General features: G+C 35.5%; 16 protein-coding genes, 2 long non-coding RNA genes, 5 other non-coding genes and 3 pseudogenes across 30 annotated transcripts; 13 read left to right on the top strand and 13 right to left on the bottom strand.

Moving 5' to 3' along the window:
- Positions 1–22,275: 22,275 nt before the first annotated feature.
- Positions 22,276–23,859, top strand: LOC131183097 (uncharacterized). Its single transcript, XR_009151253.1, has 3 exons — positions 22,276–22,428; positions 22,877–22,934; positions 23,507–23,859. It is a non-coding gene; the product is annotated as an uncharacterized LOC131183097 (long non-coding RNA).
- Positions 23,860–25,143: 1,284 nt separating this feature from the next.
- Positions 25,144–27,745, bottom strand: LOC110636936 (uncharacterized). Its single transcript, XM_058153011.1, has 5 exons — positions 27,215–27,745; positions 26,906–27,130; positions 26,501–26,819; positions 25,928–26,038; positions 25,144–25,721 (listed from the first exon to the last, which is right to left on the bottom strand). The coding sequence occupies exons 1-5, from the start codon at positions 27,503–27,505 to the stop codon at positions 25,609–25,611; spliced, it is 1,059 nt and encodes a 352-aa protein (XP_058008994.1). The 5' UTR covers positions 27,506–27,745; the 3' UTR covers positions 25,144–25,608.
- A 4,003-nt stretch (positions 27,746–31,748) lies between these two features.
- On the top strand, positions 31,749–32,991 carry LOC110636923 (universal stress protein PHOS32). Its single transcript, XM_021786816.2, is given in 5 exon segments — positions 31,749–32,149; positions 32,271–32,380; positions 32,492–32,610; positions 32,708–32,735; positions 32,737–32,991. Coding segments are annotated over 5 exon segments (495 nt in total). The 5' UTR covers positions 31,749–31,974; the 3' UTR covers positions 32,800–32,991.
- Positions 32,992–33,068: 77 nt separating this feature from the next.
- On the bottom strand, positions 33,069–34,063 carry LOC110636922 (glutathione S-transferase U7). The gene is made up of 2 exons (XM_021786815.2): positions 33,703–34,063; positions 33,069–33,625 (listed from the first exon to the last, which is right to left on the bottom strand). The coding sequence occupies exons 1-2, from the start codon at positions 34,009–34,011 to the stop codon at positions 33,269–33,271; spliced, it is 666 nt and encodes a 221-aa protein (XP_021642507.1). The 5' UTR covers positions 34,012–34,063; the 3' UTR covers positions 33,069–33,268.
- A 167-nt stretch (positions 34,064–34,230) lies between these two features.
- LOC110636920 (glutathione S-transferase U7-like) lies at positions 34,231–35,965 on the bottom strand. The gene is made up of 2 exons (XM_021786814.2): positions 35,420–35,965; positions 34,231–35,313 (listed from the first exon to the last, which is right to left on the bottom strand). The coding sequence occupies exons 1-2, from the start codon at positions 35,801–35,803 to the stop codon at positions 34,963–34,965; spliced, it is 735 nt and encodes a 244-aa protein (XP_021642506.2). The 5' UTR covers positions 35,804–35,965; the 3' UTR covers positions 34,231–34,962.
- Positions 35,966–37,043: 1,078 nt separating this feature from the next.
- LOC110636929 (glutathione S-transferase U7-like) lies at positions 37,044–38,350 on the bottom strand (annotated as a pseudogene).
- A 113-nt stretch (positions 38,351–38,463) lies between these two features.
- Positions 38,464–39,502, bottom strand: LOC110636979 (glutathione S-transferase U7-like). Its single transcript, XM_021786889.2, has 2 exons — positions 39,126–39,502; positions 38,464–39,020 (listed from the first exon to the last, which is right to left on the bottom strand). Exons 1-2 carry the CDS (start codon positions 39,438–39,440, stop codon positions 38,661–38,663), a joined length of 675 nt encoding a protein of 224 aa, XP_021642581.1. The 5' UTR covers positions 39,441–39,502; the 3' UTR covers positions 38,464–38,660.
- A 21,454-nt stretch (positions 39,503–60,956) lies between these two features.
- Positions 60,957–62,324, top strand: LOC131183095 (uncharacterized). Its single transcript, XR_009151252.1, has 2 exons — positions 60,957–61,010; positions 61,107–62,324. It is a non-coding gene; the product is annotated as an uncharacterized LOC131183095 (long non-coding RNA).
- Positions 62,325–65,170: 2,846 nt separating this feature from the next.
- Positions 65,171–68,775, top strand: LOC110636975 (uncharacterized). The gene is made up of 3 exons (XR_009151250.1): positions 65,171–65,987; positions 67,085–68,171; positions 68,315–68,775. It is a non-coding gene; the product is annotated as an uncharacterized LOC110636975 (transcript).
- Positions 68,776–69,165: 390 nt separating this feature from the next.
- Positions 69,166–72,612, bottom strand: LOC110636958 (uncharacterized). Its single transcript, XR_009151251.1, has 5 exons — positions 71,837–72,612; positions 71,374–71,469; positions 70,590–70,756; positions 70,319–70,471; positions 69,166–69,574 (listed from the first exon to the last, which is right to left on the bottom strand). It is a non-coding gene; the product is annotated as an uncharacterized LOC110636958 (transcript).
- Positions 72,613–72,739: 127 nt separating this feature from the next.
- On the bottom strand, positions 72,740–72,821 carry TRNAS-AGA (transfer RNA serine (anticodon AGA)). Its single transcript has one exon. It is a non-coding gene; the product is annotated as a tRNA-Ser (tRNA).
- An 8,386-nt stretch (positions 72,822–81,207) lies between these two features.
- LOC110636959 (subtilisin-like protease SBT4.3) lies at positions 81,208–83,226 on the bottom strand (annotated as a pseudogene).
- On the bottom strand, positions 82,219–84,119 carry LOC131168956 (subtilisin-like protease SBT4.3). Its single transcript, XM_058152123.1, has 6 exons — positions 84,096–84,119; positions 83,477–83,568; positions 82,951–83,106; positions 82,726–82,845; positions 82,406–82,621; positions 82,219–82,315 (listed from the first exon to the last, which is right to left on the bottom strand). Exons 1-6 carry the CDS (start codon positions 84,117–84,119, stop codon positions 82,219–82,221), a joined length of 705 nt encoding a protein of 234 aa, XP_058008106.1.
- Positions 84,120–85,986: 1,867 nt separating this feature from the next.
- Positions 85,987–93,276, bottom strand: LOC110636995 (subtilisin-like protease SBT4.5; annotated as a pseudogene).
- A 2,474-nt stretch (positions 93,277–95,750) lies between these two features.
- LOC110636994 (ras-related protein Rab11C) lies at positions 95,751–97,980 on the top strand. Its single transcript, XM_021786910.2, has 3 exons — positions 95,751–95,885; positions 95,975–96,186; positions 97,118–97,980. Exons 2-3 carry the CDS (start codon positions 96,022–96,024, stop codon positions 97,598–97,600), a joined length of 648 nt encoding a protein of 215 aa, XP_021642602.1. The 5' UTR covers positions 95,751–95,885; positions 95,975–96,021; the 3' UTR covers positions 97,601–97,980.
- A 942-nt stretch (positions 97,981–98,922) lies between these two features.
- Positions 98,923–101,704, bottom strand: LOC110636993 (metal tolerance protein B). Its single transcript, XM_021786909.2, has 2 exons — positions 101,502–101,704; positions 98,923–100,086 (listed from the first exon to the last, which is right to left on the bottom strand). The coding sequence occupies exons 1-2, from the start codon at positions 101,655–101,657 to the stop codon at positions 98,962–98,964; spliced, it is 1,281 nt and encodes a 426-aa protein (XP_021642601.1). The 5' UTR covers positions 101,658–101,704; the 3' UTR covers positions 98,923–98,961.
- Positions 101,705–103,410: 1,706 nt separating this feature from the next.
- LOC110636996 (serine/threonine-protein phosphatase PP1 isozyme 2) lies at positions 103,411–109,256 on the top strand. 3 transcript variants are annotated; one of them, XM_021786913.2, is made up of 4 exons: positions 103,411–103,774; positions 105,357–105,916; positions 106,003–106,180; positions 108,911–109,256. In XM_021786913.2, the coding sequence occupies exons 1-3, from the start codon at positions 103,567–103,569 to the stop codon at positions 106,174–106,176; spliced, it is 942 nt and encodes a 313-aa protein (XP_021642605.1). In that variant the 5' UTR covers positions 103,411–103,566; the 3' UTR covers positions 106,177–106,180; positions 108,911–109,256. The 3 variants fall into 3 exon arrangements, with proteins under 3 accessions (XP_021642605.1, XP_058008992.1, XP_058008991.1); XM_058153009.1 differs by having other exon boundaries at positions 106,003–106,218; positions 108,900–109,256; XM_058153008.1 differs by having other exon boundaries at positions 103,412–103,774; positions 106,003–106,218.
- Positions 109,257–109,845: 589 nt separating this feature from the next.
- LOC110636960 (extensin-like) lies at positions 109,846–110,280 on the top strand. Its single transcript, XM_021786867.2, has one exon. The coding sequence runs from the start codon at positions 109,846–109,848 to the stop codon at positions 110,278–110,280; it is 435 nt and encodes a 144-aa protein (XP_021642559.2).
- A 79-nt stretch (positions 110,281–110,359) lies between these two features.
- LOC131183093 (early nodulin-75-like) lies at positions 110,360–111,455 on the top strand. The gene has a single exon (XM_058153007.1). The coding sequence runs from the start codon at positions 110,360–110,362 to the stop codon at positions 111,419–111,421; it is 1,062 nt and encodes a 353-aa protein (XP_058008990.1). The 3' UTR covers positions 111,422–111,455.
- Positions 111,456–112,001: 546 nt separating this feature from the next.
- Positions 112,002–112,074, bottom strand: TRNAV-UAC (transfer RNA valine (anticodon UAC)). The gene has a single exon. It is a non-coding gene; the product is annotated as a tRNA-Val (tRNA).
- A 737-nt stretch (positions 112,075–112,811) lies between these two features.
- Positions 112,812–117,733, top strand: LOC110636998 (DNA-directed RNA polymerase II subunit RPB7). Of its 2 annotated transcripts, XM_021786914.2 has the most exons (6): positions 112,812–113,081; positions 114,180–114,345; positions 114,460–114,510; positions 116,417–116,482; positions 116,560–116,628; positions 117,403–117,733. In XM_021786914.2, the coding sequence occupies exons 1-6, from the start codon at positions 112,966–112,968 to the stop codon at positions 117,463–117,465; spliced, it is 531 nt and encodes a 176-aa protein (XP_021642606.1). In that variant the 5' UTR covers positions 112,812–112,965; the 3' UTR covers positions 117,466–117,733. The 2 variants fall into 2 exon arrangements, with proteins under 2 accessions (XP_021642606.1, XP_021642607.1); XM_021786915.2 differs by lacking the exon at positions 116,417–116,482 and having other exon boundaries at positions 112,858–113,081.
- Positions 117,734–118,091: 358 nt separating this feature from the next.
- On the top strand, positions 118,092–120,517 carry LOC110636988 (pentatricopeptide repeat-containing protein CRR2, chloroplastic). The gene has a single exon (XM_021786903.2). The coding sequence runs from the start codon at positions 118,255–118,257 to the stop codon at positions 120,229–120,231; it is 1,977 nt and encodes a 658-aa protein (XP_021642595.1). The 5' UTR covers positions 118,092–118,254; the 3' UTR covers positions 120,232–120,517.
- Positions 120,518–121,092: 575 nt separating this feature from the next.
- LOC110636986 (pentatricopeptide repeat-containing protein At4g16470) lies at positions 121,093–125,373 on the top strand. 3 transcript variants are annotated; one of them, XM_021786896.2, is made up of 5 exons: positions 121,093–121,720; positions 122,119–123,507; positions 123,913–124,057; positions 124,353–124,508; positions 124,719–124,754. In XM_021786896.2, the coding sequence occupies exons 1-2, from the start codon at positions 121,398–121,400 to the stop codon at positions 123,401–123,403; spliced, it is 1,608 nt and encodes a 535-aa protein (XP_021642588.1). In that variant the 5' UTR covers positions 121,093–121,397; the 3' UTR covers positions 123,404–123,507; positions 123,913–124,057; positions 124,353–124,508; positions 124,719–124,754. The 3 variants fall into 3 exon arrangements, with proteins under 3 accessions (XP_021642588.1, XP_021642593.2, XP_021642592.1); XM_021786900.2 differs by having other exon boundaries at positions 121,581–121,720; positions 122,126–123,507; XM_021786901.2 differs by lacking the exon at positions 122,119–123,507 and having other exon boundaries at positions 124,387–124,508; positions 124,719–125,373.
- Positions 125,374–125,766: 393 nt separating this feature from the next.
- Positions 125,767–129,938, bottom strand: LOC110636931 (autophagy-related protein 23). Of its 2 annotated transcripts, none has more exons than XM_021786828.2 (15): positions 129,798–129,938; positions 129,594–129,681; positions 129,459–129,505; positions 128,894–128,983; positions 128,712–128,765; positions 128,518–128,595; positions 128,352–128,420; positions 128,115–128,273; positions 127,917–128,043; positions 127,724–127,761; positions 127,419–127,508; positions 127,222–127,326; positions 126,475–126,657; positions 126,174–126,283; positions 125,767–126,052 (listed from the first exon to the last, which is right to left on the bottom strand). In XM_021786828.2, exons 1-15 carry the CDS (start codon positions 129,831–129,833, stop codon positions 125,977–125,979), a joined length of 1,350 nt encoding a protein of 449 aa, XP_021642520.2. In that variant the 5' UTR covers positions 129,834–129,938; the 3' UTR covers positions 125,767–125,976. The 2 variants fall into 2 exon arrangements, with proteins under 2 accessions (XP_021642520.2, XP_021642521.2); XM_021786829.2 differs by having other exon boundaries at positions 126,193–126,283.
- An 87-nt stretch (positions 129,939–130,025) lies between these two features.
- Positions 130,026–130,099, top strand: TRNAV-CAC (transfer RNA valine (anticodon CAC)). The gene has a single exon. It is a non-coding gene; the product is annotated as a tRNA-Val (tRNA).
- Positions 130,100–135,517: 5,418 nt separating this feature from the next.
- LOC110636927 (methylsterol monooxygenase 2-2) lies at positions 135,518–139,840 on the top strand. 2 transcript variants are annotated; one of them, XM_021786823.2, is made up of 7 exons: positions 135,518–135,665; positions 136,947–137,084; positions 137,520–137,665; positions 137,829–137,948; positions 138,013–138,225; positions 138,331–138,411; positions 139,525–139,840. In XM_021786823.2, the coding sequence occupies exons 1-7, from the start codon at positions 135,636–135,638 to the stop codon at positions 139,616–139,618; spliced, it is 822 nt and encodes a 273-aa protein (XP_021642515.2). In that variant the 5' UTR covers positions 135,518–135,635; the 3' UTR covers positions 139,619–139,840. The 2 variants fall into 2 exon arrangements, with proteins under 2 accessions (XP_021642515.2, XP_021642514.2); XM_021786822.2 differs by having other exon boundaries at positions 137,992–138,225.
- The last annotated feature ends 551 nt before the right edge of the window (positions 139,841–140,391 follow it).

The raw sequence follows: 140,391 nt of genomic DNA, 5'->3' as shown, positions 1-140,391 counted from the left end.
ATTTCCACCATCAACCTCTGGTTCCTTGATCTAAGTTGATTTTAATTTCATGCAATTTACATTTCTTGCTATCAACCTCTGGTTCCTTGATCTAAGTTGATTTTAATTTCATGCAATTTACATTTCTTGCTATCAACCTCTGGTTCCTTGATCTAAGTTGATTTTAATTTCCTGCAATTTAGATTTCCTGTTATCAACCTCTGGTTCCTTGATCTAAGTTGATTTTAATTTCATGCAATTTACATTTCTATTTTAATTTCCTGCAATTTACATTTCTTGCTATCAACCTCTGGTTCCTTGATCTAAGTTGATTTTAATTTCCTGCATTTAAATTTTCCACCATCAACCTCTGGTTCCTTGATCTAAGTTGATTTTAATTTCATGCAATTTACATTTTCTGTCGTCAACCTCTGGTTCCTTGATCTAAGTTGATTTTAATTTCTTGCAATTCACATTTCCACCATCAACCTCTGGTTCCTTGATCTAAGTTGATTTTAATTTCATGCAATTGACATTTCTGTTATCAACCTCTGGTTCCTTGATCTAAGTTGATTTTAAATTCTTGCAATTTTAATTTCATGCAATTTACATTTCTGTTATCAACCTCTGGTTCCTTGATCTAAGTTGATTTTAAATTCTTGCAATTTTATTTTCCAGCAATTTAATTTTCCTGCTATCAACCTCTGGTTTCTTGATCAAAGTTGGTTTTTAATTTTCTAAGTATTCTAACTTCCGTTGCCAATTTCTAGGTCGTTAACTTAGGTACACCTAATCGTCCAAAATATGAGTCTGAATCTTTACATAATTCCTACACGGAAATTTTTTTTTCCTTTAATAGAAAATATGTAAAGAGGGGCAGCTGTCGACACCATATTTTGGCCGATCCCCAAAATCAATAAAACTTTGAAACCGATCCCCGGTACTAAGCCTCCTTCGGACAGCTAATCACAATTTCCGATCCCTCTTTGATAGGCTGTCACAATTCTGATCTCTCCCCGCAAAGAATTAAATCAAATTGTTAAGTTCTCGTGATCACCAAAGCTTTACCAGTCTATCGCTCACCGATCTCTCAAACCCATTGTCGAAACTCAGGACCCGTCAAGTATATTCCTAATAAATGAACTGGCACTAGATCTTTTCCTACCAGTTTTATTGCCGATCTCCCTTTCGAAAGTTTAAGAGTTAAGGTTTTGGTTCGGTTTAATAAGGATTCCAATCTTAAGTGTTAGTTAAATTTTCAATTTTAATCAAGTCCCATTCAGCATTTCTTCCCCACCGATCTCATGCTTATTGTGCTTTCCGATCTCTTATACTTAGATTAATAATTGCATTTAGTTCTTGTTTCGCTATGCTCATACAATCAAATACTAAGGCAATTCAGAGATTTTCCAATCACATCCATTCATTGAACAAAAGAGAGCCCATTTCATTTCATTTTTTGTACAAGCTATTCACCGGAGGGTCACCCCACTGATTTACATTTTGCTCACTCTCTCCCACCTCGGCTTCCTCCTCACCGTCCTCATCGTCGCCTCGAGAGCCATTTCGGCCATCCAAGAGAAGTCCTCCCCTGGGTAACGCTTCTGGAGTTCGGCCAAGAGGTCCTTGTGAGCATTCACATAGGCCCCGGCTATTCCCGTCACCATCTCTTCATCTTTCTCCTTAAGCTCCCCGTCTTTCTCTTTAAGCTCTTCGATGAGTTGGGCGACCTGAGCAGCTTCGTTGGCTGTAGCGCTGGACTTCTCCGAGAACCCGATTCCTTTCACTGAACAAGATTCGGCCGCCACCTGTCCTCATAAAACTTCGCCCGCCTCAACTTGAGATATATAATCTTGAGCGGATGAGAGTTGGGATCGGAGGAAGCCACTTCCGATTTTTCTTCCCGATCTCCTTACCCAGGCGCTGAACCTTTTTCCAAACCATGGTCTGATTCACCAGGCACTCCACGTTCAGGCTCATGGATTGAGTCAAGATATCATCAAGGCTATTCGAGGATAGCCTGTCTCGATCCTCCCGAAGAAAGATGGAAGACCCCAAGACTTGGGCAAAACCAGGGTTCTCCGAACACCGGTTATTCTTCCGGGACTCGATTAGCTTTTGAGCACCACGAGAAGAGGTCCTCCCAGAAGATTGAGAAGGACCCCTCTCTGTGCTTGGAACAACTGGAAGGGCCGGAGGCTGCTCTTCCAATCTAGGAGGAGATCGGACAGCTTCAGCGGTCGGCAGATCCGAAGGTTGAGGCGGGTCCCCTTGTACTTCCCCAGGTTCATGGCCAGGTGTTCGAAGCATTTCCGAACGCTTCATCTCCTTTATTTTCCGGGAGATCTCTTTGTCCTTCTTTCGCTTCCTAGAACCCTCACCACCCGCCATACCTGCACAAAGAAAAGGTCAGTGAGATCGCTAAGGTCCCGAGAGCCGAGATATAGAAAATACCAATGCCGAGGTCGAGCGGAAGTTCGCGGTCTTGGCCTCGTGGAGCGCTTGAATGGTCCAATGGTGCAACTCAGCAACACCGCATCCAAACAAGAATACTTTTGAGTGGCGCGACTCTTGAGATCCATCACTATTAAGCTTTCCTCCCGTTCGGGTAATATGCTTCGAAGCAAAGGCCCCTGGTACCACTACGAGGAAGTCCTCAGCGGCTCGGATCTTTGCTCCTCGTAATGAAGAAACGGTTCTTCCAATTCTTAAGGGATGAGGGCGATCGGAAAAGAGCCCGCAATGAGGCTTCACTGAAAGAACGATGTTCGTCATCCTTTCGGCGAGTTAGTCTGTGCAGCTCGGCGAACACCTTAGCCGTAGGTCTGATTCCCTTAGCTCGGCATAGACCTCGGAAGGCTACCAAGATCCGCCACGAGTTAGGGTGAATTTGAGCAATGCACGCTCGGTGAAGTTTTAGGACCTCCTTATAGAAGTCATCTAGAGGGAACCGAAGACCGGCCTTTAACTGTTCCTCATACACCATAACCATGTCGTTCTCCTCAAAGGAGTGATCGACACGAAGATCGCCGTGGCACTTGATTAGCTCGTACGAATCAGGCCGAATGTTGTATTCTTGACTAAACGATTGCAGATCGGATACTCGAAGAACCGACGGTAGCTCATCTATAGGGAGAGTCTCCCTCCCTGAAACAGGTGCACGCCTTGATGGTATGATCCACCCCCGAGCTGGAGCGGAGACCCTAGGGGGTTCTGGTTGCGTGCTTGGCCCGACTACCTCTTCTTCATCGGACGACCATGAGAACTGAATGGAAGGAGGGCTCGCCGCTCTCTGACCTTCGGCACCGCTCATTTTCAAAAGGAATAAAGAACTTAAACAAAAAAAGAAGATCAAAGCCCTTACCGGAGTTTGATCGGCGTCGGAAGAACTTGAGAAAACGAGAGAATTTCGAAGTTATGAGCAGGGGATTGAAAATGGAATGAGAGAACAACTGGCTAACCCTTCCACCCCTATTTATACTAGTCCGAGCATTTAATGCTCGCGAGGTTCTAGGCAACGCATCGATTGGTGGGACTCGACAGCTTTTCTGACACTTCTCTCAAATATTCGAATGTTCCGAGATCGGTCAATTGGAGATCGGCATAATAAGTTAAATATTTTGAATAAAGGATCAGTTAAGTGTCATTCAGGTAAAGAACCAGATCGGATAATCACATTAGAGATTGGAAAATAATCAATGCAAAAATAATAAGATGATAATCGACAAAATAAAGTCTTTATTTTCAAAAGATCGGATTACATCATTTGGGCGATCTCTAGGAATCGGATTACATTAAAATTGGATCACATCATTTCTGTGATCTCTAGAGATCAGATTACATTGAAAACAAAATACATCATTTGGGCGATCTTTAGGGATCGGAATGTCACATTGTGACTGATCCAAAGGGGTGTCACCGACCAGAACCGAGGCGTCATTTAACACCCAATGTGGAGGAAAGCCGCTGTCGGAACACCCAATGTGATGAGAAGCCGAATGAACTCAGTTGAGCGACTCGAGATCGGTACAACCGAGGTTCGCAATACAGATCGGTCAAATCCAGTTCTCTCACCATCGTCAGTTAAGGTCATTCGATCACCGGGATCGTAAATTTTCAGTCGGTGAGTAAAGAAGTCCATCGGAAAAAGATCAAAGCCACAGTTGTAGTCAGAACTTCCACGAGCAATAGAACAGGAAAAGTAAGAAGGAAGAGAGGAAAATCGATGAAGGAAATGTCTCTGCGACGGGGTATATATAGGGGAAAATGAGCATTTATTGTCGAGCGTAAAACGGCTTAACGCCGAGAATCGAGGCAATTAATGCTTTGACCGCACTGCACCGGACTGAGGAAGGGAAAGATCGGAATAATAGATCGGAAGATAGGAGACCAAAGATGAAAGATCGAAAAGAGCATGTGAAAGAGATCGAAAGAGGAGGGATCGGAAGGCAAAAAGAATAAGACAAATCCCAATAACCGCCGCCGAATCGAGCCGAGGTAGTTAAAGTGTGGCGCATTTAGATCTCCACCTTACGCCTAAGAATCGCCCACAATGCTGACAGGTGCCAGGGTATGTCATGACAGTCCTGTACACCCCAATCTCCACCATTGATCTCACTTGTAAGGACAAACCCGAAACCCTTGGATCAAGAGAGAAGACGACAATACCAGCGCCTTTCGCTCTTAGCCCTCAGATCGTTCCGGACAAGAAGATTTGGGACCGTTAGATCGAAAGAAGAAAAGGACAAATATTCTGAAGAGAGATCTCAGCCATTCATTTTGATTCTCTTTAGTTCCTGAACATCCGATCATGTCCTTCGAAATCTTGACCCTCCATCTCCCTCCAAATAAATCCTGACCCTTCATGGGGAGCACCCGATTCCTATAAATACCTGCATGAAAAAACTGTTCAGGGGACGGACAAAAAGGGAGAGGCTGTTATTATAACGGAAGAACTCTGAAAACTTCATTCAGTTTGTTATTCCGCTACTTTGAAGTGTTGATTGGAAAAACTTTTGAAACTAGTTTTCTGAAGTGTTTCTTGAAAAGGATTCAACACCGAACTCTACATTTCCCGCTTGTTCATTATCCGTCACACCCTCACTTTCACCCTTTATCATCTCTGCTTTCATTCCCACTGTCTAAGCTAAACTTCATTCCACTCGGCTTTATCTTAATCGATTATATTTTAGCTAAGCTCCCTTCACTTCCCGACGAACATCGCCTCTCGTGCTAATCACCCACTGCTTTATCTCTAGTTGCCACCCCGTAGCTATTTCAGTAGATTTGGCTCCTCACAGGTAAGAGTTCATATTGCTGCTTTACTAAGTGTTTACATTAATTTTTCGCACTTTCTTTGTTCTTCTTACGTATGTGATTTTCTCCAAGTTCATTTTGTGCAAAAGGACCCAAAAGAATGTTACTCTCAAGTTATCTCTTTAGTGATTAGTCCGTTATTTTATTAATCTTCGTCGTTTCTGAATGCAAGTTTTTCTAGCTCCTAGTAGCGTGTAAATGGTCCGTTAAGACGTAGGTAACTGCAACTTAAGGATCCCTTTTAAAAGAAAGAACCTGAATAACGCGTCAGGAAGATAGCCAAACTATTAGGCTGACGTAAACAGCAATTCGACAAAGAGGTCATAAAGTGGAATAAAACCAAAATAAACAAAACAGAATAGATCGGTCATTAATAGATATTGGTAAAATGAATACATGGAAGGTCGGTAAATCAAGTCTAGTTTTCCCCATCTAGCCAAAAGGTATCGAGAAGCCTTATCCCCAGCATCTTCGAATGCCAGAATCCTTAGCTTTAGGCTCTTATGTCATGTAGCTGAAATTAAAATCCGGGAGATCGGAAAAGTCCCTTTCGGGCTCCTGTTAATTTAAAAGAGATCGGAGGAGAGTTCTTATCTGGTCTCAACTCAAAATTTTAATAACTATTAAATAGAGATCGGAGGAGGGTTCTTATCCGGTCTCCATTCAGGGTTTTAATAAAAAACCATTAAATAAAGATCGGAGGAGAGTTCTTATCTGGTCTCAACTCAAAATTTTAATAACTATTAAATAGAGATCGGAGGAGGGTTCTTATCCGGTCTCCACTCAAAGTTTTAATAAATAACCATTAAATAGAGATCAGAGGAGAGTTCTTATCCGGTCCCAACTCAAAAATTTTAATAAACGTCTAGAGGAGATCGGAGGAGGGTTCTTATCCGATCTCCCTCCCAAAATTTTAATTTAAAAGAGATCGGAGGAGAGTTCTTATCCGATTCTCACACCAAATCTTAACCCATACGCAAAATAATCTCAGAACTAAAAAATTCGTAACGTCATTTCACTAAGGTGGTCTCATTTACTTGTGTATCTGGGTGATCCAAATTCAGTGAGAAATCAAATGTTCCTTTAGCCAAAAGGATTAACATTCCCATTCAAGCCCTCCTAACTAATTTATAAAGAACGCAAAATTAAATCTACTTACCCTTATTAAGGGACGAGGTGGGGTGCCTAACACCTTCCCCACCCGCTACGGACCGAACCTAGAATCTCTGTTTTGAAGTGGTTTCATTTTTAATTTATCTTCCCAAATGGTTTTCTTTAGTTTCCCTCAAAACTAAGGTAGCGACTCCTCACTTTTCCCACTTCGGTGAGTGATCGTCCAGGCGACCGCGAAATCCCTTTGCGACAGTAGGTTACTTGAGCAACCAAATGAATGAAGGTGAACAAAGTTAATGAAATGATGGATATACCAATACCAAACAAACAAATCATACACATTCTATACATATTTATTTTCTGCTATTTTCTTTTATTATATTATTGCACCACTAAGCATTATTGCTTAGCGCGTTGCTTTTGCCACGCGTAGGTTCTGGAGATACAGATCGTGAGCCCAGAGACCACGCATCGGGTGAGTCCATCCCGCAGCGCTTCAAAGGTCCGTGTCACCTCAACTTCTGCAGTGCATTGGTAGGACACTAGGTGTCATTTTGATATTTTGTAGCTAATTTTTATTTCCTCATATGTATTTAAACTTATGTAATGTATCATGATGATCATGTAAATAATGAGAATTATGTTTGTAAATGGAAAAAAGAATGTTTATTTGTGATTTATACTTGATTATCACATGTGATGGATGTTTGAGAAATGAAAAGGTTGTTGAGAACTGAAATTGAGAAATATTGTTGAGATTTTGGATATTGGAGTTTGAGATGATGGAATACAAATATTGGAAGTGTTTTTAACAGGTTCCGAAGAACTGTTTTCTCCATTTTTAGCAGATCACGGATTTTCTTTAAAATTTTCGGAATCTCAAATAAATAATAATTTTGATAAATGGCTTAAATAAATTATATTTCATAAACTAAATCCAAAACTACGACAACAATTAATTAATGTAAAAAAAATAGTGTGCCGGTACACCGTGTGACATTACTTACTCGGATATACTGTATACGGGTATGGGGTGTCACATTTAGTGGTATCAGAGCACGGTTTAGGCGTTTCTGAGCCTAGATTGAGTCCATACCATGCATTGCATTTGTAAGAGTCATGGCGACACTAATGCAGATCTGTTTGTCTTTCTTATTTTGAATAGGATATGGACCCTTCATCTCAAAGAGCAATCGAGGAGGAAGTGGAGAGTCATGCTTCACCTGCAGCAGCTGAGACTGGGGGCATGGGAGAACCTGCTCCACCAGCTCAAGTAGAGCCTGCTCAGCCTCCATAGGCCATGTTCCAGCAAATGGCCGATTTCTTTAGACAAATGGCCGAAGTAATGCCAGCACCACCACCACCTCCACCTCCACAGCAGAAATCACACCTGGAAAGGCTAAGAAAGTTTGGAGCAGTGGCATTTTCTGGGAAGAGAGAAGATGACTCATTGCAGTAGAATTGGTTGAACAGAACAGGCAGAGTTCTAAAACAACTGTACCCGCAGCAAAACCTAGAGGCTGCCATATCCTGTTGCAAGATGATGCCTACGAATGGTGGGATATCGTGTCCATGAAGTGCAGCCAGAAGCTATAACTTGGGACTTCTTTCTCTCAGAATTCAAGAAGAAATATGTGGGTACTGTATACCTGGAAGAGAGAAGAAGAGAGTTTATTAATCTGAGGCAGAGACAGTTGTTAGTGGCCGAGTATGAGAAGGAATTTGTCCGATTGAGCCGCTATGGAAGGGAGATAGTCCCTAATGAAGCTGAAAGGTGTAAGAGATTTGAAGAGGGACTAAATGATAACATCAAGATCCAGCTCACTGCCTTGGGAATCACAGAATTTAGCAAGTTAGTGGAAGCTGCAATAAGGGTTGAAAAAGTGAGAATTAGTGAGCAGACCATAAGGGATAGACAGCAGAAGAGGGGCCCGAGTCAGTCTAGCTCATCTCCTGCACCTGGGAAGAAGTTCAGAGGTCCATCTGCACAGAGTTTAGGTCAGCTGCAAGGTCAGGGTCAGTCTCAGGGGCCCAGGCCACAGTTCACCCCTAGGAGAGGTCAGTCCACACCATCAGTGGGCAGCTCTCCAGGGATGGGGTTCAGGGGACCAGCCCCAACATCTTCTGCATGTCCACACTGCCTGAAATGGCATAAGGGGGAATGTTGGAGAGTAACTGGTGCCTGCTTAAGATGTGGGTTGACAGAGCATCACCGAGAGCGCCCACGCAGAACTACTACAATTTGCTCCAACACAAGCAGACACTGCTCTGCACCACAAAGGGGTAGGAGATCCGCAAATCGACGCAGATGGGACCATCACAGAGGCTGCATCGAGCCAGCAGAGAGGCGGATAATGCACCACCCGCGTAAATTATGCCCTAAGAGCTCAGGAGGAGCAAGATACCCCGGACGTCATTAGGGGTACGTTCTCCCTCTATAATACTCCTGTGCATGCATTGGTGGATCCAGGATCCACTCATTCATACATCTGCATCAACCTACCCGTAGAAAGGGGGATACTAGTAGGGGAGAGTGACCAAGACATTCTGGTCACTAATCCATTAGGCCACAGTGTAGTGGTGAACAAAGTATACAAGGGTTGCCCGTTAAGGATTCAGGGGTATGAATTCTTGGCAGACCTGATTGAGTTGCCCTTCCATGAGTTTGACGTGATTTTGGGAATGGATTGGTTGTCACGTCATCAGGCAATAGTTGATTGCAAATTGAAGAGAATTTCTCTAAAAACTTCAGAGGGTAATGAGATCACAGTTGTGGGGGAAAGGACAGATTTCTTGTCCAATGTCATCTCATTCTGATTGCAAGACGAATGATGAGAAAAGGCTGTGAAGCCTACCTAGCACATGTGGTGGATACTAGGCAGGCTAAGCCAAACCTGAGAGATATACCCACAGTGAGAGACTTCCCGGAGGTATTTCCTGAAGAGTTGCCTGGTTTGCCACCAGAAAGGGAAGTTGAATTTGCTATTGAGACACTGCCGGGTACAGCACCCATTTCCATTGCTCCTTATAGGATGGCACCCACTGAATTGAGGGAGTTGAAAACTCAGTTGCAAGAGTTGCTTGATAAGGGGTTCATACGCCCGATGTGTCACCATGGGGAGCTCCAGGTCTTGTTTGTGAAAAGAAGGATGGGACTTTGAGGCTATGCATCGATTCACGTGATTGAATAAAGTGGTATGAAGAACAAATATCCGTTGCATTGAATTGATGTTCTGTTTGATCAGCTGAAGGGAGCTTGAGTATTTTCTAAGATTGATCTCAAATCAGGGTATCATCAGTTGAGGGTGAAGGATGTAGATGTGCCCAAGACTGCATTCAGGACCCGGTATGGGCATTATGAGTTTCTGGTGATGCCCTTTGGCCTAACAAATGCACCAGCGGCATTTATGGACCTTATGAACCGTATCTTCCATCCATACTTAGATCGGTTCGTAGTGGTCTTTATTGATGATATTCTGGTGTATTCCAAGACCAGGGAAGAACATGATGAGCATTTGAGGATTGTTCTGCAAACCCTGAGAGAAAAGAAGCTGTATGCTAAGTTGTCCAAGTGTGACTTTTGGCTGAATGAGATTGCATTCCTTGGACACATAGTGTCAGCTGATGGGATTAGGGTGGATCCCAAGAAAATAGAAGCAGTGATGGAATGGAAGCCTCCCAGGAATACAACCGAGGTCAGAAGCTTTTTGGGACTAGTTGGGTATTACAGGAGATTTGTGAAGGGATTTTCCTTAATAGCTGCTCCAATGACCAAGTTGTTACACAAGAATGTCAGATTTGACTGGAATGACAAATGTCAGACCAGTTTTGAGAAGTTGAAGGCTATGTTGACAGAGGCACCAATGTTAACACAGTCAGTCTCAGGAAAGGACTTTGTGGTCTACAGTGATGCCTCTCATAATGGGTTAGGGTGTGTATTGATGCAAGAGGGGAAGGTGGTCGCTTATGCTTCCAGGCAGCTAAGGCCACATGATCTAGAGCTTGTAGCAATTATCTTCGCACTGAAGATATGGAGGCATTACTTGTATGGTGAAAAGTGCTATATTTACACAGACCACAAAAGCCTGAAATACTTGCCAACCCAGAAAGAGCTCAACCTTAGACAGAGACGATGTATTGAGTTCCTGAAGGATTATGATTGTGTAATTGACTACCATCCTGGGAAGGCAAATGTAGTTGCTCATGCTTTGAGCAGAAAATCTATGACAGCTTTGAGATCATTGAATGCCCGTCTAACTTTGATTCGAGATGGAGCTATTTTGGCTGAATTGCAAGTGAGGCCAAACCTGCTACAACAGATTTTAGATGGGCAGAAGGTAGATGAGAAGCTAATGGCTATTATGAGCAAAATCTCAGAGGGAAAAGCAACTGACCATGAGGTGAAAGCAGATGGGTGTCTGTATTACAAAGGAAGACTGTGTACTGGATAATGGGGAATTGAAGGCCAGTATTCTAAAAGAGGCACACACCAGTGTTTATGCTATGCACCCAGGAAGTACAAAGATGTATCATGATCTGAAGCTTCAGTATTGGTGGCCTGGTATGAAAAAGGACATAGCTGACTATGTGACTAAATGCTTGACATGTCAGCAAGTCAAGGCAGAACATCAAGTTCCGTCGGGGTTGCTACAGCCTATACGCATACCTGAATGGAAATGGGATCCGGTCACCATGGATTTTGTAAGTGGTCTACCTCTCACCGGGAAGAAACATGATGCAGCATGGGTGATAGTGGGATGATTGAAGTCGACACACTTCTCGCCGATTAGGGTGACTACTCACTGGAGAAGTTAGCAGAATTGTATATCAGTGAGATAGTTAGACTGCATGGAATTCCACTTTCCATCATATCTGATCGAGACCCAAGGTTTACATCGAGATTCTGGAAGAAGTTACATGAGTCCTTGGGTACACAACTCCACTTCAGCACAGCTTTCCATCCTCAGACGGATGGGCAATCAGAAAGAGTAATCCAGGTAAACAATTGAAACCAATGGAATTGATACAAATATTGAATTAAAATGATAATAATAACATGAAATATATGTCAGGTCCTTGAGGATATGCTGAGGAGTTGTGTCATTGAGTTTGAGCGAAGTTGGGATAGATACCTCCCACTGGCAGAATTTGCATACAACAATAGCTACCAAGCTAGCATCCAAATGGCCCCATATGAAGCACTGTATGGGAGAAAATGTAGAACTCGGTGTCTTTGGACTGAATTGGGCGAAGACAAACGGTAGGACTAGACACAGTGAAACAGATCGAGGAGAAAGTAAAACTAATCAAAGCCAACTCAAGGTTGCCTCGAATGCATGTAAATCTTATGCCGACCTGAAGAGAAAAGAAATAGAATATGTGGTTGGCGACAAAGTGTTCCTCAAAGTGTCACCGTGGAAGAAGGTATTGAGGTTTGGAAGGAAAGGTAAGTTGAGCCCTAGGTTCATTGGCCCATATGAAATCATCGAACGTGTGGTCCAGTGGCCTATAGGCTAGCTTTACCACCAGAGCTGGACAAGATCCACAATGTGTTCCACGTGTCTATGCTCAGAAGATACCGCTCAGATCCTTCACATGTCATCTCCAGGGAAGAAATTGAAATACAACCGGATTTGACATATGAAGAAGAACCTCTACGGATCCTAGCTCGGGAAGTAAAAGAGTTGAGAAATAAGCAGATTCCACTGGTGAAAGTGCTTTGGAGGCACCACAACACCGAGGAGGCAACTTGGGAAAGTGAAGAGACGATGAGGCAAGAGTTCTCTCAACTGTTTGCATCAGGTAAATTTCGAGGACGAAATTTAAATTAGAGGGGAAGAGTTGTAACACCCTCCCGGTAACAACTTCGTACATTCTACTGTTCCGGTGACCGGTGTCGGTCCGGACAGTTAGAACGTCCGAAAAAATATTTAAACTTAAGTGAGAGACCAAAATCAACTCAAATATTAATAAGAAAAATTTAGTAAAAATTTTAGAAATAAAATACAACCAAGTTAAACGAGCCGGTGCCCTAGCGATGGGTAACCCAGAGGGAAGTTGCGGTTCTCGCAACTAAGAGCCCTAGACCCGGAGGAAAAATTATAAAATAATTTTTGGGACTCCAGAGAAGGGTTATTGAGGTCTCTATGGCATTAGAATGCCAAGAAAATATTTAGAAAAATTTTTCAATCGGTACAGACAATTTTAACCCGTTAAGCCAAACGGAGGGCATTTTGGTCATTTCGCCTTCAGAGGTGATTTTTGGCCGACTTGTCCAGTTGAGTAAATAATTATTATGACATAAAATATGAATTAATTTTGATGAAAAACTAATTTAAAGTTAGTAGAAAAGAAAAGAAAAGAAATTGAATGAAAACTTGAATTATGACATCATAATGATGTCATCAAAAAGGCCTCCACCAATCACACTTTAACAAGCACTCTTAAACCACTTAAAAAGTAAAGAAATGAGTTAAAAATTAAACAAATTTTCTGCTCTTCTTCTCCAAATTTCGCAGCCCTCTCCCTCACCTCTCTCAACCTCCATGAAAGCCTCCTTGTAAGCTTGATTTCTCCCTTCATCCCACCATAAAACCCCATCTTCCTTTCACAAAAATTGGTCATCACAATTTGTGCAATACTTGGGCAGCAAAAAGAAGTGAAAATAAAGAAGTTTTTTTCAAGCTTGGATTGGCATACAACAAGGTTAGTGCACATATATACTTAAATCTCCTTTATTCCATGTTAAAGCCTTAAAGTGAGTAAGAATTTGTAACTTAAATGAATGAAATTTATGTTTATGCATGCCTTGAATTTCAGCAGCCCTAAGGAAGGAACAATGATGGAGTGTTTTTGATGGTTTTAATGGACTTAGAATGAACTAGAGATTATGTTTAAGCTATATATCTACATAGATAATAAACTAGTGTGCTTAACTAAGGTGTATGGGTAAATTGAAATGGAAACTAGGGTTTTGAGGGTGAAAATGTGACTTGGCTTAGGAAATTGTTAGAGAACATTTTAATTGTCAATTAGTGACCAGTTTAGGTAAGTTGACCATGATATGGACTGAAAAATAGCATGGCAAAGTGAATGACTATGCTGCCTAGGGACAGTAGCAATGGTGACTGAGATTCCAGTCCAATTAGACAGCCATAACTTTGGCTGTGTTGGTCCAATTGGTGTTTGGCCAATTGGAAATGAAACTAGGCTTATAATGGCACATTTTTGCTGAAGAAACCATGCCCAAAAGACCAAAGCAAGAGGACCAAAAGTTGGCCCCAATCCGGATACCCTGCAACAGCACTTGCAGAAATGACCAAATGAACATTAACTGTTCATTTGGCCATAACTCATTGTAGAAAAGGTCAATTGACCTGAAATTTTTACAGCAAAAAGTTAAGATATAGACAAACAACTTTCATTAAGAAACCTACCCCAAATTATGTCCAGAACCTAACTCAAATGGCAGTCACAGTCACTGTTCATGTTACTGTAGATTTGGTAACTCTGCAGTTTTGGAAATCCGGCCAGCTGTGATTTTTGGACTATATCTGGAGCTACAAAACTCCAAATGGAGTGATTCAAAAAAGGAAATTCAACTAGACAAAATAAGGAACAACTTTCATGTTTACCATTTACTCAAATTCCCACTGCAACAGTACTCAATAAAACAGTAAAGTCAGGCTTCAAAATCTGAAAATTCTGCTTCCCTTGGTTTAAACTTTGAAATGGTATAAATGCTTAATGCCAACAAGTTTTGAATGCCAAATGTGGTATGTTGGGAGTGCCAAAGTCAATGTACATATTTTCTATCCAAAAGTCAACATTTTTGTTGACCAATGAGGTGAATAGTGACACCAAAAATTGAAATTCATAAATTGAAGAATTTAAAAGTTTCAAATGCCCTAGTATACCTAACAAGATTGGTTTGGATAGTTTGGCATGCCAATAGGGTTCAGTTAGCGATCGCACATGGCAATATGCCATTCCGTGATTTTATGGCTTTTAGCCATTCTGACCTTGCATTGAGATTTGGCCTTGTGCCTGATGTATTTACAGCTTGTTAGCTGTTCTGTTGCACACCGGGAGATGCATATGTGACCGATGGTGTGACGGCCCGAGGTACTAGATACCCAGTGCCAGTTTACCCGTTATCCAGTCCAGTCGTCTAGTGTAGGTTACTTGGGCAACCAAATGAATGAAGGTGAACAAAGTTAATGAAATGATGGATATACCAATACCAAACAAACAAATCATACACATTCTATACATATTTATTTTCTGCTATTTTCTTTTATTATATTATTGCACCACTAAGCATTATTGCTTAGCGCGTTGCTTTTGCCACGCGTAGGTTCTGGAGATACAGATCGTGAGCCCAGTAGACCACAGACTGGGTGAGTCCATCCTGCAGTTCTGCTCAGTGTCCGTGTCACCTCAACTTCTGCAGTGCATTGGTAGGACACTAGGTGTCATTTTGATATTTTGTAGCTAATTTTTATTTCCTCATATGTATTTAAACTTATGTAATGTATCATGATGATCATGTAAATAATGAGAATTATGTTTGTAAATGGAAAAAAGAATGTTTATTTGTGATTTATACTTGATTATCACATGTGATGGATGTTTGAGAAATGAAAAGGTTGTTGAGAACTGAAATTGAGAAATATTGTTGAGATTTTGGATATTGGATGTAACACCCCTGATTTTTTATATATTATTATTGGGCTACGTGTAGGTATCCTCAATTCGCGGAAATTCGACAGTTGTCCGGATCTGTGAATTTCCGGCCAGACAGACCAGCTATCGGAAAAGTCTCCGAATTGGATCGAGGTTTTGGCTACCCCACCATTGTCAGGCATCCCGAGCGCGTTCCCGAAGTCGGAATCGGCAAAGGTAAACCCGAACCTTGCTTTTTCGTAATTTTCTAGTGCTTAAATAGGATTAAAAATCCATAAAATATTTGTGGTAGCTTAGAAAATTACGATTCTTTTTGCAATAGCTTAGTAATATTGCTAAGCGGGGCAAAGTTTTATAATTTTTAGAGCTTGTTTGGGCAGTTTTTGCAAAAATGATCAATAATAAGGACTAAATTGAAATTTTGCGTATTGTGATGGGTGATTGATTTGATGGGCCCAGGAGGGGCTGTGTGATATGATTGAACTGTTGATATATGGATTGTGAATATAGAAGTGCATTTTTAGCCCTTTTGCAGGTTGGGTAGGTCCTAGGTATAGGGGAGACTCTGGGATTTTCTACGACTTAGGGCGTATTGGTCTTTTCTTTGTTGTATTGAGTCAAATTTGTATTAAATAATTGTAATATAATTGTCGGTGAGCCGATGACCTTCTTCTCCTCCGCCCGGCCACGGTGATTGTCGTCAAGTCCGTGAGTAGAATATTAATTTTAATTGTAATTTCGATATTATTATATGTTCAAGATGCCCATGCATCACTTATATGCATATATTTATGTAGTTAAACTCTAGGCACGATTTTTGATGCATTGATAAATGTTAAAGTGCCATGTATGTTATTGTGGTAATTTGGAGCAGTGTGCGTGCGTTGGCGTGCGTGTGATGTGGTGTGGACTATGGATAGGACTGGTATACACGTCTTGAGTTCTTCGGGGACCGGTCCTTGGGGTAGACACGGCTTGAGTTCTTTCTTTGGGACCCGATTTGGTATTTAAGTGGAAGTCCGAAATTTGAGTTCTTCAGGCACCAAAGTTGGATTTAAGAGAGCTGTATAGGGGATCAGCTCCCATATATTATGATTGATGTTTCAGGGTGCGTGAGTGCTCCAAATTACCTTTTTGATGTTATGATGTGAAAATGATGTGGATGTTGCATTTCACTCTACAGGGTGCATTAGATTTAGATAGTTATAGAGATTATGGTTAAAATTGATATTTTGCTCTCTGAGTCGAACGCTCACTCCTGTTCAATATTTTCAGCCACGGAGGATATTTTTGAGGTTAACTCGCTTCCTTTCCTCATGAGTTGTTTATCAATATTTGTTTAATTTTATTTACTCCTAGAATTTCCGCATGTGTTAGAAGTATTTATTTGATTATGGTCTGTAATATTATTATCATGTTGGACCTGTAAACGTATAATGATATGCATGTTTGATGGATTGGATGAGGGAGCTGAGCTCCCATTTATTATTATGTTGATGAGTATGTGGAGGGTGAGCTGAGCTCCCCAATTGACTATATATTGTGTTTTCAGGTCGGGTGAGTCGAAAACTCCCCGTTGGTAAGTCCATTTTATGGCCGGACTCTGTCCGTTTGTTTTCTTGAAATTGGGCCCAAATGGGCCTTAGAGTTGGGTAAATGAATAGTTAAGGCTTACTACGGGCCTCGGGGGCTTTAGGCTGGCCCAGGTCCTAGTGCCGGTCCGGCCCATAGATTGGGTCGTGACAAATGTGGTATCAGAGCTTAGGCTCCAGATTCATAGGGAAAAATTATCTAAGTGTTGGGAAGAGTCTACTAGGAGTCACATGCGGAGTATAGGATTCTATTTCGTCTTTTCCTGTAATTCTTTGTTTCTAGATTCTACGTTATACCTCGGGAAATATAAGATTACCTCAGTTAGTGTCTTGATTTTCGTGGAGTACACAGAAATGTGAAATAGAGTTAGTAGACATGTGAGGTCTATCATGAGGATACGTACTCCAAGAAATGTTATATTTTTGTCAGTATGGGTTTAAATGGTGTGCCCATTTCGTGTAAGGCACGAGTACATAAAAGTGAGTCTTAAAAGTACAGTTGCCTAGATAAGGATGAGGATACCACTCTTGGCAGTCATCAGTAGATGACCCTGTCAGAATAAGTTTGTGATAATAGAAGATTCAGGAGAGATAAGAAATTAGGAGACCTAGTCTGTCAGGACGTATCGTAGTAACTATACAATGTTCTCGATGTCTGCTCTGTAAGCTGCAGATTACAGTACCGACATGAGATTATTGTGTAGAGCTGCGTGCATCCCCGTGGTGCTCCATAATGAGGGTGTTTGAGATGGCTTCTGTTTTGGTACAGTTATGCCAGAACAGAGTTCTATATTTGCAGAGGAGTTGGGAACTCCTGGTTAAGAGTCTAGAGTTAGAATATTGAAAGGTCACAGTTGGGTGATAACTAGAGTCAGTGACTCAGTTACCCCAGCATGAGCTAGAGTTACATCAAGAGTTGCCATCAGACCAGAGGTTTCGGACTAGTTGCAAAGTAAATGTGACACTTATAGAGTGAGAATAGTATACCTTGTGTGTATCAGTATGAAATAAAGTACAACCCTACTACCTAGCGAAAGTCGGAACTATGAATTGATGATTCACAGAGCTATAATATGATAGGAGAGTCATTACTTTGACATGGTTTTAGGCAAGGTGGTAAATGTAGTATCTTTGTTGCAGCAAGTTAGGGTATAGTCCTATCTTTTCAGAAGGGATCGAAAGTTATTACTAATAATGGTGACCAACAAAATAGTGCCCCAGATGGGACTGTAGAGTGTGGTAGAGAGAAGTTGGCTCAGGTATCCTGCGGAGGATGCAAGTTCTATTATAGGAATCATATATAATCAGATCACGATGGATGTAAATCCTTTGAATTGGATGACGGGTTTGGGTGCCCGGAACCTTAAGTTTTGGCTAATTGAGTAAACATGGATATTAATAATAATAACAAATAAATAAAATTACTACAGAATCAGTTCTCGAGGTGGTAAGGGTATTATGTAAGCTAAAGGATAAGAATAGAGATCATACAATAAAAGTATGACTGTAATTTGCTGAGTTCCTTTCTAATTTCAAATTATTCAAAACAATAGTATAATCTAATTATAATAGTGTTAAGAGTAATAAATTAGCGAAGATAAATTACAGAAGGCCAATGGATAAAGAAAGTGCAGAATGAAAGTTTGGACAATTGATTGCAGATGTGATATAATCTAAATGCTAGTGGAAGTACTAGCTAGAGTGGTCAAAGGACCAAATCTGAGTAGCACAGACATATGATAACGCGATAGAGACTCTGAAAGATATAGTTAGCAAATGCGGCTATTATTTTGGGAATAATAATGGAACCATGTATAGAATAGTCAATTTCTATTTTGGTTAAGACAAAGGAAATAAATGAAAGGACAACCTAAAGAGCGCATAATAAAAGGAACAAAGTTAAGATATAGGATAGGCTAAGTGTTATTCTTGGCAAGGAGAATGACAATGATGGAAAACCCAAAATGGGACCACATTAGTGAGAAAAGTGATGGAGGTATGGAATACAATAATAATGAGTAAATGTTAGAAGGTGTGCGATGGTATTGCGGACTACCTAAATAGGTCGAGAAAGAGAAGTTAGTAAGCGATAAGTTGAATAAAAGTCGGTCTAAGGGATCAAATAGGTATGATGAGAGGAAAGAATGATAGATAATGACACATAGGTTTTAGGTTAGACTTTTGAGATAGTGAGAAGGTAGTTAGAGGTTCGTTATGAATGTCGGGCAAACATTTTTAGTGTGATCAAGAATCACTTTGCGGTGGCCAATAACGAGAGCAACGATGAGGGTAGAATAAAAAGTGACAAGTATGGATGGTAATAAATCACAAGAAAGTTTAAGGATCAAATTAATGACCATAGATAAGGGTGGAATTAGTGTTTGAAGAACTATTAGCGAGAGAAATCTTTCAGGATTCAACAAGGGTTAAGGGCACAATATAAATGATGATAGATATGAATCATAGGTCGAGTATAAGTAAAGTTAATAAATTATAAAATATTATGTCAGGAAGGACGATGGTATAGTAAAGGGTTCATGCAGATGATACCTTATAGGTAGAGCACAATTGTGCTAGGAGATGATGAAATTTGAAGAGAAAAACTAAGAAACATAGGTTAAACATTATTATATGGACAATCGGGCGTAGTTGAATATAGAGGATATTTTTCTTTCTTTTCAAGTTTAGCTCGTGTTTTTGATTCCAGAGCGTTATATATAAGGAGCAGAGACTGAGGCAAGGAGACCTAGTTATTTGAGATTTTGATAGGCACCAATTCATATACAATTTCCTGATATGAGAATGACAGTAAGTGCATACCTAGTGTTAAGTATGAAAGGACGATCAGAGTAATGACAAGAGTTAAATTGAGTTAGCTACTAAGGCTTGCGACTGTTTTAAACTATGAGCTAGATGAAGTACTATTTATGGATGAGTTTCAATAGATGAAATTGTTGCTGATGGGTAATTTGAGGTTGAAGTTTAGAAAGCTATGGGCAGTATATATGATTATATTAAGGAGAATGAACACGTGAAGTATCTTGTTTGGAATTAAGGCATGACACATATTTCCTACAAAGTGTTAGTTCGGATGGAACTTTTAGTTTATGGGCTCATATTCATCCAGGATAAGCAATTTCCTACTAAGGCTGGTAGGGAATGATAATGTTCTGATAGTTAAGTTGGAAAAAAGGGGGTACAAAAAAAAATTCTCTATGGGTAATTATAAGTGTTACATAAGGTGAAGAATGTGCTGGTAGGAGTAAATCATAGGGTTAGAATTCTCGAAGTAATGAAACTAGTAATCAAGATAAGACTAAGAAATAAAAAGAAAGTTAAAGTTGATGATGGGATAGACATCTTTGAAGGAAAAGGTGTAAGGATGAGATAGGACTAAAATTAAGGAATAAGTACAAAGAGTTGAAATGATACCAACAATACCAAAAATAGGAAAAGGGAAGTGGATAAGATCCAAAGGACAGGAAGAGAGCTCGATAGAGTCAGTTATAATGATGAGGATAAGGAGTGTCTAACCACTGCCCCTGTGTTAACACTACCTATGAGCGGTGAAGGATACACCGTGTACTGTGACGCCTTCAGAGTTGGCCTAGGGTGTGTTTTGATGCGGAATGGAAAAGTAGTGGCTTATGCTTCAAGGCAGCTGAAGAGGCATGAGCAGAACTATCCCACCCATGATTTGGAAATGGCGGCTGTAGTCTTTGCACTAAAAATCTGGAGACACTACCTGTATGGTGAAGTGTGCGAGATATACACCGACTATAAGAGTTTGAAGTACATCTTCCAACAGAGGATTTAAACTTGAGACAGAGGAGATGGATGGAGCTTACGGAAGACTATGATTGCACCATCCAGTACCACCACAGGAAGGCCAATGTAGTAGCAGATGCTTTAGCGAGAAAATCTTACGCGGTTTGGCGCACATTTCAGTGAGAGAAGAGACCGTTGATTAAGAAAGTACATGAGTTGATGGATCAAGGTTTAATCCTAGATCTTTCAGATGAGGGGGTCTTGTTGGCTCATTTTTCAGTGAGGCCAGACTTGCGAGATGGAGTTAGAGTTTCCCAACACAGAGACCAACAATTAATGAAGATCATAGAAAGAGTACAGCAGGGTGAAGGTGGTGAGTTTGGATTTGCCAATGATGGCGCCCTAGTGCAAGGTTCTAGGATATGTGTGCCCAATGTGGACAACCTCAGGAATGAAATCATGCGAGAGGCACACTATACACTGTACAGTGTCCACACAGGTTCCACCAAGATGTACCATGATGTGAGAGATAGCTATTGGTGGAATGGCATGAAGAGAGGCATAGCAGACTTTGTGTCCAAGTGCTTGACTTGTCAGAAGGTGAAGTTTGAACACCGAGAGACCGTCGGGGAAGTTGCAAGAGCTCCTATCCCGGAATGGAAGTGGGAAATGATTTCTATGGATTTTGTGATTTGGGTTGCCTCGTACCACGCGAGGATATGATTCGATATGGGTAATTGTAGACCGCCTAACCAAATCGGCTCATTTATTGCTGTGAAGACTACATATTCTGTGGCACGATGCACGCGGCTCTACATTCGAGAAATAGTCGATTGCATGGAGTTTTGGCTTCCATAATATCGATAGAGGGCCCCGATTCACTTCTCGATTTTGGAGAAAGTTGCGAGAGGCACTTGGCACACGCTGAACTTGATGCGGCTTTCCACCCTCGACATGACGGGTCAGAAAGGACAATCCAAACACTGGAAGACATGCTTCGCATGAGTGTTTTGGATTTTGCAGGTCAATGGGATGAGCAGCTAGCTTTGGTGGAGTTTGCCTATAACAACAGTTATCACTCCAGCATAGGGATGGCACCCTATGAGGCACTATATGGAAGAAAGTGTAGGTCTCCTCTGTGTTGGACAGAAATGGGGGAAGCGAAGGTGCATGATGTAGACCTAGTGCAGTACACTTCAGAGGTAGTTCCTTTAATCGAGGAACGCAGTAAAACTTTCGATGGCGTAAGAGTTATGCGGACCCAGACGGAGGGATGTGGAGTTTGCGATGGCGACTATGTATTCCTGAAGGTTTCTCCAATGAAGGGAGTCATGAGATTTGGAAAGAAGGGCAAGTTGGCACCTCGCTATATTGGACCTTTTGAGGTTACGGATAGAGTTGGAGCAGTTGCCTACCGGTTGGAGCTACCACCCAATCTTTCTCACGTTCATCCCGTATTTCACATCTCTATGCTCAGGAAATACATTCTCGATCCTTCTCATGTACTACAGTCGGATGTAATAGAGCTAAAAGAGAACTTGACATTTGAGGAGCAACCTGTAGCCATAGTGGACTACCAAGTGAGACAGCTAAGATCAAAACAGATTCTTATGGTTAAGGTTTTGTGGAGGAGCCAGTCAGTGGAAGAGTGCACCTGGGAGTCAGAACGGGACATGCGTAGCAAGTACCCTTATCTATTCAATGTGTAATCATGTACTTTATTCTGCCTTGTGTAAAATTCGAGGACGAATTTTTTTTAAGGGGGGAAGAATGTAACACCCCTGATTTTTTATATATTATTATTGGGCTACGTGTAGGTATCCTCAATTCGCGGAAATTCGACAGTTGTCCGGATCTGTGAATTTCCGGCCAGACAGACCAGCTACCGGAAAAGTCTCTGAATTGGATCGAGGTTTTGGCTACCCCACCATTGTCAGGCATCCCGAGCGCGTTCCCGAAGTCGGAATCGGCAAAGGTAAACCCGAACCTTGCTTTTTCGTAATTTTCTAGTGCTTAAATAGGATTAAAAATCCATAAAATATTCGTGGTAGCTTAGAAAATTACGATTCTTTTTGCAATAGCTTAGTAATATTGCTAAGGACCGCGGGGCAAAGTTTTATAATTTTTAGAGCTTGTTTGGGCAGTTTTTGCAAAAATGATCAATAATAAGGACTAAATTGAAATTTTGCGTATTGTGATGGGTGATTGATTTGATGGGCCCAGGAGGGGCTGTGTGATATGATTGAACTGTTGATATATGGATTGTGAATATAGAAGTGCGTTTTTAGCCCTTTTGCAGGTTGGGTAGGTCCTAGGTATAGGGGAGACTCTGCCGGATTTTCGGCACGACTTAGGACGTATTGGTCTTTTTCTTTGTTGTATTGAGTCAAATTTGTATTAAATAATTGTAATATAATTGTCAGGTGAGCCGGGACAGCCTTCTTCCTCCGCCCAGCCGCCACAGTGATTGTCGTCAAGTCTGTGAGTAGAATATTAATTTTAATTGTAATTTCGATATTATTATATGTTCAGCATGCCCATGCATCACTTATATGCATATATTTATGTAGTTAAACTCTAGGCACGATTTTTGATGCATTGATAAATGTTAAAGTGCCATGTATGTTATTGTGGTAATTTGGAGCAGTGTGCGTGCGTTGGCGTGCGTGTGATGTGGTGTGGACTATGGATAGGACGGGTAGACACGGCTTGAGTTCTTCGCTGGGACCCGGTCCTTCGGGGTAGACACGGCTTGAGTTCTTTGCTGGGACCCCGATTTGGTATTTAAGTGGAAGTCCGAGCTGAGTTCTTCGCTGGCACCAGGTTGGATTTAAGAGAGCTGTATAGGGGATCAGCTCCCATATATTATGATTGATGTTACAGGGTGCGTGAGTGCTCCAAATTACCTTTTTGATGTTATGATGTGAAAATGATGTGGATGTTGCATTTCACTCTACAGGGTGCATTAGATTTAGATAGTTATAGAGATTATGGTTAAAATTGATATTTTACTCTCTGAGTCGAACGCTCACTCCTGTTCAATATTTTTCCAGGCCACAGGAGGATATTTTTGAGGTTAACCTGCTTCCTTTCCTCGCAGGTTGTTTATCAATATTTGTGTAATTTTATTTACTCCTAGAATTTCCGCATGTGTTAGAAGTATTTATTTGATTATGGTCTGTAATATTATTATCATGTTGGACCTGTAAACGTATAATGATATGCATGTTTGATGGATTGGATGAGGGAGCTGAGCTCCCATTTATTATTATGTTGATGAGTATGTGGAGGGTGAGCTGAGCTCCCCAATTGACTATATATTGTGTTTACAGGTCGGGTGAGTCGAAAACTCCCCGTTGGTAAGTCCATTTTATGGCCGGACTCTGTCCGTTTGTTTTCTTGAAATTGGGCCCAAATGGGCCTTAGAGTTGGGTAAATGAATAGTTAAGGCTTACTACGGGCCTCGGGGGCTTTAGGCTGGCCCAGGTCCTAGTGCCGGTCCGGCCCATAGGTTGGGTCGTGACATTGGAGTTTGAGATGATGGAATACAAATATTGGAAGTGTTTTTAACAGGTTCCGAAGAACTGTTTTCTCCATTTTTAGCCGGTACTCTGTCGGATTTTCTTTAAAATTTTCGGAATCTCAAATAAATAATAATTTTGATAAATGGCTTAAATAAATTATATTTCATAAACTAAATCCAAAACTACGACAACAATTAATTAATGTAAAAAAAATAGAGTGTGCCGGTACACCGTGTGACATTACTTACTCGGATATACTGTATACGGGTATGGGGTGTCACAATACATGTTTGTCAAAAAATTAGTATACATATATGTGTGTGAAATATTAAAAGTGTTTTATCTGTTTGTAATTTCATCCATTGTATTATAAGTATATTAAATTAAAAAATATATATATAAATTTATCAATTATTTCTTAATGTTATAATTAAACAAAATAATTAGAATTTCTCCATGATATCATAAAATTCTTTTTTATTTTCTTTTGACTTAATTAATTAAATTTTTAAAAAATAACAAATAGCTGCATAATCTATAAATGTTTAAATTTAAATATTTTATATAATTAATAATTAAAAAAATAATAAATAAACAAACCATCTAATTATTTTTTTAATAAATACTTTTTATAAAAAATAATTAAAAAAAGATAAGAATTTAATTAAAATAAAAATTAAAATATTTTATATTATTTAAATTTTAAATATTTTATATTTTTAAATAAAATTAATTTAAATTATCAACTTATTTATATTCTTTAAATTTAATATATATATATATATATATATATATATATTAAAATCTGGAATTATCAAAATAGAATAGAAAAATCGACCCAAAACATAATGGATTGATAATTTAAAGGGTTGTGTTCATAGCAGTAAATGCTAATCCCAATTACCATTTTCCTTTTTCTTGGCAAACGATTTAAAGATTCACCATATCTGGATTTAGTGAAAACTCACACCAACTTTTTTTTTTTATTAAAGTAAATATGCCAATCGTAATTAGGAAGTTCGTTATCATATAAATGAATAAAAATATTATAATTTATAATTAAAATTAAATTAATTATAAGAATAAATTTTAATTTAATAAAACTGAAATTATTTTTACGACTATAAATTTTTAAATTAAAAAAAAAAAAGGAAGAAAGTCTAACATTGGGATTTGAGAGTTCTCCAACTCAAATAGAAGTGATCCCTTTAGAGACACAAGCAACCAAGCACTCCGCTTTGCAGACAGCTGAATTTTTACAAGGATTATATAAAAGACATCCTTACATAACACCACAATCGTAAGTAATAATCATATATATAGGCAGTCACCAGAAGCCAGAAGAAGGAACAGAACTGTTTGTGTCTGTTTTAAAACAACATTATTTTCTTCCTCCATCTATAACTTACCCTTTATAAAGAAATTTAAAAAAAAAAAAAAAAGTATTCCATTGAGCCTTAGCTTTGTCTTATTCTATGCAGTTTCCCAGTTTTTTTTACCAATGTCTGTCCCTTTTCCTTGTTTATTTTATCTGCAACTCTTTATCCTCTTTTTTTTAGCAAAAACATCCGAAACACCATTAAGGTGAGAGAGATTAAAAGTGACGAACAAGCCGTGTGCTTTGCTCCATGTCAATAAGTCCATTCCTGAGGCAGACTCATCTCTTGGTTCTTTGCCGGCACCGTCCAGGATCGGCTCTTTTTCTGGAATTGCAGGCCATACCTTACATCACCCGTTAAGGCATCTACAAAATAAAAAAAAAATAAATAAATATATATCTATATATATATATATATATATATATATATATATATATATATATTATAAAGCAACAGATTAGAGCTACTTTGATCTTTTAAATATGCTAATGAGCCCACTTTAAAGTCTTAAAACCTTTTTGTTTAGGACTGAAAGCGGACCTAACTGCAGTTTGGCGAAAGAAAAAGTTACCATGTTGAGCAGGGAAACTAGCTCCATTGGATCTTGATTCAGAACCCATTTTGTCAAAGTGAAGTTTTAGGGATTGGACTACTCTTTCTGGTATAAAAACAGTGGAACACCCTGCAACAAGCAAAACCAAGATCATCTCATCAGTTCAACAGTACTTTTCTTTCTCCTTTTATATTACTTGGAATCAGGATTTTGCACAACTAATAGCTCAAATTGGTGTTAATTAATTTCTTGTCTCAGTCGTTGGCTGAAAGCAATTTGTGGAAGGACCAAACAACTAGTGGACCATCCAAGGAGGAAGATTCCACATTCCAGCTCACACTTGTCAAACTTAATTGCCAACGTTGAAATTTCGCAAAGATTAATAGAAATCATGCACCTGGAGCCGATTTGGATTCCACAAAATCATATTAAACCAACATAAAATCCAAACCTAATCTAGATGAATATGTGATGGGAGATACACCACACTAAGTCTAGAAGCTAACCACTACCAACACCCTCTGAGACCATAAATATCAACAAAAGAGAGACCAACTTTTTAGCCAAAAAGAAAGGTTCTTTAGCAATTACCTGGTTTCTTGCGTGACTCACAAGTATTGCCGATTCCTCTAGGCAAGAACACCCCTGTGCCAAAAGAACCGTTTCTTGAACCGGATTCACCAAGGAAAACTGCTGTCATCTCTGAACCGGTTCTCTGTTGCTGTTGCAGATTAGCCCATGAAACCCTTTGTCCATTACCCGACCCAGTACAAGCTCTCCCTTTGCTTTGATGAAATTGCCTGGCTTCTTGTTTATCATGCTCATTGTGATTAAACCCATTCGCTTGTTTTCCCCAATACAGAGACTCCTGTTTTTGCTTCATAATCTGCTCTTGTCTGAGCTTATAGAACTGCAATATAACCCACCAAGATTAACAAACAAATAGATCAAGTATTATGTTTTTGTACATACAAAACCAGATAAAAAGGTACTTACTTGAATAGCTCGTATTTGGTAATCAATTAGAGCCTGTTTAGAATGAATCTCAAGATTTGCGTTTCTGGGTTTCCTCGTGGCTAAAAATCTTTCACTATTATTATACCCGAACTTTTCTTCTTTCATCTTCAAGTTCTCAAACTTCCCTAACATGGAGACCTCTTCTTGGCTGGACCTCAACCGAGACCATTTTGTTGATTGGAGCGAACCAGCCAAACTCCATGCCTACAAACCAAAATATAAAACCGCAAATCAGAACTTGCATATAAATGCATCATACGAATATCAATCACATAGTGAGGGTAATACCTTATTTTCACGTCTGTTACCATCATCTTGGAGCATTGAGTGAGCCATTTGGCGAGTCAACCGAGCAATGTAATCGTCGTCTTGTTCACTATCTGACTCAGTTGAACCCAGTTCAGACTCAACAGGTGAGCTCAGAACAGAACCAAAATCAGATGAACTAAAGCAAGAAGGGCAGGTTTGGTTAAGGTGTCTATTGTTGTTGTCTGAGAGAATATTGGTGTTATCATCAGTGAAAAACTGGGACTGAGAAGGAAGCAATAATGAATCTGTGTTGTGTTGGTCAACGGCCATAATAAAGGAAATTGAGTTTGCTGCGCAAAGAGAAGTCCGATTGGAACTTACTTATTTGCTATTATGATCTGCTTAAAGGGAGACAGAGAGGTGGTGGTGGTAAGAGAGAGAAAAGCACAGACTTGAAGAACACAACATCCCGTGCTGCCAAGGTTTATAAAAGAACATAGTAAAGAAGGTGGGGGTGGGTCTCTTGCGTCTTGCTGGGGCAGTCAGTAGTGTAACTGTAATTGTAACTATAGCTCTGTGTTTTGGTTGGGCTTTAGTGGGAATTAGGCTAAATAAGATTATTCCATTTGGATTTGGAATAATATTTAAAAAAAGTTTTTGGTTGTGGTTAGGGTTTGGTAACTGGTCTTGCACCAGCACCACTACTGCCCACTTGCTTAAAAAAACGTCTTTTAGAAAAAAAAAAAAACTAAATATCGTTAAAAGCAGTTAGAAAAAATATTTTTTATTATTTTAAAACTTTTATGATTAAAATATATAAATTTAATTTCAAATTAATTTTTATTATTTCTTATTTAATATATTTAAAAAAATATTATATAATATTCTCAATATACATAAAAGTGATACTTTATATTTTATAAAAAAAATAAATCTCCTTTATAATATAAAAAATAAGCTTTACATCACATGGCTGTGAGTAAGCTCCACGTAACTGTAAAAAATATTACATATATATCTTAATAACATCTTTAAAAAAATATTTTATTAATAACTGTTTTAACAGTAATTTCGTAGCAATATATATATATATTTTTTTTATAGAGTCTGTACTTGAATCATACAAATGTTACTCTTGCCATGCCTGCCCAGTGGATATCATATTTTAATTTAAAGGTAACATTAATAGATTAGCAACACTTTTGTGTCAGAAAACCCAAATTAATGCAGATAGGAAGTTGAACCATTCTATTCATGAGTAATCAACCACATAAATTAAATAACTTTATTCACTTGTCAACAAACATTACTTTCTAATTAAATATTCTTATCCTACATCAAATGAAGCCTATATTTTAGTTTTTTTTTATGGAACTATTTTAAATAGTTTAAAGCAAAAACTGAAAAAATTTCATTGAGCATGCCTGGTTGTGTATATATGATCTCAAGACATTTTAATATCATTAATTTAAAACTCATTAATTATACATAATTATTTAAAAATAAAATAAAATTAGGTATCAAAATTTATGATTAACTAGAGACGAAAATTGAAGCGGTTTTATTTAGACATGTTACTCAAAATGTCCTAAAGACAAATTGTTATAAAAAATATTTCATTCTATTATACCCACCAGAAGTGGACGATTAATTAATGATTCTAATTAAATAAATATCGGTGTCATATGAGAAGTAGATATAGCAATGAATAGGAAATTCATAAAAATTACTTAACTAAATATGAATTTTATTAATTAATATTTTTAATATTTAAATATGTCATAAATTCAATTAAAATTTATATTTAATTACCTGAACTTATCCAAATGTAATTGTAATTTTGTACTCACTACTTCTGAAAAAAATAAAAAAAGCTAGATGGAACATTGTTAATGAAATATTTTAAATCTAAATAATTAGAGGTGATGAATTTTATTTTATTTTATTTTAATCATGGATTGAGTTAGTGATCCATTATGTGACTATTATAAAAATTAACTTTTATTTATTTCAATTTATATTTTTTTGTTTAGATTAATTAAGCTGAATTTATTGATTGGTTAATTTTTTTTTTAATTCAACTCTATATTCGATCAAAAATATATTAAATTAATGAATTAGCTATAATAATTGTTTGATAATATTGAAATGATACTTCTAAGTTGAAACTCTAATCATGAATAATAATTAAAAAATAATAATGGTGAGTGTGGTATGAGTACATTTCTGAAATAATTGGAACCCACACAACAAAGTCCAAAGAGTTAGTTGTTTTGGTTGGCCTTTAATTATGGCATTATTAGTTATTGCTATACATAAGTGATGTGAGTTAGTTGTTTATAGCTCATTGATACGTCTCGTTAATCTAATGGATTAGTGGATATATAATCACTTGCATTCCAATCCCTAATCTGTTTCTGAAAATCCCCTCTTTTATAGTTTGATTACTTCAATTCCACCGAATGATATGCAGATTCTAATTTTATTAATATCAGTCAATATCATTATCATTTTAATTATTGATTAAAAGTTGATTACCAGAGGAACAGGACTAAAAATTAATGTTTAGAAGTTAAAAATAATTATTAAAAATAAACTAAATAAAATTATGATAAAAATATAGGTATTCAAATAAAATATATAAAACTATAAGAGATTTAAATTAAATAAATTTACATAAAAATGGAAAGATAAAAATAAAAATAAAATTATTGACAAGGTAAATAGTAATTAAAAAAAGAAACACAAATTTTATAAGTAAAATTTTAAATTTAAAAAAAATTTAAGAGGGATAAACAGTAATTAAAAAAATAAAATATAAAATTAAAATTAAAATTTTAAAAACTTTAACTAATTTCGCAAAGGGACGGTAATGGAATGAGTATTTGTCCGACTAAATCATAATAGAATAGTTTGGATAATATATAATCAAGTTTAAGGTAGATTTAAATTTAAATTTGAGGAATAATATTCATGATAAATTAAGATCGAGTTCAAGTTTTACATTATAGGTATTCGTTATTTAAATGCGTTTATATAAATAATAAATTAAATATAAAAGATTATAATAATATTTAAAAATTTTGTATACATTATATTAAATAAAAATAATTTAAACATTTGTTAGAATTATAATTTTTTTAAAAATAATTTATTAATAAAAATATTATATATATTATTAATTAAAATATATAAAATTAAACAAAATTCAAGTATTTATTAAATAATAATAATAATAATTAGATTTGAGTAGTTAAAATAATTTTTTTATCAAATTTAAAATAAATTTAAATATTAAAAATATTAATCAAATTTAAATTTAGTGATTTTCAGAGTTATCTCCATTGCAATCCCCTTATACCACTGTAGGCCTCGCGTATGCTACAAAATTCACACGCGAGTTTCTATTTAGTGTGAAAGAATGCAAAAATTATATTATAATTATTTTTAATAAAATAAAAACATATATAATTAATAATTTTTAATTTAATAACATTCAGAAAAAATTCCCAATCGTTATATTAATTCGTACTTCAACAGTTTCATGATAAAATATTTTTAAATATTAATAATTTTTATTTAAAAATATAAAAAAATAAAAACTTTGAATTCAACTTTTCTCATGATAAATCTATTTTAAAAATTATATTTAATTGTATAGTCTATTAATAATTATTCAATCAATTAAATATTTATTAGAATAAAAAAATTAATTTATAATTTGAATTTAATTACAACTTGAATTAATGAAATATAGTCAATTATATTATCAAATCGGACATAATTATTCTGATTAATTATAAATAATATCAGAATACTTGGATCTAGAGAAGTTTACGAGAAGAGAATTTGGGTTTTAATGGCCCAATCAAACCCAATGTTTCATGCAGTTACGGGTGGCCATCGGTTTGAGCTGAACAGTTAGTCGTAATTTCAATTTCTTTTTTTTTTTTAAATAATTTTAATCTGATTTTATTTTATTATAATTTTGATTAAATTTGATGATTAAAACTGAAACTCTATCCAATTCAAAAAGAAAGAGAAAGCAGTCTGATCCTAATCGATTTTAATATGACTTTAGTCTTATATTAAATTGATCTGATTTGAATCTAAATTGGGTCATGACCAAGAGTAATCGTTTTAGTGCGGGGATCCTTATTCTTTTAGGCTTTAGTCTTCCCTTAATTTGATTGAAGCAAAGTAGTTATATATACATATATATATTTCACATTTATCATGATAATATATCCAGACATTAAGATAAGATAGCACGTATTATAATATTATAAATTAATATAAAAATATTATTAAAAATTTTTCATTATAAAATTTATGTAATTTGTATTTATTAATAATAGCGAATGATATGCGGTTAAAGTCTATATTTATTGTAATGTTAGTTAATAATTGTTTTATTTTATTAATGAATTTTTATAATATGAAAATAATTTTTAGATTTATTAAATTTTAATTTTAAATTTTAATAAATTTAAATTAAAAAAATATCATGGACCATCGATTAAAAAATATTAAAACATCAATTTAAAAAATGTGTTGATGTGGATGCCACATCAGTATTGGGAGAATGAGAGTCGAAATGATTTATCCATGTCCAAATTGATGTCAGTAAATATAAAGGAAGGAAGGCTTTCTGTTAAAAAAGAAAAACAAAGTAAGGAAGAACAATTTCATCTTAATCATCTCCTCGTTTTCTTGGTTCCATTTACATAAACCTCAAGCTTTTTTTCATGGGGATTTGACTCGGTTCCTTTTCTTGAGGATTTGGATTTCAAGAAAATATGGAAAAGGCAAGGAATATAGGTTTGGCCATGGACTTTTCCAAGGGAAGCAAATTAGGTCTCAAATGGGCAATCGATAATCTACTTGACAAAGGTGACACCCTCTATTTCGTCCACGTCAAGCCCTCACAGGGAGATGAGTCTCGCAACCTTGTTTGGTCCACCACTGGTTCACGTAAGTTCTACTATTTTCATTTTTTTTTTTAAATATTCATCATTTTTTTTGTTTAATTTGTAATTGCAGTACTTGATTTTTTTTTTTTTTATATGTTAATGTTCATGTTCATGTTGTGTAGCTCTGATTCCATTGGTGGAGTTTCGTGATCAGGAGGTAGCAAAGAAGCATGACGTCAAACTTGATCCAGAGGTTCTGGATATGTTAGACACTGTCTCTAGGCAGAAACAGGTGCCTTCTTGATCTTTCAATTATGCTCTTGTTCTTGATCTGTTTCTTGTTTTCCATCTGATGTTTAGCAGATAAAGAAAAGGGCATAAATTTGCATAAATTGAAACATAGGTGACTGTAGTGGCAAAAATTTTCTGGGGAGATGCAAGGGACAGATTATGTGAGGCAGTAGGGGATCTAAAGCTTGACTGTTTGGTCATGGGTAGCAGAGGCCTTGGTTCCATGCAAAGGTACATACTGCTACAAGGTCTTATTGAAAGGTAGATGAATCAGTTGAGATCAAACAAGCAACACAGCTGACAAGCATATAAATTGTTTGAATTACAGGGTGCTGGTTGGAAGTGTGACCAACTACTGTGATGACAAATGCAACTTGCCCTGTGACTATAGCCAAGGATCCAAATGCTCATGGGTTCTGATTAATTGCAACGGTGATATATGCTTTTTCTTTCTTTGACTTGTCCCTGCTTGTATTGAAAAGTAAGGGGTTCAGAGTTTTCTGCCGCTGTTCAAAGGCTATCTTAATATTATATAATATTGTAGTTATTATTTAAAGGTTTCATGTATTTGAATCTTGCTCCATATGGTTATCTTCAACATTTTTGAACGGTAATTTTGCTAATAAATTTTAGGAGTATGAATAAGCAGTAAAGGCTTTATGTAGTTTAGAATGATCAGCAAATTCAAATGGCTAGCTAAAGGTAACTGGATTTTATTTTGATGGAAAAGTAGAGTACTGTATCAGCTTGGATAGTTCATCTTTGTTGTGAAATCTATTACAACTAAACTGAAATGAAGATATTACAAGCCGGCCCGTCCACGGGGCCCAAAATCTTATTTGCTATATGATTAGTAATACGGGATTTGTGAATAATCATGGAGATTATTTTAGTTGGAAGAAGATTTTGCAGCCTCTAGATGAGCTCTAATGAAAGCAATATGTTTCTCTCTCGGAGGAATGCATTCATTGACCACATCTATTTTGAGTAGCTTTTCTATCCATTTGCATATAGCTGGAAGTTTCTCTTTACTGATCAATTCCACTTGCGTAACTTCTTGATTGACTTGAAATGCACGGGCTATAAAAAATACCACAATGTCTAGGTATCCAATACTCCCACCTCCGAAGAAGTCCTTTCCGTTCAGCTCATTCTCAAGAAAATTAAGCTTCTGATACACTTGTTCAATGATCTGCTCTTGCTCTTTCCCTTCTGCTGCAATGGTCTTTAGAGCTGTCGGCAAGATCTGCATTAATTGTCAATATCAGTAAACCTGTCTTATGAGTATAATTAAGCCAAAAATTGGGGAACTGATTTATCTACCTGTTCATGAAAAAATTTAGCCCAGAAGCGAGCTATAGCTCTGTCATAAGGATCTTTCGGCAACAAGGGATTGTTTTGCCAGGTTTCATCGATGTACTCAAGGATGACAAGTGATTCTGCAATTGGTTTTTCATTGTGTACGAGCACAGGAATCTTCTTATGGACAGGGTTATACTCAAGGAGGAGAGGACTCTTGTTGGAGAGGTCTTCTTCTATGTAATGATATTGTACCCCTTTCAGCTTGAGCGCTAGCTCTACTGTGTGGCTGAAAGGACTAGCCCACATTCCAAAAAGCTTCACTTCTGCCATTTGGGCTTCTGCAGATCAAAGAAATGTGTTGCACAACTTGCTTCATTCCATATTTAGCCTTTTATATCAAGGACAGTTTCTTGATGAGCAAGTCTATAGGACAGTTATCCTTAATAAATGCCAAGACTTGAAGCGTTTGAAAATTCAAATTCTTGACATATTAGTTCGGAAAATTATACAGGGTTTTGCTTAAAATTTGCGATGTCATGGATGACCTCATAAACAAACAAATATGGGCAGACCGATTGTATTGTGGAATTTGCCTCTCCAACTCCAAAGATATTAATAACAACGACTGCTTCTCAACCAACTAGTATAAAGTGGAAAATTTCTCCTTTGTGAACAACACAATGCTGCAACGTTTGAAATCCTAATTTATCCTCTTAGATGCGAGTCTCTAGTCACGAATTCTAGGCCCCATCCCCATTAATGGCTTTCCACCGCCCGTATTGTTACGTTGTACCATAAACCATAAAACTTAACAAAGAAAGGTAGAAAGATGAGGCGACATGGCAGCATCGTAGAAGCTCACATCAAGGAAGCCTTGGCAAACCCAATTCAAGATACCTTGCCATGCTGGTAGGATGTGCCAGGTTATTTAAAGTAGCAGGTTGGTTGTCAGTTGGCCTCAATAATGCTCAGACACATACTCCAAGCACAATGCCATTGCAGTTTGCGGATGCAACGTGGTACCACAAATGCATTGGGCACACTAACAATTGGTAAGTAACATGGTTTTATGCCCCTTTTATTTGATTAGGCTCCCTTCAAATGGCAACAATCTGGAAATGGAATTTCCATATAGATTCTGAATATGGATGACACCAACTTATTGAACATAAAGGTATCTATCACCCAGGTTTGACAAGATTATCAAACAGATGATGATGAGATCAAAAGAAAAAAAACAAAAAGAAGAGAAAACTTAAATCTACTAATTAAGGCATCTCTTTAGTTGGAAGCAGACTTCAGACCTTCAATCCGACCTCTATAAAAGGCAAGATGTTCCCCTCTTGGAGGCAAGGATTGCTTGACCGCATCTATTTCACTCATTTTCCCGATCCATTTGCTCAAGAATGGAAATTTGTTTTCACTGATAAAATCCGTCTGCCTAACTTCACGAGACACTTGGAACCAGTACAATACAGCAAATGCCACAATGTCCAAGTATCCGATGCTCTCTCCTCCGAAGAATTCCTGCCCTTTTAGCACCTTCTCAAGCAGCTTCAGATTTTGATCTAATTCTTCGTTCTGCTGGTTTATTACCTGCTTCCCTTTAGTCTGGACAGCCGATTGCAAGATCTGCAGGGGGAGAAATTGTAAAAGTACCACTGAGACCAGCTGAATGGAAAAACATTTACAAGCCAGGAAGGAGAGTAAGACTGTGAGAGGAAGTGATTGATTTTACCTTTTCATCTACGAATTTTGCCCAGAAACGAGCAATGGCTCTGTCGTTGGGGTTCTCAGGCAAAATGGGATTGTTTTTCCAGGTCTCATCAATGTACTCAAGAATGACAAGAGATTCTGCAATTGGTTTTCCATTGTGAACGAGCACAGGAATTTTTTTATGAACTGGGTTATACTCGAGAAGCAAAGAGCTCTTATTGGAGAAGTCTTCTTCAATGTACTCATACACGATCCCTTTCAGTTTCAGGGCCAGACGTATTCTGCAATTGAAAGGACTAGCCCACATTCCAATTAGCTTCACTTCTTCTTCTGCCATTTTGGAATCTGCACCATGCACCTTGTTTAGGGATCCGTGATTGTTGTGCGTACCTTTTATAGACAACATCCTGATAAGCAAGTCCTGAACATAGTTTGACAATTCCGAAATTCCTACTGGTTAGAATTTGAAGATATCGACCTTTTTGACTTTTTCAGTTCTGGAATTATCAGTCAGAGCATTTGATAACACCACCTGCAAGCAGCGACTTCATTTATGGATACATCCATATGAAGGGATATTGCCGAATTCTTCTTGCTACGAATATATTGGCACAAGTTCGGCAGTCTTTGAATCCAAGAATATGCGAATTTGCCATTGGGGAGGATCTTAAGGTCCCTCAACACTGACATTTTCCATTTTTCTTTTACGGTTAATGTATTCTTCTGATCTGAGGACTCTCGAGACAAATAACTCTCAGAAAATAAAAAAAAAGGGCTTTGGGTTGCATGTTAAGGCATTTATTCGAGACCAAAATCTTTTATTATTAGGAATTTCAAATCCATAACAGTATAGCTAGCCATAATATATGTTGCGTGATATTGTAATATTGACTTTGTTATAATTTCAAATCTAAATAGAATTAGGATTTAATTAATTAAAATTAATTAGAAAGTTATAAAATTAAAAAAAAAAAAAAAGAAATCGGCAAAAGAAGCCCAACCTAGCATTGAACTTGGAAAACAAAAAGAAAGTCCAAATTGGACTTGCATGTGATGGCCAATATATATTGGCGGACAGTGGCCATTAAGTTGAAATTGATAGGTGCACTGCAGTTGAAGGCAATCGAATTGTGAGAGTTGGTGATTTTGAAGGTTTCCTTATTAGTGATTTATTTGATAAAGTGAGGCTGTGGACTACGTTATTTTGTGTTCTTTAATTTGTTTAATTTACATGAGTCTGATTTTTTAACAGACTTACTTGGCAAAAGAATTGCAAACTCATTAGTCATCAAGCCTTCTTGCTGCTCACCTCAGGTAATCTATAAGTTTCTCCATCGATTCCATTTTTCTCCCCTTTGATTTAATTGTTGAAACCTATGACAATTTATGAAGTTTGACTCATACTTTGCTAAGTTATTGTTCAGTGAGTTAATTTCTAAAAAGAAATGAGAATATCTAATAGGATATGAATACCTAAATTTCTGCATTATAAAATAGGTATTCCATTAGTCAATTATCAATATCACTGATCACATACTAGTGTAGCTTTGCGCATATCTGTGATACTCGAAATTTTCCTCATGGCAGAAATCTTCCACATTGAGAAAACCAAACTTTTTATTCATAATGTTAAGGCATAATCAGAACAAGTTAACAAGCATAATGATACGTGGAGAAGAAAAATGTACAGAACAAAGAAACAAAGAAGGAAAATAGACACAGAAACTATTTATTTGGATGCAGATGTTGCAGCCTGGCCTCCAGTACGAGCTTTGAGAAAAGCAAAATATTTGTCTTTTGGAGGCAGGCACTGATTGACTACATCTATTTCATGGAGCTTTCCCATCCACTTACATAAAACTGGAAATTTCTCTTCACTGATCAATCCTATCTGCATAACTTCTCGAAGCACGTGGAGCCAATACACTATAAAAAAACGCCACAACGTCTATGTATCCAATTCTCTCAAACCAAGCAGGCAGGCATTAATCGACCCCATCAATTTCGCAGAATTTTCTCAGCCACTTGCAAAAGACTGGGAGTTTCTCTTCATTGTGCAGAACTTCAGGGCGCCTTTCGTAATACCAATGGGCTATCACAAATGCGACAATATCTAGGTATCCAATATGCTCTCTCCTCCATAGAATTCCTTTCCTATTAGCTCCTTCTCCAGCAGCTTCAGATTTTGATATACTTCTTCATTGAGCTGATCTAGCTCCTCCTCTGTAGCCCAATCCCTCTTGTAAGCTGCTTGCATTATCTGCATCAATTGTCAATATCATTGAGATGCATCAGCTGCCTGAATTACCGTATAAATCTCTGAGATTGGGGTTCAAATAATTTGTAATGGCTTCTGATGAAACAGCTTAATCAACAATACAAACGATAAGCCAATGATGTAAAAATATGAGTAAATTTACCTTTTCGTCGATGAATTTAGCCCAGAAACGAGCTACAGCTCTGTTGTAAGGATCCTTAGGCAAGATGGGATTGTTTTGCCTGGTTTCGTCTACGTACTCAAGAATGACAAGCGACCCTGCAACATGTTTTCCATTGTGCACTAACACAGGAAATTTTTTGTGAACTGGGTTATACTTGAGAAGCAAGAGACTATTGTTTGAGAGGTCTTCCCCAATAAAGTACTCATACTTGATCCCTTTCAGTTTCAGGGCGAGTAGTATTCTACTACTAAATGGCCAAATCCACGTACTAAATAGCTTCACTTGTTCTGCCATTTTTGATCCTGCAATATAAGATTGTCTATAATCCTTAATTTATGTACAGGCACATGGAGTTATTGATAAGCAATTTGGAATAAATATATTATATAATTTGAATCCTGCAATATTAGATTAAGAATTCTATAACCCTTAATTTATATCCAGGCACATGAAGTTTCTTGTTAAGCAAGTTGGAATAAAGTTATTATATAATTTCATTTCAGGGGTTGGATAAAGTAAAGATTCATGTTGAGATTGGCTACCTGTGAAAGTCATTAAAAAATATTAATGGATCCATAGCTTGTTTAATTTAATTTAATTGTTTGTTTAGTAGTTGAAGGCTGACTTACTAGAAATAGATCAAGATGTTATTGCAAGGTTGAACAAACTTACAGAACACAACAATACTGACATTGGCATCTGAGCAGCCACGCACAATCCTCAAACCTTCCTAATTATCAACTATTTAACAAACCCAACATTTATTTAGAAGCAGATTTAGGAAAGAAAATAAAATATACTTAGAATGATGAAACATTCTGTTTATTTGGGAGCTGATTTTGCAGCTTCAAAGCGAGCCTTAATAAAAGCAGCGTGTTTATCTCTCGGAGGCAGGCATTTCTTCACCACATCTATTTCGCGTAGCTTTCCCAGCCATTTGTGTAATACTGGGAATTTTTCTTCACTGATAAACTCCACTTGCATAACTTCTTCACTAGCTACTTGAAACCAATGGGCTACAACAAATGCCACAATGTCTAGGAATCCAATTTTCTCACCTCCAAAGAATTCCTTTCCTTCTAGCTCCTTCTCAAGTAGCTTCAGGTTCTGATGAACTTCTTGTTTGAGCTGCTCTAGCTCCTCCCCTTTGACCTTATTAGTTTTTAAACCTGTTTCCAGTATCTGCATCAATCGTTAATAAAAAAATGAGACCAGCTAAATCTCCATATATATAATCACATGTATAAGCCAAAAGGAAAAAATAGAAACAAGTGATGATTCGTCTACCTTTTCCTCCACGAATTTAGCCCAAAAACGAGCTATGGCTCTGCTGTAAGGATCCTTAGGCAAGATGGGATTGTTTTGCCAAGTCTCGTCTATGTACTCAAGAATGACGAGTGATTCTGCAATTGGTTTTCCATTGTGCACGAGCACAGGAACTTTTTTATGAACTGGGTTGTACTTGAGAAGCAGGGGACTCTTGTTGGACAGGTCTTCCTCAATATACTGATATTGGATCCCTTTTATTTTCAGGGCTAGTTCAATTCTGCGACTAAACGGACTAATACACATGCCAAATAGTATCACTTCTTGTTCTGCCATTTTGGATTCTGCACTTGTAGTTTAGCTATGGATATTGAAGTAGAATGGCGCATGCAGGTGTTCTGAATTTATACTCGAGGCAATATGAAGTTTCTTGATAAGCAAGTTGGGATCAAAGCTATTATATATAATTCTATTCCAATTACATAGAATTCAAAGTCTACATCAATTTAATTTTGATATCCAGAACTATGGATTCGTTGTATACAGCGGCAGCAATGTCATCAATGACCTCAAGATAGTGTCTGGATTTTCTATATATATATACACTTTAGTTTATTCTAACAAAGTTGACCCTTGCAAAATTCAACAAGATTTAACTACCACCTTTTAGCACACAGGAGTGTCAGAAATTTAAATTTTCCATTATTAAAAAAAAAAGTAGTAAATTTCACTGATTCATTAATTGCAGAAAATTTTTGAAGTTCAGTCCTTGAAGCCAACAGGGAGCTGAGCACCCTTGGACAGGTATATATATATTTTTTCTTATTTGTTCACTGTTTTTGACGTGTTATAAAATACTAAATGGGCACTTGTCATATCACACCTTATGGAAAACCGACTCATTGGAGTTTTTGTATATCCAGATCCATCGTCATGCCTTACGATAAGCCAATTTTACTTAATGACCTAATGACGAATAACGTTATTTGCACTCCATTCATTTATAATTATATTTTATATTTATTATTTCTTAAATTTAATAGATAAAATTATTTTTAATTTAAACTATTATAATAATATATTATATTTAGTGTTTAAATTATCTAAACTCTCTTATATAATATTAAGTCATAAAAAATAAATTCAATAAGTATAGTTTGATATATTAAATGCTGAATAAGTCGATTATGTAAAAAGCAATTTTGTCAATTTAAAGATAACAAATATGAAGTGCAAATTATATAACAGTGAAGTGCAAATAACATTATCTCTTTATATATACAATATGTATTTTTAAGGGAATATCAAGTGACATTTTTCTTAAAAAATTTATCATCTGTCATCTTCTATTAATAATTCTCTTTTATATTAAATATTATTTAATTCTTTTTTATTTCTCTTTTAAGTATTATTATTATTTATAATACTACCTCAACATTTATTATTTTATTTGTAAGACTTTTTTATAATTAAATGTAATATTTAAAAATTATTTATATTATTTTTTTAAAAATTTATTTATACGAAAAATTATTTATTACATCTCATCCTCAATAATAATAATAATAAAAATAAATAAATAAATAATAATTTAAAATATGACGATGACAACAACAATGATAATAATAAAAGATCACTGATGACAATTAATTTAAAGAAAATTGATTATTAATTTATGATTTCATGATAACTATTATATAATTTGATCAACTTTAAATTATGTCATATCTTTAATTAATATTTTGATTATATTGTTATATTTTTTATTATTTTGATTATGAAATTTTTATTAAAAAATTTGAGAGATAAAAAGTATAGTTTACATGAAAAGTTATAAAAATAAAGTATAAAGATTTGACTTATTTATAATTAGTATGTGTCATTTTTTATGTTAGTAATTTAATATTTTTTTAATTTTATTTTTTTAATTTGATATATATTAACTACTCTTCTATTACCAAATATTTTCATTTCACCTAAGTGCTCTCAATTTTTTTTTATTTACTCTATTTTTTTATTTTTTTTAATTATTAATTATCATTCTCAAATTTTTTATTTAAAGATATCTAATTAATATTTATTTAATTACTAATTTTTTTTATAAATTTCTTATTTAATATTTCTAAACTTTTTAATATTTTATTTTATTATAATTGTCACGACCCAACTTATGGGCCGGACCGACACTAGGACTTGGGCTAGCCTAAAGCCCCCGAGGCCCGTAGTAAGCTTAACTATTCCTCAACCCATGAACAATCCCACAATTTAGGCCCAATATGCATATAAAATAATTTAAATTAAACTGTTATAATTTTATTTCGAGCCAACTTTAGCCCAGCAATTATCCAAAACTAAAATTAGGGAAGCCCAGCTCAACCCTGTTATATCATTTACAAACTATTCAAAACTCATAAAAAATTTTCATTTGTTAATACAAAAACTTAAATTCATGTAGTTCCTGACATGATTAATGCTACTACTAGTACATGCGGAGTTCTAAATTATGAATTTAGATAATAATAATAATACAGTTAAGAAATTTTTTATTTTCATAACCTGCGGGAAAAGGAACAGGTTATTTTGAAAAAGGTGAACAAGAGTGAGCATTCAACTCAGAGAGTAAAATATCAATTTTAATCATAATCTCTATAGCTATCTAAAGCTAATGCACCATGTGGAGTGAAATGCAATATTGTCATAAATTTCATACAAATCATATCAAAAAGGTAATTTGGAGCACTCACATACCCGAGAGTGTCAAACAATACATATATGGGAGCTGATCCTCTATACTTTCAACCTCTGCTAGCGAAGAACTCAAGCCAGGCTTTCGCTTAATAAACCAATACGGGGTCCCAGCGAAGAACTCAAGCCGTGTCTACCCGTCCTGTCCATATCTAACACTATACCACACGCACGCCAACGCACGCATACTGCTCCAAATTACCACAAACACATCCAGGGCACTTTAATAGTTGTGAATGCAAACATAAAATGTGCCTAGAGTTTAACTACATAGATATATACATATAAGTGATGCATGGGTGTCACGACCCAACCTATGGGCCGGACCGGCACTAGGACCTGGGCCAGCCTAAAGTCCCCGAGGCCCGTAGTAAGCCTAACTATTCCTCAACCCATAACCAAGCCCACAATTTAGGCCCAATATGCATACAAAAATAATTTAAATTAAACTGTTATAATTTTATTTCAGGCCATCTTAGCCCAGAAATCATTAGATACTAAAATTAGGGGAGCCCGGCTCAACCCTGTTACCTCATTTTACAAACTGTTTAAATACCATACAAATCTTCATTTATTAATCTGAAAAATTAAATTACACGATTCCTAATAAGGTCCACACTATTACTAACACATGTGGAGTTCTAGATTTTAAATTTAGAAAAGAGAGTAAAACAATTAAAATAACCAACGTTAAACCTGCGAGAAAGAAAACAGGTTGCTCTGTAAAATAACTCCTCCTGTGGCCTGGAAAAATATTGAACAGGAGTGAGCGTTCGACTCAGAGAGTAAAATATCAATTTTAACCATAATCTCTATAACTATCTAAAACTAATGCATCATGTGGAGTGAAATGCAACATCAACAATATTTTCTCATCATAACAGCAAAAAGGTAATTTGGAGCACTCACACACCCAATAATATCAATCATAATATATGGGAGCTGATCCCCTATACAGCTCTCTTAAATCCAACCTGGTGCCAGCGAAGAACTCAAGCCGTGACTACCCTCGAAGGATCGGGTCCCAGCGAAGATCTCAAGCCGTGACTACCCGTCCTATCCATAGTCCACACCACATCACACACACGCCAACGCACGCACACTGCTCCAAATTACCACAACAACATACATGGCACTTTCACAGTTATGAATGCAACATAAATCGTGCCTAAAGTTTATCTACATAGATATATGCATATAAGTGATGCATGGGCATGCTTGAACATATAATAATAGTGAAATTACAATTAAAATTAATATTTTACTCACTGTACACTGATGACTATTGTGGCTGCTGGATGCAGAAAAATAGCTGACCTCGATCACCTAATAATTAAATTATAAATTTATTAGTACTAAGTTAAGATAAAACTCTAAAGAGGCAATAGATAACCTAATTCATGCTGAAAATCCGGCAGAGTTTCCCCTATATCTGGGACCTACCCAACCTGTAAAAAGGCTTAAATAACACTTCTAAATTCTCAATTTCCACAATCACATCTCATCAATATCACATGGCCCCTCCTGGGCCCTCGAAATCAGACAATACTCAAAATCTTAAAAATTATGTTTTAGTCCCTATAATTGACATTTTTCAAAAATCCACTCAAACAAGCTCTAAAAATTCTAAAATTTTGCCCCACGGTCCTTAATAATATTATAAGGCTATTGCAAAATGAATTGTAATTTTCTAATCACCCATGAATATTTTATTCAAGAATTTTACTCGATTCCATAAGTTTCCAACATCTAACATATTCTTAATTCAACCCAATTAAATATTCACATATTTAAACCTCCATCCTCAAGCTTCAACCAATTATATAAAATTTAATTATCTTAATTTCAAATAATCTTATATGCCCATATGCTAAAAATCTAACTAAAATCCATCTATATTTTTCAAAAATATTCTATAATCACTCAAAAATTCAACAAACACCATAGAATATCTCCAAATAATTTTACTTTCATCATATATTTTTCTTAGAATTTTTCTCGAATTTTTCTCGAATTTTTCCTGTTTAAGAAACACTGTATTTATGCTCCACAGACAGAGAAATAATAGAAATTGTCTTACTCGAAGTTTATCTGTGTCTCAAAAATTTCAAAAATTTATGAGGAAGCCTCTAGAAGTTGAATCATCTCCATAGTCCACCGGAGCCACCGCCGGAACCACCACGCACAGTGGCTGGCCGCCGGCTGCCGGCGACATTTGCCGGATCTGATCATACCACCATGTTCCTCTCCTCTTCCTCAGTCCATAGGTGATCTCGAATTGTCGATCCAACGGTCGGATCGTCGTAGATCTGACGAAAAAGCTTGAAAAACCCGAAATTTCTCTCCTCCATATCTCACTCATCCGACCTCCATTTGTTGCAAAATTGGTATCAAAATAAAGGTCTCGGAACAAGCTTTCCAATGCCACCTGAATCGCCTCGATCGGATGTCGGATGAAGCCGGAATCGCGCTGGAAAGCCGCTGCCCACTGTGCACGCGTTTTCTCTCTCTTCTCCCTCTCTTGCCGCCGTTTCTGGTGGTTATGGCCGTATCCGGAGGGTCGCCGGCCGGGTGGGGAGTTGCTCGGGAGGTCGCCGGCCAGTCACCGGAAAAAGAAAGAAGAAGAAGAGAGGGAAGGAGAGGAGGGAAAAGAGAGAATGGGGGGGGGGGGGGGTCCTCCTCCCATTTTTCACCATATATATATATTTTTTTATTTTTCTTCAGGGTTGTTACATTTTTCCCCCCTTAAGAAAAATTCGTCCTCGAATTTTTGAAAAAACAATAGATATGGAAAAGAAGATTATCGGAACAAGTGCAATCATTACTCCTCCAACTATGCAGAGATTGGTAAAACATTTATTCTTCAAACTCTTTGTATATTATATATGACATTTACCGCTCTCTGATTCTACTATAGTGTCCTATTTGTCATCTCTTATCTCTTGGCTATTCACTGACCATTCTTCTGACACCTCAGGTATTCATTATAACCCTATTACTCTCGACTTGATCTCTGATAACTTTAATTAACTTTGGCGCTTACCTCACTTTTATTACGCCCTAACGTGTCTCTTGGTGACTTCAGTCCTTATTCCTTTGTTTCGATAATCTCTGTTTTCTCAAAACATAACTTATGTTCCTTACCCTATTATGTTCTATAAGATGTTTCCTGTAGCACCTATCACAGGTATCTTATTCTAAATCTTTACTTGTCCTTTGACCTCAATGGTCAGCACCTATGCATCTTGTTCAAGATTCTTACTCTTCTTATGACCTCAGTGGTCAATACCTATAAATCTTTCCACTCCCATGATACTTCAAAATTTTCAATCTCTTTTGTGTCATTACTATGGTCTTTTGACCAACCTTTGCCCATCTTATGTAACTGGTCAGGTAGAGTCTCCTCCAAGGGCCAAGTGTATCATTTATCAATATTGGAAAGTGGACTGGGTCTCTCCTTCTAGGTAACAAAAGTGTTTATATTCTCTGACAACTCAATCCATGTGACTTTATCAATTCTCACTCCTCCTCTGGAATGAGAATATCTAGACTTCTTCCTAAAACTTCTTAGTATGTGGCCTACTTCTGTCACATTGGCACTTAGATCGAGGCTCTACTACTCCTTTAATCTATCCTCTCATAATAACTTGTTTTAAACATCTCTCAGTGTGTTCCTAGCATACCTATCCCTTCTTATCCTCATCATTATAACTAGCTCTACCGAGCTTTCTTCTTGTCCTTTGGATCTTATCCACTTCCTTTTTCCTATTTCTAGTATTGTTGATATCTTTTCAACTCTTTGTACTTATTCATTAATCTTAGTCCTATTTCACCCTTACACCTTTTTCCTTCAATGATATCCATCCCATCATCAACTTTAACTTTCATTTTATTTCTTAGTCTTATCTTGATTACTAGTTTCATTACTTCGAGAATTCTAACCCTATGATTTACTCCTACCAGCACATTCTTCACCTTATGTAACACTTATAATTAACCATAGAAAATTATTCTTGTATCCCCTTTTTCCAACTTAACTATCAGAACATTATCATTCCCTACCAGCCTTAGTAGGAAATTGCTTATCCTGGATGAATATGAGCCCCAGAAACTATAAGTTCCATCTGAACTAACACGGCTATGGAAAATGTGTGCCATGCCTTAATTCTAAACAAGATACTTCATATGTTCATTCTCCTTAATATAATCACACATACTGCCCATAGCTTTCCAAACTCTAGCCTCAACTTTTCCCATTAGTAACAATTTCATTTATTAAAACTCGTTCATAAATAGTACTTCCTCTAACTCGTAGTTTAAAATAGTTGCAAGCCTTGGTAGCTAACTCAATTTAACTCCTGTCACTACTCTGATCGTCCTTTCATACTTAACACTAGGTATGTACTTACTGTCATTCTCATATCAGGAAACTGTGTATGAATTGGTGCCTACCAAACTCTCAAATAACTAGGTCTCCTTGATTCAGTCTCTGTTCCTTATATAACCCTCTAGAACCAAAAGCACAAGCTAAACTTAAAAAGAAAGAAAAATATCCTCTTATATTTAATTACGCCCGATTGTCCATATAACAACGTTTAACCTATGTTTCTTGGTTTTTTCTCTCCAAATTTCATCACCTCCTAGCACAATTGTGCTCTACCCATAATGCATCATCTGCATGAACCCTTTACCGTACCATTGTCTTTCCTGATATAATATTTTATAATTTATTAACTTTACTTATACTCGACCTATGATTCATATCTCTCATCGTTTATATTGTGCCCTTAACTTTTGTTGATTCCTGAAAGATCTCTCTTACTCATAGATTCTTCCAACACTAATTCCACCCTTATCTATGGTCATTAATTTAATGCTTGAACTTTCTAGTGATTTATAACCACCAAGACTTGTCACTTTTCATTCTACCCCTACTGTTGTTCTGTCGTTACTGCTTCACTACAAAGTGATTTTGTTGATCACACTAAAGACGTTTGCCTGACATTCATAACGAACCTCTAACTAACTTCTCACTATCTCAAAAGTCTAACCTAAAGCCTATGTGTCATTATCTATAATTCTTTCCACTCATCATACCTATTCAATCCCTTAGATTAACTTTTATTCAACTTACTACTTACTAACTTCTTTTTCTCTACCTAATTAGATAGTCCGCAATATCATCGCACACCTTCTACTTTTTGCTCATTATTATTGTATTCCTCGCCTAATCTTCTTGATACTGTTAACAAGTTAAAAGAATCTTGCCCCATTACTATCCACTTCACTTTAGAAATAGAGAATAAATAAAGTATGATCCAATCATGTAACTCCAAACTCTATATTTTAGCCCCTGGCACTACCTCAACTACATCATGTTATGAGTATCACATTACTAGATTCTATATCTCCATCACTATTCTCACTAATGTGGTCCCATTTTGGATTCTCCGTCCTTGTCATTTACCTTGCCAAGAATAACGCTTAGCCTACCCTATATCTTACTTTATTCCTTTTATTATGCGCTCTTTAGGTTATCCTTTCATTTATTTCCTTTGTCTTACCCAAAATAGAACTTGACTATTCAATCCTTGGTTCCATTTTTTTTCCCAACATGACAGTTGTACTTGCTAACTATATCTTTTAGAGTGTCTATCGCGTTATCATATGTTTGTGCTACTCAGATTTGGTCATTTGACCACTCTAGCTAGTACTTCCACTGGCATTTAGATTATACTGCATCTGCAATCAATTGTCCAAACTTTCATTCTACACTTCCTTTATCCATTGGCCTTCTATGATTTATCTTTGCTAATTTATTACTCTTAATACTGTTATAATTAGATTATACTATTATTTTAAACAATATGAAGTTAGAAAGGAACTCAGGAAATTGCAGTCATACCTTTATCGTATGATTTCTATTCTTATCCTTTAGTTTACATAATACCCTTACTACCTCGAGAACTGATTATGCAGTAATTTTATTTATTTGTTATTATTATTATTTTCCATGTTTACTCAATTAGCCAAAACTTAAGATTCCGAGCACCCAAACCCATCATCCAATTCAAAGGATTTACATCCATTGTGATCTAATTATATATGATTCCTATAATGGAACTTGCATCATCTGTAGGATACCCGAGCCAACTACTCTCTACCACACTTTACAGTCCCATCTGGGGCACTATTTTGTTCGTCACCATTATTAATAATAACCTTCAATCCCTTCTAAAAAGATAGGACTATACCCTAACTTACTGCAACAAAGGTACTACAAAAATGATCCAAAATTCCATATTGAAGACTAGATGATCTCACTCTATAAGTGTCACGTTTACTTTGTAACTAATCCGAAACCTCTGGTCTGATGGCAACTCTTAATGCAGCTCTAGCTCATGCTAGGGTAACTGAGTCACTGACTCTAGTTATCACCCAACTGTGAACTTTTAATATTCTAACTCTAGACTCTTAACCAGGAGTTCCCAACTCCTCTGCAGATATAGAACTCTGTTCTAGCATAACTGTACCAAAACAGAAGCCATCTGCAAACACCCTCATTATGGAGCACCACGGGGATGCACGCAGCTCTACACAATAATCTCATGTCGGCACTGTAATCTGTAGCTTACAGAGCAGACATCAAGAACATTGTATAGTTACTACGATACATCCTGACCGACTAGGTCTCCCAATTTCTTATCTCTCTTGAATATTCTATTATCAGAAACTTATTCTGACTGGGTCATCCACTGATGACTGCCAGCAGTGGTATCCTCATCCTTATCTAGGGCAACTGTACTTTCAAGACTCACCTTTATGTACTCGTGCCTTGCACGAAATGGGCACACCATTTAAACCCATACAGACAGAAACATAGCATTTCTTGGAGTACGTATCCTCATGATGGACCTCACATGTCTACTAACTCTATTTCACATTTCTATGTACTCCACGAAAATCAAGACACTGATTGAGGCACTTTTATATTTCTCGAGGTATAACGTAGAATCTAGAAACAAAGAATTACAGAAAAGACAAAACAGAATCCTATACTCCGCATGTAACATCCTAACAAGACTCCTTTTACACTCCCAAGTATTTTATTTCCCATGAATCTAGAGCCTAAGCTCTGATACCAACTTTGTCACGACCCAACCTATGGGCCAGATCGGCACTAGGACCTGGGCCAGCCTAAAGCCCGAGGCCCGTAGTAAGCCTAACTATTCCTCAACCCATAACCAAGCCCACAATTTAGGCCCAATATGCATATAAAAATAATTTAAATTAAACTGTTATAATTTTATTTCGGGCCATCTTAGCCCAGAAATCATCAGATACTAAAATTAGGGGAGCCCGGCTCAACCCTATTACCTCATTTTACAAACTGTTTAAATACCATACAAATCTTCATTTATTAATCTGAAAAATTTAAATTACACGATTCCTAATAAGGTCCACACTATTACTAACACATGCGGAGTTCTAGATTTTAAATTTAGAAAAGAGAGTAAAACAATTAAAATAACCGACGTTAAACCTGCGAGGAAGAAAACAGGTTGCTCCGTAAAATAACTCCTCCTGTGGCCTGGAAAAATATTGAACAGGAGTGAGCGTTCGACTCAAAGAGTAAAATATCAATTTTAACCATAATCTCTATAACTATCTAAAACTAATGCATCCTGTGGAGTGAAATGCAACATCAACAATATTTTCATATCATAACAGCAAAAAGGTAATTTGAAGCACTCACACACCCAATAATATCAATCATAATATATGGGAGCTGATCCCCTATACAGCTCTCTTAAATCCAACCTGGTGCCAGCGAAGAACTCAAGCCGGACTTTCGCTTAATAAACCAAATCGGGGTCTCAGCGAAGAACTCAAGCCGTGACTACCCCCGAAGGATCGAGTCCCAGCGAAGATCTCAAGCCGTGACTACCCGTCCTATCCATAGTCCACACCACATCACACGCACGCCAACGCACGCACACTGCTCCAAATTACCACAACAACATACATGGCACTTTCACAGTTATGAATGCAACATAAATCGTGCCTAAAGTTTATCTACATAGATATATACATATAAGTGATGCATGGGCATACTTGAACACATAATAATAGTAAAATTACAATTAAAATTAATATTTTACTCACTGTACACCGATGACTATTGTGGCTGCTGGATGCAGAAAAATAGCTGACCTCGATCACCTAATAATTAAATTATAAATTTATTAGTACTAAGTTAAGATAAAACTCTAAAGAGGCAATAGACAGCCTAATTCATACCGAAAATCCGGCAGAGTTTCCCCTGGGACCTACCCAACCTGTAAAAAGGCTCAAATAACACTTTTAAATTCTCAATTTCCACAATCACTTCTCATCAATATCACATGGCCCCTCCTGGGCCCTCAAAATCAGACAATACTCAAAATCTTAAAAATTACGTTTTAGTCCCAATAATTGACATTTTTCAAAAATCCACTCAAACAAGCTCTAAAAATTCTAAAATTTTGCCCCACGGTCCTTAATAATATTATAAGGCTATTGCAAAATGAATTGTAATTTTCTAATCACCCATGAATATTTTATTCAAGAATTTTACTCGATTCCATAAGTTTCCAACATCTAACATATTCTTAATTCAACCCAATTAAATATTCACATATTTAAACCTCCATCCTCAAGCTTCAACCAATTATATAAAATTTAATTATCTTAATTTCAAATAATCTTATATGCCCATATGCTAAAAATCTAACTAAAATCCATCTATATTTTTCAAAAATATTCTATAATCACTCAAAAATTCAACAAAGACCACAGAATATCTCCAAATAATTTTACTTTTATCATATATTTTTCTTAGAATTTTTCTCGAATTTTTCCTGTTTAAAAAACACTGTATTTATGCTCCACAGACAGAGAAATAATAGAAATTGTTTTACTCGAAGTTTATCTGTGTCTCAAAAATTCCAAAAATTTATGAGGAAGCCTCTGAAAGTTGAATCATCTCCATAGTCCACCGGAGCCACCGCCGGAACAACCGCGCATGGTGGCCGGCCGGCGATTGCCAGCGACATTTGCCGGATATGATCATACCACCATGTTCCTCTCCTCTTCCTTAGTCCATAGGTGGTCTCGGATCTTCGATCCAATGGTCGGATCGTCGTAGATCTGACGAAAAAGCTTGAAAAACTCGAAACTTCTCTCTTCCATATCTCACTCATCCGACCTCCATTTGTTGCAAAATTGGTATCAAAAGAAAGGTCTCGGAACAAGCTTTCTAACGCCACCTGAATCGCCTCGATCGGACGTCGGATGAAGCCGGAATCGCGTCGAAAAGCCGCTGCCCACTGTGCGAGTATTTTCTCTCTCTTCTCCCTCTCTTGCCGCCGTTTCTGGTGGTTATGGCCGTCGCCGGAGGGTCGCCGGCCGGGTGGGGAGCTGCTCAGGAGGTCGCCGGCCGATCACCGGAAAAAGAAAGAAGAAGAAGAGAGGGAAGGAGAGGAGAGAAAAGAGAGAATGGGGGGAGGGGGGGGGTCCTCCTCCCGTTTTTCACCAATTTTTTTTTTTTTTTTTTGGCAGTGACAGTGGAAACCCACTGTCATGCGCCAAACTCAAATCACCTTTTTTTTTTTTTTTTTTTTTTTTTTCCTTCAGGGTTGTTACAATGGGCATGATTGAACATATAATAATATCGAAATTATAATTAAAATTAACATTTTACTCACAGTACACCGATGACTATTGTGGCTGCTGGATGCAGGAAAATAGCTGACCTCGATCATCTAATAATTATATTATAAATTTATTAGTATTAAGTCAACATAAAACTCTAAAGAGACAATAAACAACCTAATTTATGCCAAAAATCCGGCAGAGTTTCCCCTATACCTAGGACCTACCCATTCTGCACAAAAATTCAAATAACACTTCTAAATTCTCAATTTTTACAATCACATCTCATCAACATCATATGGCCCCTCCTAGGCCCTCCAAATTAGACAATAGTCATAAACTTGAAAAATTACGTTTTAGTCCCTATAACTAGCCCTTTTGCAAAAACTACCCAAACGAGCTCTAAAAATTCTAAAATTTTGCCCCGCGGTCCTTAATAATATTACAAGGCTATTGCAAAATGAATTATAATTTTCTGATCATCCACGAATATTTTATGAATTTTATTCTAAATCGATATTAGCCGAAAATGTGCAACTTAGAGTTCGGATTTACCTATGCCGATTCTGACACCTGGAACGCGTCCAGAATGCCTGATAATGCTAGGATTGACTATAATATCGAACATGTTCTGAGACGGGCTGCCAGGCTGCCGGATCTGGATAAAAATGCGGTCCCAACGTCGATGAGCTATCCTCGATCCGATTGCACCTAAATTAGATCTAAATTGTGTTAATAATTATTATAAAATTATTTTTAAATTTTGAGAATAAAAAAAGTTCAAAAATCTCACCAAGCGATCTAGACCGTTCGATTATCGCCTTTTTCAAATGGTGTTTGATTAGAGCGGGACCAGTCCTATTTTGAAGATCTCGTTGTCCTGAGTCCATCGGTGGCCTTAGATTCCCGATCCGATAATCGGATCGCCGGAAAAGTGATCGGAAACCGAGAAATCCATATGGTTTTCTTTCAACTTTCCATCGCCGGTTCTCTTTCCTCCGGCCACCAAACAGGGTGCCACTTGTCTCATCTAAAAGTTCATCACCTTGGGAGTCCGTGGCACTTGAAATCACCTGGAATGGCCACCGAAGTCGGCCGAAGCGACGCCGCAAAGTCGGGCCCCTGTTGCGTGCGCTCTCCCTCTCTCCTCTCTTTCCTCTCTCCTTCTCTCTCTTTCTGCTACCTTCTGCTCGGTGCTGCCACCGTCTGGTGGTTGTTCTGACATTGGGGAAGGTCGGTGGTACCTCGCCAGCACTGATACTGGCTGCCCGGATGGAAATGGGGGGGGGGGGGGGAGAAAGTGAGGGGGAGAGTAGAGTCGGGGAGAGAGAGTGTGGGGAGGGTGGGGGGGGGGGTGCTGCGTTTTAAATTTCTGAGGTTTTTTTTTTTTTTAACTTCAATTATATTATTAGTCCCCAACTTTTTAGGGGTTTACAATTAGGTTTAAAATTATTTTATTATGTTAAAATTTAATAAAATTCTAGTAATGATAAAAATAAATATAATCTAGGAAATTTAATTATTTTATTATCATTCACTAAATTAACTTTAATTAATTTAATAATTATTACTTTATTTATTATTATTATTATCTTCCTTTATTTTTAAAATCAGTTCAAATAAATCCTATGATATTAATAACATAATATTTCCTTTTTATTTTATTTATAATTTAAAAATTTTTGGGTTGTTACAATAATTATATATCGAATACAATTATAACTAATATTTTAATTATCTATATTTTATTATTATTAATTTTCAATAGAGTTATTTTTAAATTTTAATTAAATATATAAATTTTTATGTATAAATTATTTCTCAGCTATATTTTTATATAGAAGTAAAACTTTAAAAATAAATTGCAAGTATGATTACATAAAATATTTAATCATAAGTAAAAATGATTAAAAAAAAATTAAAGTTACAAAATCAAAGTTATAGGATCTACCTTTTAAAAAATAGTATTTATTTTTAACATTTATTATATTAATAAAATATGATAATATTTTGAAATTTTAATTTTTATGAAATATAGTTATCTTATATCATAAATTTATGTAAAATGATAATATTTTTGTAAAAAAATTATTTTATAAAAAATATATCTGATTAATAAAAAAATTTATATTTAAAAAAATTTAAAGATATAGTGTTTTTAAAAAATAATATAATAAAATGTTATTTTCAACTAATAATAATGTCATATACTTTCATTATTATTAAAATTGAATAATCCAATTCATTATTAGTAATTTAATATATTTTTTATTATATTAATAATAAAAAAATATATTTATATATTCTTAAATAATATTACTTTCTCATTAATCTAATATATTTTTTAATATCTAAAAATAAATGAATATTAATTTACATAAATTAAGAGATAAAATATAAAAATTTCATGAAATTTAAATTATTTTTTTAATAAAGTAATTTTATTACATTTTATATGTATAAAAGAATTAATAGATATTTAATTAATTACATCATAAATTAATTAAAAATTTATTATTATAATATGTAAAAATTTCTTTAAATTAAATGAATTAAGAGAGAAATTTTAATTGAAAATTAATTTGATAGTAATAATTTATCTTATTTAGAATGTAATTAAAAATTAAATTAAAAAATAAAAATTATAAGTTATTTATGTATAGGATGAGCATTTTGTTAATTTTTTATATGTCTAATGATCAATTTTAGGCTAAATTTTTTATGAATTGTCAATTTTAATTAATTTTTTAATTTTAATATATTTTCATAAATTAGACTCAATTATAATCATGAAATAGAATTATTTATGGAGATGTACATATAATAACTAAGTCAATAAAAAATAATAATGTTTACATATAAATTCACAATAATTAATCATGAATATATTATAATTAACTTCTTGAAAAAACGACTGATCTCGCAACCGTTAAAATTGCTTCTTAAATTTGTAAGTAATGTTTGGTTACTAAAATTTAATATTTTGATTTATAATTTTTTTTTTTTATGCGCGCAGGAAGGATTTTTGCTCTAGGCATCATGGGCTAGTTGCAAACACAATCAAGGCCCACAGCCTATGAAGATGGCCTCCCAATTTATGACAGGCCGAAAGGGTAGCAAAACCAGGTCACGCTTGGCTTCCAGATGGAGACTTAGGGCTTCAGAACAATTACTACCTTATTAAAATGCCGCAAAACACCATAAACTATCTACATCTCCACCGTTGGAATTGAATTCGCCTGTTGCTTGCCGCCCCTTGTTTTCTAATTTTTTTTTTTTGTTCCTCGACAGTCCCTATGTAAATTACACTATTAAAAACCTCTTCACCATTGCATTTCCTTCAAAAATTGATCAATCTTGCATTTCTCTTATATGGCTTCTCTTTTACTTTTGTTGTCGGCTCTTGTTCGCCCCAACAATCCAAATCTTGCTTTTTCAACTGCAGCAATTCTGCCATCTTCCTCTCTTGCCTCCTTCTGTGCTGGTGCCATCTCTTCTTCCCATTCCAAAAAGCTACAGGTGACCAAGAAATATGAGTCAGAGATGTTAGCTGAAGATGTGCAGGAGCCTAAGTTTTGTATCGATCTGTCCTGGTGTTGACAGGTCATTTCTTTCAAGCATACTGGGATGTTATTGGCAATGAAGTCTGTGAGGCCATTTTTAGTTTTTTAAATGGAGGGCTCTTAAGAATTTTCAATCATACAGTCATTTCCCTCGTACCAAAAGTCAAACAAGTATGCATAATAAAGGATCTTAGACCTGTGTAATGTTTTTTACAAAATTTATTGCTAAGACCCTCAGTTATAGGCTCCAACCTTATATGAGTTCTATTATTAGTGATGAGTAGAGTACTTTTACCAAAGGAAGACTTATCTCTGATAATATTTTAATTAGCCATGAGATTATGCATTACCTTAAAACTAGAAGGAAGGGAAAGAATTATGGTTTTGCTTTTAAGCTAGATGTTAGCAAAGCATATGAGTGTGTGGGTGAGACTATTTGAAACATATGTTGAACTGTTTTGATTTTCATAAGGTGTGGATTAAATGGATAATGGATTGTGTTATCTCCGTCTCTTACTCTCCACGGATCAATGGGCATTGGATGGGTTATATCAAGCCAACTAGGGGCCTGAGACAAGGAGATCCCCTATCTCTATACTTATATCTTTTCTGTGTAGAGGGTTTATTTTATAAGCTAAAGAATTCAGATTTTCATGAAATTTTCATCTCTCGCCAAAGTTTTGTAGTTAAGCATCTATTGTTTGTTGATGATTCAATAAATTTTTCTAAGGTATCTGTCGACACCATATTTTGGCCGATCCCCAAAATCAATAAAACTTTGAAACTGACCTCAGTATTAAGTGTCCTTTTGATAGCTAATCACATTCCCGATCTCTCTTTGACAGACAGTCACATTTCCGATCTCTCCCCACAAAGAATTAAATCAATGCTAAGTCCTCACATCAGTCAAAGCCTTACCAGTCTATTAAATCGCTCACCGATCTCTCGAACCCATTGTCGAACCTCCGGACCAGACAAGTATATTCCTGATCTCTGTTGACAGACGAAATGAACTGACGCTAGATCTTTTCTTACCAGTTTTATTGCCGATCTCCCTTTCAAAAGTTTAAGAGCTAAGGTTTTGGTTCGGTTTAATGAGGATTTCAATCTTAAGTGTTCAAGTCAAATTTCCAATTTTAATCAAGTCCCGTTCAGCATTTCTTCCCTACCGATCTCATGCTCATTGTGTTTTCCGATCTCTCACACTTAGGTTAATAATCATCTTCAGTTATTTCAACATACTCAGACAATCAAGTGTTTAATAATTTAGAAATTTTCCGATCATAACCATTCATCGAACAAAAAGGGCATTCCACTTCATTTCATTTCAAAAAATTTGTACAAGTCATTCGGCTGGGGGATCACCCTCATCCTGATCTACATTTTGCTCATTTTCTCTCTCACCCTCGGCCTCCTTTTCGCTTTCCTCCTCGCCTTCGGGAGCCAGGTCGGCCATCCAAGAGAAGTCCTCCTCTGGGTAATGCTTCTGGAGCTCGGCCAAGAGATCCTTGTGAGCGTTCACATAGGCACCGGCTATTCCTGTCACCATCTCTTCATCTTTTGCCTTAAGCTCCTCAGCAAGATGAGCGACCTGAGCAGCTTCGTTGGCCCGGAGTGCCTGGACTTCTCTAAGAGCATGATCCCTTTCAGCCAGAACATGAGTCTGTTCGGCCATCTTATCCTCATAGTACTTCATCCGCCCCTCAATTTGAGATATGTAATCCTGAGCGGATGAGAGTTGGGATCGGAGGGATGCCACCTCTTGACTCTTCTTCTCGACCTCCTTACCCAGGCGGTGTGCCTTTTCTTGGACTATGTGTTGGTTCACCAAGCACTCTACATTCAGACTCATGGATCGGGTTAGGATGTCGTCAAGATTGTCCGGAGACGATGCTCCGATCCTCCCGGCGGATGGAAGACCCCAAAACTTTGGCAAAATCGGGGTTCTCCGAACAGTCGGTTGTTCTCTAGGAGGCAATCGCACTTGGCGCCACGAGAAGGGGCCTCGTAGGAGGTCGAGAACGACTTCTCGTGCTTGGAGCAAGCTGGAGGAGGTGGAGGCGCTCTTCTGTTGAGGAGGAGATCGGACACTTTAGTGATCGCGGCCCCGAAGGTCGGGCGGGCCTCCTTGCGTCTCCCGTGTTCATGGCGGGTGTTTGAAGTTGTGCCGAACCCTTCATCTCCTTTATTTTCCGGGAAATCTCTGTCTGCTTCTTCCTCTTCCTTGAACCTTCACCACCCGCCATACCTACACAAAAAAGAGATCAGTGAGATCGCTAAGGTCCAAAGATCTGAGAAATAGAAAATACCGATGCCAAGATCGGAGTCAAGCCCGCGCTACTTTGTGATCAACTCCATCGTCCAAGGATGCACTCGGCCACCGCATCTAAACAGAGTACTTTTGAGTGGCTTGATTCTTCACTCCATCACTATTAGGCTTTCCTCCTTGTTCGTGATAATACGCCGAATCAAGGGCCCTGGTGCCACCTACGGAAGTCCTCGGCGGTCGGATTTTTGCTCCTCGAATGAAGAAGCGGTTCTTCCAATTCTTAAGGGAGGAGGGCGATCGGTGAAGAGCCCGCAATGAGGCTTCGATTGAAAGAACCAATGCTCGTCGTCCTTTCGCGAGTTAGCTCTTGATTCGGCGAATACCTTAGCCGTAGGTCTGATTCCCTTAGCTCGGCACAGGCCTCGGAAGGCTACCAAGATCCGCCACGAGTTAGGGTGAATTTGGGCGATGCACACTCGGTGGAATTTTAGGACCTCCTTGAAGAAGTCGTCCAGAGGGAACCGAAGACCGGCCTTTAACTGTTCCTCGTATACCATCATCATGTCATTCTCTTCAAAGGAATGATCGGCTCGGTGATCGCCGTGACACCGGATAAGTTCATATGAATCGGGCTCTATGTTGTACTCCTGGCTAAACGACTGCAGATCGGTTTCTTGCAAGATCGATGGCAGCTCGTCCATGGGAAGATTCTCCCTCCCTGAGGAAGGTGCATGCCTTGATGGTGCGATCCGCCCCCGAGCTGGAACGGAGACCCTAAGAGGTTCTGGTTGTGCGCTCAGCCCGACCACCTCTTCTTCATCAGACAACCATGAAACATGGACGGAAGGTGGGCTTGCCGCTCTCTGACCTTCGGCCCCGCTCATTTTTAAGGAAAATAAAGAACTTAAAGCTAAAAGAAGGATTAAAACCCTTACCGGAGCTTGAACGGAGTCGGAAGAGCTTGAAAAATCGGGAGAGTTTTGGAATTGCTTGCGAGAGACAGAAAATGGCATAAAGTAAGAAACTGGCTAACCCCTACCCCTATTTATACTCGTTTGAGCATTTAATGCTCACGATGTCCCAGGCAATGCATCGGTTAACGGGATTCGCCAGCTGTTCTGATACGTCTCTCAAATTCCATAAAGAGAACGGCTAATTAGAGATCGGCATATTGAGATAAATGTTTCGAATTGCGGATCAGTTAAGGGTTGTTCAGTTGGGAACCAGATCGGATAAACACATCAGAGATCGGAAAATAATCAATGCAATAATAATAAGATGATAATTGACTTTTATTTCCAAAAGATCGGATTACATCATTTGGGAGATCTCTAGGGATCGGAATAATAGAGATCGGAAGATGGGAGATCAGCATGAGAGATCGGAATAGGAGCGTGGGAGGGATCGGAAGGCAAAAAGAATAAGACAAATCCCAAATAACCGTCGTCAGAATCAGAGCCGAGGTAGTTAAAGCGTGGCAGACGAGATCTCCACCGCACGCCTAAGAATCGCCCGCAATGCTGACAGGTGCCAGGGTATGTCATGACAGTCTTGTACATCCCAATCTCCACCGTTGATTTCACTTGTAAGGATGAACCCGGAGCCCTTGGATCAAGAGAAGAGACGACAAGACCAGCGCCTTTCGCTCTTAGCCCTCAGATCGCTCCGGACAAGAGGATTTGAGACCGTCAAATTGAAAGAAGAAAAGGACAAATATTCTGAAGAATAATCTCAGCCGTTCATTTTGGTTCTCTTTAATTCTCAAGCATCCGATCATGTCCTTCAAAATCCAGACCCTCCATCTCCCTCAAAATAAATCCTAACCCTTCATGGGGAGCACCCGATTCTTATAAATACCTGCCTGAAAACTGTTCAGGAGAATGAAAAAAAAAAAAACATATAGACAAGAGGCAGTAACTATAGCAGAATAACTCTGAAACTTAATTCAGTTTGTTACTCTGCTATTTTCCTTTTGAGTTTTCGTAGAAAAAACTTTTGAAACTAGTTTTCTGAAGTGTTTTCTTGCAAAAGGGATTCTTGAATACTGAAATTTTTCATTTTCAGTTCGTTCATTATCCTGTGGCACTCCCACTTTCTGTCTTTGTTATCCTCTATTTCCATTCATATTGTCTAAGCTCAACTCCACTCAAGCTTGGTTATTTTGACCTGTTTACATTTTAACAAAGAATACTTCATTACGAGGCAAATCATAATCCTCCGGCTGCCAGCCTGCAATCTTGCTACTTTTGCGATTCTGTAATTAGTTCAATAGACTCGACTTCCTACAGGTCAGTGTTAATATCGCCATTTTATTAAGTCTAGTTCTCGTTTCACATATTTCCTTTTGTCCTCTTTCTTATGCCTGTTGTTTTCTTTAAGTTCATGTCACGCTAAAAAAGATACAAAGGAAAGATATGCTCTAGTTTACTCCCGTGCTGGCTAACCCACACTTTTGTTAATCTTTATTATTTCTGAACGCAAGTCATCTAGCCCCGAGTTACGTAGAAGCAGCTGGACAAAATGTAGGTAACTGTGTTTAAAGTCTCTTTGAAAAAAGAGGGTCCAAATAACACGTCAGGGAAATAGCAAAGTTGAATCACTAGGCTGACATGGAAAGCGATCCAGCATAATGCCATAAGGCGGAATAAAAATCAAAACTCAGATAAGTAAAAGGGTACAGATAGGATACTGGTAAAGTGACCTTAGGGGAGGTCAGCAAAATTCAGTCCAGCTTCTCTTATTTAGTCACAAAATATCAATTAGTTAAAAGAAGCCTTATCCCCAGCATCTTTGAACGCCAGAATCCTTAGCTTTAGGTCCTTATGACATGTAGCTGAAATTAAAATTCGGGAGATCGAAAACATCCCATTCAGGCTCCTGTTAATTCAAAAGAGATCGGAGGAGAGTTCTTATCCGGTCTCAACTCAAAATTTTAATAAATATTAAATAGAGATCGGAGGAGAGTTTAATAAACATTAAATAGAGATCGAAGGAGAGTTCTTATCCGGTCTCAACTCAAAATTTTAATAAACATTAAATAGAGATCGGAGGAGAGTTCTTATCCGGTCTCAACTCAAAATTTTAATAAATATTAAATAGAGATCGGAGGAGAGTTCTTATCCGATCTCAACTCAAAATTTTAATAAATATTAAAGAGTTCGGAGAAGAGTTCTTATCCAATTCTTAAATTAAATTTTAATAAAATAGTTCTTTTAAATAAGATTAACATGCAACAGTAACTCACTAAGGTTGTCTCATTTACTTATGTATCTGGGTGATCCAAATTTAGTGAAAAATCAAATGTTCCTTTAGTCAAAAGGATTAACATGTCCATTCAAGCCCTTCTAACTAATGCAAAGTTAAATCTACTTACCCTTATTAAGGGACGAGGTGGGGTGCCTAACACCTTCCCCACCCGTTTACGGACCCCGAACCTAGAATCTCTGTCTTGAAGTGGTTTCATTTCAATTTATTTTTCACAAATGGTTTTCTTTAGTTTCCCTCAAAACTAAGGTGGCGACTCCTCACTCTTTCCCACTTCGGTGAGGGTTCGTTCAGGCGACCGCAAAACCCCTTGCGACAGCATCCACTGTAGAAGCTCAAAAGATCCAAGATATCCTTCATATGTACTCTACGGTGAGTGGACAAAATGTTAATTTTGATAAGTCATCTCTCTTTTTTAGTGCCAACACATTAAGAGATATTAGACAATCCATCTCTTCAATTCTTCAGGTCCATAATATGGAGGGGCAAGACATGTTCTTAGGCTTGCCAGCCATTATCTTTAAGTCTAAATCTTAGACTCTTCAATCACTCAAAGCAAAAATTAGATGCAACATTGCAGGATGGAATCTCATGGTGGTAAAAAGGTGTTGATAAAAGCCATTGCATCAACTATTCTAGTGTATGTAATGACATGTTTTTTATTACCTTATAACCTTTGTCAATCTTTTAATAGTATGATACCCAATTTTTTATGGGGGCAAAAAGATCAAGAACAAATAATTCACTGGATAGCTTGGGATACGATGTGTTTGCCTAAACTTCAAGGGGAGCTTAGTTTTCGTGATTTGGAGTTGTTCAATAGGTCTCTTTTAGCTAAACAAGGCTGGAGAATTCTTACTGAACCTTCTTTATTGGTGGTAAGGGTATTAAAAGGGAAATATTTTCCCTATACTTCCTTCATGCAGGCAAAGCAGGGTTCTCGCCCCTCTTGGGCTTGACAGAGTATTATTTGGGGCAGACAATTGTTAGAGCAAGGGGTGAGATGGCTGGGTAACAATAAAGCCTCAATACTTTGTAAATAAGATAAATGGATCCCAAGATCATTTCCACATCCTCCTCAGATTAAGCAATATGTTGATCCTTCAATTATTTGCATCCCCCCCCCCCCCCAACTTATCAACTCAGATTCTTAATCTTGGAATATGTTAAAGCTCAAAGATGTCTTTCTAGAAAGAGAAATCCAAAATATCATTTCTATCCCTCTTAGCTTATTCTGATGTGAGGATGTGTTAATATGGCAGTATGCATCTTCAGGTTCATATTCGGTTAAATCAGGTTATTGGTTGGCTTCTCATATGAGAAACAGTATGCGTTCATAGTTGTAGCTTGGTCCAGGGCCTAATTCTACTCATTTCTTTTCAGATATATGGAGGCACCTATGGAAACTTCATCTACCACCTAAACTATCTGTTTTTCTATGGAAGTTCCTTAAAGAAAAGCTACCAATAAATTACCAAATTCATAGAAGATTGCCTGCTCTTCCATCTGAGTGCCCATTCTGCAGTTGCTTAGAAATAGCCTCTCACCTCTTTTTCAAATGGTCTAGGTTAGTTCCTTAAAGAGATGCTTTGTTTTGCTTCCCTTCATGGAGATACAATAGTAGATATTTGGTTGGAGATTGTTTCTTCCTTTCAGGCGTTAACTAATGAGAATAATCTTATTGAACTGATGGTTTTCCATTTGTGGTTTATATGGAAAAGTGGAAACAATTTCTTTTTCATGGGTGAATTACAGAGTTATCACGACATTATTTGGTTAGCATCTTCCAACCATTGTGATTTCTTTTCCTTAGGAGAGCCAACTCCCACACCACAAACAAGAACCCATCAACTCCAGATTGATTGGTCTCTACCACCTCAAGGAACCTTTAAGGTCAAATTTAATGGTGCTTTAGACATTGCCCACAATTTTGGTTTTGTTACTGCTATAGCAAGAGATTCTTAAGGTTTGCCATGTGGTTGGACATGCAAACGTATTGAAGGGATAGTTGATCCTTTGATTTTAGAGGCCCTTGCTTGTAAGGAAGTGATCCTTCTTGCAAAACAAAGAGGTTTTCAAGATATCATTCTTGAGAGGGACTCATAATTGGTAATCCAAGTGTTACAAGGGAGGTGTTAGAAGAAAGAATACAAGTAATGAATAAAAGGATTGTGTATTTGTCTATGTCTGATTTACAGAGATATTACATCTATTTATACATAAGAATATGAGCTAATTTAGACAAGAATAATAATTGCTGTAATTATGCTACACAAATCTCCTATAATCATGCTAATTATTGTAATTATACTACACAAATCTCCTATAATCATGCTAATTGCTGTAATTATGCTACACAAATCTCCTATAATTATGCTAAGTGCTGCAATTATGCTAACACCCCCCCTCAAACTCAAGGTGATAGCACAGGTGCCAACTTGAGTTTGCTTAAGAGATCCTGAAAGTGAGTGGGAGGATGCGTTTTGGTGAATATATCAGCGGTTTGGCTGACAGAGGAGATAGGAATCAAACATATGATGCCATGAGCAACATGATGATGTACAAAATGACAATCAATTTCGATGTGTTTGGTACGCTCATGAAATACATCATTATGAGAAATCTGTATGGCACTTCTATTATCGCAATGAAGCATTGTGGCAAAAGAATGAGTGACAACCAAATCAGTTAATAACCACCGTAACCAAAGTAATTTAGATGTAGCATCAGCAAGAGCACAATATTTAGATTCTATGCTAGAACGTGCAACAACAGTTTGCTTTTTGCTACGCCAAGAGATAAGAGAATTACCCAAGAAGAAACAATAACCAGTTGTAGAGCAACAATCTGTCAGATTCACCAGCCCAATCAGCATCAGAGTAGCCAGATAATACTAGGGAGGAGGTAGCGAAAAAGTGCAAACCATGAAAAAGAGTGTATTTGATATAACGAAGGATTCGAAGTACTGCAGAGAAATTAGTTGAGCGAGGATTAGACATAAACTGGCTGACCAGATAAACAGCATATGAAATATCAGGTCGAGTAACTGTGAGATAAACAATACTCCTGACAAGCTGTCGATATAAAGTAGGATCATCAAGAGGAGTGCCATCAAGAGGTGTAAGTTTTCAATTGAGCTCCAATGGGGTTGATACTATTTTGCTATCAGTGATGCCTGCTCGAGAAAGTAAGTCGGATGCATACTTTGCTTAAGATAGATAATAGCCATCAGAATTTTGAGAAACTTCAAGACCCAAAAAATAGCTGAGAGAACCCAGGTCTTTCATTTTAAAATGCTGATTGAGATAATGTTGTAACTCTGAAATACCAGATGAATATCTCCTATTATCATTATATCATCAACATAAAGCAACAGAAGAACAATACCACTATCAGTTTAGCGAGTGAATAATGCAAAATCATGTGGACTAAAGAGAAAACCAAGTTGAGCAAGAGTGGAACTAAATTTGGCAAACCAGGCTCTGGGAGCTTGTTTTAATCCATATAAGGCTCATTGAAGTTTGCAAACCTTATGAGGAGAATGATAACCAGGAGGAGGATGTATATAAACCTCTTCTATTAAATCACCATGAAGAAAAAACTAATTTTGTAATCTCTTGCTTGTCATCTTAACGCCTTTTACTGAATTTTGTCTTTAAAAAATAAAAAATTATTTTAAACGATATTCTTTCATTTATTCCCAATATGTATAATAAATAAAAAAATGAATTTATAATTTTTGAAAAATTTTCTCTTAATTTATAAATAAAGAGAAACATTGAAAAATGAAAATATTATTTAAATTTGAGTGTTAGGTGATTATTTTTATTTTTTAAAAAAATCACACTTAGAATGCAAGCGTACTTATTCACATAAAATAAATATAACATGCATTCGAGAGAATAAATTATACAAATGATACTTTAATTTAGTGATATATAACATTAAATTTTTTAAATTTCAATTTATAATATAAAAATTGTAGTTTATAATTTATGTAACATAAAATTTTATTACTTTCGATAATAAATTTATAAATTATTTATATTAACGTGATATTTATCAAAATAAAAAATTTATATTGTTATGAATTAATAGCTTTTGGTAAATATATATTTTAAATTATTGACATATTAATTAGTACAATTTGAATCATCAAGGTTGTGTATGGGAAAAATTTAAAAAAAAGTTATAAAATATTAACTTTTAAATTAATTAATTTTTTTTATAATTATTAAATTAATAGAGAAAAAGTATATATATATATATTAATTTAAAACATCAATAAGAGTATAATTTTTTTAATTTAATATATCAATAAAAATAATTTAAAAATTATTTATTGAAAATTTATATTAATTATATTAAATATAAAAAATTTATATTATAAATTAAAATTTAGATATTTTATTATTATGTTTATATATCATTTAAAATATAATAATATGTATAATAACTTTATTATAATAAATAGTATTATTTTTGTAAATAAAATAAATTTCTCATTTATTAAAATAATCTGATTGTTGTAAATAAAATAAATTTCTCGTTTTTCAGTAATTATCTCATTGTCACAGCAGGGTTCATCTCGTTTCCATCCTTTGCATTTTAGCAGTGCAGTTTTTGTCTTTTTTAAATTGTTTACTTGGCGATTTCACTTTTTTGGCTGTACAGCGATTCCCTTGCCGGGAAAGACACGCCACAATCCGATCCCAAACGTCCTATCTTCAACGTTACCTGCTCTACGCCATTGTTTATTTGCCAATCATAACTGCCCAAAAACTTGCCAAAAATGCTTCCTCTGTCTTCTCCGTTTCCTCTCTTTCTCCTAACACCGCCGCCGCCATGCGTCCGCAGTTGTCGAGAGCCGGTCTAATACTTACCACCAAAATCCACATTATGGCCTTAGATGGAATCTTCAATGTGAACTCTTTATTCACTTTGGCCCTCTTTCTTGGTCTCGCTTGGTACCCTGCTCCTGATCCCTCCGTCACCCTCGTCACCGATCCTTCCTGTGTTGCCAGCTCCGCTATCGCCGAGGACCTCATTGCCTTTCATGTCTACTCTTTTAGCTCTTTTCTCTTCTCCAGCCTCATTGCTTTAGCTCTCAAGCAGGCTATCAAGATTGCAGATAAAGACGACAATAATATTGTTACTGTTGATGAGGTGGGAAGTGCGTCCCTGGTGCACGTTAACTTGGTGTTGTTAAGGGTGGGGACTTTGATTTCTGGGTTTGGGTCTGTTTTCGGATGTGGATTCTTGATGATGGCTTTGGTGGACTTGGTGCAGATAAAGTTGGGGACCTTAGCTTGTGGGAGTTTGTATAGTTTTGCTGCAATTGGTCCTCTGGTGATTCTGGTTCCTTTGGCCTTAGTAATCTATGTTTTTCTGATGCTTTATTCCTTTATTCGCTAGAGTTTTTTGAATAATGTTTATAGAATTGATAAAAATATTATTCTTTTATTTTAATGTTTATATTTTATTTGTGAAATGCAACTTATGTTGGAACTTTGAAAAGGGAAGTGAATAAAAATAAAGTGGAAAAATAATAATTTTTTTTTTTTATTGAAAGTGTTCTTCTATCTTGTTTAGCTTAACTTGACCTTGATGAGTTGCAGTTAATTATATGTGGGTAATAGCTTATTTTATGATATGCTTTCACTGTTAAAATTGAGCCTGAGATTCAAGAACTTCAAGTATCTGAGTTGTTCAGTTCACTGGTCTAGGTGCATTTGCATCGTTTGGTGCAATTTGCAATATAAAATTGCTGGTTGTGTTGGGAATGATTCATTTTGTCTTCTTTATTATATTTGGAATGATTGTTGGCGTTGACAGTGGCTGCAATTTTGTTTTATTGATATATAATAGGAGGTTTAGATATCAAAGCAGGATAATTTAATCTAGCCAGTCATTGTATGTTGTGTTTGCTTAACCACCTTTTTTGAAGTTCATTAAATAATTTTCACTAAAATTGATTGTTTGTGGTATTTGCTTCACCTCTACTGGTAGTAGAGAACCATGTCCAGGTGCCTTCTAATTCAAGCACAAAAACTGAATTCCCATTTGGCACTCAAAGTATGCATCTTGTTTGGTTCATTATTAGGTTCAAGTTGATTTTTGTCTCGATGGATTTTTGTCTCGGTCCCTGTCTAATTATTGCTTTCATATTTTGAATTTATATTTTACATGTTACTGGTTTTACGTTCGTTGAGGAAAAGCTTGTTAGAAGGATTTCATGACTAAGGATCAGGCTGCTATCTTGAGTTTCCGTTGTTTCTTCTTAGTCATTGTGCTCCTGTCTGCATTTTCATTCAGTTCAATTCTCTATTGGTTTCAGTGCTCAGCTCAATCCTATTCCAAAAGCCAAATGATATTGCAAAAGCAAAACCAACCCATTAATCTTCTTTCTTTCCCTTCTGCATGGAATTATCTTTTCTTTCTCTCAGAAACCACCTCAAAAACTCCTTGAAATTTCACTCTTTGTGAAGAAATGGCGTGATAGATCTCATGCCAGAGGGCTTAAGCAGCATGCCTTGGCCCTTCATCTTGCTCTTGCCAAAAAAGGGCATGAGCTACATGTTTTCACCACTTCTCCCCTCAACTCTGCCTTCCCAAGTTACCCAATTAGCAATTTATATTTTCACTTTCAAAACCAACGGCTGCTGGTCATCTGGACCAAGCTTTGGTCTGGAAGCTATATCAAACTCAGAACTTAACTGGAAAACCTTTCGATGTAGTCCACATTGAAAGTGCTGGGCTCTGGTATGCTCAGTTATGGAACATGACAAACTTAGCTGTTACTTGGCATGGGATTGCATATGAAACCATTCATACGGACATCATTGAAGAACTTTTACGGAATCCTGAAGAACTAAAAGCATATGCATTGTCTGAAAGAATAACCAAGGTTGTTGAAGGGGGTCAAATTTTTACGTGATTATGCTCACCATGTTGCTACTGGTGATCATGCTGGAGATGTCCTGAAAAGGATCTATATGATCCCAGAAGAATGAATGCATGTTATTCTCAATGGAGTGAATGAGGAGGTTTCTGAGCCAGACGATGCCAAGGACAAGGAATTTAAGCAGAAGTTTGGTGTCACAAAAGGTAGATTGTTCGTTCTGGGCATGGCAGGGAGGTAAAGTACAGCCCTTACTGTTTGAAGGTCTAAAGTAAATACTCAAGGAAAATAGTACATTTCGTGCGAACACAATTGTTCTGGTTGCTGGAGATAGTCCTTGGGGCCCTAGATACAGAGATCTTGGAGCTAATGCACTTGTTCTAGGGCCAATGGAACAAAGTCAACTGGCAAGGTTCTACAATGCGTCAACGCCAGAGCCATTTTTGTGAACCCAACTGTTGGAGCTCATGGATTGGATCATACTTTGTTGGAAGCAATGCTTTCTGGTTTGCCTGTGATGGCTACGAGGGTAGCCTGCATCACAGGAGCTGCGATTATTGGCAAAGAAATGGGCTTTATCTTTTCAACAACAGTACTTTCATTGAAGAATGCTCTTTATAGAGTTTTGAGTGGTATAGGAGTTCTAGAAAAGAAAGGCCAGGTTGCTAGGCTGAGAGGGTTGCAGTTGTTCACTGCTACCAAAATGGCAGCCGCATATGAAAGGATTTTACTTTGCACAGTACATTCATTGAAGAATGCTCGCTATATAGGGAAGATGGCATAGGAGTTCTAGAAAGGAAAGGCCAGGTTGCTAGGCAGAGAGGGTCGCAGCATTTCACTGCTACCAAAATGGCAGCCGCTTATGAAAGGCTTTTTCTTTGCATATCAAATGATGAGAACAGAATGGAAGATTATTGTCAATGCCAACCTTCAGTCCAACTAAAAAATAGCAGCATCATTAACTAATTCAATAATGAGAGAGCTAGCAATGAAGTGTTACATGGAACTCTGTAATTTCTGTTTGAATGCTCCTGTCATTATGATTAAGTAGTCGGGTTGAAGCTGTGGAGGAGCCAGTTGAAGGGAGACATTTAAGAAGAAAGTGGGACAGAAACCAAGATACCTTATTGTAGTGTTACCATATAAACATATGATAGATCTGAATCCATTAAGTAGCTATGACCATTCTTAAGCACTGAACACTTATTAATTGTTTATGACACTTAAAAAATTGCTCCAGTGCACAAAGCACACTAATGGGTGTCAATATTTTAATTTTCTTGCATAAAATCTTGGTTTTCTATTTCTGAACCTACAGATTCAAAGGCTAAAGTTTGGGTCAAGCTGGGACAAAGTTTAAAATTAGATCGGCTCAAACAAGGTACTTGTGCTTGGCAGATACTTTTGCAGATGGGTTAGTGGACAAAGCTAGAGAGACGGAACTTTGATTTAGAATTATCAGATCCTGAAAGAAATGTGACATACATGTATGGAACTATACGGTTTTGCTAGAAAATATGATTAGTGTTTTTAGCAGTGGAAACAGCTTCACTGCATTCTGCTTCTACTGTAACATTTACCGCCCAAGAACGATATCCAATGATTTGTCAGGTTAAAACCTGTACATCAGAAAAGAATTATAAGCTCATCTATTTTTTTCGAGTTTCACATGTTTCTACAAACGATAGAAAAGATTTACAAAATTTAGGGATTGAACCTTTAAGCATCCATGTTGACTTTTCTAATCGAAGAGGTTCACAATTCATCTATTTGTTGATATTTCTTACATGCTTTAAAAGAAAAATGAAAACAATATTCAACGGCCTAGATAAATCGGCCAAGTAAAGAGCAGAAAGAGTATTGGTGTTGCACAATTTCTTCATGTCTTTCATAGAGGCTGCACTATATCAAAATCATGCAACTTGAATGTCTTTACTGGAAAAAGCATTGCAAATTGCTGACAAGATCTAACCACATCAGCTGCTTATTTATTTTTCATCGACTTCCATTACTGTCACCTAGGTTTTATGAATTCCTGCAATAAAAAAAAAAAAGAAACTGTAAAAAAAGAAAAGAAAGAAACAAATCAGAGGACCATGAATATTTTTTTTAAAGAAAAATTTTTCCTAAGTTTGAGCGATCTTTGTTGAGCAATAATCAATTACTTTCATGCTTGTCTTTACTCAAATGTGCGTGTCGCATCACTTGAGCTGATCTATATATATATATATATATATATATATATATATATATATATATATATATATAGATTTTTTTTTTTTTTCTGTTACTAAAACAGAATTCTTTTCGCACCACAGGTTGCATAATTCTAATCAGTGCCACTCTTCTCTTCCTACAAGTGGACTTAAAGACGAAACGAAAAGCAAAGCAAAGCCACCCACTTGCAGATATTAAAATAGATAACGTGATAGGCATTTTCTTGTGTTATCAGACATGCCAAGAAAAATTCTTCTGCTTCAACATGAAACCTGAGTACCTTCAACATGTTTAGTGATATCAATGGTTTTTCCCCTATCTTTCATTTTTTCTTTTCTTCCTGGTTTTGGTAGGGTGTGGTTAGGTGGGTTGAGAGAGGAGATTGAATGCATGGTAGTGTATTCCTGCTAATCAGCTGACAATTACAGATTAAGCAAATAAATGTCTAAAAACTCATCCCTTTTTTTTTTTCTGAAATAGATTCTATATTTCTGTATACCTTAAAAAATAGATGGAGAATTCATATGCCAAGGGAAGGCAAGATCCTAATGATAAAGCGAACCTGCAGAAAGCACATAAGAAGCTTGGAGTTGGAGTTGGTGTTGTAGTCTAGAACAGGAGCTTAAGTATCTACTTTACCTTGCCACCAATTTCCTCTAGAAGCACCGTTGGAATTGCTTCCATTAGGATCATCTTCTTCCCCATCTCTCTTGAACTAAATCATTCACAAAGTACATCAGTACATTTACTTGCTGCATAATCTCAGTAGTCAGTATGCTGACAAATAGCAGGCAGTGTTTGAATTAGTCATAAACTAATTAATCAAGACTTACCATGGGATATGATCCAGAAATATGGCTACTTGGGGGCTGAGAATAGTTGTCTTGCCCGCCATAGTAAAGTGATGAACTTAGATGACACGGCTCTGCTCGTTCTTCCATAAAAATCGAATTCTTTTCCTTGTTAGGCATGTTATAGCTTGCTGCCTCGCCAGTGGTTGCTGTATTGTTAGTGAAAAATCAAAACACATTTCTATGCTCAGTACTTCAGAAATATTTAGCATTTCACAAGAAGCAAGGAATAATTGCTATGGCTGAGTATTCGGTTCAAACGAAATCAAATCGAACCAAATCATTAAAACCGAATTAATCGAATTATTATTTTTTAGAAATCGAACTAAAATGAATGAAAAATTGAACCGAACTGAACTGCTCTATTTCAGTTAGGTTCGGTTTGAGCCAATTCATTTTTTGAGTTTGGATAGATTTTTTAATTTAGACTTGATTTTCAAGTTATTTGATCTGATTTTGACCTTAGTTTGAATCTAATAACAATTAATCAATGAAATTAAACAATTTATATGTATAAAAAATTACATATATATTCATAAATTTCCTATAAAAATAAATCAATTTAAAAATTAGTAAAGTAATTCGGTTCAGTTTGGTTCAATTATTTTTTTCTCCAAAACCGAACCGAATCAAAATTCTTAAAATGCAAAACCGAACCGAACCAAATCAAATTATCTTAAAAACCGAATCAAATTATCGAATTAAGTGGTTTAGTTTGATTTATTTGGTTCAAACCGAATATTACTCATCCCTAATTATCACAAACCTGGTGCTCCTTGTTTGGTGTTCCACCCTTGATTTCCAGAGGGCTGCTTTGCCAAGAGCCTATCACCTCAGAGCTTGAGAATTTCGTTCCTAAAACCTGAGCAACTAAAAATAAGTTCAGATACCGACCCAGAAATCTGGTGGCTATGTTAATTAATTGGAAGAGCAAAGTAATTAAAGACATCTACCAAAATGGACCAATTTTAGGCCTATGTTTGTTTTCCAAATTTAAGTGGATCCTATCAATTGTGTGGACTTCTTCAGTTCAGTTCAAGAATTTGTAGTTTTATATGCATGGCATGCACTTCAAAAGGAACTCTTCATCCCCTTTTCTTAAATTCTTTACTGATTTATTACGTCAAGTAAAACCCAAGTAATAAAATACCATATATCAACTTAATAAAGCATCCAAAAAATTCCCATATAAACATCACCATATGTATCTAAACAGTGTAAGACCATACCCTGGATGGAGGTGGAAAGATGGAAGCAAAAATCCCAGTTGATGAAGAAGGGGGTGACTCCTTGATGCCAAAAAGATCAGCTGTGAATGATGAAGAAGAAGAAAGAGAAGAGGACCCTTCCTTCTGACGGTCCATTATAACCTTCTCTATACCTTGTTAACAAAAGTAGCTATATCTCTGGCTAATTAACTAATCAATTTCACTAACAACCACCTTCCAAGAAACACAAAAAGCTGATAAAAACAGATACCATTCGCAGAGAAAAAAACAAGAAAGAAGACGGAATAAATCTAGAGCAGCATCATAAAAACATCAAGCATGTGCATATATATATATAACACTACACTAGACGGCACTGGCTGTGCAGCCAAGGCACCATCATCGACAAGAAAAGAAAATAAGAGAAAAAAGGCTCAATATTTATTTCAAAAGATATATTTTCGTTTTTCTTTTATCTGAGATAAGGGAATTTTGCTCAGCGATTAACATCCTGTTTCTCTGTACAAATTTAATATCCCAGCATGATCATCCTTGTTTTTTTCCACGAAACATAAATGGATAAGTTCGACGTGGGGTCCAGATTTCATCCTAAGTGGACGTGTGCCATATACTGGATAATTGCAACCTCTCTTTGCTATGTAGAGCCATTCTCCTTCGTAGGAGTGATTTTCTTGGATATTAATTAGCTTGAAGACGGACATAGAGAGGTTTCAAGAAATCTCAAGTCTTTTTGATCCTACAACAAGATAACTAGATAAGGTTTGTTTTTCCACTCAATATCCTGTTTGGACGTAGACAAGCCAGCATTAGCAAAACTTTAAAGGAAGGTTAAATAACTCAATATCCTGTTTGGACGTAGACAAGCCAGCATTAGCAAAACTTTAAAGGAAGGTTGAATAAAAACGTGGGCGGCAGGATTCGAACCTGCGCGGGCAGAGCCCACATGATTTCTAGTCATGCCCGATAACCACTCCGGCACGCCCACCCATGTGCAATGTTCGCGTGCTATTTTAACTATAACAATATTAGATGCGGGAGTGAATATTGCCCACTCTTTAAAACTTTTATTTTTATTTATTTTTTGTACGAAACTCAACCGATAAAAATTTAAAATGTCAGTTATTAATCTCAAACTAAAGCTCTAATAAATTCAAGTGAGCCCAGTTTGAATTTATACTCAACTAACTATTTATCTCAAAAATTTAAATTTATAAATAATAATAATATAAAATATTATAATGTAAAACCAAGTTGAACTTAAATTTTCAGTGACTCAATTTACATCTCTAATCAAAATTGTTTATGTATCTAACCAATAGTGATTCTCCAATGCTCAAAAGATTAATACACATGGGGTAGCTCTTTATTAATCCCAAAGACATCCATTTTGATTTTTCGATACATTCACAGTTTAACTTCAATCAGCAGATAGAACCCCCCATCCCCTACCATCCAGCTCCATCTTAGAAGAGAAAAATGGGAAAGAAATAGATAGCTTGAAGCTCTAAAAGTAGAAACCATGATTATATGGGATGTATAATAGCATGATAGAGCCAACTTTCTTTCCTTCTTGTAAAATACTGCTTGCTATAGTGGCCTGTCATTTATGATAAGCTTTAAGTGGTTGAGAACTTGAGATATGTCGATGCACTTCAGTAAACTGATGAACAATTACACTGCAAATAAAGGAATTTGGATTAATCAAAACAGGCGAATCAGCACCCATGAAAGCAATTCTGTAATCCAAAGTCTTATCTATCCTCTTCTTTTAATCAAGAATTTGATTTATTCCTTTTTAATGATTACTTGTATCAAGTAATTTTTCAAAGATGATAAACTGATGAGAACAGTAATTTTTCAAAGATGATAAACTGATGAGAACATCTATGAAAACACCAAAATTTTGGTTCTCAGGCACAAAATAAGAAGTTGAGATAACACAAACATATGCACATGTAGGCATGAAAGCGCACAGAGTAATCGCAAGAAGAAAATCTGACTTGAAATTATGAGTTCTGAGTACATACATAGTATCAGTTGAATTGAATGTCCTAGAAAAGTCATTTAAAATGAGGTCAAATTAGTTGTTCATATAAGGGTTTTTGCATTTATAATCAATTAAGAAACAACACTGTCTGTTGCTGCAAACATGCTAAAGAATGTCTCCAAACAAGCGTAAACGAAGTGCGATACCGAGAAATATAGATAATACCTCATGCAAACCTCACCACCTTATCACACGCCAAATATCTCCTCTGGAGGATCATAAACATGTTTTTCAGGGAAAAGTTCTTCATAATCTTGCTTCACTCTGTTCCTCAGAAGTGGGTTTGTAAAAGTCCCTTTGAAAAAATCCTAATGTGGATCCCACTTCTCGTTAATGCGACGACCAAGTCACTTGAAACATCGAAAGTTTGATGAGTTAACCGTAAGACAATTAAAACGATTAATATCGTAATAGTACATAATTTTGCATGGTTAGAATTAATCCAATTCGACAACAATCTTGACGCTTAATTAAGGCCTGAGTGAAGAAAGATCCCTTTTCAATGCGCTAAAAAAGTTGTTCAAGTAACACCAAATTAATTACACACTTAAAAGGGCGATCACCAAGAGCCAACATTTCTCCAAGGCATCATATCAAACAATATACAAGCAACATAAGTTCGTAATATAACTGCGATGACCTCTATCAATTTGCAACAAAAGACGCCATCAAGAACAAGGAAACAAAAATTTAAGAAAAATCCAATTAACAAAAAAATGAAGCTGTTAGAATTATGACTCAAAATTTTAATGAGATTTAGATAGATATTTTTCTAATTTGAGTAGAAAAAATATGAGAAATATTTCATATAATGAGTATAACTCTTATTTTAGTATTATTCATAAATTGAGTAAGATTACTAATTAACACTATAAATAGGAGAATAATGGAAAATGTTATTTATTTTTTGCCTATTGAAGAGAGTGGCTTTTGCCTATTGAAAAGAGTAGCTTTCAGCTCATGGAGTGTGGCTGTTGCCCATTGTAGAGAGGGACCTTGCCAATTGCTGAAAATTTGGCTCTGCTAATTGATGAGGGGCACTTGCTCATTGTAGTGGAAAGAGGTTTCGGCCTAAGTGGAGTAAGGACATAGAATTCAAGAGGGAGAGATTCTTATCCATTGATGAGAAGGCTCTTGCCCATATAGTTGAAGGCTCCTTTTGTGGTGTAATGTTGTAATAGTAAATATATTGGGTTATGTCTAGAGAAAACTGAGAGAAACTAACTAATATATTTACTATAAGCAGTTTGATGTTGTATGGGTTCTCTTGGGTGTAATTGGGTTGATGGGTAGTATAGTTATGAGTGTAACACCCCCGTTGCATAGCCTGGTAGATTTCACTGTTCCGGTGACCGGTGTCGGTCCGGACAATTATTGGGATTAGAGCCACACCTAAGACAACTTGAGAACCCATAAACACAAATAATTAGTAATGTTTAATTAGTTAACTATAAATAAGAAAAACGGAACATAAGAGGTTAAACGAGCCGAGAGTCACAACGATGAGTGACCTCATCGGGAACGACTGCGAAGTCATTTTAAACTCAAATTTCGAACCGTAAAAAGTGACGCTGCGGTCCTTAGGACCCTTATGAACACAGTGGAAAAGAGAAAATCACGAAAAGAAGCTGTTAAGCGGTCAAATAATTAGGTCGTGGAGCGGAAGAAATATTGGATTATTTACAAACCGATGAACCGCGAGGGCAATTTGGTCAATTGACCCCGAGTGACTCTGACCTAATCACAAATAAAATCGGAGAAAAGAAAATTTGAATCGGAATTAAATTAAAGAACTAATAGATAAATGAAAAAAAAAAGAAAAGAAAAAGCTAATTACATTACTTTATGACATCAAAATGATGTCACAATTGATTTTTAATTTTCCTACCATAATTGACCAAGTCAATTAAGTGAAAATACATATGAAACTAATAAATTAAAAGAAAAAAAAAGTCATTTTGGCCTTCTTCCCTTCCATTGTCGTCTCCCTCTCTACCAAGTTCTCTCTCTCAAATTTTCCTCCATGAAAGCTTATTTTTAAGCTTTCTAAACACTAATTCCACCATAAATCCTTTAATTTTCTTGAAGAAAAATTATAAGCAAGTCTTGAAAGGAAGATTAGAAGGAGAAGAATTGAGAGAAAGCGAAAGATTTGAAGATTGAAAATTCAAAGAAAGGTTAGTAAGCTAAACTTGAAATTCTAGTTGAATTAATTGTGTTTATAGTTCAATTAACTTAGAATTATGCTTAAAATGAAAATAAATTAATTGTTGGAGGATTAAAGCAAAACTCATCTAGCTAGGGTTTTGATGTGTGTGCATGAATTTGATAGACTTTAAGGTGTATATGAGCTTGATAGAGTTAAAGAAGCATGTATATAGGCATTGAAATTGTTAATGGTAACAAAGTAGTGAGATTAGGGTTTTGGACTTAGGGTTTTGAGACAAAATTTAGAGAAATGTATAAATGGCATGTTGGACCTATTTTAAAGTGAAATAATGGTCAATTATGACCAAATAAGTTGTGTGGGAATGGTAGAAAATTAAGCCAAATTCGTAGGTCAATGGTCATGCTGCTGGCAGCATGACCAAACTTACTTTGAAGGACTAAAACTCAAATTTTACAAGCCTAATGGATATGCCACCAATTGGAGATGAAAATAGACATAAAAGAGCACAATTTTCATTAAGGAACCATGGCAAAAAACTGATCAAAACTTGGTAAAACAATTGACCAAAGTGAATTGATAGCAGGCTGCCCCTGCACCAAACTGACCAAATGAACAGTAACTATTCATTTGGTCATAACTCGAGCTAGGTAGATCAAATTGATCTGAAATTTTAACCGTAATTAGATAAGATATAGATCTAAAACTTTCATGAAGGACACCAATCCAAATTATGTCATTAACCTAATCAAATCATTGAGCAAAGTGAAATTTACTGTACTGAGATTTCCAGAATTTCCATTTGAGCAGCAATGTTTGGATGGCTATAACTCCCTCTAGAAAACTCGGATTTAGGCGATTCTTGAACCGATGGAAACCTAAGACATAGTAGAACATTTCATATGAAGAAAGTTAGACCAAATTATGAACTTAACTTAATCAAATTACTGACCAAAGTTGGACCAAAATCTGCCAGAACCCAAAAATGTAGTATGAACAGTGCACATGAACAGTAAAGTTATTTTGGCCATAACTTGAGCTACAAAACTCCGATTGAGGTGATCCAAAAATGAGAATACACTTAAGACAATAAGGAACATTTTCTATGAAGGAAGTTTTGTCAAATTCCAACAGTAGACCGACCAATGAAACAGTGCAACTTCGGAGAACCAAAACCGAAAATTGGCAATTTTGCCAAAATGACCTAAGCTTTAAACAAATGACCAAAACCAACAAGTTTGGTGACCAAAATGTGGTATGTGGGTGAAGTTGGAGTTCCCATACCTATTAAGCCTTAGAAAGTCAATAATTTGACTTGAATAGTGCAGTGAATAGTAACCCGAAACACAAAAATTTCGAGAACGTCGAATTTAACACGTTAGAGCTAGGTAAATGTGAAGTTAAGTTTATTTTAGATTTATTTTAAGTTTTAGTACTGAAACATTGGAAAATTTCGTGTTTCAGTAGAAAAAAATACCGGGACAGAACCCGAGGAGTCGAGTCAAGGCCAACAGGCGACTCGTTTGAGGTTTGTGCACAACATATACTTTTATAATCATCTTTTGCATAATGTTTTGAATAATGTGAAATATTGGATTATAGCATTTTTATGATGTTTGATTTAAATTGTGAAAGTTATTGTGTATATTTGAAATGACAATGTTTAGCAAATTGTTAAGATAAGTTTTGAAACCACAGTGTCATGACCATATATTTGAACACCTCACTAGCATGACTAGTGGGGGTAATTAGTTTCGAATTTTGATTCCTTCTCTGGAGAAGTGTTAAGGTGTGCCAGTAGAAGAGGATGTGAATGGATATCCATATATTTGAGCTAGCTAGCCTGTGATATGATTTCTCTTTAGCCTCTGGCTATTGAGATTCATGTGATTTCTCTTTAGCCTCTGGCTATTGAGATTCTATTTGTTTCAAATGGCGTGATCTAACTGTGGGTTTTATGAAATGTGTTTTGATACTTTGAAATGAACTTGGTTTACATGTAAAATCTCACAATGCATGATTGTATTTAATTTTCATGTTTAGCCAAATTTTTGAATGAATGTGCTTTAAGCTTTGCATAAAGATTATTTTAGTATATTGTGCACCATCGAGTCCTAGTACTCAGTGATAGCTTTATTCTTTGCAGATCTGAGAGACTAGAGGAGCAGCAGATCGAGTCTTGAAGTGTGTGAAGTCATCACCTTGAAGCCTTCTGTATAATTTATACCCTAACTGTAAATACTTCTTTTGATGTATATATTGCACATAAATGTATGGACATGTAAAAATGGGTCTTGAGCAGCTTGTATACAAATTTGTATGAAGTTTGTAATAAAGTTTAGTTTGTGTTTCTTTTGATATAAATTTGTAAGGTTGTGTATAAATTATTTTGTTTTTAATGAAATATGTATGATATTGATTGACAGTATTTTGAGAACTATTGAACTTGTGAATTTTGAGAAATTGATTGAGTTTGATTGTGAAACCGAAGTAGTGGTTGAGAAAAACTTTTAGAAGTGCTTTTTACAGGTATTTGAAGAACGGTTTTGTCAAAATACAGAGGAAACTCTGTCAAAATTTCTATAGAATTTGCGGAAAACTAAAATGGACCAAAAATATTAACTAGTTTTAATTTTAACTAAATGTTTTAAATGCCTATTAGAAAATGCTCACCACTTATCAAAAATAAGAAAATTGTTTTAAAATCCCTTGTAGGGTACTTAATGAGTTATCGGTAGGTGAAGTTCGGTAGTTCATAGGTATTCTACGGGATCATGTTATACCTTACAGAGGGGTAAGGTGTGACAATGAGCTTGTAATGATGATTTATTTATTGTTGATAGTGGAAGATGGCATGCCCGTGGATATAGCCCTATGTTGAGAGGGTGAACTACGTAAATATTGGTGTTTTGTGTGTTTGCTTTGTTTCTTTGCAGTTTACACGTTTCCGTAGTACACAACAAATTGGTATCAGAGCATGGGGATGATCTTGGTAAGTTTGGTTGAAGGTGGAGCTGTTGCAACATGTAGAAAATTCCACATGCAATAATGGTGATAGTGGAGAGTTGAATTTGAGGTGGAGCTCTTGATGCAAAATCAAGAAAATGACGTGAAAATTTTTGAAGAAAGAAGCAAGTTACACCTAAAATAAAGATTAGAGAGATTGATGATTTGAAGTGTTCAAGCTTAAGTATAGAGATGTGATGATTGAAGGCATCCAAGAATTTGAGGTATGTAATGGTTTATGAATTTTGAGTCAAGGTGGAGATTTGTTAGAATTATGACTCAAAATTTTAATGGTATTTGGAGAGATCTTTTTCTAATTTGAATGAGAGAAATATCCCTCAATAGGATGGAGAAATATTTTCTATAATGAGTAGAACTCTTATTTTAGTGTTATTCCTAAATTGAGTAGGACTCCTAATTAGATAAGAATTGAGGGAATTAACACTATAAATAGGAGAATGATGAAAAATGTTATTTGGCTTTTGTCCATTGAAAAGAGTGGCTTTTGCCCATTGAAGAAAATGACTTTTACCCATTGAAGAGAGTGGCTTTCAGCTCATGGAGTGAGGCTGTTGCCCATTGCAGAGAGGGGCTTTGTCAATTGCTGAGGATTTGGCGCTGCCCATTGATGAGGGGCACTTGTCCATTGCAGTGGAGAGAGGCTTCAGTCTAAGGTAGAGTAAGGATATAAAGTTCAAGAGGAAGTGATTATTGTCCATTGATGAGAGGGCTCTTGCCCATATAGTTGAAGGCATCCTTTGTAGTGTAGTGTTGTAATAGTAAATATATTCAGTTATGTCTAGAGGAGACTGAGAGGGACTAACTAATATATTTACTATGAGCAGTTTAATGTTGTATGAGTTCTCTTGGGTGTAATTGGGTTGATGGATAGTATAACTATGAGCTTGTAATGACAATTTATTTATTGTTAATAGTAGAAGATGACATGCTCGTGGATGTAGCCCTATGTTGAGAGGGTGAACCACGTAAATATTGGTATTTTGTGTGTTTGCTTTGTTTTTTTACAATTTACACACTTTCGCGGTGCACAACAGAAACAATAGAAATAAACTTCAGTGATAAAAGAGCAAACCAACAACTAAAAGTAAAAGAAGAAATGAATAAGCAATTACCTTGATAGCTAAAAAAACTTCCTCTTGGCACTGAAGTTCAGTGAAGATAACAGTCATGTCCATTTTTAATAGCCTAAAAACATAAGTTTCTATAAACTTTTGAACCTTCCCTACATCATCTTTAAATCTCTTTACTCCGAGACTTACAAAAGGGGCTTCTTTGCCTATAAACTTCTCGACTCTTCAGAGTAGTTCTCTGGGTCTCCCGTCGTGGTATCTCCTTAACCTGGAAAAGGGATTTTAAGGATTTGAAGGGAACAAGTTCTGATTTGTTGGTTTATATGTTAGATTTAAGGAATGTTATACTAAATTTTGCAATTTTGATTTTGAAAAGGCTCGAATTGCTATTTGATTATGCTAGGAGATAACAAGGTTTATGTCACGAGAGGTTTGGCAACAAGCCTAAAGAATAACCAAATATTAATTGTTATATATATATATATATATATATATATATATATATATATATATATATATATATAGGAGATAACAAGGTTTATGTCACGGAGAGGTTTGGCAAACAAGCCTAAAGAATAACCAAATATTAATTGTTATATATATAATATTTTATAATTTTTTTAGAGTTATTAAGGGTTGATTTCGCGTTAAAACAATAGTGTTTCATTTATTTTTTAGAAATAAAGTCAAGAGTGATTTTTTCGTGAATGACGAAAGTTAAATCAGATTGAGAGAGTATTACTGTTAATTGAAATAATTATTTAATTTATTTTTAAACTTAGTGTAGATTTGACCAAATTACTGAATCAAAATATTATTTTTAATCCAAATCAAAGTTTAGAAAGGGGATTACAGCCGCACATTTATAGAACCAAATTGATTAAAATCAAACTCATAAACCGTTGATTGATTTTGGTCTGATTTTAAACTAAATCCAGCAAGTGACTAGACCTACTCAAGAGTCAATATTGTAATGAGCTCAATTCAATTAAAGAAGGAAAAACTGGAAAATATAATAATAATACTGATAATAATAATAATAATAATTATAATTATAAACAGAATGCAACACAAACAATCTTTCCTTCAAAATCAGAAAATATTCTTCCTAATCGAACAATGCTTGTTTCTTTATCCAGATGACAAAATCTTGGACACTGAAATGTTTGTAAATGTTTAATGAAATTGCAAGAATTGGAATTCGCACGCTACGAGTATCATCAGACCACACAAGTGAAGTTCTTGAGCATTGTCCATCTGGTATGCCTTGTCCTTCAACAGTTACCGACAAAAGATTTCTTCTCATTTAAGAACTCGAAGGAAAGAACTTCAGGTTGCACTTGGATTGTTAAATAATCATTTGGTTTCATTTTTGTCTTGTAAGTGGAGTTTGCCATGCCAACATTTGTTACTGTTCTGTGGAACTTGAAGATAAAGGCTACCATTGGGGTCACACGAAAGGTAATTGCAGGGTAATTGAAATCTAAAGGCAGGAATCTATCAACCCCAGTAGGGCAAGTAATGCTTTCTGCTGTGATAGTTTCGAGTTGACCCGATTTAAAGCCTGATCCACATAACAATTTGATATAATCTTCCTTATCAGCATCATATACAAGTCCAGGATCAGCTGCTTTTACTGGATTGATATGTCCACATCCATATGAAAATACAGATTTAGCTGTTCTATTATTCATAGGCCAAGCTACAAGCCAAAGAAAATCAGCGGATTTAGACAAAGAAACCTAATAGAAAGAATAATTGATGATGCAAAGATTTACCAGTGGTCATAATAGCAGATTTGATGGCTGAAGACCAGTCAGGGTGAATTGATTTAACATAGGAAGCTACACCAGCAGCATGGGGGCAGGACATGGAGATACCTGATAAAATGCTGTATTGAACTTGCCTCTTGTCCAGAGGTCCATTTGAAGGTGAAGCAATAGGTGAAAATGCAGCCAAGATATCGATACCTGGCGCAAAACATCCAGCTGCATTGCATTTCGGCATCATATAATGGGTGAAGCAAGGTGAAAGAAAAGAAAGTACTGTGGTTTAAAGATGACTTTTATTTTCATGATCTCTGGGAGAAGTGGATTTGGAAGGAAGCAACAACAGGAGCAGTAAAATCTCGGATGACTCTACTTTCGAGTATGTTCACTGTAGGATTTCTGCAAGATTGGAGAGATGTCAAAGTCATTCCAAGCTAAAGGGAAAAAACAGAATTTATCAACAAAATGAGAGCTTATAGAAATCCAAACTTTGCGAAATTCACATAGTCCAACATCAACATGTCCAAGATTGTAATGGCTGATGCAGGTATAGGGACAATAAATGAAACATCATCTACTAGGGTATTTTGCACAACTGCACCCAAAGCACCAGCTTTATGAGCCTCAGCAACTCCGCCAAACTGACTACATAGCACTATCTTTCCCTTCACCAAGTTTTCATCTATACAACCTTCAACACATGACCTGAAATGCAGCAACAAGTTAATCCTCTTTCCATGGTTCATTATTGCACGAAAAAAAAATGTTATGTTTGAGACAGTAAGGCCAATGAAGCTACTGGGAGTCACTTTCGGAGCATTGATGCGAAACATCTTTTCCATATGCCAGTGGAAACATTGTTCCATTCAATGTGAAAGAGTTGACAGAATTCCCCTGTCACGGTATAATAACTAGCTCCAACAATTTTGCTGCAGAGAAAAACGATTCATATCATCAAAAACAATTTTTTTTTTTTTTCAAAATAAACTTAAAGAAGATCCTAAACAAAAATGACTCAGGGAATATGGTACTACTTATTGCAAGTAAAATTTCCGCCTCCTTCACAAGCACCCTTCCACTTCTTTGGAGCAGGGCCAAAACCTTCATCATTAAAACTCTCTGATTCAGGCCAGATTCCAGTGTCAATAACACCAACTATAACATCGCTCTCAGCGGTTTTTCCCTTCTTACTGTTTCATGGAAGCCCACGAAATCCCATGATCTTGTAGTGTGAAGTTTGAGAGTTGTGCTAGGGAAAATAGACACTACTCATTCCATTCCTGCATATTACAGTTTAAAAAGATTTTCTCTTATCATTTGACCCGTCAGAGTATATTAACTTTTCTTTTTGGATGTAAAAAATAATGTATCTTGAAATACTCACTAGCCAACTTCTGTACCTCACTAGCTGTAAGTTTGGCAGCGAATCAATTAAAACTTCTTTTGTAGCTCCTAACCAAGGAGTTTTCTACAGAACTGGAAATAATTGGAAGGGAGGAGAGGATCACAACAGGATACCAATAGAAGAGAAAAACATAAACATGAGTATTGAAATATAACCTGCTCTCAACAACTTCTTGTAGCATATTAAAGTCGTGGGATGATGGTGAGTATTCTCCCTTCGGAAGTGAGCCTATATATATAATGTGGACCTGCATGAAAATTCTCAACATTATCATTCACACTTGTTAAATCACTATTTGCAGTGTCTTAATGCGTGCATTTTGGAGAAAAATAAAATGCCAGACTAATAAAAACAGTACTTGCCTTTCTGTTTTCATCGGTGGCACTGAAAGATATACTTGCAGTGAGCATGAAAAAAAACAAATTGCAAGAAGACAGGAGAGATGCATATTTAAACATTTTCAATTTCTCAAATAACTAGATATGAGTGGTGACTGTTTTATAGTAGGAATAAGATTAAGGAGAATGAGCCTTATCTCAGAAAATCATGTTGTTTCCTTTGGACAGCAGAATAGCTATTGGCTACTATATCTGCTTTTTTTTTTTATTCAATTCCATGTCTCTTTTTTCCATTTAAGCAAAACCTGATCTGATCAAACACAAAATTAAGACTTGACTTTGAATTTGAACATGGGTGAACCACTACTAAGTTATGGATGTAAGGCAGCAGTCTAAAATTGTAACCATAAGTCAATGGCAGCGATTTGAGGATTACCATAGCTGCTTCCATTTCTTCCATTTCTGTAGCATAAAACAGTAATGGACAAAAATTACTGATTAAATAGGTGTAAAATCATTGTTATTATAATAATTTCAATAGCAAATTTGGAATTACAGCTAAAAAAATTATTGCCTACTTGTGAAATCTGATAATGATGACTTGACAAATATACTTCTTTTACATACCTATTTAACAAAATGCCAATCAGACAATGCTTGTTTCCATGAAAAGCTTAAAAAGGAAAGGCCAAATCCGAACCATTTTGTTTTAAATGGGCTGGATTTGGATTCTCTTCAATAATGAAAACCACACTAAGCAAGCTGCAAGCAGGACAGAGGATTTTCTCTTCTAAATTAAACATTATTCATGTTCCTACCAGCTGCCACCAAGCTCGTAGATTGTGCAGGCTCAGTCGGAGTAAACGATAAGAGTGATAGATTGTCTAGAAGCGTTAAAGTTTTTACATGAAAATTCCGAAAAAGGAAAAAAAAAAACAAAAAAAGAGGGGAAAGGAAAGGCCATATCTATTTAGCACTTTGTTTTAAAAAAAAATGAATGGATTATATTCTCTGCAATTATGCAATTACCACAATAAGCTTTCCATCGACAATAGATATCTGTTTTTTTCATTTTTTATTTTTTTAAGATTTTTTTTAATATGAATTAAGAAAATACGACTAATACAATTAAAACAATAAATTTCATTTAATTTTTTTTCTAATATATCTCTATTTATATTATTTTATTAAAAATATGTTACTAATTTATTTTTGACACTAAAAAATTTTTTTTTTCAATCCATATTAAATATAGACATATTACTAAGTTAATAATAAACTATTATTTCAAAAAGGAAATTAGCTAAGTTAGTTTGGGATAGATTAAAAAGAAAGTAAATTTATTTTATTAATACAGGAAATATTTTATTATTTAATAAAAAATAAAAAAATCTTCAATTGTCAATAATAAAAATATTTTTTATTAAAAATTAAAAAAATATTCATATCTTTCATAATTAAAAAAAAAACCATCATAAAATAGATTTAAAATTTTAATTTACTTTTAAAATTCTTTAATATATGTTATTCATTTAAGTTTTATATTAAAAATAATTTTTAAAAATATTGATTTAATTATAATTATAAAAAATTATAATATAGTTTTAATTATAGAAAAATCATTATTTTTCATTTATTAAAGGTAATTCTGTTATAAAAGACAATAATATTTTTATTATAAAGGAAAATGATGAAAAATAAATTAAAATTATTTTTTAAACCTTAATTAAATAAAAAAAAATGGAAAAATAGTTTTCAATTATTTCTTTAAAAATGATCACACACAAACACAAAATTCTTCCAATTTTTGATAAGTGAAAAGGCTATTTAATATTTCATCTGTCGCAAACGTGAAAACATGTACTAAATGACTAATGTGGCAAACTCATAGGCACAGCCAGGACAAAGCATCAATATTGGCGTATGCATATTCAATAATCCAATACCTGACCTTCACTTTTTCGTACTGATGGACTTTCTTCCATGTCCAATGTTTCTCAGGATGCATGAAACTGCTTTCTCCATACTTATGGCCCAATACTTAAATTGGCACTGTACTTCCCATCTGATACGTGTGCCGTGCATATACAATTTCTAGCAAGGGAAAAGGAATGCTGACTCTAGTCTTGGCTGGAAAAAACCACATTTCTGGCCCTGAATGGTTCTGGCTGAACAAAACTCTAATAATATACTGGCGTTGGATTCAATCAAAATGACCTAAGAGAGCCAGAGCCAGGACCATACGGAGGGAATGCTTTGAGTACATTCATTTATAAGCTTGCGATTATGTCCCAAACATTTGAAGGCAGTAAAATTTGGGCCACACAAACAGCAAAAGACTAGGATTTTATTCATTTCTAGGTAATGAAATCAAAGGAGAACATATAATGATTCGATTCGAATTTTACATTGAATGATTTATCAGATTTTTTATTTGCACTATTTAGTATGCATAATAATTGGACTTCTCACCCTGTGAGTGCCATCAGACCACACCAGAGATGAAGACACTATCGTTCTGATTGGCAAACCGCCACCAGTAACCCACACAAAAAGAATGCTTCTGATTTAAGGACTTGAAGGAGAGAACTTGAGGATACACTGTAATATTAAGTTTTGAGCTTGGAAAGACTATGGCCTTGTATGTGGATTTTGCAAGGCCAACATTTGTTACTGTTCTTTCAAATCTAACTCTGAAGGATTTGCTTGGAAATACTTGAGCAGTCATTGAAGGATAATTGAAATTCTTAGGTGATGCTTTATTACCACCCCTTGGGCAACTGCTGTTATCCCCTGATATGCCTCTAATTGTCTCTATAGAATAGCCTATGCTGCACAACAGTTTTACAGTCATCTTTCAATGCTTCATCCACCAATCCAGGATTAATAGCCTCAAGTGGATTTAAATGCCCAGATCCATACGCAAATTCAGCATCTGAATTCTCGGCAGGATTCACGCACCAAGCTGAAGAAGAAAGAAAAATGGTGATTATAATATCATAGAATAATCCAAAGATGCATGAATTCAAGCACATAACCAAGTAAGAGGACTGGAAGACTATACTTTGGTTATACAGGATTACCAGTAGTCATAATAGTGGATTTGATGGCTGAGGGAGACCAATCAGGGTAAAAAGTCTTGACATAAGCTGCTACACCAGCAGCGTGGGGGCAAGACATGGAAGTTCCTGAGAGTACATTGTATTCAACTCGCCTCTTATCATCACTGCTAGATGAGGGTGAAACAATAGGTACGTATGCTGCTTATATATCTACCCCTGGGGCACTTACATCTGGCTGCAATTATTTTGAACTGAATTTAAGCATATTGCAATGATTCATTGAAACAAAATCTATTAGAAAAATAAGGATCACGAATCCACCTTCATAATATCTTGTGCTATGATATTTGGGCCACGTGAAGAGAAGGAAGCAACTATAGGCGCAGTAGAATCCTTAATGACTTCACTTTTTAATACAGCTGCTTGAGGTGATCTGTAAAGGCACACAGATTAGACATGACATCATTTTGCAATCACTTAAAACTTGTTACTTATACCGATCCATACTTTGCGGAACTCATGTAGGACTTGATCAAACTGGAGTCATCAGAAGTTAAAGCAGACGCAGGAAATGGGACAACAAAAGGAACATTATCAGGTTGGCTGGTTTGCTCGATTGACCCAAGTGCACTAGACCTCTGTATATCCACTAAATTGATCACAAAGCACAATCTTACCCCGCACTAAAGTGCTGTCTATGCATTCATTGTAACACCCCATTTGTATAGCCTGGTATATTTCATTATTCCGGTGACCGGTGTTGGTCCGGACAATTAAGGGGATTAGAACCACACTTAAGACAACTAGAGAAGCTATAAATACAAATAATTAGTAATGTCCAATTAGTTAAGTATAAACAAGAAAAATAGAACATAAAAAGTTAAACGAACCGAGAGTCACAGCGATGGGTAACTTTCTCGGGAACGACTGTGAAGTCGTTTTAAACTCAAATTTCGAACCGTAAAAAATGACACTGTGGTCCTTAGGACCCTTATAAACACAGTGGAAAAGAAAAAATCACGAAAAAGAACTGTTAAGCCAATCAAATAATTAGGTCAGGGAGCCGGAAGAAATATGGAATTACTTGCAAACCGGGATGAACCGGCGAGGGGCAATTTGGTCAATTGACCCCGAGAGTTGACTCCTGACCTAACTGTCAAATAAAATCGGAAAAAAGAAAATTTCAGAGTCGAGAATTAAATTAAAAACTAATAGAAAAATAGAAAAAAAAAAAAGAGGAAAATGAAAAAGTAAAAATGTGATACATCATGCATGACCTCATGCATGATGTCATAAAAGAATCAATTAAATGAATTATTAAATTTGGATTTTGTGGTCTTCCATAAGCAAAATAAAAAGAAAAGAAATTGGTTTTTTTTTTTCTTCATTTCCGTCAACTCTTATCTCCTCTCTCATCTCTCTCATCTCTCTCATTTTCTTAACCTCAACCATTGAAGCTCACTAAAAAGCTTCTTAAACCTAAGATTTGAGCCATAAAATTTATAAGTTTCTTAATTAAAACTTGTAGTTGAGTCTTGTTAAGAAGATTGGGAAGAGAAAAATTTAAAAAAGCTTGAAGAATCAAGAAGTTGGAAAGCTCCATTTGAGGTAAGCTCTCTTCCTTAATTTTGATTGAATTATAAGTATAAAAGTAAGATGAAAGTGGTTAGAAATACATGAAAACATGCAAAATCATACTTATCTAAAACCCTAGGAATTTTGGCCAGCAGCAAACTAACGTTGAAATGGGTAATTTTGATACAAATAATGAAGTGGTTAAGTGTAAGTGAGGGTATGAGTACTAAAAATGCATTTAGAATTCAATAAGTGAGTAAGATATGAAAGTTAGGGTTTGGACCTAGGGTTTGGGAGGCAAAATTGTGAGAAATTGGTAAATGATACATTTGACCTAATGTGAAGTGAAAAATGATCAATAATGACCAAAAGAGATGTGTGGGAATTATTAGAATGGAAGTCAAATTCGTAGGTTGAATGCAGCATGACCAAGCCAACTTTGAAGGACCAAAACGGAAATTTTACAAGTCCAATTGATATGCCACCAATTGGGGATGAAAATAGACATAAAATGACACAATTTTCATTAAGGAAGCCTGCCCAAAAAGTGACTAAAACCTAGTGAACAAAGTGGCCGAAGTCGGAAAATTGCAGGCTGCCTCTGCACAAACTGACCAAATGAACAATGTTTGTTCATTTGGTCATAACTCGAGCTAGGCAGTTCAAAATGACCTGAAATTTTACCAGGGGTTAAATAAGATATAGATCTAAAACTTTTATGAAGAATACCAACCCAAATTATGCCATTAATCCAATCAAATTACTGAGCAAAGTTGGTGACCTGAATCTGCAGAATTGCAGATTGCCATATGAATAGTAAAGTTTCAATGGCTATAACTCTCTCTAGAAAACTCCGATTTAAGCGATTCTTGAACCGATGGAAACCTAAGACATAGTAGAACATTTCGTATGAAGGAAATTAGACCAAATTATGGACTTAACTTGATCAAATGATTGAATGAAGTTGGATCAAAAATCTGCCAGAACCAAAATTTGCAGCATGAACAGTGCACGTGAACAGTAACTGTATTTTGGCTATAACTTGAGCTACAAAACTCCAATTGGGGTGATTCAAAAAGGAGAATAAACTTAAGACAATGGGGAACATTTTCTATGAAGAAAGTTTTGCCAAATTACAACAATAAAGTGACCAATGGAATAGTGCAACTTAGGACTCCAAAACTGAAATTTACCAAATTTGCCTAAAAGACTTAGGATTTGAGTAAATAACCAAAACCAACAATTTTAGTGACCAAAATGTGGTATGTGGGTGAAGTTGGAGTTTCCATACCTACTAAGCCTTAGAAAGTCAACTATTTGACTTGAATAGTGTAGTGAATAGTAACCCGAAACACAAAAATTTCGAAAACGTCGAGTTTAATACGTTAGAGCTAGGTAAAAATGAGGCTAAATTTATTTTGGATTTATGTTAAGTTCTAGTACTGAAACATTGTAAAATTGTGTGTTTCAGTTGAAAAGAATATCGGGAAAAAACTCGAGGAACCGAGTCAAGGCCAAGAGGTGACTCGTTTGAGGTTTGTGCACAACGTATACTTTTTATAATCATCTTTTGCATACTGTTTTGAATAATGTGAAATATTGAATTATGGCATTCTTATGATGTTTTGATTTAAAATTGTTGAAAGTTATTATGTATATTGAAATGACAATGTTTAGCAAATTGTTAAGATAAGTTTTGAAACCACAGTGTCATGACCATATATTTGAACACCTCACTAGCACGACTAGTGAAGATAATTAGTTTCGAATTTTGATTCCTTCTCTGGAGAAGTGTTGAGGTGTGCCAGTAGAAGAGGATGTGAATGGATATCCATATATTTGAGCTAGCTAGCCTTGTGATGTGATTTCTCTTTAGCCTCTGGCTATTGAGATTCTATTTGTTTCAAATGGCATGATCTAACTGTGGGTTTTATGAAACGTGTTTTGATACTTCGAAATGAACTTGGTTTGCATTAGAAACTCATGATTCATGTTTTGTATTTAATATTCATGTTTAGTCAAATTTTTGAATAAATGTGATTTATATTTTGCATAAAGATTATTTTAGTATGTTGTGCACCACTGAGTCCTATTACTCAGCGATAGCTTTTATTGCTGTCGCAGATTTAGAGACTAGAGGAGCAGCAGACTGAGCTGCTGAAAATTGAGGATCATTCAGCTTAAAGTCTTCGGGTATAATTTATATCCTAACTGTAAATATTTCTTTTGATGTATATATATTGCACATAAATTTATGGACATGTAAAAATGGGTCTTGAGCAGTTTGTATAAAATTTATATAAAGTTGTAATATATATTGTAGTTTGAAACTCTCTTAATGTAAATTTTGTAAGGATGTATATAAATTATTTTGTCTCTAATGAAACATGAGTACAACTATTTTATTTAATTTAAATGAAATGTGTTGCTAGTATGCTGAGGATTATTGAATTTTGAACTTGAGAAATTTATTGAAATGATTGTGAAATTGATTGAGTTTGATTGTGAAATTGAAGTAGTAGTTGAGAAATTTTTTTAGAAGTGCTTTTTACAGGTATTTGAAGAACTGGTTTCTCAAAATACAGACAGAACTCTATCAAAATTTTTATAAAATTTGCGGAAAAATAAAATGGGCCAAAATTTCCAACTAGCCTTCCACTTAATTACATGTTTTAAATACTTATTAAAAATGCTCACCACTTATCAAAAATAAGAAAATTGTTTTAAAATCCGTACTTAATGAGTTATCAGTAGGTGAAGTTCGGTAGTTCATTAGGTATTCTACGGGATCATGTTATGCCTTACAGAGGGGTAAGGTGTGACATTCATGATCACAATACCTGAAACACACACACACACACTAAAAAAAAAAATGTTACTTTTCATCTGTGTGATTCATTCTTTGAACAATTTGAAGTTAAACTGAAAAGGGTATTAGAATTTTACCGAGCACCAACAACAGAGTATAGACTTGAGGCATTAGTTCCATATACCAAAGGAAACTTTGCTCCATTTAGAGTGAAGGAATTGACTGAACTTCCCTGTTTACCAAAGTGGATTGCAAACAAACACAAGGTGAAACTTGTATGCATATTAGTCTATTTGATAATAAAATGAGTTCATGATGCATACAATTAATGTCTTTCCGTTTCCAAGAACAACTTTATCAATGAACCCGCAATCTATGCTGCTTGCTGCTACAGCAAGCATCCATAGCGCTACAGTTGCCACAGTTCCTGCTGTAGGACCACTATTGCCTGCAGAATTTACTGTAAGTATTCCTTTTTCAATGGCATGAAAAGAACCAACTGAGATTTCATCTGCAGGAATATCAACTGCAAAATCTGGTCCTAATGAGACTGTTATAATGTCTACTCCATCTACAATTGCATCATCAAATGCAGCCAAGATATCAACTCCTTGGCAACTTCCATCCGACTGGCAGGCTTTATATGAGCGATTCTGGCAGAAGGTACCCCTCCTCTTGCAATGCCTTCTGCCAATCCATAGAAGTTGACATCTTTTACTTTGTTCCCAGCTGCTGTAGAGGCAGTATGGGATCTATGACCAGTATCATCCCTAGCAGAATCAGCAGGTGCTAAGGAGGAATAAAATCGGGCTCCAATGATCTTGCTTTAAAATAAGCATTCAATATTGTTCATTAAGTCTCATGATTCGAGGCATAAAATATAAATTACGTTCCACGTAAATATAACTGAAGCTCTAATGGATTATGGATAAACAGTTTGTATAGCACTACTAGATTACATAATGTTACTATAGGAGAAGAAATTACTTGTTGCAAGTGAAGTTCTTGCCACCTTCACATTTACCCTTCCACTTCTTTGGAGCAGGACCAAAACCTTCATCGCTAAAACTTGCTGATTCAGGCCAGAGTCCAGTATCAATAACACCAACTATAGTATCACTTTCAACAGTATGATTCTGGGTGATATTCTCTTGGAAACCCATGAAGTTCCAAGATCTGGTTGTTCGAACTCTGAAAGTTCTGCTGGGGAACACAGAGACTACACCCCCTCCATCCCTGCACTCCACGATATAAATAGAGGACTAAAAAATCCACTGATTCAAAATTTTGGGATATCAAAAAGATTCAACAGCCAGTGTTTTACAGCACTCACCAGCTAATTAGTGACTCTTACGACTAGTTAGCTTGGCAGCAAATCCATTGAAACTTCTTTTGTAACTTCTAATCAGTGAATTATCTAGAAAGCTGCAGACCACCGTAGAGAGGAGACCATATAGAATACAATGTACATATTAATCTTTAAATCTAAAAACATTACCTGGCATCAACAACTGCTTGAAGCAAACTAAGGTGTTGAGCTGATGGTGAATACTCCCCTTCTGGAAGTGATCCCAAGTACACAATATAGGCCTGAAACATAAAAATTGACATGGACAAACAAAAAATTAATAGTAAATTTTTACAGAAGAAAGAAAGTAGGGCTTACTTTTCTATCTTCATCAGTTGCACTGCACAGCAAGCCTAGAGTTACTATGAGAAAGGAAGAAAAGAAGGAAAAGTGGAAAACAATATAGCTTTATTTTAGTCATTGCTAAATTCTCATAACATTAGAGCAGTCTATGTTTTATACTGAGTTTAAGAAAGTTTTAAATTTTTAAGTTTCCTGTCAAATGAATATTTGGAATTACAGCTGAAATACATCAAATGCATTAGGGACAATGAATTTCTTTACTATAAAAGAAAGATAAGGATCCTGTATAATTAATAAGAATATATATATTTAAAATTACATTCACAGAAAGTAAAATATATTTATATCTATCTATCTATTTATCTATATAAAGTAAAATTATATGTGCATAAGCATTAGCTAGTTCCATATATATATTTGGACATTATCATACAACCATTATTAAATTCATCAATAATAATAATAATAATAATAATAATAATAATAATAATAATAATAATAATAATAATAATAATAATAATAATAATAATAATAATAATAATAATAATAATAATAATAATAATAATAATAATAATAATAATAATAATAATAATAATAATAATAATAATAATAATAATAATAATAATACTAATAATAATAATAATAATAATAATAATAATAATAATAATAATAATAATAATAATAATAATAATAATAATAATAATAATAATAATAATAATAATAATAATAATAATAATAATAATAATAATAATAATAATAATAATAATAATAATAATAATAATAATAATAATAATAATAATAATAATAATAATAATAATAATAATAATAATAATAATAATAATAATAATAATAATAATAATAATAATAATAATAATAATAATAGTGTTCAAAAAATTTTCATCAATAATAATTCCCTTCTGTCCCAAACACTCATAAAGAGTACTAAATCTGATATTCAATAAGCAAAAATATTTATTTCCCTTGATGTGAAATGAAACTCTTACAGCAAATCATTTATTTATTTCTATTATATGCTTTAAACTGAAAAGCTTTTGAATGTTTGATTTTTCATGTCTGACTTGGGCCCAAATCTTCTCCATCTCGATCTTAAAATTTGTCAACTCCTCTATCTTCTGCATCAGGCGAACCAGTATGACAGTTGATGCAGGCTTGGGATTTTCCTGCCAAATTTCTAACATCTCAAGGCCCTGATCACCATATAAACGTTCAACAGACCTTAAAAATTGGGTCCGAGACATTCCTCCAATTTCTTTATTGCCTTTGATTGATTCCTCCACATAGCTAGCAGCAGACTTTAACCAACTCATTAGCATGTCCAATTCATACCTGTCATCTTCAATTTTCTGATCCCAATTTTGACACCTTCTCTTACAGGGCTGATATTCTGCTTTGAAATAAGGCTTACATACCCAACGATTATTCAAAACATCTGATTTATGTTCTGTTCTATGATGATTATCATCTTCTCGAATGAGATAATAACTTGGAGTGCACTGTTCCACGTAATTGTATCTTCTTTTTCCTCTTCTTGGTTCAAGTTTTTGCTTTTCATCTTTGCCCGCTACCTTCCTTGAGAACCCATCAATATTCTCACAGTCATCCAGAAATAGATTGAAGGCAGCCATGAGTTCAGGATACTCACCTATATGGATAGCAACTGATTTTTCTAATTCAACCTTTTCTATCCTTTGACTGCTATAATTGTAGAAGCACCTCAAGAACTCTACATAACTCTGGCTAGGCAGTTTCTTGTGAACTTTCCCAAAGAATGTAATCACCTGTTTATGAAATCCCTCCATGGGTTTTTCCTCGCTAGAATTCTCCTCCTGCCAAGCCTTCTCTGTCGATCCATCATCAATTGGAACATGATATGCCAGTGGTTTTGCTTTGGAAACCGAAATAAATCCTGTGTAGAAATCTTGCAGCAAATCTTGATGGTCTGCAAGTAGCGCAGAAACCTCATTGCAGACATGATCCACTTCCCCACATCTCCTTCTGTATGAAATCAAAACCTCTAGCAAGGATATGAAAATACCATAATCACGAATTTGTACCTTGTTCAGAAAATCTATGGCCTCTTGATACTCTTCTTCTGTGAAATAATACAAATTACTTTCATCTCTCTCCATCTTCGTCGATGCGTTTTTACGATGAAGAAGAAGAAGAGAGGGGAATAGAGTTTTAGTAGGTGAAAGAAAAAGCGTGTCTACTGTTATATATACCGGCGTTAATCCTAATCCTGTTGTAGTAGGGATTCCTAATCCTGTTGTAATAGGGATTCCTAATCCTGATATTTGAAAGCAATTGCGTTAATCCTAATCCTGTTGTAGTAGGGATTCCTAATCTTGATGTGATTTTAAGATGAAAAAGTAAAATAATTCTAGTGATCAAAACAGAAACCTCGAAAAATTGACAGAGAGAAAAAGAACGACCGGGAGAGGTGAGCATGTTGCGGATGGTCTGGGAAACCATGGCCGCTTCCTTGTCGATCACGAACTCGAAACCCTCGGCGCTGATCAGCTTCACTGTATCTTCCTTTCTCATCTTATTCTTCTTGACATTTGGAGTTCGCGGCAGTGACTACCACGGCTCTCTGGAATATTTATACGAGGGCTTCAGGCCTTCGTCTTCCAAGCCATTTCAAATAATTAAGAAAAATTCTTCAGAAGGACAAATTAACATAATGGCGAAGTTTTATTGGTGAAACAACACGTAAAATCCTGAGTTGAACTTCACTGGATCAGAACCTATAAAAAAACAAATCCCAACAAGCAAGGGGCGTGGATATCACTAAACATCCCCACTGCTTCCACCTGCCAGCCTGCCACTGTCAGTTGTCATAGCATGTTTGTGACATCTAACACGACGCCGTTCCTCCCCCTCAATCACGCGCACTTCACCAAAAACTTTTTGTCGCTATCAGCAACACGACGCCGTTCAACCTCTTTCGCACACCCCAACCGTCTTTTTTATTCCCTTTAAAATAGAGAGAGAGAGGGAAAAAAAAAAAAAAACAAAATCTCCAATTTTATTTCTCATAGAAAATTTCTGCAACCCAAGCACTCCAGCGAGAAAAAAAATTCCTCTTCTCGATCTATTCGCCTTAGGGTAAGATTCTGTTTTCCTTCTTATTGATTTATCAACGGATCTGTTCGTGATTTCTTATGTTTCTCTTTGTGTTTGATTGAATTTGACAGTTTCGAGAGATCTGAGGAAAGAGGAGAGGAAAGGAGGAGATTAGAATATGGCGCATAGAGTAGATCATGAGTATGACTATCTGTTCAAGATCGTTCTGATTGGAGACTCTGGCGTGGGAAAATCTAATATCCTTTCCAGGTTTACCAGAAATGAATTCTGTTTGGAATCCAAATCCACTATTGGTGTCGAGTTCGCTACTAGAACTCTTCAGGTAATCTTCAAATCTTTATTTCTATCATTTGATTTTCTTTGTTATCTGCAATTTTAAGACGATCTGTTCGTCTACTGGCTTCTGAATCTTTGTTTTGTTTATTGGTTAGCAGACTGACTGATGATTATTAGTGTAATAATGGAAATGAAATTTTCAGATTTTAGTATACGAAAATTGTTTATAGGGACTTCTTGTCATTTTTTAGACAAGGAGGACGTATGTATTTGCAGGTATATGTATCGTTTTGGATTAATAGATTGGCTATTGGTATTGGAACGGCGATGAAGTGACCACTGACAAGTGGCCATACTTGCAGAATGGAGTTGACTGTGAGATATTTGTAAGTGGGAAAAGTTATTTCTTCCGATTCCACTAGTGATAGGCCTCAATTGAAGGTCAGGACCGTAGGTTCTATTGGGTGAGAGGGAGTTTGCATGTACCCTCATATTGTTAACAGCTTCATTTGGGAGATGCAGAGGTTTTATGAAGTTTTCTACTGGTCTTTGTGCAATAAAATAGCACCAACTAATTTGTTTCCATAACTATAACTACATTTTAACATGGATCTCTATGATCCTCTCATGTGCTCTTGGTTGATTGATCAAGCGCAATTGGCTATTCTTTCATTAATATGGCCGCTTGTCTTGCTCAATTGTCAGGAACTGCAGGATTATTGGCGATTTATTAAATTAATGACTTAGTTCTTTCTTGTAATCTGAGTGTTATATGGCATGTCATTCTGTCAAAAGAATATTCATTAATGATTTGAATGAGTGACACGTTGTTAAGATATGATCTAGGTAATGAATGCTTATGATGGGAGTGGGTTTCATCTATGTTGTCAGATTTGTGCTATATAGGCTATAGCTGATCTCTAATTTTTTATAATTTTTGTCCTTTTCCTATATATATGTATTTTTCTCTGTTACAGGTGGATGGAAAGACAGTAAAGGCACAGATTTGGGATACAGCAGGTCAGGAGCGGTACCGGGCTATTACAAGTGCATATTATAGAGGAGCTGTTGGTGCCCTTCTTGTTTATGACATAACCAAGAGGCAAACTTTCGACAATGTTCAAAGGTGGCTGCGTGAATTGAGGGACCATGCAGACTCTAATATTGTCATTATGATGGCTGGAAATAAGTCTGACTTGAATCATCTAAGAGCTGTTGCAGAGGAGGATGGTCAGAGCTTGGCAGAGAAGGAAGGTCTCTCATTTCTGGAGACATCGGCATTGGAAGCAACCAATATTGAGAAGGCATTCCAAACCATATTGACAGAGATCTACCACATCATAAGCAAAAAGGCATTGGCAGCACAGGAAGCAGCCGGCAATTCTACTCTTCCTGGTCAAGGAACCACTATTAATGTTGCTGATACAGGGAATACGAAGAAAGGTTGCTGCTCCACTTAATTCTATACTTGAGGAAGGATAGCATTGGTAGCAATCAGTCCTTTTATTTTTTTTTTTAACAATTATTTTTTGAAAAAAATTCTTTTTCATTTTTTGGCTGAGAGAGGGAGACTGTAGATTACTTGTTTTTTTACTTAAATTGAGTTTGTGACATTGAAAAAAAAAAAAAAAGGTCGGTGCTGTTAGAATTTCAGGATGGGATGTTCTCTGTATTTTTTTCTTGTATGTTACTTTAAAGATGGAACTGACTGATAGCAGGGATGTAGAGTGAAGTCACATTATCGCGAACCATAAAAGGGGAAGCATTTAGTACTCGTTATGGGTTTTGTTTGTTGATCTACTTCCTAACTTGTAATAAAAGCTTCTTTCCCTTTGTGACATGTTTTCCAGAGATTGGTTAACGCCATATTTCTTAGACTATTGCTTATTCCATACAATCTCTTGACTTCTCTTGTCTACTAAAATACTAGCTTGACATATTGCATAAGTTAGCTGTTGATAAACAATGCATTTGACCCTTGTTCTGAGTGGATTCTTAATAAGCAGCGCGTAATCTGTTTCTTCCTGTCAGATTAAAGGAAAATATGTTGTTTTCAGATAGTTTGGCAGGAAAATGGTCGAAGTGATTGTTTAAGTTTATCATGTTTGTCAACATGTTCTGGCAATTTGCATCTTCCTTTATTGAAAAAAAATGATGGAAAATTTCATGGAGGGGAATCCTTTTATGAGCTAACATAACCTGAAGGAGAAGGAACACTCTGCTGGCTGAACAAAGAAATCAGCTATAATGCCACAAATTTACTCTGAATCAATTCCCATCTAACGTCGGTGTCGTAAACACTATTTGTTAGGTGCTCAATTGCTGATACCATGTTAAGGACTTAATGTTATTTTCTTTAATTCAAAAGCCTTAAGTATCATTTAAAATGTTATCAATGTGAGATGACTGGGATCAAATTAACTGGGTGCCTTATTTCACAGCATACTTATATAGTTAACGGCGAGAAGACATTTTTAATGAAATATTAAGGACTTGCTTCGAGCAAGGTTTTCAACATTTGTAGCTGAATTTTGTGCAGGAGCTCCACGTTCCATATAAAATTCCTTCACAGATAGGTTAGTAGGGCATCAAACGTCGTCTAAATAATTAAGCATATTGCAAGTTCTAAGTCAAATCACCCTATATAGAGAAACCCAGGAGGAAAGCCAATGGGAGCTGATTTAAATAGGGAATCAAACAGCTCGCCAGGATTTTCTACAAGGGCCCCTGCATCTGCCATAAATAATGCATTTCCAATACACAAATGCACCAAAAACGAAAATGAAAAATCAAGAAAAGCTATGTTATGAAAATTAGTAAGCTACTGCTCAATTTGTACAGTTACATGACGAATCTTGTATGTTTTTTCACAGTAATCCCTAATTCTGTTGAGTATTTCAGTAGAGCTGGCTCCAGGCTCAGCTACTACATGGCAAGACAACACTAACTTCCCTACTGTGATAGCCCAAATATGCAGGTCATGAATATCTTGTACTCCTTCTATACACTTTAGACTACTCTCCACCCCGCAAACACTCATCTGATGGGGAGTCTTCTCCATTAGTATGCTAAATACGTCCATAAGCATGGGTATGGTTGAGCATAGAACAAAAGCAGAGAAGACAAGGGTGCAAATTAGATCAACCACCAACCAATCAGGCTTCACCCATATAACTACTCCAGCAAACATCACCCCAACGGATTGAATTAGATCAGCCATGACATGTAGATAAGCTCCTTGGATATTTATGTTTAATATTTTTCTTTTTGCTGGAGAACTTGGTATCAACTTGGTCCCCTCTTCATTTACCCCACATAAATCCTCACCGTCATGACTGTGAATGTGATCATGATTATGATCATGGCAAGCATGATGAGAGTGATCATGACCCAACCATATTACCATGACTAAGTTAATGATGAATCCAAAGGCTGCAATTGCAAACATGAGTCCTCCATTTACCTCTAAATTTTTGTGAAGAATTCTGTTCACTGCTTCGTAAATTAAGATCCCTGAGATCACCCATATAAGCTGCACAGATAGAAGAGCACCTAAAACTTCAAGGCGACTGAATCCAAAACTATGGTGGGATGTTGCCTCCCAACCTGAAGCCCAGACTGTGAAAAGAGAGACACAGAAACCAGCTACATCAGTCAGTAAATGTGCTGCATCTGTAATAACTGCAAGGCTGTTGGCTTTCAGGCCACCGATGATTTCTACTGCCATGACTATTAAATAAAATATTATAAGTCCAGAAAGTTTTGTCACCGACTTTGATCTTTCTTCAGATTCAAGACTATCATTTTCTTGTTTGGAGAATGCACAAATGGAAATGCAAGAAAACTGAGCTGTAACGGGAAAGCCAGCACTTTCTTCAGATGCTATGGCCATCTCAATATTCTTCTGGTGTCCCAACTGCAAAATGGGAACTTCATCATCTTCCATCTGTTTGGAGAGCAAGTTATGAATTCAGTCAAATTTTTTTCAGGTAGAACAAAACTATTTAAAAAGTATGATTGCCACTAGCTTCACAAATAGACAAGTCAAAGGAAAGATTCAACGCTACAAGCTACAAAAGTAAAAAATGGAATCTAAACTTTTAGAAAAGCTGCTGGAGAGAAAACAACAATTGATATTGCCAGCTGTGGTACACTAAGATCAACAAATTTTAGCAGTTTTGATACCATAATGATTATATCTAAAAAATGTTGAATGGAGATACCATATGCAGATTACATAATACCAAAGGGACCAAACGTATATGTATTCCCTGGTACAATTGAAGTTGTTAAAATGGAATAGATTCATTATTTTTGCAAATTTCAACATGTTGCCAGCACAGCTTTATGAAGTAAGCAAAATAATATCTAGAATCTGTTCAAAATCTCCTCCTGATGATCAAATTAATCAAATATCTATGACCCCTAAAAAAGTTCAAAGAACAAGCAATCTCATTCTCTGGTGATAAATAATAACCCCACAATCATAAATTCATAATCAGCTTAGCATTCTTCCATCATCAGCTAAATAAAATCTCTACACATAACCAATCATGTATACAATATTCAAAATTCATCTTCTGAATATCTCCTTTAGTTGAATGCATTTTTTTTGCTCTCACCATTTTATTTACCCAAGTCTTCATCCCAACATCAAGAAAACCTTCAATTTAAAAGGCTGTCCTCTTTGACCAAATTGTCAATTGATGATAATTGTTGAAAGTCTCCCAACTGAGTCAGTGAGTTCCAATGCACATAATAAAATCATCTAATAAATAGCTGCTGCTAATAGTACGTATTTTGATCTTAAAAGAAATGAAAATACATTATCAGATCATGTAGACCGATTCAAACCGTGTATTAGAATCACAGAACATTTTGAAGACATTCTTCCCATTACAAATGATCGAACTCAGATTAATTTAAACAATACATTGAACGAGCGAGATCAATAAACCCAGTTGGGTTACTATCCTCAACTTTCACATATAGGCGTGACCATGCTTAAAATTCTAAAAGCTTTGTTTCTCCTAGACCCTGAAAACTTAGAAAGTTAAAACCCCCTCTTGATGATCAAACAATGCTGCCTAACTTAAATAAAAAAAAAGACTCTAAAATCCCGAGTAATAAATTCATTAGGAAAAGCACCAAGTACTGGAAAGTTTCTCCAACCAACAATATCACCAAAAGAAAATTTCATCACTTGACACCGGTATAATTCCAATCCTATTTCTCTGACCTCAAAACCAACGATATATAATAAAATTATTGTCTCCATTTCACAAAATCTCAAAAAAAAAAAAAAAAATCTAAAACTGCCCAAAAACAATGCAAAAATCGAAAGTAGATAGTGGGATATACCTGTAAACCGGATGAAAGAACTGCGAAAAGACTCTGAAGTAATCGATCTGCTAACAAGTTCTTATAATGAAAGTACAGCGAGTGATTGCGGTGCTTTCCATATTTCCCTTGTTCGACTTCTTGTACAAGAGAGGCCGGCAGCAAAGAACCTTTCATTCAAGAAAAACGGAAACTCTTTAAGCGTTTAATTAAATTAATACCCCAAAATCAGGGATTTAAACTGAATCAATGTTATATGTATATAAAGTTAATTTAAAAATAATTAATTATATTTATTGTTTATATATTTTCAAAAAATTAATATTATATATTTAAAAAATATTATAATAAAATATAATTAAACAAAAAAAATTTGACAGTATCAATGTTATAAAAATTTATTAAATTATGATTAATGACTTATTTAGACAGTGACTATTTTAGAATAACAAATTAATATAATATATTTAAATGAAATTTATAATTTTATAAATTCATTCGGTGGAAATTTTCATAGCTTAAAAAATGTCAAATTTTAATAATAATTAATTATATTTTTATTTGCGTCCTGTAATTATGAGTTTTGCGATTTCCACATCGCAAAATGAGGGAAAGTCAATAATTGGAAATTGAAAGAGAAAAAGAGCCACACGTGCAAATAAAATAATATCTTCTGTTCACGCTTAAAGAATGACAAGTGACCAAATGCCACCAAACATTAATAGGAAAAGAAAGGTTTGAGTTAAATTAAAAATAAATAAATAAATAATTAATAAAATTATTTAAAAATAATTTTTAATTAATTTAAATGTTTAATTTAAAAATAATTTAATTTATTAAAATTATAAAAAAATATAATTAAATATTATAATAATTAAAATAATAATAGTATTGATATTTTCCAATAAGCAACTAAATTATATAAATTTTCATTTTATTTTTTGGATTATATTAAACAAATATAATTAAAATCTTTCTTACAAAATTTTCGTAATAAATTATATAAATTTATAACTAAATTTAAAATTTTAATTAAAATTTAAGCAATTTAACGATCACTGTTACGTTAAAACATGATAAATAATATTCTTATTTCATTTATTACCTGCATGAGAAATAATTCAAATAAACGATATTAGATTTCAATATAATAATTAAAGAATAAAAAACATTAAAATTAGTCAAATTCATTTTCATTTTGAGGCGATCGCTATTATTATTATAATTATTATTATTAATGATTTTAATATGCAGCTTTAAATGGCTGTTTGAATAATTAAATTGTTAAAGCCAAGGAGGGATATTTTACAATGGTGCGATTTGTATTTTAACAAGGGAAAGGGAAGAATGGATGAGGGGGAGATTTTGTGATAAATTTTAATAATTATCTTTAAATTATAATATTATAATTTTTAATATAAAATTTTATAAATTTTTAAAATTTATATAGTAAAATTTCTTTAATTTTCAATTACTGATTTTTCAGTTAAAAATTAATGTGAATAATTATGATATGATATTTAATTAATATTTTTTTCTCATCTCTTATGTAGAGTGTAAAATTATTTTTTTATATATAAAAAATTATTTTATTTATAAAAAAAATAATTTAATTTACACATAACTTAAAATAAAAAATAAAAATATTAATTAAATTTTATGTTAAAATTATTAAAATTAATATCTAATTAAAAAATTAATAATTAGAGATTTAAAAAAAAATTTTATAAAATTTAAAAATTATTAAAATTTTATATTATATTTTTAAATTAAAAAATTATAATATTATAATTAAATAAATTCTGGTACAATTGTTAACATTTATCCGATATGAGTGGGACTGCACACCATCCGCATCCAATAGATTCACAGAAATAATTGGATTTTGTAGTTACACTATTTTATTAACATTTTAAATTAATGCTAGAAAACGAAATAAAGAAACCACACTTACCCACTAGCTCAATTCAAAATCAAGAAACGCAAAGTTAAAAAGAAAACCAGCACCCCTCTTGTTCTTGTTTCTTTGCTATCATTTCTTGAATTTCTTGCCTTTTCATCCAAGGTTTCTTGAGATCGCTTTTCAATGGCTCATCAAGTGAAGGCGTCCATCGACCCTGCCGTTTTGGATGATATTATCAGTCGCTTGTTGGATTTTAGGCAAACAAGAGCAGCCAAACACCAGCAGGTTCAGGTAACTGAGAATGAGATCCGCCAACTATGTACTGTGTCTAGAGAAATCTTTCTTCAACAGCCCAATCTCCTCGAGCTCGAAGCCCCCATCAAGATCTGCGGTACTTGTTTTTATTTCCCGTTCACTCCTCTATTGCGTGTTTCCTTTTATTGCTTCTTTGGGAGAGATTAGATAGAGTAGTGTTGTTGCATTTAAGATAAAAAGTGACTCTTTTTTCATTGCTGCCTTCAAGTTGGAGTTTGGTATTTCCCTAAAATTTGAGTATTTGGGATTGGAAATTACAGCTTCTTGATTCAAGAAGCTAGGGATTCATGGTAGGATTATGGAGGAGGCCATTGGTAATAGCAATTATTATTGTTGTTATTTTGGGTCAATGGTATTAGCAACTATTGAGGGTAAAACCATGTGTGTTCAAGGGGGAATAAAACTTTGTCTACACAATGGCAATTAATATAAAGAATGAAAATAGAAGGGTCAACTACTGCTCATTAGATCCTAGGTTTTTCTGGGTTTAAATTCTTGATTAATGCAATTGCAAGTTTCTTTGACTGCAACTCACAACAAGCTGTTGGTTTTAAGCATTAAAGCTGCTTAGTACCAAAAAGCCAAGGGTAAGACTGTAACTGCAGTTCCTTACTTCCTTTCATAGCCCTCCTTCGGTGGGACCATAACTTGAGTAATGGCTTTTTCTATGTTTCAGGGTGTTAATTTATTGATTACTAAGTCTCAAATACCAAGGATTCAGGGAAAATTATATAAAGAATGGAATTGGGTAGAGACTAAAACAGTCATTTAATAGAATAGGGTCAGGGAATCTCTATTCAATGCCACTTAGCAATCTACTTAGGAGAGCCTTCATATGCATGAGGTAAGGCCGTAAGAGAGATGAGAGACATGAAAGATGGTACTTCCTTTGAGAATGTTTATTGCATCAGTATTTGACTATTTGCTTTACTTCTTTGCCAGAGCATTTGATGTTTTCAGTCACGTTCTATAAAATTTCTGTAGAAGTGATGACATGATGAATATGAACTAGCTACTGTTCAGCTGTATACTGTTACTATAATCTGGGGTGTTATGGAACAAGTTAGTCAAACTAGCTCATGTGTACTGTTAAATATGATTCGCATATTTTTATTTTTCAGTAGGCTCAGTTGTTTATTCTTTTTCTTCCCAATTAGATTTTGCTACAATCTCCCAAATATATCTATGTGCTATAGTCATTGATGCTGCATTTTATCCCTCAGTTTTTTGTTCTCTTATTCCCCAATCAGATATTCTAACTTGCTATCAGTCCCTGATTTTGTGGCTTAAAAGTGGCTTTACGATAAAAGTTAAGGTTAGATTTTGCGGTGCTTTATTTTATTAGAATATTGCTGCTTCAAGCGTTAGCTGTGACTTTGTATTGCTGTTAAATCTTCACCTAGACTGAAGAACTGTTTAGCTTCAGGTGTAATTTAAACAAATCATAATAGTTATGTGTGGCTTGAACTGCATTACCCTTTCAATTGTGGCCTTTTGCTCTATGAAGAGAATTCAGTTTTATTATTATTATTATTATTATTATTATTATTATTATTATTATTATTATTATTATTATTGTTGTTGTTATCATTTTGTATTCTTGTCCTTCAAGTTGTCTTTTCCTTAACCTTTATAGTTATTTTTCTTTGGATTTTCAGGTGACATACATGGGCAATATTCTGATCTTTTGAGGCTTTTTGAATATGGGGGTTTTCCTCCTAGGGCTAATTATTTATTCCTAGGCGATTATGTAGATCGTGGAAAGCAGAGTTTGGAAACAATATGCCTTTTGCTTGCCTATAAAATCAAGTACCCTGAGAACTTCTTTCTTTTAAGAGGAAATCATGAGTCTGCATCTATTAATCGAATTTATGGATTTTATGATGAATGTAAACGGCGGTTCAATGTGAAGCTTTGGAAAACTTTTACTGGTTGTTTTAACTGTCTACCTGTTGCTGCTCTTATAGATGACAAAATATTGTGCATGCATGGAGGGCTTTCACCTGATTTAACAAGTTTGGATCAAATTAGAAACTTACCCCGTCCAACTGATGTTCCAGATTCTGGGTTGCTTTGTGATTTACTTTGGTCTGATCCTAGTAGGGATGTTAAAGGCTGGGGAATGAATGACCGAGGGGTCTCATACACCTTTGGGTCAGATAAAGTGTCAGAATTCTTAATGAATAATGATATGGATCTTGTTTGTCGTGCCCATCAAGTAGGTGAAGCTTGTGTCTTTTGTCACTCTTGTAGGCTGTAGCTCAATCAATCAATTTACCTGGATGCCCCTTTTTTCTTTTTCAGGTTGTCGAGGATGGATATGAATTCTTTGCAGACAGGAAGCTTGTTACAATTTTTTCTGCTCCCAACTATTGCGGTGAATTTGATAATGCTGGTGCAATGATGAGTGTTGATGAAACCTTAATGTGCTCGTTCCAAATACTTAAGCCTGCAGATAGAAAGTCCAAATTCATGTGAAAAGGTCGTGTGCTATCCTGATTCCTGCTTACAATTGCTAACGTAAGTTTTATACTATGAGCTTTTTTCCCTGAAAAGTTAAAGATCTCCCTTTCTATGTAACGGCATAGATAATAATAATTGTGTCTTCCACGTATTAGGATTGTGCTGGTCTTATATCTTGTGCATGTTTCCTCATCTTTATTTGTTGGATTGCTGAATATTCCAGTTTCTTTTCTTATAGGCCATGAATGAAATTTCAAGGTATTTGTTTTGAAAGTGGAAGTGTTAGGTGTTACTTTTACATCTGAATGTTGCTTGATAATTTGAGATAAATGGTTTAGTGGCAGAGCATCATGGACCAAAGATTCAACTCGGGTCAAACTATAATTGAATGAAATTAATATTAAATGTCATATAAAATTAGTGTTGTTTTATTAAAAGTCTCAAATAAATTAAATTATATTAAAATTAATCCATTTGAAGTTTCAATGTAATAATTTTTCTTCCAACAAGTTTCTATCATAGTTTGAAAATTTAGGATAGATATGTTGCACAATAGAAGAAATAAATAGAATAAAAATTTGAAGTATGGTTGATTTACTTGTCATTGAAAATAGGAGTTAGGACGACACTGATATACCTTTTTCATGTGATAAACTTTAATTTTTTTTTTTTTTGCAAAGTAATTAAGATAAGAGAATAATTAAAGTATTTTTATAAAACTGTATATAAATAAATTTTGTGAAATTAAGTAGCACCAATTCCCTATCTTTGGCTTAGAGTCAGATTGTGCAAGCTAGAGGCTAGAGGCCATGTGATCAAATTTGAGTGACTAGTTGTTTTGCTTTTTTACAATGAGGATGATGTGGCAGCATTCAAGCTGCCATGTTGCCCTCTTATAAACTGGCCTACCTTCTTGAACCAGGCTGGGTTGACCAGTTCTCAAGGTTCATGGCTATTGTGATGGTTAAACGAGTTTCATGACCTGACCAGACTGACCATTGGTTCAGTTCCCAGTTAATTAGGTCCAACCAGCTGGTCCAGTCCAGTCCGGTTCTAGAAACCTTTGTTATTTGGTTAGTCTTTGACTTTACTAAAGGAATCTTTATAAAAAACTGCCTTGAAATGAAGAACTGCTTTATGTAAAAAACCAAACTTTTTCTGCTTCCACTTTAATGAATGTTTAAATTTAATTTTTTTTTTATTTGGGAACATCGTTGCTATTATTTGCATTTGTGTAGTATCATGAAGATGATTTACTGCTTTGGAAAAAGTGAAGCAATAAAACAAATATAACTGAGAAAGAAAGACTTTTACTTTCGGTGATACATTGAGCGCTCATTTGTAGTGACTTGAAGACATTGCTGTTTAACCAAGCAAAGGGTTTTTTTCCTTCTTCTATCACCATTCAAGGCTCCTAACCAGAAGCTATGATAATCCTATTAGATATCATCATCTCCATGTTTAGTTCTGGTGGTGGCTTGATTCTTCTGTTTATTTATTTTATCAATATCACTACCATAACTCTTGATGCTTCGCCTTTCCACAATTTTTGCCATCAGAGATGTGATCAATTAATTTATTATCATATCTCTGTCCTATCTACCATTCTCAGTGTCACTACCACATTTACAGGTTACCTTTGAACTCTTAAGCTTACATTCTCGTTCCTTGACCAGTTGATCCTTTATTACATTCCAACAGTTGATTTATTGTAATCAAGACCAGCTTCAAGCCTTCAAGGCTACCATTAATGCATCACGAATCAACTTTTCCACTTGCTTATGTTAACATGCCCTCAATCAAATTTGATATTGGCAGAAGTACCCGTTATTGCTACCGTACCACCTCAACTTTCAAGGTTAATACAACCATCATCATGTGTAGTATGTTCTAGTCTACCTCACATCCATCTTTTTTATTGTGACAATTCAATATATGTACTTCTCAGTTTTGCTCTTTAGGAAAAGCTACATGTTAAAAACAAATTGATTTTCTTGCTTCTAAGAGATGTATTACTTTTGCTGAACTAATTAGATTATGAGAAAGTAAGTTATATGTGAATTATTTGGTTGTCATATTGTAACTTTGCCTATTACATTGCAGAATTCAATCCTGAAACTCTAGTTTTAAATGCTGATCTTTTTTCCTCTTTATTATTTGGGGAACAAATAGAGAAATACTAGGATGAGTACTTCATTTATTTGTGAATAAGGACCTTCAGAGTTGGATATCTAGAAAGGTGAAGATGATTTTTCAAAATTGCATCATCCATGGTAATTTTCATGAGATTTGGAACAAATTTATTTTAGTTTTTCCTTTGCATTTAAAGGGGCTGCATTCTTCCTTGTTAAGGTCTCATCAAAATTTCAATGATAAAAAATACATTAGTTTGGTCATGTGGTGAGGCACAACATCTTAGTGTTCATAGATCTTTTCCTTTTTTTTTTTAAACTGATCTTAGCGTGTAGATCAGAGAGAAGCCATTGTAATTTTTGTGGAATTCTCAAGCTCTCTCAGGGTCAGCAAAATAAATTTTTTTAACGACTAGAATGATTTATGCCCTCATGGTTCTGTGAAAATCTGTGTTTAGGAAAGCCACCCTGTGGTCTCATAACTTTAGATTTCTATTTTGTTCGTCTTTGTCAAAGTGATCATTTTATTGGTGCACTCTAGCTTTCCTTTATCCACCTTTTTAATTTATTCTCATTAGCCATTTCTGGTAGCTAATCTGTTGACAGCATCCTTGCAGAACTTAATTATGCCCGTCTGTGATTTGAGAAACATTTGAAGATTGATATTCTGAACTCAGAACTCCAGCTTTGAAGTGGTGCAAATACCACGTCTCTAATGTTGAGGATAGGAATCTGTTGATTATAGTGTTTGGAGGAGGAATACTCGATTCTCAGTTTGGAGCTAACCACCGTTAGTGCAGTGGCACAGGCCAGAAGTTTATCCGTATTATTATTATTATTATTATTATTATTATTATTATTATTATTTACTTCACGGAAATTATGATGCTGGTGTAAATACATTTTTGCTGTAAATGACTGCATTAATACACCACTGAGATTGCCCTTTTACGGGATTTTTTTGTTTGTGGTTTCTCAAATGGCTTTATTAGGCTCTTTATCCTCTCTGATGAAGTTAGTTCTGGATCATAGGTATCAGTTACCAGTTACCACTTTCTAGTGGCACGTAGACTCCCTAACTCAAGATTTTGGCTCGTCTTTGAAGAAGCGCTTCGGCCTGCAAGTGTGCCATTTGTTCGTACCATACTTAAATATGCATCGAAAGAGCAATAGTAGCCTAATAAGCCTTTCACCGCCTTTCTTCCATAATCTTTCCTGCACTCAGCGCCATACTTAAATATGCATCGAAAGAGCAATAGTAGCCTAACAAACCTTTCAACTCCATTCTTCCATAATCTTTCACGCATTCAGCCGTTGAGAAGAAAAGTCACTGCCCTGACGTCTGTTGTCATATATATTGTCAACCTTCTCATGTCATTTCCAGCTTATATGATCTCATTAAACCTGGAGGAAAAAAGCAAGGTCATGTGGTTGGCTCTAATAACTGAAACAGCAAGTAAAATGGTAATATGCTCACTGTCCTGGTTCTATTTAAACCCTAACTTGGTGACTTAGCTTTGTGCGCTGTTGAAACTTCTTCACTATGCTAAGAATGAAGATGTTTGCCATCTGTGCTCATTTTCTCCTAGTGGTGATTGCAGTTGGAGGCGATACTCTTTCATTTGCCACTATCACTGGAGCTTTTCCCAGCGATGAGAGGTATAGCACACCATATAAACCAGGCTATAGCAATCATCTACCGCAGAATAGGCAGTCACCACCTGTCCATAAACACCCACCATCTCACAAGCAAGCTCCGCCTTCTCATGTCCATCCACAACTTACCCAATACTCACCACCTTCCAATGGATATTCACCAGCTACCTTAATGCCACCCTCTCGTGGATGTCCTCCACTCTCACACAGACATCCACCACCTACCCAAATGCCACCTTCTCCACCCTATGGACATCCGCTACCTTCATACGTATCCTCCACCCTTATATGGATATCCACCACCCTTTCTTGGGTATCCACCACCTACTAAAACACCACCATCTCATAGGTAGCCGCCACCCTTTCATGGACATCCACCACCCATCCAAAAACCACCCTCTCTCCCTCTCATGGGTATCCTCAACCTTATCATGGACACCCACCACCACCTACTCTTCATCATCCACCATCACGTGGACATGCACTGCCAATTCAAACATCACCCTCGCATGGACAACCGCCGCCTACCCATTGTCCTCCACTATCACATGGACATCCACCACCGAGCCACCACATTCCACCTCATTATCCACTTCCTACTCAAACATCACCCCCTTATGGCTATCCGCCACCCCCTTGTGGACGTCCACCACCCACCCAAACACCACCCTCTCCCTCTCACAAGTATCCTCCACCTTCTCATGGACACCCACCACCTACTCATCATCCTCCACCATCACGTGGACATGCACCACCAACCCAAACACCACCCTCGCATGGACACCCATCACCTATCCATCGTCCTCCATTATCACATGGACATCCACCACCGAGCCACCACGTTCCACCTCATTATCCACCTCCTATTCAAACACCACCCTCTTATGGCTGTCCGCCACCCTTTTATGGACGTCTGCCGCCCACCCAAACAACATCCTCCCTCTCACGGGTATCCTCCACCTTCTCATGGACACCCACCACCTACTTATCATCCTCCACCATCGCATGGACATCCACCGCCAACCCAAACACCACCCTCTCATGGATGTACACCACCCACCCAAAAACCACCCTCGCATGGACACCCACCACCTACCCATCGTCCTCCACCGTCACATGGACATCCTCCACAGAGCCACCACATTCCACCTCATTATCCTCCACCTTCTCATGGACACACACCTACCTATCATCCTCCACCCTCACATGGATATTCACCACATCGCCACTATCCTCCACCTTCTCAGCATCCACCGCCCAACCATTTTCCTTCACCCTTTCATCATCCACCATCCTCACATAGACATCCACCACCCAGCTTAACACCACCCTCTTCCAAGTGTCCTCCAACCTCACATGGACGTCCACCACGTATCTATAATCCGCCACCCTCACATGAACATCCACCATCTATGCATTATCTGCCACCTAGATTAGCACCACTTTCTCAAGGGTATACGCCACCTTCTTGAGGCCCACCCACCCAAGCATCGCCCTCTCATGGATATCCGCCACCAACACCATATAAAATTCCATATCCACTATTGGAGCGTATGCATCCACCTTCGCCATGAATGTGTTAAGTGTCTTAAATATTTAAGACACATCCCCTCTTTAGGATTTGACCCAATAATTAACAAAAACATCATTATGCGCATATGATATAATTTCGTATGTATTGGCGTGCTTACTTTTATCTTGTTTCCTACTAATGTAGCCACCAGTCTTAATATGAAATAGCAATAACTTCAGATCTAGCTAAAAGAAAAAATCTGGAAAAAGTATAAAAATGTTGCATATCCACTATCGGAGCGTATGCATCCACCTTCGCCATGAAGGTGTTAAGTGTCTTAAATATTTAAGACACATCCCCTCTTTAGGGTTTGACCCAATAATTAACAAAAACATCATTATGCGCATATGATATAATTTCGTATGTATTGGCGTGCTTACTTTTATCTTGTTTCCTACTAATGTAGCCACTAGTCTTAATATGAAATAGCAATAACTTCAGATCTAGCTAAAAGAAAAAATCTGGAAAAATTATAAAAATGTTGCTGCCCAGGATCGAACTGGGGACCTTCAGTGTGTAAGACTGACGTGATAACCACTACACCACAGCAACCAGGTAATGTGTCTTTCGTTAAATAAAAATTTATACTAATGTCTTCAAAAACATAATTCAATAATTAGTTTATGACCTCTTGAAGAATGTGAATTGAACAATGGACGATGTGGTCCTACTAATATCTATAAGCTATTTTTAAAGTGGTTGATTTTCATTTCTTCTGCTGGGCAAAAGAAAAAAATAAAAGAAAAATCTCTATTAAAATATATTTGCAAAGCCATGAATTTAGCAGAAAAACATAAATATAATTTATAATACTATAGTCGAGTGATAAAAATAAAATCATGAATTTTTGTCATTTTCTTAAATTTTATCTATATTTGATAAGAATATGTGGTCAATTTATTAAGTGCTATTTAAAATTGTTATTAAAAATATTTTTTAATAGAGAGTAATAAAAAATAATTAAAAATAAAATTCGAATTATTTTAATTGTAAAAAACTAAAAAATGAAATAAATATTTTTAAACTATTTTTTATCCTAAAATTCAATGCAAATCTAAATTAAAAAAAAAAATCTTAATCAGCAAAAACTATGTAATTTCTTTTTATTTATTCACAACGCTAATGATACAAAATATATTTATAAAAATATTTGCTTTCAAAAAAGTTAATTAATTCATATCTACAAAATAAAACAATATTTAATGTCTTAAAATTAAATATAAAAAATATTAATATTTTATAATATTCAGCAATTTTGCCAAACGCTAAGAAAGAAAGAAACAAAGAAAACTCAGGCCCAAGCTGTTGTTGAAAGCCCATCAACTGCCTCGCTCATCGCCCTTTCGAACAATCATTCATCTTGCCCCTTTGTGTAGTCTCTTCTCATTCTAACCAGGGGAAGGGAAGCATCGATACAGAGGGGGAGATAGACAGAAAGAGAAGATGTTTTTCCACATAGTATTGGAAAGGAATATGCAATTGCATCCACGCTACTTCGGCCGCAACCTTCGCGATAATCTGGTCTCCAAGCTCATGAAAGATGTCGAGGGCACTTGCAGGTGACTATTATTATTTCTGCTTTTTGTTTTACTGCTTTAGATTCCGTTCACATATACCAGTTTTTGAATCAATATGATCAGAACCCATATCTTCAATTTTCTTGGGTTTGAAGAAAAAATCAATAAACCCATGTCTTAAATTGAATTTTTTAACTTATCTTTGGAATTGAAGAGAATGATTTCTTAAATAAAATTCCAGTGTGAGGGAGGACTCGAACTCCTTATAAATGTTTGGCTTCTTAGGTATTTTCCTTTTCTTGGCACCGGTTAAAGCTCCACCTCTCGGTCAAACGTTGTTTATTTGAATCTTTTGGTGTTATGGCACTATGTCTTATATGGCTTTAAACGAGCGAGGCCTACATCTTTGTGAAGACTGGAAAGGAATTGAAGTGATGATGCTACTAACGTTATCGTAGCAACTACCAAGTGGTATTCCAGTTCATTGATAGTGTTTTTTTGAGGAGGAAACGCTGCTTGTGTAACTATGTTATGCTTAAAACGAGCGAGGCCTACATCTTTGTGAAGACTGGAAAGGAATTAAAGTTATGATGCTACTAACGTTATCATAGCAACTAGCAAGTGGTATTTCAGGTCATTGATAGTGGTTTTTTGAGAAGGAAACGCTGCTTGTGTAGCTATGTTATGCTTGGAGTCTGACTTGTATCACTGGATATTTGGAAAAAGGCCAGTAGGTATACGGAGTATGACTTTTGTGCTAAGGACCAATTTAGCCACTTTTGTTGCTAGAAAAATTCTTTTTGGATGTATGTTTGCTGCTGTATTTTATCATACTACTTTGATTGGATGATCTTTACAAACTGTGAAGGACAAGATAGGAGAATGGAAATTGTTGATTTGTTATTGTGTTTGATTAATCAGAATTTGGTTCCTCAAATAGGAGTTGGTGGATGTGCTTATTTGGGTTTATAGCATGATATGCTATTTATTGTGATGTGACATGATTTCATATTAAAAAAAAAAAAGAATAGTCCACTGAAACTGAGTCACATTTCTCTGAAACAGTTAATAAATTGTTAGTTCTTCGATTGACGATGAATAAATTTTTGTGTAAAAATTATTCAAAATTCTTTGCTGCAGTGGTCGGCATGGATTTGTGGTGGCAATAACCGGCATAGAGAACATTGGGAAAGGGTTGATCCGAGATGGAACAGGATTTGTGACATTTCCAGTGAAGTACCAGTGTGTTGTGTTCAGGCCGTTTAAAGGAGAGATTCTGGAAGCTGTTGTTACCATGGTAAACAAGGTATGTGTTTCTTTCTTAGATGCTTACCTATCAAGCTCTTAATAACATTATGAAATTGTGATTGTGGACTTCTCAAGTATTTTCAATGAGCAACTTTATTCAGAATTTTGGCAGATGGGATTTTTTGCTGAAGCTGGACCAGTTCAAATTTTTGTTTCAAACCATGTAAGTTTTGCATTTTACTTCTTTGTTTTCTGCTAGAGGATTGTGAGCCTTCCTCATTGCCTTGTATTACGAGAATGCTTTCTTCCCTCAATGCTTTTGTATGTGTTTGCCTTTTGGTCATTTAGAAATGTAGGAACTACTTGATAAAAATTAATGTTAGCATTTAAGCTATACTATGTTTTGAGCACAAAGGAATTGAAATCTCCTATTTTATGGAAGTACCAATTTTTGAAATAGTTGTATGGAGCTTAAAATTTGCATAAACCCAAAAGTCAGGGCAGAAAGAATTTGGTTTTTCCTTAGCAATTAAGGATTTTGCCTGGTTCAAGAATTAAGGTGAAAATCCCTGCTTATTGTTGCTGAAATCCTTGCTTATTGTCATTCTTAAGTTTTCCACTTTTCAAATATGTCCATTCAAAATTTCAAATGATAAAAACTTACGAAGTTTTCATTTGTTTGCTCTATGGGATGGATGGAATATTATAACGAAAGTAATTTTTTCATGGGGAGAATGAATATCGTAAGGAAAAGTTGGACTGTAATTGATGCATGATTGTCTTCTAGAGATTTTCGGACTACTTATTTTAGGAAGAAATTTAGGAAGTAGTGTGTCTTTTGTTTCAGAAGTTTGAATTTGTTTAATTTTCGTAATTAGTAATTTTCTTGTTTGGGATTCCAAATCCTAATACTAGTAGGATTAAATTCTACTATAAATTTGTATATTCTCTAGGTATTTTGTAGACTTTTATCGATGTTACTCACACTTAGGTATGGATATCGGAAATGGATCCATGTGTTAGATTTGTAAACTTTCTAAATAGGGGGATATGGATCGAAATTTAGACACGGCTACTAGGATACGTTGTGGATAAGTTATGTAAATGAAATAAAGGATATAAAATTATGTGTAATCACTATTGTGACAAAGTAGTTAAGTAGATAAATCATACAATTGTTTCATGTTAATTATTTTTATTATAAGTTTTCCAAATTAGAATTAGCAGATCTGAATATTACCATTCAATGACAGCAATTAAAAAATTTTCTGTAAAAAATAACAATTTAAAATTTTTAACAGTCTTAAACAGGTAAAACAATAATAGTTTGTGCAAAATTTTTAAAATTTGTTTAAAAAATTGGCATGCATGCAAAAGAATTAGCAATAGCACAGAAGCATTGTTGTCGGCAACCAAACAAAATAGTATGTGGGCAAGAAAAAAAGGACAGCATGACACATGAATTCAGGTAAAGAAAGTATAGAAAAGAAAAGAAACCCTGTTGGGCTGGCAAGAGAAGATCAGAAGAAGGAAGAAGAAAAATAAAAAATAAAAAAATAAATACCTGCATCACTGGGAAGCAGAGCAGTAAGCCAGGTTTGATCTTCTTCTTCTTCTTTCAGTCCTTGCTCGTCTAGGTCTGCGATGGTCACTTCTCTTCTTCTTCCTTTTTTTTTTTTTTTTTTGGTCTGTTTCGTCTGGATCTGTGATGGGTCATGACTCTCTTCATCTTGTCACTATGTGTCCAACTTCATGCATGTGTGTCGGATACATATCCTGTGTTGTGTTGTGTCGTGTCGACACGGGTATGGCATGGTAAATGGAAGAGTCCGAGTATCAAGAGACCTTTTATTATTGACAATTGATTTTGAGAATTGTTCCTCATTCCCTTTGAGTGTTCTATTGTGTTCTACATCAGTAATGCTTAATCTTATATTCAAGTGCACAATAGTAATGTTCTGTCATGTTCTAACTATATCTGGTCTCTTATGTAACCCATTTGTATTGAAGCTTATTAGTTTTCCTATCATGTCTCTACAACTATTAGATGCATTTACAAATTTTACATACATAAAAATGTGATCACATCTTCCATTTCTGCAACTTCGTGCTCTCATCTTGTTTTGTAGCTAATACCTGATGATATGGAGTTTCAATCTGGAGATATGCCAAACTATACAACTTCGGATGGATCAGTATGCTTTGCTTTCTGCATATTTTGAATCAAAATCAGTTTCTATTTTCTCCATGACAAAATTATGTCATCTTTCAGGTTAAGATTCAGAAGGATAGTGAAGTGCGATTGAAGATAATTGGGACTCGAGTTGATGCTACAGAAATTGTATGTACATATCTTGTGTTTATTTATTGATACTTATGCGTATATTCTCTCATGAGCCATAGACTTCAATTACATTTCCTTTTTCTGAAACTGAAATTACGGAATTTATCTTATTTTGTAACTGGGTAATTATGGGTGTTTTATGACAAGGAAGCTGATGAAAACCATTTTACCAAGTTAGGAATATAATTTTCTTTTTAGTGCAAGTGGTTTGATTTTTAGAAATGGTTAAATATGCGAACTGCTTTGGCACTGATATGCATCTATGGTTAGTTTGTTTCTTGTTATAAAAGAAGTGAATCATGTACCATTAGAGCATTTGATAACCTGTTTCGCTTGATGCATTTCATAATGACTTTATTGCAAAGTAGGCTCTTACAGTTGCAACATAAAGGGCTTGCATGTTTCACCAACTTTATGTTACAGAAACTTTTCATTTGTGTTTCGACTGATATAATTTGAGTGCTCTTCTATTATCTTTTTGAGTGCTCTTCTATTATGGTCAGCACCTATTTGTTATATTCATGGGCTATCCTAATTCTGAATATGATGCTCTGGATAAATGGGATCGAGAACTTAATGAGTTTGTTCAGATTGTTTTGGATAAACTTTAAATAAACAAAGTAAGCCTAGGGAACTTCTAATAAAGATTGCCTAATCATTTGTAATTTTGTTTGCAGTGATCAAAACTTAGGAAGTACCCATGTTGTTTCGCATATAATTTTTCATTGCTGCACATCTAATACTAGTGCACTGCTTCTTCTTCTTTTACAGTTTTGCATCGGCACTATAAAGGATGATTTCCTGGGAGTGATAAACGATCCAGCAACTGCTTAGTGGATTTGTTTACCCGAATCTTCCATGGCATCAAAGTTTCCCTATTGGAATGCATTCTCTTGTTACTGGTTCTTGTATATTTTCGGAGGGAATTTTTTTCCTTTACTCATAATCTTAAGAAACACTATTACAATGTAATGCTAAATCACTGCTATGTGTTTCTTTTCCAGGCAATTGAAATTAGAACGTTGTAAGACATACTTTATTTTGAACTATAATTGTTGATTGTATCTTTCATCTTGAAGGGCTAAGAATTTGATCTTTTAAATTTGCCATCTAATAATTTGTGTTTAATATCTCTGAGATTTCATTTTTAAATTTGTGAATTTCGAAAAAACTCCTTTCCATTTGAAAAATGAATCATTTTCTTGAAATTTAAAATATTATGAATTAATTTTTATGCACATTAATTACAAAACCATATTTTTTTTATTAAATTTGAGATTAATACTGTACACTGTTTTAAAAATTTATATTAAAAAAAAAATTATCCAACAAAAGTATGTGAATGTGATAAAGAAAATTAAAAAAAATCAAGAAAAATTAAATTATTTTTCTAAAATTTGAATTTAAAAAATTTAATTTTATGATTTTAGATTTAATTGGGGCGTATTGTGAATTTTACCCTTATCCAAAGGATTAATTTATCGGAATGTTGACATCTGCCAGAGAAGAAGCCGAGTTGGCTATTTGGGCAGTTGAAGGCCCTCCGATATTAATCTTCTCTAACATAAACCGGGACTCTGTCTCATTCTTTGAAGCAGACACCCCCAATTTATCATCTTCTCAATGTGGGCCTTTCACTCTCCTCAAATCGCCCAATCACCTTCCCACCATGCCACTCACTTGCCTCGTACCTCTGCTAAACCACCAATTTGCTTCGTAAACTTAAACCCGGCAACCGCCTCCGCCGCCACCCCCACCACCACATCCAATAATAACCAGCTAATTCAATCTCTGTGTAAGCAAGGCAACCTAAAACAAGCACTTAAGCTCCTCTCTCACGAGCCCGAACCAACCCAGCACACTTACGAGCTTCTAATTCTCTCTTGCACCCATCAAAACTCACTCCCCGATGCTCAATCGGTTCACCGTCACCTCCTTGAAAATGGGTTCGATCAAGATCCTTTCTTGGCGACCAAACTTATTAATATGTATTCGTTTTTTGGCTCTATCCATGATGCACGCAAGGTGTTTGATAAAACTCGAAGGAGAACTATTTATGTTTATAATGCTCTCTTTCGAGCGCTTACTTTGGGGGGTCATGGAGAAGAAGTACTGAGCTTGTATCGCAGGATGAATTCTCTTGGTATTCCCTCTGATAGATTCACGTATACTTACGTGCTTAAAGCTTGTGTTGCATCGGATTGTTTGATATCACTGCTAAAGAAGGGGAAGGAGATTCATGCACAAATTTTGCGACGTGGGTATGAGGCACATGTTCATATTGCGACTACTTTGGTTGATATGTATGCAAGGTTTGGTTGTGTATCGTATGCTAGGTTTGTTTTTAACGAAATGCCAGTGAAAAATGTGGTTTCTTGGAGTGCTATGATTGCGTGTTATGCGAAGAATGGGAGGCCTTTTGAGGCATTGGAGCTTTTTAGAGAAATGATACTTGAGAATCAAGATTTGTGTCCAAATTCTGTGACAATGGTTAGTGTGCTTCAAGCTTGTGCTGCTCTTGCTGCTTTGGAACAAGGGAGATTGATACATGGGTATATTCTTAGGAGGGGACTCGATGATATTTTGCCAGTTATTAGTGCCCTTGTTACTATGTATGCAAGATGTGGTAAACTTGAATTGGGGCAACAGGTGTTTGATCAGATGGATAAGAGAGATGTCGTTTCCTGGAATTCATTGATTTCAAGTTATGGGGTTCATGGATTTGGAAAGAAAGCAATCCAAATTTTTGAAGAAATGATCCATAAAGGTGTATTGCCTAGTCCCATATCGTTTGTTAGTGTTTTGGGAGCTTGCAGCCATGCAGGACTGGTTGAGGAGGGGAAGATTTTGTTCCAGTCAATGCATAAAAAGTATGGGATATACCCTAGCGTGGAGCATTATGCTTGTATGGTAGACCTTCTTGGCCGGGCCAATAGGTTAGAGGAAGCAGCTAAAGTTATTCAGGATATGCGAATTGAACCAGGCCCTAAAGTTTGGGGTTCTCTCCTTGGATCCTGTAGAATTCATTGTAATGTTGAACTTGCAGAGAGGGCGGGCATGAGGCTATTTGAGCTTGAGCCTACAAATGCTGGGAATTATGTGCTTCTTGCTGACATTTATGCAGAAGCTGGTATGTGGGAGGGGGTAAAAAGAGTGAAGAAGCTGCTTGGAGCTCGAGGACTACAAAAAGTACCCGGTCGCAGTTGGATAGAAGCTAAAAGAAAAATCTACTCATTTGTGTCTGTTGATGAGTTTAACCCACAGATTGAGCAGCTTCATGCTTTGTTGGTGAAACTTTCAACTGAGATGAAGGAGAAAGGGTATGTGCCACAAACCAAAGTCGTGCTCTATGACCTTGATGCAGAGGAAAAGGAGCGAATAATATTAGGTCATAGTGAAAAATTAGCTGTTGCGTTCGGGCTTATCAATACAAGTCATGGAGAAACAATTCGGATCACCAAAAACTTAAGGTTATGTGAAGACTGCCATTCTTTTACAAAGTTCATTTCCAAGTTCGCAAATAAGGAGATTCTGGTCAGAGATGTGAATCGTTTTCACCATTTTCGAGATGGGGTTTGCTCATGTGAGGATTATTGGTGATTATATGCAATCCTCATTTTTATTTTAATTGTTTCCCTCCAATAATAATAGGTGAGAATTGTCATAAAAGCAAAAATAGAAAGATGTACAGTAGCAAATACCATATTCATCAGAGAAGTTGACATTTTTTTAACAGAAACTTTTATGCGATCTTCCAACTTTGTCACTTTCAAATCCTTCTTGATATGTCAGTTCCAATGACTTGGAAGTATCAACATCAAATGAGGAATGACACATTCCCTCAAGTAATTCTTCAGAAAATATAGTGGTGCCGTATTTTTTATGCTTTTATGTGCTAGTTATGTAGCACTTGGTGATTTGATCCTATTCACATAACCCCATATCAAAAATGCATTTCTGAAGCAGAATTCAGCTATATCATCAGCGTGAGGCAAACTGAATCCTATGGTCGACCACAGTACCTGTTTCTAATATGCTCTCCTTTTGTTTAAAGACTTTCGATCAATTATTAATTTCAAGCAACAGAATGTCTTGAATAATATACAGTAAATATTTGCAAAAATGATTTTTAATATTACAAATATTTGGCGCCTAAATCAATTTCTCATATTGGCAGCATCTTCAAATACAAAGCAGGCTGGGCTCCAGTTGGGCTGAAATCAGCCCAAGCCTGGCCTGATTAATATGACGATCATGTCGAATTGTTATGTCTTATATAAATGTACAACTTAAAGCCCAACTTAGGAATATATTTAGAATCACTCTAATTTATTTTCCTTTATTATAAAAATAAATATGCTTGCAAAATTGAAGGAATAAAAAAAGGATTTAAATTAAATTTTATGAGGGTTAAAAAAAAAAAAAAGGCAATAGCAAGCGAGATGGACGGCACGGGAAACAGTCGTGGACAACGTAACACTAGATTCGCATATGGACCATATGGTCACTTCTCAGTTCTGACTTGGTCAGGTTAAGACGTGGACAGAGAGCAGTAGCAATTTTCCTCTTTATCTACCCGTCTTCTATGCGGCTCTGCCTTTTCACAGCAACATCCTTAAACCCTACTCTCTCTCATCCAATCCTAAACCCCAAATTTTGCAAGCATGCCATAACTTTTCCCCCCACTAACCAAAAGGTTCAAAACCCATTAGCCTCTTTTGCTTGCTTCTCTCTCTCTCTCTCTCTCTCTCTCTCTCTCTCTCTCAATGTTAACTGCTGTTTCAAGGATGAAATATCTAATATCCCCACCATTTGCACCCATTTCCAAGGCCGCACCTTCTTTCCATTTCTTCTGTTTACTCTCTAAATCCAAATTTCTTTCATATCCCATTACTCTCTCAAATCCCATTTCTCTACCCCTTAAACCTCCGGCTATGCTTTCAATTTTTCCAATTCAGAATCGATGTATCCACTCCAATTCCTCACCCTCTCCCTCCTCTGGCGAGATTCACGTTATAGTTGGCCCCATGTTCGCAGGAAAAACTACCACGCTTCTTCGTCGTATCCAGTCTGAAGGCAGCAATGGCAGGTTTATGTTATTTACCTATTCTTTGTGTTGATATGTGTCTTTTTTTTTTGTTAAAGGTTTTTCTTTTCTTTTCTTTGTGTGTGTGTGTGTGTGTGTGTGTGTGTGTGTGTGTGTGTGTGTGTGTAATGTTCTTTTTGGTTCTCTTGTTTGTTTTCCTTATGAATTTGGGTTTCGCTTTACCACTTTTGTATTGTTCATGTAGTTGCTTTTGGATATATGTAACTGTGAGTAAAAGCCAAATTTGTCCTGAATTGTTAATTTGATTTATGGAGATGATCTCAATTATTATTGGGGCATCATTTTTTTTATTATTATTTTTTTATTTTAGTTAAATGGGTGAGGTTTTGTCATTGTTTCTGGATGATGAAATGTGATCATCACTGGTTAGATATTGCCAGCTTTCAGGTTGAAAATATGCTTCAGTTGGATAAAACGTTAAAAGGTCTTTGTTTTTCGGGGAGAATGAGTGAAGCTTTGAGGCTATTATGGTGTACGGGATTCAAAGTCGATCATGGTACCTATGCTCTTCTGTTGCAAGAATGCATATTCAGAAAACAGTATAGGAAGGGGAAAAGAATCCATGCGCAAATGGTTGTTGTGGGGTATGTTGCCAATGAATATCTGAATACTAAGTTGTTGATTTTGTATGCAAAGTCTGGGGATTTAAAGGCTGCAAACGTGTTGTTTGATATGGTGGTGGGGAAAAGCTTGATTTCTTGGAATGCAATAATCGCTGGATATGTGCAAAAGGGACAAGAAGAAATAGGTCTTACATTTTATTACAAAATGAGAGAAAATGGTTTGACACCAGACCAGTATACATTTGCATCAGTTTTTAGAGCTTGTGCTACTTTAGCGACACTGGAGCATGGTAAGAAAGCCCATGGTGTCATGATAAAGTGTCGTCTAAGAGAAAATGTAGTAGTTAACAGTGCCCTCATAGATATGTACTTCAAATGCAGCAATCTCTCTGATGGGCATAAGGTCTTTAGTAAATCATTAAACAGGAATGTTGTTACCTGGACTTCATTAATATCTGGGTATGGCCAGCATGGAAGAGTTGCAGAGGTTTTAGAATCATTTCATAGGATGAAAGATGAAGGTTTCGGACCAAATTATGTTACTTTTCTTGCAGTTCTTTCCGCTTGTAGTCATGGAGGTTTGATTGATGAAGCTTGGGATTATTTCTCATCAATGAAAAGAGATTATGGAATCCAGCCCAGAGGGCAACACTATGCAGCAATGGTCGATCTTTTAGGTCGTGCTGGCAGGTTACAAGAGGCTTATGAGTTTGTACTGGAGGCACCTTGCCAGGAACACTCAGTTGTATGGGGTGCTTTGCTTGGGGCTTGTAGGATTCATGGAGACATGGACCTGGTAAATTGTGCAGCTAAGAAGTACTTTGAATTGGATCCAGAAAACGCTGGAAAATATGTGGTCTTGTCTAATACATATGCCGCATTTGGGTTCTGGGATGATGTTGCAAAGGTTAGGAGTATGATGAGAGATTCAGGAATATTGAAGGAACCTGCTTATAGCAGGATTGAAGTTCAAGGAGAAGTCCACTGCTTCCTAATGGGTGATAAATCTCATAGAAAATCTGAGGAGATATGTAGGACAATTATCAAAATGATGCGCATTTTAAGAGATGCTGGCTATGTTCCTGATATAAGTGACCATTAATTCATGAAGAAGACTGATATGCTTTACATTTTAGATCCAAAATCTCACCTCTCTTATTGGCTGAGCTTCCCATTGCATTTCTGGGCTCAGGTTGTTAACTTGAGGTAAAGCTGTTTGTGTACTAACTAACCACATAAAGTACTGGATCTGGGCTTTTTTTTTAAAAAAAAAAATACATTAAGTAATTACCTTTTTATATGGTTGTATATAATTAATAATTCAGGTTGAGTTTGGTATGTTGCTATTATACTTTTTTGGCTTGGCAGAACTCTAGGTTAGGATTTCTGCTTTTACCTTGCAATTTTCCTAGGCACTATTGCAGTATATAACAGCGAGACTAATTTTCTGCATATATATCTTATAGGATTTTTATTTTTAGTTTTAGCAATTTCAGTGAGAGATGGTGATGATTTAAAGCATTGTTCTATGTAGAATCTGAAATATATTAAATCTTCAGCAAAATTATTATTTTAAAATTCATTTTTCCTTTGTGTACATTTGTTATGCAGAAATGTAGCAGTTATAAAATCAAACAGGGATACAAGATATGGTTTGGATTCAATAGTGACACATGATGGGGTGAAACTGCCATGTATGGCACTGCCTAATTTGTCATCATTTAGACAAAAATTTGGCGCTGATGCATATGAGCAGGTATCTGAATTGCAAAACATGATGAACTGTATTTTTAAGAATGATATCTAATGTAGCCTCAAAAAAAAGAAAGGAATGATATTTAATGCATATATTCAATCAAGACTGAATGTGAACTATGGAAAGAGTCATCTAGCAGTTAATATTACCTGTACATTTATTTCTGTTTTGAGTAAATCATTTCTGTGAAAGTCAATGTGACTAATTTTTGAAAGAATGCTACCAGAAAATTCTTAATGCTGAATATATGTGTATATTGTTCTTTCTAGTTTCCTGAGTTTACAGTGTATACTAGGTGATATTAACTCATGATGAGTACATGGTGACAGCTGGATGTGATTGGTATTGACGAAGCACAATTTTTTGAAGACCTATATGATTTCTGCCGCGAAGCTGCTGATCATGATGGAAAAACTTTAATAGTTGCTGGTCTAGATGGTAACTATTTGAGGTATATGCTCGTTGTCAAACCTACTGATGTTATATATATATATATATATATATATATATATATATATATATATATATAGTTTTATGCTCATTACATATTTCTTCTCCTCTGGAATTCTTGCTTACTAGTTAATCCATCGGTTAATTGCTTAAAATCACATTACATTACTATCAGAGCTCCTTTTGATGGTGGATTAAATATTGTTGACAGGAGGAGTTTTGGTTCTGTACTTGATATAATTCCTCTTGCTGATTCGGTAACTAAGTTAACTGCACGGTGTGAACTTTGTGGAAAACGTGCTTTCTTTACCTTGAGAAAGACAGAGGAGACAAGGATAGAACTTATTGGTGGGGCTGATGTCTACATGCCTGTATGTCGACACCACTATGTCAGTGGACAAGCGGTTGTTGAAGCTGCTAGAATTTTACTAGAGTCTCAGAAGGCTGAATGTGGCTCTCATATGTAGTGCTTATTCTTCTGAAATGCGATCACAGAATGTTAAGCGGCGTTAAAATTGTTGATTCAGCATGTATATACCATCGTAAGATTGTATTGCATTTGATTGCTTTGCAAGATGCATGGAAGGGAAGAATCAGAGAGCATCAATCGTCTGATTTCAAACTACACCTTAGAAAATAGAAAGTGTGTTTACTTTGGATTAATCCATGATTACTGTTACACGTTTGTTGAGCGTGTAACTTATTTCAGGGACTAGTAAATGATACCCTGTGAGATGAAAAGAATACAGTTCATACAAGCCTCCGTTGATATACCTGGGCTGGATAACATCAAATAAAACTTCATGCAAATCTCCAAACGTTACTGTTATTTCAATCATAAATAAATGCTCTTCCTCCGTTGTACTGCTCTGGTGCCATGGCACTTCTTTTGGAACAAACTTGGCATCGAGTTTAATTGTTCTAATTGAGATAGAATTTACATCATCAAAAAATAGATTACGGTTGGTGAATCAAAGCTGAGTAAACATTTCTTAATCTGTAGTTTGGTTTCTTGTTCGTTTATAATATGGAACCGTTTTGATTGTCAGTTGGCAATTAAGAGCCTTAATTGAATCATGTCTCCTCTAATGTCGTTATTAAATAAATAAATAAAAGGAGGTATCCTCTTAAGTTGTTCATAATCTGGGGCAGTCTTCTCTCTGTGCGTACTACGCTCCCAAGTACATTTAGTCCAAAATATAAAAAGAGAAGCATCACACTACTGTAAATTATTCATGCAGATAAAGAACAAATGAACAGTATGCAACCACTTTATATTAATAATTGAATTCTGTAAAGTTCAACATTTTGTTTTAACTGGCTGGCTGAACCCTTGTATGACATTACGGAAACTAAAAAAATGCCACTAAATTGTTTCTAGCAAGCAATGCCTCAAAGTGCAACAAAACAAGTATTTCGACAAACTAATGAGAGTGAGAGACCAATATTGCAGCCAAATTGCTATGTTTTCACAGTACAGTCACAGAACCATCTTGCTTCATTTTAATGAGTCCGCTCTCAATGTTCCTCAGCATTGGTTTGTAGCTGCAATGGCAATCATATCAACTTGAGTTTGTAGCTACAATGTCTAAACATCTTTACCTTCAAATATAGATTGTAACCAAAACAAGGGAGACTTGAAAAGTGTGAGAGAGAGGAGAATTACAGGCGTGCAAGACCATTACATGCTTGTGTAGTTTCTTGGAGTTTTGCTGATAGCTGCAGGACCTCAGATGACAATGCTTCTGATCTGCTCTGTTCTTTTGCAAGCTCGCCCTACAGAGAGAACACAACCACTAGTTAATTGCAAACTGATGAAAAGAAAAATCAATATCTGCTCAGAATCATGAAACAAAGATTGGTTCTTTCATCTTGCAAATGGCGAAGCTCAAAAGACACTGGAACAAGAGCAAAGAAAAGTATAAGAAATTTTTGGGAACAATAGCCTCCTAACCTCAAAAACTAACCTTGAGGGAAATAACTTCAATTGTATATGTCTGTGAACCAGTATCGTCTATCCTATTGCTATGGCCTTCTATGGAGCTTCTCAGGATCTCCCTATCACCTGAAGAAATCATATTAGCCTGCTCCATTCTTGTCTTAACAAGAACTCCACGAAGCTCTTCATTTTGCTTAAGACAGCCCTTAAACTGTACAAGTTACATTCAGAGAAAAATTATTTATCTCAAGGAATAAAAATCAACAAAATATGACAATGCTAACAAACACAATCTAATAGATATGAAGACTGTGCTCATCAAGTACGGGATAAAGCTACACAATTAATCGCGGAGATAATATGAAACGCGAGAAATGAGAGACTATGCGTGCGTGAACTATCACATGCACAAGGAAACTAATGTCAGTGTTTGAACATAAAAAATACCCAGTCACCAGTTACCAGAAATGAGGTGGCTAAAACAGTATGCACGTTCTTCTTTAGTTTTATGGAAAACCAGACACTTGATATATTTCATTTGGAAAAAATGGTCGGATAATCCACCATTGTTCGACAACAAAATTCAATTTACCTTTCTGATTTATTACCAACAATTCAACTATTCCATGGATCCCCACCATTAACTATCACTAAGCTACGTTATTTGACATATATAACTTGTTAATTGTGGAGTTAAAAAGATGCATAAATGAGTTCCTTATTTCCTGAACAAACAACAATTGTTGAACTAGACTTTTAACAGTACAGAAATTACCTGATTCTCCCACTGCTTTGCTATGCTTGTTGCCTCTTGATAAGAAGAAGAGAGATTAGAATTTTCCTCAAATAGCTTCTCTATCTCTGTAGATTGGGAATCAACCTGTAAGCAAAATATGGTCACTTTGGGATGCGTGTGAGTTTCAGATTTCCATTCATATTACAGCAAGGAAATCAAACAAGCAAGGACTGCACCTCCTTTAGAAGTTTCTGTCTACTACTCTCCAATCTCTCAACTGCTACGGCCATATCATGCAACTGCTTCTCAAGTTTCACCTTTTCTTCCTGCAAAGCATATAACATCGATCAGAACAGTAATAGGAAATCCTAGCCCACATTCCATCAATAATTGACAAGAATTTGTTTTTGATAGGGATGCTGATGAAAAAGGATATATACAAAAGAAACAGTAATTATAACGGATAATGTTACATGCATGTTATGACTGGCAAATGTGAAGTCCAAACTAACGAACATAACAACCATAGACATTCTCTTACCGCTGAAAATGCCTTATGAGCAACTTTTTCTGATGCTTCTGCATTGCACAAACAAGAGACAGTGACTTAGAAAGGAAAATGAAAACTAACAAAGACAACAGTATATGGCCAGTCTCTTTGTGCATGTCCACATAGTAAAGGGACCACCCATTCAAGGCTACTAGGTAACTATGAAGCTTTTGAAGGGGTGTACCAGGGGCTCTTCTGGATATAGCAGCAAGTTTCTCTTCCAATTCCTTTTTTTCAGATGCAAGGGTAGAAACTCGGGCTTGCTCCTGTGCTAATTGTTGTTGCTCTTGTTGCCTCAATAATGATTCTTGCTGTAAGTTTTGATCACCATAAGAAACCCATAACAAAACTCCAGCGGGGAAACAAAGTAGGCAATTCTGACCTGCAAATTAGACTTTAAACTAGCCAACTCCTTTTCCAAGCTTTGTACTTGATCTGGTGAAATACCAACAGAAGCTATTCCACCAAGTATATTACTATTCATTGCCTGTTGCTGTATCGAGTTTAATTCTGCTCTCAAAGCTGCTGCGGCTTCCTCAGCCTATTGAATATAGAAACTTAATGAGAATATAGAAACTGTGCTGCTACTATATAAAATTGCTGGAATGTGCTTCCATACTCTGTATTGTTCTTCCTCAGCTTCCTTTACACGTTTCTTAAAGGTGCGAAGCTGGGCTGAAAGGTCCTCCTACACTAAAATACCGGATGTTTTGGGTAAAGAATGAAGGAAAAGCAACATAAACATAGCATGCAAACAAACAAGTAGAAAGCTAATAATTGCTTACCCGTGCAACAACTGCTGCATCTTTCTCCATGGTAACACCCTTCAGTGCTTTTCTTAAAGATGGTACAGTATTTTGTTCCTGAAAAACACAACAAAAAGAAAAATAGGTAGTTCAAAAATTCCTTTGCTAAACAGGTAATGTAAGGGGGAGGGGAAGGAAAAGAAAAAGGAAAAGGAAATGGGCCAATTTTTTACCAGATCATTTAAGCGTTCCTGCAGTGACTCATTCTCAACATCTTTTGCATGAATCTGAAGCAGCAAGACAACTAAAGTATCAGCATGATGGGCACTATCTAGAAGTGTAAATAGACACTATCTAAAAGTCATTCTTTGGTGTTAAATATAAACACAAAACACTTATCAATATCACACAATACCCTCAAGGATAACATCTTGTTGCTTTCCTCCAAATCTGCATTCTTTTTCTTCAGATCTTTTAGCTGTGATACTAATCCACTAACATCGGCCTGCACAAGCCATTAAAAGCTATAACAATCTAAATCCAAAATATATACACAAAATTCTAACATGACTATGTCCACTGCTTGGCTATTCAAATTAAATTTCTCTGCAAGCCGTAGTGGATCAAATAAAAAAATAAATAACTGAAGTAGAATATTTCCTTTCTCACCCAAGCATATGTAAAGGCCCCCAATGGCTTAATTACCACAAGCTAACTGTTTTACAAAAAAGCTTGACGCATGAACAAAAAATTCTATTGTTTTCCTTTTCTTTCTACATTGGCACATGAAAGTAATAAAACGGCTCATTACTACACACCTAAATTTACATTTCACTATTTACAAGAAACACCATTCGCAGTCATGTAATATATATATATATATATATATATATATAGAGAGAGAGAGAGAGAGAGAGAGAGAGAGAGAGAGAGAGAGAGATCCATAAAAGAAGAAGAAAGGAAAGGAGAAAACGTCCCACCTCAGAGAGTCGATTTATGCTTTCTGATTTTTTCATTCCTATATTATCTGCGCATAAATGTTTGAAAAGTTAAAAAAAATTGACAAAATAAATGCATCAATCAAAAGCAAAATATTATCTAGAAAAGAAATAAACCATTAGGGATTGGAGCTTTGGCGAAATCTGGTCCAGAAGATGTTTTGTTCAATCTCTCAGCTGCTCTCTTTTGTCTAATCTCTTCCAGCTGCACGACACCATATTCACATCCAAATTAAGAAATGAGATTAAATTTAAAAATAATTGAAGAAAAAAACAAGATTTCATCATGCATGCAGATAGTGATTCTGATTAGATGAGTACCGTTCGTCGACCTAGAGAAGCGTGATGAGCGTCCATGGCGAAGAGAAAAGCGAATTGCTATTAAATGAATTATTTCCCTCTCTTTATCCCCGGACCTCGATTTGGAATTTTCTCTGCACAGGCATTCTAAACGGGAGGGAGACAATGAAAAGAAGGAAAATTGAAAATTTAAACTAAAAAAAAAAAGCACAATGATATATATAGAAAGAAAAAATAAATAATAAATTTGTCTGGGTGGTGTAGTTGGTTATCACGCTAGTCTCACACACTAGAGGTCCCCGGTTCGAACCCGGGCTCAGACATTTTCTTTTTTAAATTGTTATCTTTAAAAAAAAAATAATAATATTCAAATTGAGAAAAAAATAATTATTAATAATAATTTATAAAATTATATGAAGAATTAAAAAAGAAAATAATAACACTGCCCATCTCACCCTTTCCTTTGAGAAATAATAGTAAGAATGACAAAATCTATAACGCCCATTTTTAGTATTATTCCAAATTAAAAACCATGCATTTTTAGTTATATAACTAAAGAATAATAATAATAATAATAATATTTAAAATTGGTAACATCATTTTTGTATGAAAAGTAATATAAACTAAAAAAATTCAAAGAATTCTTGCAATTGTTTCTATTATATTATGTGAAGCAAAATTTGTATTTATGATTTTTTTTTATATATATATAATTACATTTTATTTCAAACAAAATTAAAACAATATAAAAATTTATTTCGTGAGAGAGACAAAAAAGTAAATGGGGTAAGAGAAAACTTAAATGGTTATGATTTAAATTATCCTATATAGCTTTACAGGGTAGATAATAAGAATAAGATGTTCATAAATTTGAAACAGCCTGTCCATTATTGATAGAACAGTATCTGCACATGGAACTTTAGAAGTTGGCATCCATTTTGTCTTCCTTACACTTGCTAATGCTCCAACAAGATTAAACCCAATCACTCATGGATTTCAACTTTTTTAGTCTTTAGATGATTAATTAACTTTAATTACAATCTATAGCTATCCTTTCCAAATTCTGCACAGTAACGCTAAGCATCTTCCCATGCTAATTGGTTAAATCTTTTATTTTGGCAGAGTAAGGTAAACCAAGACTTTCAGCCCTTCATTATTTGCCCAACAGAACACTTGGGACCAAGAAAAGTAGACAATGTATAAAAAGAATAATTCCTTGATTTATGTTGATCAACAATGCTTATTAACTACGCAATCATGATAATAATTAAAAATTAAGGAACGCTTTTATATAATGCTTGTCCTTGTGGAATTGAAACAAGCGTAGTGAGGGAAATCTGAATTAAGCTGTATTATTGTAAGTTGCAAAAATGAGGAGGTGTGCTCAAATATGCTCCTGCATTCCGGGGCTTAAGCACAAAGAAAGCAAGAGTGAAGACTCAGAGAAATCTTCCCATCATAAGCCTCGAAGAAAGGACAAGAGCAGAGGGGACGCTTCTGCTGGGATTCCAAGTGATCACAGTACAGAAGGCAGCAGCCATCAAGGAACCACTACTGCTTCCAGCAATGATGCCACCGGAGCAGCTGTGGTGGCGGTGCATATGTCTGCCACGGACGCTAGTGGCGGCGGCGGTGATGGGTTCTAAAAGTGGATTATCTCTTGGCTTTGTTTCTTGCTTGCTTGTTACCATCGGGCATATTCTTTTGTTTCTGCTCTTTTCTTCCTCTCTTTTGGATTTGAGATTGCTCTTTGTTTGGCCACAGTAGAGCTTTTGTGGTGGAATAATCTGCGACTGATGTAAGCTGACATCTATTTGACGGATGTAAAGTGTGCACTTGTATTTTTCATTTTTGTTTTTCTACTTTTCTTAAGCAGATTCATGGATGTAATCTGAAATGCTCTTTTCAAGTCAAAGGTGGTCTCTTTTTTTCCCTTGATTTCTAGTATATTTATTGATGTGATGCAACACTCAATGCACAATGTGTGATGGCCCTTTGGCATCTCTTATTGATCCTTTTTATTTTTGAATTGCAAGATTTCGGTCAGTTTAATGAACTTTTCTTTTTACATGTATTCACACATAACAAACCGAAAATACCCGTCAAATTTGCTTCATTTGGCATATTACTTGCTCAATACTTGCCCTCTAGCCTTGTTTTTAACTATGACCTTGTACACAATACACAAATGGTAGTAAGCCCTCCAGAAAAGGTTATGAGAGAGCAGAGGAGGATTTGGAGCTGGTTGATCAGCGAAGATGCATGTGAATAGCTGTTGTCATCCCTGACTCACATACATGTGAATTATTCTATAAATTATAAAAGATAACTCTCCTATTAAGGATGATTGCTATTTGAATGTATTCATTAATTTCGAAAGATGTTTTTAACTTAGTTTTACACAGTTGAAAAGGAAAGATCACTAACTATGACCTAGGTTGACACCCACCAAATCAAGCATTCAGAGAACTCTACGACCAAATATGGGAAGTCATGCCCTAATTTAGCTAAGTTATGAGCAGTAAAAATGCACATGAACTGACAGTTCCAATGGTGATTCAACAAAGCCATTAGTGTTAAATTTTGTATAAAATTCACTAATGCGAAATGATTTGAGGTTGTATGTTGATGAAGAGGCGGATTTACCTGGTATATACATACGATATAGTAGGTCAATTGGATGACGGTTAAAAGTCTTGTAGCCGACTTTTCCTCTCCTTTTCGTTTTTTCAGTAGCTAGGGTTCTAGACTTTTGGTCCTGCCGTTCAGCGGCTCCTTCTGCCCCTAAGGGCAGGGGGAGCTACTCCCCCCAGCTCGGAAGTGGGTTTCGCCCTCCCCTTTCTTTGGCCTGTTGTGGTTCTAGGTTAGTTTGTTTGGTGCTTCTGTGGGTTGTGTTTTCTTGCTTGCAGGGAAGTTGCTTCGATTGTAGTGGTAAAAGGACAAGGTTATCAAGAGGGTTCAAGAGTTCAGCCGAGTAGTGCCGCCCCTTCTGGCTATATGACCTTCTTCTCTCTGTCTTTATCTCTATGTTTTTGTTGGGTATGTTTGTGTTGCATGAAGGTATGGTATCTTGAAAGGGTCCTTAAGAAACTGAGATGGATTGAGTTGTGTATGCAGCGGCGGTGGTGCTTTCCTGTCGCCACTGTTTGTTGTTTAGTAAAAGGCTCTGTTTTAGGGGTTACAGTTTAGTGGGTATGGCACCTCTGGGGATTCCTCCATTGCTACTCGTTAGCCTTCTTGTCGCTTAATGGTTATGATACCGGAGAGCTTTACCATACCGCCCCTAGAATTTGAGATTTTATTCCTGGTAAAGCTAAGATTGAGCTCGGAGACGTTGATTCTGGAAAGAGTTTGCTTCTATGGCCTTGCCTGGGTGTCGATTTGGTGCTTCATCTATAGGTACGAGGCTTGCTTGGTGGTCAGCGTTGGGTCGTTTGCTGCAATGGTTGCTATAGCAGATGGCTAGGGTTCCAAGCTCATGCAGTGAAGATAAGTCCTGGATCGAATTTCAACTGGGTCAGGTTCTTGGTGTTGGGTTGAGTTTGTTGTAACAGGCGATGAGCCTGATCTGTTAGGACTATTTTTCTTTACTTACCATGGAGCATTTTCTGTATTGAGCCTGGGCTTCCTTTGAAACTAAATTATTTAAGGCCAAATTTATAATATGCTTAGTTATTAAATCTATCTGCCTTTCGGGAAAAAATTGGATGACTGTTGATTTGATATAGAAATTCAAAAGAGGCTTGCATTGTAGGACGGATTTATAATTTGATGTCTGAAAAGATTAAATTAATTTCCTACTCTTTCTTTTTTTCTTCTTTCTAAAATGTAGTTGTATAAAAATTAAACTCCCTTGATTTCCTCTATTTATTTTGGCTTCTAATTGAAATATAAAAAATAATTTAAAATAATTTAAAAATACACTCTCCTATATTAATTTAATGCATTTAAAAGAATTTCTCTATTTATTTTAATTTCTTTAAATCAACTGCAATATAAATTGATTGAAATATGAAATATTTTGAATCCTTTCTTATGAATATTTTATGAACAATTTAAAAATATATTGCCATATTAATTTAATACATTTTAAATTATTATTCTTATCATATTTTTTATAAAATTAAAAATCAAACGATAAAGGGTGAATTGAATTAATTTGAATTCAATTTTTTTTATTTATATATTTTGAAATTATAATTTTATAAAAATTTGATTTGATTAGCAAGAATAAAATATAATTATATAAAAATTAATTATTATTTAAATAACTTATTTTAAATAATCCGTACATTAATAAAAAGAAATGGAGATTCATGTGAAATAAAATGTTTGTTTTTTTTTTTTTCTCAAAAGAAATAAAATGTTTGTTAGATAGGACATGGGTAGGCCGGCGCATCACATCATCATTGACACGTTTGTTAAGCACTAAAGGATCGAACAAAAAGTTGGGAACCGGCACGTGCATCCACGTAGGGGAATCCCCACTCACGATGTCACGTATATATACACCATTTCTAGGTTGTGATTCTAAATTGGACTCTAGCTAGTCAAAAGCATCGCCATCTCTCCAAGCAGGTGGGTTTGGGGTGAAAAGTAACTGGTTGGTTTGATGAATAAATTTATAAAATAAATATTTAACCAAATAAAGAAAATATTTTAAATTAAATTATATTGAATTATTATATTTTTATTTAGTTTGATTTAATTTTGGTTGGTTCCCCTTTTAAAATTTATTGGACTATTAATAATTTTTTTAATATAAACAACACCATTCAACTATGAACAAATAAAGAAAAAAACTTTGTATGATTGGCATTCATGATGATGAAATGCTTTTAGCCAATTTTTTCCCCTCTTTATAGAAAATAAAAGGGAGAGAAAAAAAATATGAATGACTCTCAATAATGGAGATAGAAATTTTCATATACTCAAGGTCTGCTAATTAATTATTAAAAATTAATATATTATAAATAAAATAAATATGTCTTAAAATAAAAAAAAATCTTAAAATAATACTGTCAAACTTTATTTAGAATTAATAAATTAAATGTGTAAAATTTAAAAATAATTTTAATGAGAAGTAAAATACAATCATAATATTTTCATATTACTATATGAAGAACTAAATTTAATTTATTTTTGAGTTATAATAATATTATATTATATAAAAATTAATAAAAAATTATATATAAAAAATTAAATTATAAATAAATATAAAGTATATATAATAAATATAAATAACGCAATGCTTTATATATATTAAAATATTAATTATATATTTTAATAAATTTAAAATTATATATTTATTTATTTATTTACTTATTTATTAAATAAAGAAAAAGATTTGACCGAGTCACTGAGGCAGGCATCAGGATGAGCCCAAAACGGTCAAAGCCGATAAATTGAATCAAATCATTATAATTTAATTTTTTTACTTAAATTTTTATTTTTTAGTTTAATTTTGATTTGAAATTTTTCACAAATTCGATTATCAATTTAGTTTGACTTTTAACTGAAAAATAATGAAAGATTGAACCAGTCGAAAAAGAATGAGATTTAATGTTTTAATCTCTGTAGTCCCACATATTCCATAGTCTAGCTGAATTGCCTTTAAAATTTTAATTTTTTAAAACTCAAAAAGAAGCAGGCTCAAAGGCCTAAACCGATTAAATTAAATTGAATCGAACTAAAAATTTTCGGTTCGACTCGATTCGGTTTTCTACTAACTTTAAGCCCAGATTCCCTTTCGCGCTGACAGTCTGTCTCATTCATCGCGTGGCTCTATTTCTGCTTCATAGGCCTCACTCTTACTGTTGCCTCTTCTCTGCCCATTGCCAATTCACCAAATCCATCTTCATGGCTTCCCTCATCGAATCTGGCTGGCTGGTATCTCCTCTCTTTCTCCTTTCTTCTACCTTTTCTCAAACAATTTTGCTCTTCTTCGATTTTATGCATTTCTTTCTCATTGCTCTGCACTCTTGGATCTCTCTCTCTGCTTATACGTATGTTGATGCTAATTTCTGTGTTAATTTCTCATGTTTCGACCATTCAAGCTTCTTTCTGGATGGTTTTGAGGGAAATGAGCGGCAGATTTTTTTTTCGCTGTGTATAGTAAATATCGAGGAGCTTTATTATTATTTTTTTCCTTTCTTCTTTTAGCGGATAAATTTAGGTTCAACTCGTTTCTTGTTCGTGATGTTTTGGAGCACTATCATTGCTTGTTCATTATGAGATCTTTGAAGGATAGCTGGAATTGATTTTCCTTTTCTTCTCAATTTTTCTAATGATTACGTTATTCCTCATGATTAATTAGGAATCTGATACAGTTATTCCACATGCGCTTTGTTTTCTTTTTCCTTTTTATTAAAATTTGAAAATATATAAATATATATTTTTTGCCTCCCGTTGTGTGATTTGTTCTTTGGAACTGTTTACTGATGTTTGGTGTGCTGTAATGTAATAGAATGGACTGAATTACATAATAAGATGGGCAGCGGAATGGAGTAAAGTATAATGCAATGGATAATCCTGTTCCTTATTTTAGTTGCAATTTTAGTATTTTACTGATGGAAGCATATATTTTGAAGTGATTAACTGGAAGATGTGGTGAAAAGTGAATTTTATTTGAATTTAGAAGAAAAAAATTTAAGGTCCATTTGTATTATTTGATTGTTTTAGTGAAAAGAAGTTATCTAATTTTAGCTTTATATTGCATGTAGATGTACAGTAATTGTGATTATGACCCATCACTTGCTTTAAGTAATGTTTTGGTGTGATTTTGTTTGTAATATAATCAGTTATTCACTATTTCAACTACTGATGCTATGAGCAATACATGTATAATCATCTATTACATTCCATGGCAAGGGAAACTAAAACAATTTAATTAGAATGAGAATTCAGTTATGATTTCATTTCAGCTATGATTATTATGTACCAAACATGTCTCTGAATTGTACCAAACCATTTTTTTGCTTTTTTTTTTATGTCATTCGGTTTTATTATTTCTAATGGGAATTCTACCAATCATTGACCAAATCAGATTCTTAATTCCATTTAGTCAATGATTTTAGGTTGTTAAATTGGTTCAAGTTGTAAGTCCTATTCATGCTTTTATTTTTCTCTATTATACCAAAAAAACTAATGGTTTTCTTATTTTTTATGCAGTATTTGATTACACATTTCAGTGACTTTCAGCTGGCATGTCTAGGAAGCTTTTTTCTTCATGAAAGTGTCTTCTTCTTATCTGGACTTCCATTCATATATCTTGAAAGGGCAGGTTGGCTGAGCAAGTACAAAATTCAGGTTTAATCTTTTCTACTTTGCTGTTATTGCTATCCACTGCTGTTAATTTCCTAGTTTGTCAAAGCAAATTAGTAGTATGCTACTACCTTCTTTGTACATTTTCCTAGCCATTCAATATGTGGGGATATTGCAAATAAGTTTTTGAAAACCCAGTTAAATTGGGCAGCTTCTTGTTGTGATTGAATGTTCATGTTATCTGTAAAAGTTCATACCTGGTTATAGCTTGTTATGCTGGAGGAGTTATGGCTGTTGTCCGTTTTATGCATTCAGTAGGGGCAATCTATACATGCTTCTCAAACCTAACATTGCCAGGCATCACAATTATGCATTTTCTAGAAGTCATTTTTGATGCTTAAATGCATAATCAAATATGTTGCCTCATTTTCTATGTTTTTGGCTCTCCTGGTGTCATTACTAGTTACGTGTTCCGTGCAGACCAAAAACAACAGTCCTGCAGCACAGGAGAAATGCATTACTCAATTGCTTTTGTATCATTTTGGTGTCAATCTACCAGTTATGCTACTCTCCTATCCTGTATTCAAATACATGGGCATGCGAAGTAGTCTTCCATTGCCGTCCTGGTATTTTCAGGTTCTTTATATACAAAAGCTTTTTTTTTTTTCAATCTGATGCTATAATTTCTATATATTCCCGTTACCCTTTTGGATAACTCATATGTCAATGACTTCTACTTTAGCATTTTTTATTTGCTGTGAATCATAGATTCTGGTTTTGCTTATGCAGGAAAGTAGTTCTAACGCAGATAATATTCTACTTCATCCTGGAAGATTTTGTATTCTACTGGGGTCACCGGATTCTGCATACAAAGTGGCTGTATAAGAATGTGCACAGCGTCCACCATGAGTAAGTGAGAGTATTAATGGTTCCATCCAGTCTAAATTTTTAGCAATATTATCTACATGTGCAGATATGCCACACCATTTGGACTGACATCTGAATATGCTCACCCTGCTGAGATACTGTTTCTTGGATTTGCTACCATTATTGGTCCTGCCATCACTGGTCCCCATCTGATGACTTTGTGGTTATGGATGGTGCTAAGAGTTCTGGAGACAGTTGAAGCACACTGTGGTTACCACTTCCCATGGAGCCTTTCCAACTTCATACCTTTGTATGGGGGGTGAGTTTCTTTTTCTTGCTTGTATGATTGTCTCTGAAGCTATGTGTTTGATACTCTCTTTTATTGATGTTTCTGACATATTTTTCCTTTCATAAAATCTCCCAGTGCTGATTTCCATGACTATCACCACCGCTTGCTATATACTAAATCTGGAAACTACTCATCTACTTTTGTCTATATGGACTGGTGAGCTTAATGGCTTGTGCTGCTTGGAGCACTGTCTTTTTTTGTGTCTTTTGATTAGTATGTATGGTTTATCATTTTATATATGCATGTTAGCCTACGCTAGTTGGATTTTTGTGGTTAAAAGAGATGGAATTAGTTTGAAGGCATAGCCTCTGCTTCTTGTTGGATTTGTATGGCATTCAGACTGCCTAGTTGGGTTTCTGTGCTTGCTCATCTTTTAGGTCATTTTCCTGCAGCACTCGTTCCTATTACAAGAGCTTGTCCAATTTCACTTGGACTTTTAATAATAAAAGAAAAACATGGCCCACTCTATTGTAAGATAACAAAACCCATTTAAAAGTTAAAGCCCAGAAAGTTGGCCTAGTCCTAGTTGCGAATGGAAGTTCCAGAGTATTTTTAATATACTAAACTAATAACCAGCAATACATAAAGTACAAATCTAAATTATTACTGAAGTGTAGGTGAATCTGTTCTCGCATGTGTTTTTTTCAACTTCAACAGCCTCTTTATGAAGCTGTATACAAGTAGACTCCTCCAAGGCTCAGTTTATTGAATTATGCTCTCGTGTATGCTTACACGAGGCATAAAAGAGTCTCTGCATGCAAGTCATTTGTGAAAAGGTTCAAATTAGGTCCTTATCTCCTATTGCTGAGATTTCATCCATGCTAATTTTGGCAATGCTGGGACTCATTTAATTAGGGTGCTAAAAAAAAAAAAAAAAAAAAAAAAAAAAAAAACTAAAGAAAAGAAAGGAAGGAAAACTAAAGGAGGCTTGCATGAACATTTGGAATCTTTTTTCTGTTGTATTAAGTTAGTGATAAACTAAAGAAGGTTCTTATCTCCTATATTTTTTGAGTTTTAATTTATCTGGTCCAATGCCTTAATGTTGACTCTGCAGCTTACTGCTAACTCTGGAAATGTTTACTTAGGTGCAGCATCATTCCTCTGTTTTGATTGCAATTTTCCTTTTTAGTCTTAGATTTTTTAACATGACTGAGAAGCATAACTGAATGTGGTCTTTAAGATTTAAGACATGCTTTTGCTGCAACTCAATAGATTCTATTTTATATTTCCAGTATGTGGAGAATGATGGCTCTTTCTGTTGGATGTCAGGATATTTGGCACTGATAAAGGTTACAGAAAGTTGAAGGCGCTGAAAAGTACCGGAGAGGGAGAGGAAGATGGCGGCAAGCAAATGCAATATTAGAGAAGATTCTTTTTATATTAGCTTGACATCAGAAAAAATCTTGATACAGCGGTGCCTTTGAAAAGTTGTTTTGTCCCTGCCTTTTCTTGTGTGCAACCGGGGTTTTGTGTTTAGTTGATGTTCATGTTACAGCGTGTGGTAATGTGGATCAGTGGAAAGCTTTCTTTGGACATTCTGTGTCCTCTTCCGTGCATGAATGAAGTAGCCGTCTCATTTTAAGCTTTTCTATTCTCAAATTATGCATCGTATCCTTCTATCCATACTATGCTGAATATTAATTTTGTTAGAATATTTTTCCTTAATAATTTGAGTTCTGAGTGAAAAGGACCTCGCTAATTGAGTTAGGTTGATGTATGAGTGGAATGTTAACATCCTTTTTGGGAGTTAGTTTTTAAGGCAATTTGTTTCTATCTACATTAATAGGGGTTGATATCATAATTTGTATAAATATCACATTGATAAACAAAGTTCCATTAATTTGGGACTATCCCAACTTTGTTTCTTATCTTGGTTAAGGGTCTTTTGCAAATGGAAAAAACGAGTTTCTACAGTATGAAGGGTTAACTGAGACCTGGTTGGAAATTATTTTCTTCCAATGGTTTTTCCATCTACACATGAGAGAGAAGATAGATGCTTACTAAAGTGGTATGACTATCTAATGTGATTCAAGGGTTTTGTGGTCCATAGTCATTGATAACTAAAAGCTTATTATAATTATCATATCCTATGCATTGATAAAATTATATTGACCTGTTACTAATAAAAATATGTAT

This window comes from Hevea brasiliensis, chromosome 9 (assembly GCF_030052815.1).
Source record: "Hevea brasiliensis isolate MT/VB/25A 57/8 chromosome 9, ASM3005281v1, whole genome shotgun sequence".
Lineage (NCBI taxonomy): Eukaryota > Viridiplantae > Streptophyta > Magnoliopsida > Malpighiales > Euphorbiaceae > Hevea > Hevea brasiliensis.
This window is presented reverse-complemented; position numbering and strand designations above follow the sequence as displayed.

What these genes read in the sequence shown, in the direction of transcription:
- LOC110636936 (XM_058153011.1), bottom strand. Translation starts at nt 27,505, where the DNA reads ATGGCCGTTGACCAACACAACACAGATTCATTATTGCTTCCTTCTCAG. An exon ending in ACCAAATACGAGCTATTCAA is followed by an intron (nt 26,820 to 26,905) that starts GTAAGTACCTTT and finishes GTTATATTGCAG; the next exon opens with TTCTATAAGCTCAGACAAGA. An exon ending in TGAGTCACGCAAGAAACCAG is followed by an intron (nt 26,039 to 26,500) that starts GTAATTGCTAAA and finishes TGCTTGTTGCAG; the next exon opens with GGTGTTCCACTGTTTTTATA.
- LOC110636922 (XM_021786815.2), bottom strand. Translation starts at nt 34,011, where the DNA reads ATGGCAGAAGTGAAGCTTTTTGGAATGTGGGCTAGTCCTTTCAGCCAC. An exon ending in CTAAATTTTTTCATGAACAG is followed by an intron (nt 33,626 to 33,702) that starts GTAGATAAATCA and finishes CAATTAATGCAG; the next exon opens with ATCTTGCCGACAGCTCTAAA.
- LOC110636920 (XM_021786814.2), bottom strand. Translation starts at nt 35,803, where the DNA reads ATGTTGTCTATAAAAGGTACGCACAACAATCACGGATCCCTAAACAAG. An exon ending in CAAAATTCGTAGATGAAAAG is followed by an intron (nt 35,314 to 35,419) that starts GTAAAATCAATC and finishes CTCCCCCTGCAG; the next exon opens with ATCTTGCAATCGGCTGTCCA.
- LOC110636979 (XM_021786889.2), bottom strand. Translation starts at nt 39,440, where the DNA reads ATGGCAGAACAAGAAGTGATACTATTTGGCATGTGTATTAGTCCGTTT. An exon ending in CTAAATTCGTGGAGGAAAAG is followed by an intron (nt 39,021 to 39,125) that starts GTAGACGAATCA and finishes CGATTGATGCAG; the next exon opens with ATACTGGAAACAGGTTTAAA.
- LOC131168956 (XM_058152123.1), bottom strand. Translation starts at nt 84,119, where the DNA reads ATGGAAGAAATGGAAGCAGCTATG. An exon ending in GGAAATTTTACTTGCAATAA is followed by an intron (nt 82,846 to 82,950) that starts GTAGTACCATAT and finishes TTTTCTCTGCAG; the next exon opens with CAAAATTGTTGGAGCTAGTT. An exon ending in TTCGCATCAATGCTCCGAAA is followed by an intron (nt 82,622 to 82,725) that starts GTGACTCCCAGT and finishes GCTGCATTTCAG; the next exon opens with GTCATGTGTTGAAGGTTGTA.
- LOC110636994 (XM_021786910.2), top strand. Translation starts at nt 96,022, where the DNA reads ATGGCGCATAGAGTAGATCATGAGTATGACTATCTGTTCAAGATCGTT. An exon ending in TCGCTACTAGAACTCTTCAG is followed by an intron (nt 96,187 to 97,117) that starts GTAATCTTCAAA and finishes TCTCTGTTACAG; the next exon opens with GTGGATGGAAAGACAGTAAA.
- LOC110636993 (XM_021786909.2), bottom strand. Translation starts at nt 101,657, where the DNA reads ATGAAAGGTTCTTTGCTGCCGGCCTCTCTTGTACAAGAAGTCGAACAA. An exon ending in TTCTTTCATCCGGTTTACAG is followed by an intron (nt 100,087 to 101,501) that starts GTATATCCCACT and finishes CTCTCCAAACAG; the next exon opens with ATGGAAGATGATGAAGTTCC.
- LOC110636996 (XM_021786913.2), top strand. Translation starts at nt 103,567, where the DNA reads ATGGCTCATCAAGTGAAGGCGTCCATCGACCCTGCCGTTTTGGATGAT. An exon ending in AGCCCCCATCAAGATCTGCG is followed by an intron (nt 103,775 to 105,356) that starts GTACTTGTTTTT and finishes TTGGATTTTCAG; the next exon opens with GTGACATACATGGGCAATAT. An exon ending in TTGTTTGTCGTGCCCATCAA is followed by an intron (nt 105,917 to 106,002) that starts GTAGGTGAAGCT and finishes TTTCTTTTTCAG; the next exon opens with GTTGTCGAGGATGGATATGA.
- LOC110636960 (XM_021786867.2), top strand. Translation starts at nt 109,846, where the DNA reads ATGAAGATGTTTGCCATCTGTGCTCATTTTCTCCTAGTGGTGATTGCA.
- LOC131183093 (XM_058153007.1), top strand. Translation starts at nt 110,360, where the DNA reads ATGGGTATCCTCAACCTTATCATGGACACCCACCACCACCTACTCTTC.
- LOC110636998 (XM_021786914.2), top strand. Translation starts at nt 112,966, where the DNA reads ATGTTTTTCCACATAGTATTGGAAAGGAATATGCAATTGCATCCACGC. An exon ending in GATGTCGAGGGCACTTGCAG is followed by an intron (nt 113,082 to 114,179) that starts GTGACTATTATT and finishes TCTTTGCTGCAG; the next exon opens with TGGTCGGCATGGATTTGTGG. An exon ending in GAGTTGATGCTACAGAAATT is followed by an intron (nt 116,629 to 117,402) that starts GTATGTACATAT and finishes CTTCTTTTACAG; the next exon opens with TTTTGCATCGGCACTATAAA.
- LOC110636988 (XM_021786903.2), top strand. Translation starts at nt 118,255, where the DNA reads ATGTGGGCCTTTCACTCTCCTCAAATCGCCCAATCACCTTCCCACCAT.
- LOC110636986 (XM_021786896.2), top strand. Translation starts at nt 121,398, where the DNA reads ATGTTAACTGCTGTTTCAAGGATGAAATATCTAATATCCCCACCATTT. An exon ending in TCTGAAGGCAGCAATGGCAG is followed by an intron (nt 121,721 to 122,118) that starts GTTTATGTTATT and finishes AGATATTGCCAG; the next exon opens with CTTTCAGGTTGAAAATATGC.
- LOC110636931 (XM_021786828.2), bottom strand. Translation starts at nt 129,833, where the DNA reads ATGGACGCTCATCACGCTTCTCTAGGTCGACGAACG. An exon ending in ACAAGATGTTATCCTTGAGG is followed by an intron (nt 128,766 to 128,893) that starts GTATTGTGTGAT and finishes TTGCTGCTTCAG; the next exon opens with ATTCATGCAAAAGATGTTGA. An exon ending in CTGAGGAAGAACAATACAGA is followed by an intron (nt 128,274 to 128,351) that starts GTATGGAAGCAC and finishes TATATTCAATAG; the next exon opens with GCTGAGGAAGCCGCAGCAGC.
- LOC110636927 (XM_021786822.2), top strand. Translation starts at nt 135,636, where the DNA reads ATGGCTTCCCTCATCGAATCTGGCTGGCTG. An exon ending in TCATCGAATCTGGCTGGCTG is followed by an intron (nt 135,666 to 136,946) that starts GTATCTCCTCTC and finishes TTTTTTATGCAG; the next exon opens with TATTTGATTACACATTTCAG. An exon ending in TGAGCAAGTACAAAATTCAG is followed by an intron (nt 137,085 to 137,519) that starts GTTTAATCTTTT and finishes TGTTCCGTGCAG; the next exon opens with ACCAAAAACAACAGTCCTGC.